This window comes from Hetaerina americana, unplaced genomic scaffold, assembly GCF_022747635.1.
Source record: "Hetaerina americana unplaced genomic scaffold, ioHetAmer1.1.p SCAF_1, whole genome shotgun sequence".
NCBI lineage: Eukaryota > Metazoa > Arthropoda > Insecta > Odonata > Calopterygidae > Hetaerina > Hetaerina americana.
The window spans coordinates 90,461,608-90,576,668 of NW_027286069.1; the positions used below are offsets into that span (position 1 = coordinate 90,461,608).

General features: G+C 36.7%; 4 protein-coding genes across 6 annotated transcripts; 1 reads left to right on the top strand and 3 right to left on the bottom strand.

The window, feature by feature from the left end:
- Positions 1–27,491: 27,491 nt before the first annotated feature.
- On the bottom strand, positions 27,492–38,834 carry LOC139686566 (protein regulator of cytokinesis 1-like). Its single transcript, XM_071583663.1, has 12 exons — positions 38,785–38,834; positions 38,541–38,673; positions 38,371–38,469; positions 38,141–38,278; positions 37,711–37,833; positions 37,446–37,601; positions 37,173–37,337; positions 36,547–36,915; positions 35,427–35,585; positions 35,058–35,240; positions 33,428–33,559; positions 27,492–28,101 (listed from the first exon to the last, which is right to left on the bottom strand). The coding sequence occupies exons 1-12, from the start codon at positions 38,811–38,813 to the stop codon at positions 27,775–27,777; spliced, it is 2,013 nt and encodes a 670-aa protein (XP_071439764.1). The 5' UTR covers positions 38,814–38,834; the 3' UTR covers positions 27,492–27,774.
- Positions 38,835–55,174: 16,340 nt separating this feature from the next.
- Positions 55,175–61,534, bottom strand: Parp16 (Poly(ADP-ribose) polymerase 16). Of its 2 annotated transcripts, none has more exons than XM_071593062.1 (7): positions 61,132–61,534; positions 60,752–61,008; positions 60,505–60,660; positions 59,075–59,284; positions 56,066–56,231; positions 55,681–55,813; positions 55,175–55,593 (listed from the first exon to the last, which is right to left on the bottom strand). In XM_071593062.1, exons 1-7 carry the CDS (start codon positions 61,139–61,141, stop codon positions 55,443–55,445), a joined length of 1,083 nt encoding a protein of 360 aa, XP_071449163.1. In that variant the 5' UTR covers positions 61,142–61,534; the 3' UTR covers positions 55,175–55,442. The 2 variants fall into 2 exon arrangements, with proteins under 2 accessions (XP_071449163.1, XP_071449172.1); XM_071593071.1 differs by having other exon boundaries at positions 60,752–61,021; positions 61,132–61,533.
- A 2,736-nt stretch (positions 61,535–64,270) lies between these two features.
- endos (endosulfine alpha) lies at positions 64,271–67,029 on the bottom strand. 2 transcript variants are annotated; one of them, XM_071593094.1, is made up of 4 exons: positions 66,793–67,029; positions 65,878–66,000; positions 65,614–65,803; positions 64,271–65,283 (listed from the first exon to the last, which is right to left on the bottom strand). In XM_071593094.1, the coding sequence occupies exons 1-3, from the start codon at positions 66,892–66,894 to the stop codon at positions 65,615–65,617; spliced, it is 414 nt and encodes a 137-aa protein (XP_071449195.1). In that variant the 5' UTR covers positions 66,895–67,029; the 3' UTR covers positions 64,271–65,283; position 65,614. The 2 variants fall into 2 exon arrangements, with proteins under 2 accessions (XP_071449195.1, XP_071449184.1); XM_071593083.1 differs by having other exon boundaries at positions 64,271–65,803.
- A 2,874-nt stretch (positions 67,030–69,903) lies between these two features.
- Phm (Peptidylglycine-alpha-hydroxylating monooxygenase) lies at positions 69,904–114,064 on the top strand. Its single transcript, XM_071593105.1, has 10 exons — positions 69,904–70,041; positions 99,049–99,106; positions 99,301–99,388; positions 101,332–101,401; positions 101,905–102,037; positions 102,248–102,296; positions 102,397–102,542; positions 107,203–107,345; positions 109,423–109,472; positions 109,569–114,064. Exons 1-10 carry the CDS (start codon positions 69,916–69,918, stop codon positions 109,732–109,734), a joined length of 1,029 nt encoding a protein of 342 aa, XP_071449206.1. The 5' UTR covers positions 69,904–69,915; the 3' UTR covers positions 109,735–114,064.
- The last annotated feature ends 997 nt before the right edge of the window (positions 114,065–115,061 follow it).

Sequence of the window (115,061 nt, forward strand, 5' to 3'; positions counted from 1 at the left end):
ATGTCTTGCCTGACCCTCCAATGATTATTCATTTTCATTAGAACTGGAAAGTTGGCAAATTCAGTCAACTAAAATAGTAGTTGGAGACATCGGGAAAGCATCGGTATTTCTATATTTACCCGACCCCGTTTTCCGAAATTTGAATTAATTTGTATTTCTCCGTCAGTTTTTTTTCAACGCTGATGAAATTGCGAAAAAGTCAAATTAGGTGAAGCTCCTTGTTTTTTTCGAGATTTCCGAAAATGGTTTCAAAATTCAGAATCGAAAAGGGCGCAAGCCGTTCATTGAGGGGTTGAGCGTCATTTCGAGTGCGTGTCGGTGGAGGTGGGGGGGGGGGGGGGTGAAATGAAGCGGAAAATGAGGGAAATCGACCCGAGCCGCAAGAGTTAGGTAAACCAGAGACGGTGACCACAAAGAAATTGGTCAATCGCGTGTTTAGACGAGAGGAAATACGCGAGGTTTCTTGTTCATTCAATGCTTGCAGTCAGTAGGGTGTTTTGCTACCATTGATGGCAGTCACACCCGACCAACCCTCCATGGTAGGAGTTAATTACAGGTTACACTACTTTCAGAGATGTAACCGATGACCTGTTATAGTCATATACTCGTAAGAGTACAAGGGGAGCAAAGAAATGTGTATACGTTTGGGAAAAGCGACCCCGATGTTCCATACCCCCACTCGCACTGAAAACTCCGATTTTGAATGAGATTTGCTTGGACTTGGTTAAGTTGGGACCGCATTTTACAGCCGAATAAGGATCAAGTTTCGCGTCACGAGAGCTTCAGGGTTATTACTGGTTGTGGAAGACCGACCGCGCGGGATCATGTGTCGATCCGGCATGGGTTCTCCTTGCATGCTCCACGCTATGTATACAGCTAAACAAAGCGTGCCCCGCGGTATCGCATTCCATCAAGTGGGTCGCGCCGAAGTGGATATCAAAGCATGCCGCGCCGAGCACAAGTCCTTGTCTATGGATGATACTTCGGGTCTGGGAAGTTCCACGCACACTATTCAGGCCAAGAATTCGAATTCGACGGGGTGACCTAAGTGCTACTTATTACTTGGAGATTTTCTTATCGTGTTACAGGCCAGGTTTCGGTATTAATCGATGTCGAGTTTCGTCGTGTAACATATACGTTACCGGGCAGTTTCTTTGAAGCCGTGAAAATATGGAAAACTTCTTCCACTCTGCTATGCATTTTAGCTGATGAATACAAATTATGGGTTAGGTGATGGCTATTAATAAGAAAATGTGAATGTGTACGTACTGGATTCACTATGTCTGCCAGCGGAGACACGATCATATTTCACTTGTAATTAATGATAAATAAAATTGCGAAGTTACTATAAATTTGCTATTCTCGAGATGTATTAAGGAGACATGTTTACTCTTCCTGACATTGCCACTCCGAGAAGGATCTGTTATGCGACGAAATGAAACGGTTACGTACAAAGGATTTGATTCCCAAGTGAATCTGTTCTTGTTTCAGTCATGCCATGATTGTTGCTATCGTTTTTCGAATTGGAGTATCCAAGGTTGCTCAAGTTGTACCGCACCTTCTTTGGGAGAGTAAATTGACCAAAAGTGTGAATCAGTTATAATCATTAGTATTTTACGAATTTTCGGCGTGTAAAGAGCAAATTTTGGCTATAGTAAAATTAAAGAGTTATACGCTGCTGCTGCTTCGTCTTGTCTTTTAGCCAGCCGTTGTTGGTCGTCAGTATTACTGATTATATTCATCTCCGATCTCTGAGTCACTTAGCGAAAACCCTTTGTGTAATAATAGACAGGTTAATTGATTTAACTTTCAAGGTTTCCACATTCGGGGGTTCAAATATGGTGAGTCTGAGCAGCTGCCTGTGACCCACCTAAGCAGCTGCACCGTCTAGCGCAGCAAATGTCGTCCATGTAGATGCATACCTGTATTTTAGTTGCACGTCGAGAGGTTATCTCGTGTAGGCGTGAAAAACTTTCCGCTGGAGGCTCCTACCCAATTCTCTGCTAAGGTTTAGTCTCTTGCTGGCGATTGGGATTCCTCGAGCATTCGCCTTTTTTATTTTTACGACAATTTTTGCGTATTATTTGCCATGAGTACAGCTATTTCACAAATTTTGTCGTAGCAAACTAATGCGTAATCGAGCAGTTTGATCTCAAAATGATTATAGTTAGCCATCTTCATGATTGTTCGAAAGCCATTTTGCATTCATTTTTTCTTTAATGTAAGTGCGAGACTTACTGTGCCAATTTTGTGTTAAGTGTTTAACATTTTCATAACACAAAAGAAAAAGAAGCCATTCGTTTGCGGGATGTTTTGCGTGTATTTGAGACGTCATCCATAAGTAGTTAATTGTTCGGTTCTTGCGCGTGGTTGATTTTTAATTTACAGAACATGAAACATTATACAGGGATGTGGTTGTGCGTGTGCTCGAAGTGGACTTAACCAATGATCAAGGCGTTGTATTTGGGTTGTCACTGGCCAGGAAGAGCGGTTTCAGTTTACATTTTAGCCCCTATAAAAGGATCTGTTGGTTGGATAACTATGCCACAAAACAATACGAAGGCTGGGTCGCGTTGCGGACGCCGGTTAAATGAGGCTATTCGGTTTCTTATAAAATGCTTCTTGGTCGAAAAATGCCATCGAAGGCAAAAGTCCGAGTCGTACTTCCTCACCCTCCCCAACGAATCAAAACTTCACCAATGGCATGCATTGAATCATATGTACCAGTCTTTAAAACTCGATTTGAGAAGCCCGAACGCTACTCTCTTGGATAACCTTTGAGACGAAATTCTTTAGGCAGAAGTTTATTTTTTGTGGAAGGACCCACGGAGATTTGTTTCCTGCAGAGTAGTTCAGAATTATCCCTACTCGATTATCTAACATACGAATAAGTTGGAATGTGTGATTGCTGTTCGAAATGTTGTGTGTATATTACGGTTTCATCTTTTTGTAACTCTCGAGGTTCGCATTTCTGCCGCATCCACGTCTCCTATACTTGTGCTAAGTTATTTAAATTGCCAAAAAAAATGTTGAAGACCCCCGAACTATAAATTCCCCGCGCGCTTGACCTGGGCCAGCTTCAAAGCAGCGGAAATCGCTCCGAGGCTAGCTCTAGCCTCTTATATGTTTCTCTCCCCTTGAGTCATAGTTTCCCATCTGGTCTTAAGGCTGTTTGGACGCCGAAAGAGGCTCGTTTCCGTCATTTGAAATGGGGCGTGCAACGCATTCGTTCGCACTGAAATAGACGGGGGTCGGCGTGGGTCGGGAGGGAAGGAGACTCGTGTCGGTCGGTCTTGGGGACATCACGACGACATCGAAAGGGGACACTCGGGCAGCGTCCGTTTGTTGTCGTGACTCGAAATGTGTGAGCCAATCAATAAAACTCCTTTTATCATCCTCGCCATAAATTCGCAGGGTAAATCTCCCATCCGCTCGTGATAAGGAGGAAGTCGCCCGCCTCTCCACACCGCCTTCATCTTCTCTTCCTATTCCGCTAACAGTCGAGTCCACTCAGTACTTAGTTTGTACCGTGAGGAAAGGTGGTTACTTTTTTTTCTTTGAAACCAAGAAACTTTACGATTTCACGTGGGAGTTTCGCGTGTTGTCTGCCTCGACTATTTCCACAAAGAACGTGCCACTTCAGGGTTTTATCGGTAGATATCAGAAGATGGAAAGTAAATACGCTTATGTATTACGTAGAGCTGTTAACTCTTTGAAGAAAGTTTTCGCTTGGACTAGAATGGCCTCCTGTCCGACCTGCTGTCTCATTTTTCTGTTTTAATTATTGATGAATGTGCATCATCTGCTGCAAATGTTTGGTTTAGGTACATAATCTTTATTTAGAACGGTGCCTATGATTAAATCTTATTAACGAGACTATTTTAAAGTATTGAGGCTAATTCATGCGTAATTGTATTTATTCTATCTCACGATAGGTTAAATGCATAGTCGTATTTATTTTTCTCCCTCCCCCCCCCCCCCCGGGCAGGACCGAGGCACTTCATGCGTCCTCTGGGTTCCTATCTCTCCTTGATTATTGCCAGCTGTTGCAGTCACGCAGGCTGCCTTGTGAACTCAGCCAAAGCCACTCGGCGTGAATTTTTTGACGACCACCTTTGGTGTCCCTGAGTAAGGCTCTGCCCGGGTATAGATTTAAAGCTCGAATTTCCCGAATAAAAGTGATTTCGAATCGATCTGATGCCATCGGATCCACCGCAAACATTATATTTCATCAAGTTCACGTAGCCATGGTAAAATTTGGACAAATAAACTAGAGCGTGAGACGTTCTTTTGAATGAGTTGACACTTAAAAATGGAAGGTGGTATGGGAGCCACTGATTATTTTCCCAAATAGGTAATGCATTGAGAAAAGAATAAAAGACATAAAAGGAAAAATACAACATTTCAAAAGGTAGCACTCATCACTTTCCACTAGCTGTATGCCCATTAATATCTAACAAGTATTTGGTATAACTGGGAGCAGTAGCTCTCAATACTTTCCAGGATGTATTATATTATTAAATTGGTTTTGGTGCATATTAGTTTCCTGTTTAGTACAAATAGGGATTAAAGGCAAAGGTGTGTAGTAGAAAATAGAATAATAACAAAAATATTTTAATGGAATTGTCCCAAACAAGCTTTGATATCTTGCTATTATGATGACGTCTACGAGTGCAAGCAAGAGCTTAAAATTTGGAGAGTAGAGACTAGAGTTAGGGTCTCAAATAATACAAAAACTTATGTATAATAACATGGTACATGGGTGTTACAGAAAATATCCTATCACGATCGAGATTTTTCGGCCGTTTGCTTGTGCTGAAAAGTCATGAATAATATTTGATAAATTGATAGCGATTTTGAAAAGTTATTTATAAAAGGCATATCGAAAGTAATCACTTCATTCTGTTACGAAGTAATGAATAGACTACAGCTGTTTTCATTTTGAATTTCCTACTAATACAAAATATTCCTCTTCAAGCGCCGCAACGGCATGCATAAAAGAAACATTTTTCAGCTCCGCTTAATTTCAATTTCATTTCTTGGAGTCTGAAAGCGCCATTTGTCTCCCTCTCTCAAACAGCAATAACCTCCATCAAAACCTTCGACAACCTATCGCCTCTCAATATCTTCTTCGTTCGCTTTTCCTGTCTTCTTCGATTTTCCCCTTCAATATTCTCTTATCCCTAACTGTAATCGAACTTTTTAATACGATTATCTTTGATAAAATTCACCCATAAAGAGAGTGAAATACTTGACCAAGTTCATTTTAGAGACGGAGTGACCCACTGCTTATCTGGATTTAGACCTGTCACTCTCCAAACTGGGGTTATGTCGCAGGACGTAATTATGAAATTACGCTAGCTTTTTGACTCCGTTTGTGAATGAAATGATAGCAAAAGCCCTAAGATGGCGTCTCCGATTTCAACTGGGAGTCAGGAGATGACTAAATAAAACTTAATTCATCAAGTGTGTTCCGGTCTCAGCTTGGCATCATGAAGAGAATGAATCGAGAGTAGTCCGAGGCCTTTCAACTGGAAAGTTTAACCATGCGGTTTGAAACTGGCTCTCTTCTGTGCAAATTTTGTGGTATGTGCCAAAGGCTTTATCTTCAATCTTATCTTCTGTCCATAAACCCCGATGAGCAAAGACGAACACCCCAACGACGTATGAAGAAGATGTTAGAGGTGGTTAAGAGGTAACAAAAATTCCCTGTATTTGCACGGCCACCATTAAAAACTAAGTCCTACTGCCCTCTCAAGCGGTAACATGTATGTTTTTTTGTTAATTTTTGGTCGACTTTGGTCAAAGACATGACTAAAAATATTTCGTCCTTAAAACTCCCCCAAGATTTCCCTGCTCGTGTGTGTTGAACGTTTTACCTGAAGCATTCTCGGAATCAGGATCCCCCATTATTTCGTAACGGTGGGTGGATGGATGCCCGTAGCCAGGCCGGTCAGAATGGAGGGTGGGGGTGGGTTGGGCAAAGAGGCCCAAGTATTTCCCCCATCCCAATCGTTTCGGCGTCCGTAACGGTATCCTTCAGCCGGGTTTTGTCCTCCCGGTATGAAAAAAGACGTCTGTCTGGCTTCTCACTGTTAAAAAAATAACGTTATCTCTCGTGATACTTACCGATGCCTTTTAACGGATGCTTTGGATTTATAATAACCTGGAAATTTTAACAGAGATGCTGTTGGATTATCCCATTCATTTATAGGCCATTGGCCGTAGCAATCGGCGTTGGATATAACGTTCCTTAATTCTATATTATTAAGTGGTTTAAAGAAATTTATTTTGGGCCTGAAAAAAATGTCCATCGTTTGTGATTCATTTTACACGTTTAGAGTTAATGCACATGGAAGTAAATGCTATGTAGGATCCAGAAATGTTATCATTTGCGGCATGATTTTTCAGGATAGCCAAATTACGAGGATACCTACATTTCATAATTAAGAGCTCTCTTGTGATTTCTCATAGAAATTTGATCCCCTTCCCCCTAACACTAATGCCAAGATACTATTAAGGTAATATCTATTTATTAGTATGAGATCACAACCGAGTTATGACAGAGGTTTATAACTCTGTGAGAGGAAAAGAAAACATTCTTCATCCAACTCTCCGAGGGTCTGGGTAACGACGTCTCTATCTATATTCATATTTCCTTAAGATGAGAGTAGTGGTTAAAATTGGACGTAGCTGCTTCTCGCACTTGGTCTGCTTTCCATAAAGCGTTCCTTTGTGCTCCGAACGAGGTGCATTGCGTTTATGCTTTCCTCGATAGCCCGGATGTGGAACATCCAGGCATCTGGTGCCTTCGCCTTGACATAAACAATTGCTTGGAACGATATGGCCCCATAAGGTTGGCCTTTCACCACTAGAGCCGTGCTCTTAAGCGACGCCCACGCGAAATTGACGCCCTGCCTCGCTGAACCGCTAACCTCTCTCTTTCTCTGCCAAAACGTGGTAGATTTGAAACCCACTGTGCTTGTGAGCCAATTGGTTTATAAGAATACAGTTCTTCAAAAATTCAGTATTACTGATGTTGTCAAGGTTGGTCTGGCAATTGTTAGGAATGTGTTTCTTCAGGATATACTGGTTGCGTATGAACAGCGTATTTTCACTAAATTTATAAAAAGATGCTTGCGTTGCTTTTCAGTCCGTAGATTAGTCATCAACCTCATTTATTCAATCACCTAGCCAATTGGCAAGTATTTTTTGGAATAAATTTTTTCTGTTTAATTGAAGCCCTACATAACTCGCGTAATGCACACGATATATTATTGGCTATCAAAGATAAAATACCATAAACACAGTAATCAACTCTAAGGTCAACTGATGTGTGATTAGAGAAATGGGAATCAATTCTTTCGCAATCCAATGGTAGCAATTTCCCAAAAAATGTATCCATTACTGTCCATCTATATTACTGTCGATCGCAGCTTGTACCCCCTGCCGCACACTTTTGGCCTTCAGGGTGTTTATAAATGTATACATTTGGGTTTCCAAGAAGGTTTTGGAAAATACCTTGATGAAGTTCGAAATGTATCGTCTCGGTTAGAATACATCTGGCTTGCAATTAATTACTGCTCTTGTGGGATATGGTAATTAGTTTCATCAGTCATAAAATTACATTAGATTCATTAGTCAAAAAAAATTTACACTTGCTGAACTTTCACTGCGGTTCTTATACTCACAGAAGTAAAAAGCGGCTAATGATGCCTAGAGAGATTGTACATGCATGCGTTTCCGTTTTTTATTCCGTTGACTACTGCTTTTCAAAGAAATAAAATGTTAGGCGACCTCTTTGGGGTATCCTAAGGAACGCCATATCTTTTCGGTAGAAGTTTTCTTGCTTTTGCTCGTCAACCCGTTTAGTTCGACGGGCAACGAGCTAGCCGGCTCACCTGAAGGTCGCAGATTCGTATTCCGAGGCATGCAAGAGTGATGCAATGGTGTAGGAATTGCATCAGGGGTGGATGGTGCCCTTAGGTGACAGAGCATTTATACTCACCTACCCCATTACTGTTGCCACGTACTACTTGCATGATGCCTCCAACATATAGCGGGTGTATGAATGAATCAATTTCATCTTAATTCTTAGGATGATTTCCTGTGAAAATCTAAATGAAAAAATATGATAGCGGATAAAATAATGAGATACCTTAACTTTTTCCTAAATTCAGAAAAGTGACGATGGTCTAAGAGAAATTAAGATAGGCTTGGGTGGCATCCCTATGGACGATGTCATAAGTTGCGAGAAAACGAAGGCATTGACTAAATGAGAGCTAGCATGGAGAGCTGACACATGGTGGTAATATTTGAATATTAAATATAACCTTCAATCGGCCGACGTCGTCCCGACGTGCGATTATCGCTAATTCACGTGTTTCCGGTCTCCAATGATAATTTGGAATTAAACTTTGGTGTGTGGAATTAACTGTCGTTCAAGATTGTATTCAAGAACGTGCGTGAATGCGAATTTGGTATTTTCGAATAACATACGCGAACTGTTCAGTCCTGAAGTCCTTCGTTATTTTTGACGCGAACATTTCAGAGTGTAAACATCATTCGCACGAAATCGAGGAATACGGATACGAATCATGGTCACGGCGAATGGTTTCTACACTCAGAAATTGTTGCATTAAAAATGCATATTTAGGGATGACTCGGTTAAAATTTACTGTTGCGGCATCTCCGACAATTTCTTAGAATCCTTCATACTTAAATTTGAAAAATGAAATCGTCCGTAATCATTGTAAGCACCGGCTCTTTGTCCACTACCATATTACAATTACTTACTTGGAGGTTATGTATGATAAGGAATATTGCGTGTGCAATGGGAAGTATCTGCTCAGGGGAAGATTACCACTTGCGTCTTAGAATTCTTGTGCATCGAAAAATATTTGTTAAATCTCGTCCTTTATGTTGAGTGCGCTAATTTATTATTTATTTTCAAGGGTAATCTACCGGTAAAGATAGATTTTCGAGGGACACAGGGTCTACTAACGGCTACAACTCTGAACCCCTCCTAACACGATACTAAAAACATCGCAAATAACCGTTCGCTAAAATAAACCTTTCTTCAACTCAGCGTACCTCTCTTCTACCTCCCTTCATTCCGTTCAACATGCCTTTTCTTTTCTTCTCCCACCACAATTACCCAAAATTCTCCCTTCCATCTCATTGCTCAACGTCCCATTTCCTCTCTGCATCTCCCTTATCTACTATTTCCTGCTTTCTTTGCATTTCTCCCTACAACTTTCTCTTCCCCTACTATACAAATGCTTCTGTTTTCATTTACGTGTATTTTACTTCCTAGATTTTTCTCCACGCCAAAATATTCCAAACCTTTTGTATTCTTATTCTGTTACCTAAACGACCACGTTTCCGAGCTGGGCTACACTTCAAAGTTTTTACTTGTCGTTCAATTGCATATCAAGCCGTCATGAACTTCCATTCCTTGAGAAGGCTTCTTTTATTCTTTTAAAGATTCTTTGGACTCATCTATTCGATTCAGCAAATACACAAGAGAGTGAATAAATTCGTCTTAGATAAAACACCGCAACTAGGACACGATTCCACTTACAACGGATATCCATGGAAGAAAACGCCATGCTGCCCAACCAAGCTCGAATTGCAGACGGTTTTCGTTCATAATATCTTCATTTCCTCTCTTTGGTTGAAAAATTCCACGAAAAAGTGGCGAATGCTTTTTTTTATCATTCATTAATTCCCCTTCCATCTTATCGAATGAATGATACAAAGAATGGGTTGGGTAGAACCTACTAAGTTTCGAGTTGTAAGAATTGTCATCGGAAGCCTCACCTCCAGTTGTCATGAGTGTAGTCTTATTGTGATGGACACTACTCTTGATTGTTGGATGTGTTTTTAACCCATGTTATTATAATGATAGCACATGTTTAAACGCACAATTTGGAGGAAAAGATGTGCCTGCTTCGTGACAACCATCGATCGTTGGGCACGGTGGTGCTTGGAACCTACAGACACCGCCTTGGGCCCCCGCTACGGGAGATCGCGTGATTCGAAAGAGTTTAAGACAGTTCCGCGGCACATTAAGCGAAAACGTTTAGGAAACCATAGATAAGATTCCGGATGGACCTTTATTTTTGTTTGAAAACACACACAACCTTTATTTCAAAAGTGAAGTTTATTGGGGAGATTTCTTCAGCGTCAGGCGCGGAGCGCAAACAAGAAAATTAAAAGAAGCAAGGTACAGTATTTTGAAGAGGAGTCATGTATCATTCTCCCTCTGCGGAGCGAGTACATATTCATGCCACATGAAAGAATATTTCCTCATCAATTACTGAGAACTGGCATTGCGTTAAGATGAGGAAACTCTCTTCCGTTTTTCTAACGGAAGAGATTGAATTGAACGGAAACTCACTCCTTAACGCGCCGGTGAACGTAACAGTAAGAAATAATGAGATTATTATTTTCCTGTTTCCTTAGGAACCCTTTAGGGTGGTAGCGTATCCGAGTTCTAAGGTCATTGGAGGCGCATCACTTCAATTGTAAACGTATTCATTTGTAAAAAAAGGTACTCGTTTGAAAATGTGTCAGTGTTGGAAAACATATCGGGGACTGCCCATTACTCCCTCTTTACATACGCCACTGGATTTTGGCATGCTATTAACATCTGTACGGACGTGAATCATTATAAGGTATCAACACCTAGGGCCGGTTCAATTCATGATAGAGCAAGGCCAATGGGGGGCATGACCTCCAAGATTACCTCTTCCTCTCGTGAATATCAGATACACAGTGTTTCATTTGGTTAGCTTAAACATTTAAATTTACCAGAAATGCGGTAGCGGGAATGTGACGTCTTTATGAAAGAAGTGCTGAGAGGAGGAAGGGAAAAATAATGGTATATAATGAGAAAGATCATATCACGTCCCACCATGGACATCAAATCTACCTGCCCCAATGGGTCTTTAGACCATTTAGATCGACAGAATTCAGAATAAATAAAATGCTCATTCCAGCCTCTAAAAACAGACTTGTTCATGAAAAACTCACTCGCCGCTCACTCACTCCCTAACCCCCCCCCCCCCCCCAACCTCTCCTTACCACACGCCCTGGGACCGCAAATGTAAAAAGGGTGAAGACTTCTCTAGCGGTAGGCAGCCGCCCATCAACGGCGTCACGCCTTGATGGCCTTTTCAGCTGCCTCTCCTCCATTGTCACGCTGGAGAGAGAGAGAACCCTTCGAAAAATCACGTACCTCTGCTTGTTAGGGAATACTTGCGTGTTGGAATTTTTTCCATGTCGACCGCTTACGGCGAAGTCGAAAAGGGACAAAACATTCTCATAAAAAATTCGGATTAAGATCGGCGGTGATAGAACGATGAAAACTTTTCATAAAAAGGCAAATTGATTATGTTTATTAAAAATTTATCATCGGCACATCTTCAGTTCAAAGTGTGCTAGCGGGAGAGGTGAACGTAGCTAATTGATTAAGTTTAATTTAGCGTGCTGTTGCGTATTTGGGAACTAGACCTATCCTGCACTGTTGCACAGTTATGATTAGTAAATTTTTCTCCGCCCGAAGCCATAGACGTCATTTGTGGACGAGGCGTATGGCATCATGAACTATTTCATCGACCCTGCATTTTAACTACTGTAATTGGCTCGCAGACTCTGTATAGTATGTAACTTTTCAAAATATGGCTTTCCAAAATGGGTTTCGGGGAACCTTTTGGGTTGAGCCGTAGGATGAAACCGAGTACGGAGAGTATGCGAAGGTAATTAAATATGTGAGAATGTCTCAGATAACGAAAAATTAATGTTTTCTTTTGAAATGACGTGAATCCATGTGAATTGAGAGCGGAAAAATCAAATTAATTATGCTATTTGGGCTACAGTTGTGGGATAAATAGAATTTTCACGCCTTGCTTCGGGTCAGAAGTAACTTTTGGCCTGAATGATGTCCTCTAACGTGAAGAACTACCAGCAGCCGGTGACAGCGGATCGTGAAGGGAATGGTGAAAGACGAGCAGCTTCGTGCGTTTAAAGGTCGCGGAAACCAGAGAAGCGGCTTAGTGTGGGTCTGCTGGGGGCCTCGTGTGCTCAAGAGCGCAGGACGTATGGATGTTAGAACTGCATTGCAATAGGTATTGCCAAGGAGCATTTTTTGCCAAAAAATTGTTGCTTACGCTATGATGAAGGACAAATTTTATAAGTTGCAATTGTGAAAGATCCCGAGCAAATCATTTGCAGTCATTTTAGCCTGAGATTGCCGAGAGTGGGAAAATGTGTCGTCGCCATGCGAAATTTTATCCTTTGGTGTACTGCTGCTTTAGTTTTTTTTGAAAGCTTATTTTTTTATTCAGTACCCTGCGAGCCAACGTTAGGGTGTCTGGCAGGGAGTGATTAATGAATAATAGGGATAGTTAATTCCCAGCATGAGAACAATCGAGTTTGGGTGTGCCACGACTCAGCAATTCCCGATTCTCACTTGTCGACGAAGGACACGCCCTAGTTAAAGTTTGAGACTAGGAGCGCTAATGCCCAGAATTAAGTCTACCCGGATCACAAGTCCGGTTACCCGTGGAAAGTTGCATAACCCGGGTGGACCGGTGGGCATTATCTCATGCATCACATTCACCACTAATTCGTCCTTTACTTGCTCTCTCCGGGACCACAATATCGTATTATTTTTAATAAACACCTTAATGACCAAATATATTCTTTATTTCTTGAAAAAATTGAAACATTTTAGCGCATACTATTAAATTACATTTGGTAGGAATTGTTCAAAGGTAAAAACATTAAGAATACCGTTCAAGATATTATCTCTAAGCCTTCGGGTTGAACTTTGTGTCAGACTTAAATTTTCACTGAGTGATATCAAAAAGTATTCTTCCACTCGGATCCAATACTTCCCAACCAGAGAATTGGCGTTACTATGCCATTGTCAAGGATTAACTTATTTAAAAGCTGAGTGTGGAGGGAACAAGGTTAGGAGGGCTCCAGAGAAGTGGAAAGAAGAAACAAAGGTTTAGGGTAAGGGGTAGGGGGAAAGTGATGAATCGCGAAGCGGAGGGCGTGAAAAGCGGGGAGAGTTTGAAGGACAAGTAGTGGGGATGTGTGGCATCACTGAGATTTAGTTTGACTGGGTTGACACATTTGGGAAATGTGGCGAACACTGCAAATTAGTCAACTCATTTAAAAGTAAAATATCAGGCAACCTTTAAAAATTGCAAACCGTTCTTACCGTATATTAAATTAGTAATTGAATACAAATATCTGATTGATGCCTATTTTGGGTTTCATATCCAGAATAGCTCTGCAAAATAGGGCTGCAGGAAGTATTTTTCGTGCAGACCTCGAAGTTCTTTTTTTTTACATTTCATCATTTACCATATTCCGATTCCACTCACTATTTGTCGTGACATAGTCGTGACTAGGTCCTTTACTCTATCTTATTCGCTTAATTGTTGATTATCACCTTAAAAGTAATAAAAAAACAACATGAGACTCTTTGACGACGACGCTGTAATCTGAAGGAGCATAGCTAACGAGGCATCGTCAAATACCAAAAATTGACTTTAAAAATATTAAAAAATGATGTACTGAATGGGGTTTGGATTTAAATACTAAAAATGTTCGGTTATGTACTTCTTTTAAAAAAATAAAGACGAGCAGACTTTGCCACCGGAGGTGTTCGGATGAACGTTTCAGACCACGTAAAATACGTGGGGGTCACGTGATAATAATAATGGCATTGAATCTTTGATGGGGAAAACACATACGCGCCATTTGCGGGGAGGCCCTTAAGTAGGTGGAGTTCATCAAACGCATAGTTGAAAAATGTAGCAATGAAAAAGTTGACGTGCTATTTTTCGTTAGTAACATCCCAATTTATTAGTTTTCGGCGAGCGTATTGGGTCAATTTCCAAAGGCACTCACTATAAAATTGAACAAGTTACAGAGAAGGATCGCCAGATTCGTGAAAAATTCGTACGAAATTAACATATTACTAAAAGATCTGGGATGGGAACCTTTAGACATGCGGAGTCTCAGAGCAGGATTTTAAACCTTTTGCAAAGATACCAATCCTGTGGTTATACATCCGACATGAAAGAAATAATTCAGCCCCCCAATTAAAATCGGTAGGACAGAAAATTGTCAGAATATAAGGGAGATAGACTGCCAAACGGATAGATGCTAGCATTCGCTTTTTCCGCGCACTATTCGCGACAACAACTCAAGGGGGAAACACTGATACGGAAATGGGTAGGCCACTGGCGAAAATAGGAACGTAAAAGTCACATTACCCCTCATTTCACTTCGTCGGCTGGTGTCCTAACGCCCTCCACCAGGCGCCCTTGGTCCGGTTGGTGGCGTTTCGTGTAAATAAATAAATTTGTTGATCTAATTCACATGTGAATTGTCCGTCCAGTATGGGCAGAATGCTTTCTCATAATTGGTGACTACGTTGCATGTTATCCTGCCTTTTTTATTGGGTTTTCTTATCTGTTTCTTATTGTAGTCATTGAACCCCGGGGTGCCTAGTGTTAGTGAAATTACTGGAGTAGAATTAGAATGGCTGGTGACCTAACACCTCCTGCCACACGTCCTTGCGACGTCTTGCGTTGTTAAGTACAAATAGATGTAGATTACTGCAGAGTGGTAGTATTGTTAAACTTTGATTTGTTAAAAATTAACCTCTTTCAGATTATTCAAAGAATCGGAAAACTTGTTATTAAATACTGCCAAATAGAGAAAATATTAAATGCGACCCGAAGGAATAACCAGCTTCGCTCGGGAAGGGCCAATTTACACAAACGGAGTCGAGTCGGGACAGATTCATCCCGAATCGCCACCGTGCAGCGCCACTCGATTGCATTCTTGATGTTAGATTTGTTTCAAGACGACCTGAATACGTAGTCTTGCCGAATCTTAGAGAGAGGAGTCGATGGTCGAAAATTTTTTCAGCGTTAGAAGTGTCAGTTTTAAGCTTATGGCTCTGGTGAAGAACGGACGGGAAATTTATAAGCCAAATCACCCGAAATGGAAGCATCTGAATTTCCTATGCAGAGTGTGGAAAACTGCGGCAGCAGAGCTGGAAGCAACGGTTAAGTAAATAACGCTTATGAAACTGTTGCTCCAATTCGAATATCTCCAGTTCAACCGAACAATTAATGTTTGAACATTGAAGGAATATTCATTTTTGAAAATATAGCAGATGTGAAGCACATTATGTAATAGAAGATCAAATTAAAACCATTTATCTTGCTGTCCAAGAACAAAACCTGCGGAAAAATGTAGTATAAGGGTGATTCTCGTATTCGAATTACCTAATGAGTAGTGATGGGTGTTTTACTTTCTAATGCATTACAATCATTTGTTCATCAAAAACTCTTTCCCCAGAGAATTTCTCCTGTATCCTTCATACTAAAAAATACAGAATCATAAACAAGGAATGTATCAGATCACACACGAGAAGCATCTAGAATATTATATCATTTTTATATATTATTATATTTTTAGTACCCTGCAAGCCACTGCTAGGGTGTGACGCAGGGAGTGAGAATGCGCACCAGACTAATTTTGACCCGAATATGACCCCTACAGCGGTCGGACATAGTAATTCTGATCCCCTATCGTTAGAGAATATGCTTCTATTATATGAGATCCTCACGAAGTTGGATTGATTGCTGAATTGGATCACGTGCAGCGTGGAGGAGCTAGATTTGTAAAACATTATGATAAATTTATTAGCGTAGCCAAAATATTTGAGCTAGGCTGGGAATCACTAACGGAGCGAAGGTTAAATTACAGATTTAATTTCTTTCATATATTGGAAAGATGTCTCTTTACAGTGATAATGAAAATTTATTTTTACTCCCATCGTTTACGGTAGGAGAGATCGTGTCAACAAAATTAGAGAGATAAAGTGTAGAACAGATAGATTTAAGATGTCAATTTTTCCACGAACGATAAGGGATCAGAATAACATTGTATGACCACGGTAGGGTCATATTCGGGTCAAAATTAATGTGGTGTTTATTCTTCCCCAGTCACACATCCTAGCGGTGGCTTGCAAGGTATTAATATATTAAATAAGTAATTTAGCTCGGTCCTCCCGTATTATATGCCGTGCCATTGAAAAAGGCGCGCACTGTAGTTATGACCGCGTAGCTGGTAAGACAGGGTACCCTGCCATTCGAAACTGTTGCCCATATAAGGTCAACCTTCGACATTTCTATTCGAAACCCACCACTTTCGCTCACTTGAAAAATGTTCACGAAAATAGTCTTGTCAGAATATTAAGGCTGATGCCACTTGAAGGTCAAAAAGTGTGAGATAGGAGGTCGTCCAAGGTTACTTTTGGAAGGGGGATCACCCATGTGAGAGGCACAAGGGTCAGCGAGAAATGTAAAGATGCATAATGAATGAAACCAGTGAAGTGAGAAGATTGATACGATTGACCACGGAAATCATATCCTTCGAATGTCTCCACGTTCACCGAACGCAGGGACATGCTTTTTGTTGTTGTTAATATTTGAATTAATGTGTAAATGGCTACATGAATTTCGAAAACGGTTAGCAATCTCTTCTGTCAGATGGAAGTTGTTAGTCGTCCTGAATTAAGTGAGCGCGCTTAAGCACACTCGATTCGCCAAAGTGATCTCGGGGCGCGGTGGCATTCTGCCGGGCGGGCGAAAAGTGAAAGTTGCCCCTCGGCATGATTACGAATCATTTTTTCTCGAAAACTTTATTAAAACACCTTAACGGATTCTCACATTTAATCCCAAACCAAATAAGAAAAGCAGGAAAATTATGGACGTATGCTAGTTTAAAAAATACAATGTTTACAGTTAATACTTTAATAATTTGTAACATTTGTGACCCCATTAACCATAACAAAACCGGACAGGTGAGTAACCCGCTCACCTGGTAACCCAAAGGTCGCGGGTTCGAGTCCCAACGAGAGCATGGGTGTTGTGCACTCATTGTTGGAGGTCTTAGATACGTCCGTAGCTCAAAAGAATTGCATTGCATTATACACAATATAATATTTTGAAAAAATGTTTTTCGTAAATATTCATCCCTTGTCTCATAAAAGAGCAAGGATTTCAATCTGCATTTTGGCGAATAAACATTTCTTATGTCTTGAAATCCAATCAAGATTAATGATTTTAATGTTAGAAGTGCTCCAGAATTCATGTTTTAATATTGATTGTTAATTGTTCGTGCCATTGCAGGGACCGGCATGACCCTATGTCCAACTAGGCGATGGCATTACTACCGACTCAGTATTCATGCCTTTAGTTATGATTACAGCCAAAAAGACATCTTTCTACCCCCATACCGCTCCTGAAATTCACTCCTTTAGGATATAAGGACATTTCATTTCGTCGCGGAATCAGTAATTCCCCACTAGTTCTGACATCCTGAAAAACACACAGGTTGGACTTCGCCGCGAGGGGATTTGAACCCGGGGAAATTTTTTCAAATGCAATAATTATCAAGTTACAAGAAGTTGAGTACTGTGCCTTAAAAATTCGCCTACCTTCGGTGGAATCAAGAAGAAAAGTAAGCAAGATCAAGGAATGCACTTACGTGCCTACATCGACGTAATACGGTGCAAGATTAAAATAACAAATTAAATTACATTTGAAGGCTGTCTCTTTATCCATGATGTTGAAAGTGTATTATTTGCCACATATTACTGTGGTAGCCGAGATCATGTCATTATAATTAGATAGCTTAAGTGTAGAATAGATAGTTTTAAGATGCCATTTTTTCCACGAACGATAAGGGACCAGAATAACGTCCAACCGGTCTAGGTTTAAAAATATTCGGGTCAATATTATTCTGGTGTGTAGTCAGCCCCTGCCACACACCCTGGCGGTGGCTTACAGGGTACCAAGAAAATACTAGAACACTGAGACGCCACGGGTTCCTTTATCTTTTAAGTCTGAAGAATATGATCTGCTCGTAATTTATTTTATTTATTTATTTTATTTATTTATTCAGTATGAGTCCGAAAACAGCACATTTTGGCCTTTACATCGAACTATTAACAACGATAACAATAGTCACATTTACAAACACCCAAGCCCTAGGTGGAGGAAAACTCACCCAGGCGGGAATCAAACCCGCGACCCTGGGAATGGCAGACGAGGACGTTACCCCGCCGCCACCGGGGTCGGCAATGGGGATTTCATAGTGAAATGAGGTTTTTTGAGCATCTTTTGTTGGATTTTTTTGCCCTTTTCCGACTTTAATCTCAAAGGGGAAGAAAGAATATGTGAATTTGTCCGTATCGAATTCTAATTATCTCATTTTATCTGGGTGTGTTTTTTTCCTATCAATATGGCATTTTGAGAGCCTTATGATTCACTCAGTAACGTGCCCTGAAGAACTCCTACCATCCTATGAAGTTTACAAAGCAACCTCTGTACACACTCAAACTCCCTTTCGTGAATATTTTTGACAAATTTAAATAAATAAATTTGAAACTTATCTGATATCTTTCGGAGTGAGGGCCCGGGTTCGCTTCCCGGGCAAGCCCCTCTGGGGACCTACAGCTCTACCCATGCTATGTGATTCGGGTACCAAATCTTCCTGGGAAACCACAGGTGGCACAGGAAAAGGAACTGGCCCCCCTACCCTGATGTGTGAATTTCACACGCCGTATAGGTCTTAAGTACTGGGTGAACGCTACCATCACCTACCAAACCGACCTTCGGGTTCATTTACTGTGTTTATGGTTTTAGCATTTAAATGCAACCAGTGTTGTTCAACGAATATTCTGAAATTGGAAGAGAAAGTTTAAATATTTATATCTTTTGAAAATAGCGTATTTTATCGAATGTCATGTTCCTGGGCGAAGAGCTGGTGCAATTTACACCTCTTGAGGGGCCTGCGATTGGCAGCCGAATTTTAAGGATACTAAATTGATGGAAAAGGGGAAGAGTAACCAAGGTACTTAAAGGGGGTTACGTCTGGTCCTTAGCTGGGTACACTCTCGTACTAGGTCTTACGGTGTAATCAGATGTAAGATTTCTTGTAATTAACAAATAACAATCGTCCATGCGCCCCCATAGTCGAATAATCCAACACTGATTTCGTGACCACAAAACTTCAATGATTAATGAACTCCCATAATTAGTGATGGTTTCACTACACCCCTGTAATTAGCGTTTAAATGAACATTATGTGGAAACAGCCGTTTGCGATTGTCGCTGTCATTAAATAAGTGTAATTAATAGTGTAATTAAATAGTGTACTTTTACTACTGGCTGAAAATGGATCCTAAACACTCTTTTTTAGGCCTTTAACTTTGAATGGATGAAAATTACTCGACGAGTGTTCCTAATGAACAGAGATAACTGTGCATGATGTTTAGAAACCCTTGAATTATTTTTCGCCGATCACATGTTTGTTTCCCTGAGACAGGGATCGTAAACCTTTTGACGAGATTGAGTGCCAACGTTTATGTACGTAATTAGAGTACCATATTCGCGTACCAACCCATCGAGTGATCACCGTGGAATTGTCCGTAGCACCCTCTCAGCTCTGCGTGCCACTTGGGCACGCGTACCATCGGTGCGCCAACCCCGCCCTAGGGGAACCAATAGATGACAAGCATGTTGAAAGGCATCGGAGTCCATCATTATGTGATAAACTACAAGACCCGAAGCTTAATCGGTTCAGACTGGCGCTGGCGAAACCTGTTATTTTAGTGTTCAGGTACCAAGCTAGCCGGGTCCACGGGTATTTAGAAACGGGTTCCCTACCCTGTTGCCCAAACGCTAGCGCCGAAGTGCGTCTGGTGGGGGAGGAGATGGGTGTGTCCGAGGGCACGTCTCAAAACCCGAACAGGAGACCCGCGTGTTATGGAATACCCTGGTTTCTTGAGCCAGGGCTTCAAAATTTCACACGTGCGTAGCACGCAAGTCTACACATGATATAAACAATTTTCATGTTTTTTATGAAACATTTTCACCTCGAGAATAGCGACTAGGTGTATTAATTGTACAAATCTATTTAATTATGGACATAGAGGAATTTTCTAATGTGATGGGGATAGTGAGGTTTGGCTAGATATTATTAACCACAAGGGGATACTTTGTTATCAACTAATCTATACAGATGAGTGATGCTGGGCTGTCGGATAAAAATACCTGTAGCTACAAGGTTTGTATAAAAAGTATCGGTAACATTTGTTTCCTGACATGTGCGTGAAGTGCTGAATTCAGACCGTCGGTTAAGTGTGCGCATGATCGCAGTTCGTATTGTCATTGATAAGATTACAGTGTACACCATTATCGCTGAAAATTTAGCCATGCGAAAACTCTCCGCTAAACTCGTGCCGAAGGCCTTGACGGACGACCAAAAGCAGGGTTGAGTGTCTGCTTGCAAATACCTTCTGCAATGGCATCGCGACGATTTTCCAAGCCCCTTACAGTCCCGACTTGGCAACGGCAGACTTACCTATTCCCAAAAGTGAAATCCTTCTTCAAAGGACGAGCGGGAATCTCAATAGGTAATGGCCGCATGATAGTTAATCCCTCTTTAAGAAGGGAACTTTTGAGGCACAGACCGAAAACATTCTTCGAGAAATTTCTTTCGTGACTGCTGAGTTAGATTTGGATGTGTGAAGGTCGAAATGAAAATTTTTGACCAAAAATGTGTAGGTAATCCAGTTTGGGATTGGATTTTTTTTACAGTTTTTAGCACCTTCCGCGGTCGCATAAACCCCTTCTCCTTGGGATTCCTTCCTCATTTAACGGACCATAAGACTTTTAGAGAATAATTTCCTCATATCAAGGAAGTTATATCAATGTTTTACTTTTGTTTTTACCCGTCTAATGCGGAAAATCTGTTTACCTTATATATTCCGTAGTCCCTTACGCTTCCGCCTTGGGCAAATTTCAGTTTATTCGTATCAATGCCTACTGGTCCCCTTCCACCAGTCAAATGACTGCTAACCCATTTAAAGCACATATAATGGAGCAGCAACATGAGTTAGGTAAATTTCACATAAAAAATGTATCAAACTGCACTGTCGGCACTTAAGTCGCTCGCCACCTTTCCTAAGACTGGACTGGAAGGCGCTATCGAGGGAATACGATTTTTGGGTGCTAATAGTGATTTACCTGGTCCTAGTTGAAAGCTCCCACTCACTTCGAGGAGGAATAACGCGAAATTGAATTTTAGACCCTTATATTTTTTTTTTACTAATTCAAATATGCTGCGATGGGAAAATTAAAATTTTCAGGTTTACTGGAATAGGTTACCCTTATTTCCTGCCTTCCACTCATACCGCAGAAAATACGATACTGCGCCGCGTTTCATATCCAACACATCACAAAGCTAGATGCAGATTTTTTGGAAAGTTGCTGTCAGAATTTTGGCGCTGGCTGTAGAAAGAACAGCACAGGAAGAAGACAAATGAGAGAAAGTGTGGCCATAGGGAAAGGTAGGATAAGAGTAGCAAAGGACGGTGTAATTCGATAGGAATGACTTGAAACCTTTTAAGTTCGCTCAGGAGTAGCAAGTGTCGGCAAACACTATAATTTCAGCCTTTGAATACGCGTACTCACATTTTATCTTTCCCTCCCGAATACGGCTTGCCTCAGATATTGTTTTCCTCGCGAGGGATATTATACCAGCATAGTGGATCCAGAATCGTGCAACTTGTGTTCTTATTTCTACTAATAATATAATTTCAATTGCTTGTTCCATATCCAGGACCCTTCTTCCCAGCTTCCTATTTATTACTATGGCTACCCCGCATTGACTCTCCTCCCTGCTGCTATACTATATATCGTATTACTCTGTAACTAACACTCCATGATCTTTCCATCCCACCTCGGCTATAGCATGTCAATACTTCCTCTCTCCAGTATTTTCTTAATATTTCCCAGCATCCCTGTCCTTCGCATCATCTTAGGATTCTCTAGTCTTTATTTTCATGGTAGCATACCTCTTCTTCTGTGTTTTCTTCTTTTCTGCCGCCATCAGCTCAGCTGTTTAAAAACTTCATGTGATGATCACTACAGAGTTCTTGCCTCTTTTACTGCTGGGCATTACACTTCGCTCAGTGGGCCAAATTTTATAATTGCCATGGCTCACTCTCTTATTTGGTTCCATAATCCAATCCATAATGTGTTCTTGGGATAAATAATTGAAGTGATTTCCCATTGCCATTCCCAATAGTGTTTTTAACATGACACCATCATAAAATTTCTCCCTGGGATCGGACACCTTTGCCGGACCATCCTTGAGGAATAAGCACAGCATGAGCTGCCTTTAACTTCCAACTTGGCTGGCTTGTAACTTTCAATCTATCTGGCATGAATGATTTTACTTTTTAAGTACAGTGGAACCTCATAATACGAGAATAATCCGTTCTACGAACTTTCTTGGAAAGCGAAATACTCGTATAGTGAAACAACTTTTCGCAAATAAATTAATGCAAAATACGATAATGCGTCCCATGCCGAAAAAAATGATGTACAAGGTTTATTCAAAGAAACTTATTATACATTATTTAGGATCGCGTTCACCTTTCCTTCCGTCGCGGAATGAAGTAACCATGAATGCGAAATCGATTTGTAAAAGCAAAAAAGAATCGAAATAAATTGTTGATTCTTTATGACGCTTACCTAATGCTATTTTACTGGGAAATTGTCTAGAGACATTTGTTTTCGCCGACGCTTCAAATTTTGGTAAAAATGCGACTCAGAATGATTGTTAAATAAATTTATGGCGCGCATCGCCACAGCCTTACGAAGGTAATTTGAAAAGTTCTCGGAATCGAATAGAAATAAACGACTTACCTCAGTGAAAAGTTTTCATTTTTCAATTTAGTCTCCCTGTATACTAATGCACTTGGTCCAACGATGTTCCAATGTCCTGATCCCATCTTGAAAGTCAGATATCTTCAGGCTTACAAAGTGCCCGTCTACTTTGGGCTGTTTGTTGTTTGAAGAGAATCTTCGTCCACCGAGGAATATTTTGAGCCTGGGGAAGAGATGGAAAACCGACGGAGCCAAATCATGCGAATAAGATGGGTGTGGCATTAGTTAACGTATTTTTGCCATGGCAACGACCCTGGCGTGTGGGCATGCATTGTCTTGATGAAAGATGACTTTCTTCCTTGCCAAAGTTGGACTATTTTTCTTGTATCTTTTGCTGTAGTTGGCACAGGAGGTTAGCGTAGTTTTGTCTAGTAATTGTTTGACCAGTAGGAAGATAATCTATTAGCAGAATTCCTTTCGCATCCCAGAAAACTGAAGTACTGACACCTTTCCGGCTGACCTTGCTTTCTTTGGTGGTGGCGAATCAACGTGTTTCCACTGGTTATTTTGTCTCTGGGGTATGGCCGTGGACCCAAGTTTCATCTATGGCCACGAACCGGCACTGAAAATCTTGTCGGTCGCCCTTAAAACGGGTCAAATATTGTTCGGAAATGTCCATTCTGATGCGTTTGTGATCATGCGTCTAGCTTCGCGGGCCCATCAAGCAGATAATTTTCTAATATCCAATATCACCATTATAATATGATGTGTCCGCTCAGGTGATATCCCTACAGCTTCAGTGATTTCTCGCATTTTCCGTTGGCGATCCTCAATGAAAATTTTATGGACTTTTGCTATAATTTCTGGGTAGTGGCACATTTTGGCCGACCACTACGCGGATTATCATCTAAGCTGTCCCAAACTCAAACTCGTTTATCCACTCGGCAACAGATGAATATGGATGAGTCCCCCAGGGTGTTCTTAAAGTCGGCATGAATTTCCATTGCATTGATACCTTTCTTTATAAAGTATATAATCACTGCTCGAATCCCAATTTTTTCCATCTTCAAAATTCACTACACAAGGACAACAGAGAGGCATCTGCACCACAGATGTCTTCCTAGAGCATTGACGCGTCAACTATTGGGTATTTGTGACTGTCTTCAATGTACAGGCGTTTGGTGGAAGAGGGGACTACGAAGTCTCAATCTTACCCCATTTAAGTCGTTAAATAAATAAATGGTTACCTATGACTACGCAGAAAACTCGTTGCGCTGGAGCCGACATCTGGTGGCGATTCCTAAAACGTTTCAAACTACCCTCGTAGTGGGGCGATGTTTCGTACGCATGGGAAAATAACAGCGTGAGACGGCTTTCCATTGCCTCTTAGTCGAGCAATTATTTTCTTCTACTGTTATGAGCACAAATATAGGTTCGCTTCGGCATCTTCTTCCCGAATAGAACCGTCTCGTTAGAATTAAAACCCTGTTGTGGCAGGTATCCCTCTGAATCTGCGAGCTTTTTGAAGTCACCGATGAAGCTCACTGCTGCCTGTGACTCAAATAGTTCCTCAGCGGTAGTCATTGAAAGTTGAAATTTGTTAATTTGCCTGCTCCTGATGAAGAATAAAACTCTCCATTAGGGTGTTGCTTTATTTTGGTGGACAGGAAAAATCATTTGGAACTAGGTCTGTACAATGAGGATGAGGAATGCACTTCACACTGTTTTTTTGCAGCTTTGTCTTAGGTTTCATGAATATCAGTTCTCTAACATGGCTATAGGTAGTTTTTCTGTTGCCAACAAGTGAATGGCATCCAATGAAAATTTCAGGATTTTAGCAACAGCAGTTTTAATGTTTATTCCACTAAATAGTAGTAACAGGAATATCCAGTACACCTTTTGATATTGTTTTCCCTTTTAAACATTTTAAATGACCTTATAGCTATGAAATAGAGAAGTACAGACTTCATAAGGCTTGTGTAGCATTACATAGGCCTCTACTGAGAAGTTGCTTGGGTGAAAGTAGCAGTGTGCTTGTTGTATGTTACCTACATCATTGGTAAGAAAAAACAAATATATTCCAAATTGCAATGGTTGCAGAAATACTGGAGTCAAATCAATAAAACTTGTACCACACATATATATCCAAAGAGTGGTTGCAATCGTATGGATAACTGTGTATGTATGTATATATATATACAAATAAACCATAAACACAGTAAAACCAAAGGTCGGTTAGGTTGATGGTAGAGTTCACCCAATACTAAGCCCGATGGCATGTGAAATTCAAGTATCAGGTTAGGGGAGCCAGTTCCTTTCCCTGAGCTGGCTATGATTTCCAAGGAAGTCCTGGTAAAAAATTACACAGCTTGGGCTAGGCTGATATATATATATATACACAGTAATCAACCCAATGATCAGTTTGGTAGGTGATCATAGTGTTCGCACAGTACTAAGCCCAATAGCAGGTAAAATTCACTCATCAGGGTAGGGGGGCCGTTCCTTTGTGTACCTACTATCTTTTCCCATGAAGACCTGGCACCTGAAAAATCACACAGCTTGGGTAGATGAGGGTGCCCAGAGGGGCTTGCCCAGGAATCGAATCCAGGCCCTACAGTCCAATTCTCTACCTCTGGACTACTATGGCCAACTATGTAAATATATAAATTTACAATTTATATATATATATCTCTTCGTACTCTGATGAAGGTGTATGTGATCACAGAAATATTAAAGGAAGTTAATTTCCTTTTGGTTGATAGCCATTAAAAACAACTTTATTTTTTTTTACCATAGAGAAAAGGTCTGTCCCAAAAGTAGTATGACTGAGTTGATTAAAAAAGATTCTATGGACAGAATTTATTCATTTACTCAAGTCTTTGAAGTAGCACCCTTGTGCGTCCACATACTGCTGCCAGCAAGTTTTTCATGCCTTGAGCATCTTGGCACCTGGAATGCTGCTCAGCACCCTACTACAATGCCTCCACCAAGCCATGGTGACTTCCTTTTGGCACAGATTTGAGGGGAGGAGGAAGAGGCCTGTTGGGGCATTGTCTAAAAAACTTTGGATTCTCAGTCACATGGTTGAGAAGCTCTTGGCAGATCTGCATGCAAGTTTCCTTTTGTTTGTTTGAGAGCAATCACAGCACCAACTTTGCACCCTTTTCTGTTTGCCCATGTTTTCAGTCACCAGTCAATGTACTCAATTTTAGGGATGCCAAGTTCATCAGAAACTCTGTGATCCATGTCCAACAAAGCCTTCACTTTTGCAAGATTTTCATGACTCTTTGAGCTTGAAGGGTATCCTGAATGTTTGGCATCTTCAACATCATCTCTACTCTTCTAAAACAACTTGTGCCACTCAAAAACACCCGATCAACCCATGGCGCTATCACCATAAGCTGCCTTGAGCATGTCCAGTCTCTTTCCTGGTTGTGCCCATTTTCATGCAAATTTTGGCAATGTAGTAGTTCCAATGACCATTTCACGAAGGAGCATTTCAAGGTCGCATTATAGAGGTTTCGCAAAGGCTGGAAGTCAACTCCCACTGCCTCTAGCCTTTCCTGAGACTCACCTACCGTGAACCCTGACAGAGAAACAGCCTCAGTCCATCCATCTACCTAGGAAAAACAAAGTCCTTACTTTTGGACAGACCTTGCATGCATGTGCAGCAAGCATTAGTGAATGCTAATAAAGGTGTTATCTTAAAAAAAAAAAATATAATTAAAACATTTCCCTTACAATATATAATAGAAATTTTGAAAAATAAAGCATCTGAAAATGAACTATGATCAAGCTTTATTGTACAGCCCTCTTATACAAAAATAAAAAGCAACAAAATATCTCAAAATAAAATACACTTACAAATTATTTTTGAAAAATGTGCACTTAAGGTTAAGATGAGATTAAAAGCAGTAGGAAATTTGGATTTGATTCATCACTCTTAGACCAAACAAAAATGGGACCAGTATTGAATCCAGGTTTCAAAACCCAATAACCACACATGCCATTGGTTCAAATTCAGTTATTGAATTCATGTCAAAAGCGGAAAAGTTTTGGGGGTTCGAAAAAATAAAAACAGTAACTGATCCATGTGCAAAAATCTTTGGATAACAATTAGAGAAATCTTACGACCACCAAATTCTGATGACTTTTTTCGAATATCAAAAATGTGTCTATTTGATGGTGGGTATACAAGTGAATTTCTAGCATTATCAATATTTTTTAATAAGGTAATACTAATTGAAGGATGCATTATGAGATGAGCAAATATAGTAATAATGAAAACTTCGTTGATCATTGGTTACAAGAAACAATTAGTTAAGACATTTGAAGCAATGTATTAGAACCAATTGGCCAACTTCCAAAAATTTTAACTTAAAATAAGTCGTGGCCTAACTTACGTACCATTAGTTCAATAAAATTATTTAAATCAGAATGTTGCAGGGACTGAGGACTGATTGTAACTGTCCAATGATTTTTTCCAAATTTATTATGCGTGGGGATGTGTTACATCATCTTGGCTATTGTGGTTATACAGACATCAAAATGATCAAATTTTGTCAAATAATCTTTATGCCTATAGACAACAGGTGAGAATGTTATCACTTTAAGTGCAGAAAAAAATTATAACTTAAATAATTATACAATTTTGGTTGCAATGATTTTACATTAAAACAATGAAACCTTTATACAATATGACAACTCCAATCTTGGATAGGTCAACCTGGACCAAATAAAACTGTTAAAAAATACTGAAATGAGCCCTGAAAATATATTTATATCAATTAAAAGAGAGACTTCCCTTTAAAAAAAAACCACAAACATTTATACAAAGTTACACCAAAGCAACATCATCTTGTCAAATACCGTGCTGAGAATTGTATGAGAGTATTACATATGAAAAACATCAAAAATATCTATACAAAAAATGCCATTGTGCAGGCACAATTGATGCATTTACATTGATACAAAATATTTACATAGAGATAACTTAAACTAAGAAGGGTCGAGGGGTTAACTTTGGTGTGCCTACACGGGACTTTGTGGCACTACGCAAATGACGGGAATGAGTAGATTGTGGTGTCTTGGATGGAGTGTACCCAGGTATTCGACTGATTGCCCTCGTTGGGGTCTTCATTGTTGACACTGGTGTTTTCTGGCTTGCAGCCACTTTGGTCGTCCCTGGGGTATGAGCAATGGCCAACCTAGGAGTGTTGAATGGACGCAATGGAGTTGGATGCCTTTCCCCGGGCTTGGGAACTTCTGGCAAAGCTGAACTCCTACAATTGACATCTCTATTAAGAATTTCCAAGTGGTGCTGCAATAGAGAAATGAAAAAAAATGTCAATGCTTATAAGTTAGGTATATCCAAAGGAATAGGTAATCCTCATTAGCATAGGAACAAATTAAATCTGTGAATGATGGAATCAAACATCTAAATGGATGGAGGGCAGGGTTCACCCACTACTTTTAAGCCCGATGGCATGTGAAATTCACACATCAGGGTAAGGGGGCCAGCTCCTGTGCTGGATATGGTTTCCAAGGAAGATCTGGATGATGACACCTGAGTGTTGAAATTAGTGGTACGAAAATAAAAACATTGTGTTCTTCATTTGATGAGCATGAACTTCCACAAAAACAATTGAATACAAAGATCTGGTACTTGAAAAATCACACAGCTTGACTGGAGCCAAGGATGTCCAGAGAGGCATGCCTGGGAATCAAACCTGGGCCCTCCAGTCAGTATTCCAATACTCTACCCCTGGACTACCACATTCCCGGAATGAAACTACACACCATATAGTCAATGAATTTCCAGTAATGTACAAACGGCAGCAGGTTTCTCAGAGGAAAGAATAGTAGGATCCTAAACAAAGCATCTTGAGTGATACCTTTACACCTTGTTGAATACCCTAGAAATAAAATATTCTGGATAATTTTTATCAACTTTGTTAGATATCCTGGGGGTGACACAAACTGGTTGCATTTATCCTGAGGTATGTTGAATTAACACAAAGATGCGGAAGTTTCATAAGGCAGAAATCTGACATTCAACCAGGCCTGGAACTTGAACCAGGATTATTCGATCCCTGGCCAAGTGCTTTAACCAAATGAGCTAAGTGATTCTCTTGCATGAAGCACTTTATGTGGCGGGAAATTGAAGGGGTACAGATCCATGTCTTGATCAAGGTAAACAATTTTTATTGTGGAATGTCCGCACTTTGGAAGGGCATTGCTGTAGTACCTATGTCCACTCTGCCTTGACTGAAATATGACAAATTTATGAACTTGTACACTCCAAAAGGAATAAGAAAATTCAAGTTTCCAGATAATTTAAATTTTCAGAAGAAACAAACATGAAGGAGGAAATCATGGATGAAATAGATTCCAGATTGATATCTGAAGAATTAAGTAGCGGTGTAGCATAATAGCTTCGTTATTTGATATCTCCATGAGTGCGGATGGCTCATACAATCTTAGCAGCATATTTGCCATCTTAAAGTTCTTTCTCTAATATCTGATCCACGATCTACTAGATTTATATCATACAGGTAGGAATGTAGCGATTCTACTAAGAACATAATCTGCGACAATTAAATAAACTAACTTCTAAGAGGCTGCAATGTTGGAGTAAAGGAGCACCTTGTGAAGCATTAAATGAATATTAAGGAAATGAGGAAAGGGCAGGAACAGGATAGGGATGTTGGACAGGATGAAGGGAGGAAGGAAGTACACGGAGATAAAGAAGGACTTAATGTTGAGTAGGTTGCTGGATTGTGGTTTGTTAAGAGTCGCAAAATATTTAATTGGTAGCTGTGTCCATCCAAAACCTACCTTAACCGGTAGATTACATAATAATAATAAAAATACATATGCTTTAAAATCAATGTCTTTGTAAAACAATGTCCTCTCTGAAAGAGACTAAGTACAGTGGTATTTATAGTATCATATATACTTCCCTGAGTAGAGAGGGAGTTCAACAAATATTGTATCTGCAATTCAGGGGCTATAGAAGCACAACATGCACATGCCCAAATCATTTGGATAAAAAAATCAGGTTTTCATGGGATAATCATGTATTACATTCAACATGATTAGTTCTTAATTTCTTCATTACCTTAATAATTCAACACTTACTTTCCTAATGCCTTGAAACAGACAATTCAAAATGGCAGGAAAAGTATGGACATTGGATTGACAGGCTGACTAGCAGACCACCATGATAATCATGAAGACATAAATACTAATGAAATTCATAGGAGTTAATATAACGAAATGCTTCATTTGGCCACCCATAGATGGCATTTGGGAGTTATTTAACCCACTACCGGAAAAACTGAGAGTTACAATATGAGGAGAGGATAATAGTACAAATTGACAAAAAATGTGCTAAAAAATAGGTGCAATTTGTTTAAAGGCACACACAGTCAGGAGGAAATGGGCAAAATTTGTGAAAAAAAAGAAATACATTCACACATGAATCTCACTAAATGGTGAAAACACAAAAATACAGGTATAAGGAGAAGGGAGGGGTAACTATCACACCAAAGACTAAAGGGGAAGGATCTGGATACATCTTCGTATGTGTTTGTACATATATGCACAGTACACACACACATGAATATTTTTCCATGTAAATGTGTCAATACATACATAAATAAACAGGTACATACATACATGCTTGCACACAAACAATTATACACAAAAATAAATAAAAATAAGTTGTCTTATATAAAAAATAAATGGCAACATGAAATTATTATGAAATAAAAACTTTACATAACACAGGGTATTACATGTGTTAAATGGATTAGCAAAAAAGAGAGACATACACTACTTCCTCAGTAAAGGAGATTACACATGCATAATTATGAATCTAATTCATTGATAACTAGGGATGGAATATTAATGGCAATATACTGTGATGATGGTACGTACGTTATATGGTAATATAATAATAATCCATCAATTTTAATGCCTCAAAACTTTTTAAATGTCTAATTAATAAAAAAATACCATGCTTGCAAATAAGCATGAATTATGTGAACTCCTTAATTGAACATAACCAATTCAATTTTAATGGCTACTCATTTTCTGCTTTGTTCATATCAATAGCCATTCATGATGCTTAATAAGAATGCAGGATGTTAAGATTTGAGTGTAAAAAGAAAAGGTTCCAGAGTAAAAACGATAACTTGAATAAAGAAAACAAGCAATTTGTCATTGAAAAAAATTGATTCAAACTATCGAAATTGTAACAGATTCAAAAAAATATATTTAATGTAGTCTCTGACCATAGCCCCTGGTTTGATTTAGCCGATCAAGTTCATTTTATTAAAAAATTAAATTGAAGCCATTTTTCTGGCACTTTTTTAAATAAGTAAATGAAAGAAAAGGATTTGAGGTTTCCACATAAATTACACAGTGACAGGATGCCCAGGAAAATCTAGAAATCCGAGGTAAGGCATAGCTTAGAGGAAAACATTTTCAAAATGAAAGTGAACTTTAAGGGACTATATGGCTATATTAATCTAAAGTTATACAAACTTTGATGTTGAATATTTTGAATTCTTATCGGTAATATTATTTTCTTCCTAAACTCAACTAGAATATAATTTAGAAATTAAATTAAGTTGGTGTAATTATCATAATGACTAAAGTTTACCACAGGAGTACTACCCCATCTACATACAGCTCCTGAATCACAGATTGCAAAGTGGATTTCCATATCATCATATCCTGCCCAAATATGAAGTTATGGCTAGACAGTTATGTTGTAGGTGTACATTATTTAAGGCATATTGCAATGAGAACAGCTGTCCCATAAAAGGTAAAAAATTGATCCACCGGTCAGAACAGTTCAATAATATTTTCAATGGTTGTGGACATACTTGTGCTTGAAGTTAACAATTATAATACAATCAATGTTTTCTGCCTGAATTGAACTTTAAAACGCAATAAAACATCAAAGCTTGTTCAATTTCATTCATAATTTTTAATAGAGATACTTTTAATGAAAAAGAATGATAACCATTTATGTTTTTAGACATTGAGTACAAACATTTTTTAAAAGAAAAATGATAGTATAGTGCACATAATTTTGACCGCCCATCTATTTTATTGAGTCCACACCAGGTATTTTCTATGGATTTGGATTGGATCTTGCTTTGAGTGCCACTGGAAACTCTGTAGTAGACCTTAAACTAAGGTTTTGACTTTTGCCATGGCTAGCATACTCTTTGGCCTCGGGCTAACATGAACTGATCTCATAATGAATTGGGAGTACTCAATTTCCATATTAAATTGATCCTTATTGGAAAATCATCTTTCCTTGTTAAATGATATTACCACTACCCTTGAAAAATAATGAAGTGGTACATACCAAAGTAAACGCCCACCCCTTGCAATTGACACCCACATCAGAATAACCTAAGGATCCTCATTAGAGTCAAGGAACATTTAGCTCATTTTTAATTTAAAAAAATAACTGGAAAAACTAGATCACCAAATGCCTAATCTATGACAACTACCCCACATATCTCAAATATATCATCTAAAGTGTCACTAACTATCTCCTTGTCCCCTAAACTAATGCATATTCATCTGCAAATGTGTCAATATTTGAAATTCCGGCTCACTATTTCCCCACATGTTTCAATTATCTTCGTGAACTTAACCTAGCATCTCATCTCCTCCCCTTCCACCTCACTCAGGATCCATTATGAAGTCATTTCTTAATCATATCTTGTATGTTGAAGATGATGTGACTTCCTAAGTTTATCTTCTTTCCCATATCCTTTTTGTCCGACACATTTTGTCCCTTACTATTCCCCCCTCTTGCCCTTATCCTATTCCACATCCCATCCCCACCCCAATGACAAGGTAAAATCCCTGATAAAACAAGTAGAAACCCACTCAGCTGAAGCGTAACATCAGAGACACAACTTGTTACTTAATTAAATAATAATTGCAAAAGTTACAATTGAATAATGGAACAAATTGCATATTGTTTTCAATGCAATAGCATGTAATAATTTAAATGAAAATTTCTTAAGCACTGGAATATTTTCAAATTAATTAATTCTGAATCCTGGGATTTCTGGAGTGGCTTCCAGTGGTGAGAAGTTTGGCTGCTACCGCTTTAAATATCTATTAGAATAAGGGATGTGCCCCATAGTCTTCATTTTACACTACGACGAATCAAGTAAAAATGTTTTTGAGAAGTTCTTCAACGCATTTCTGAATATTAGAGCTTAGTAGTCAGTGCATTAGTTTGGCAGATACAACAAGAACTCCTTAATCTAGGTTCAACATTAAAAAATTTCTCCCAATACAAGTTACCTTCCAAAACCCATATCCCCAGCAAATTGTACAGAAGGTCCAACATAATGCGAAGATCTTTGGGGTTAAATCTAAGTTAGTAGAATGTTACTACAGCCATGGAATCAAGGTTTAAGGTGAGTGTCTTAATGCCTTAAGGCATTAATCCCAATCATCAAGCTTTATGGAAGTCTCTTAAGAGATATTCATCAATTGAAAATCAATAGATGTTTTAATTTCTGAAACACTGATCACAGTATCAATTGTCTCTCTGTTTTTGATAAACCCATTACACATATAACACCCTTACCATTTTTATTTACCGTAAAGTCAGCATAAGTTGCGACGGAGGAGGTAATACTAATGTTTATATGGTCTTCATGAACTGGAAGGCTGACTTTGTTCTCCTCATCTGCATCATGCATCATGGGCTTTTCAAAAAGCCTTTGTGAAGCCTGTCAAAATAAATAATTTTAAAGAGTTTGACAACAATTTTAACCTTCCAAGCACAAAATTCAATGGAAAATTTAATGCTGGCAGCCTATTGCATACACCTATTTACTATTAGTGAAAATATACAAGGACAATTCACTTTCAATTCACAATGATTTACATAAATAATTCATTGGAATCATTTAAAAACAATATTTATTGTTGTTGAGGCAGCAAAATACATACAGAACTAGAAACAAACATTTAAAGCTGAGGGGAAGAACATTTTTTAATGGCCACAATGGTGTCGGCAAGCATTAACACCAAGAAGAACTAATGTAGTTTAATCACAAATTTAGAGATTCTATCATTAAAAAGTTAGAGGAGATAAAAAGGATGTTGGTTATTTCTAGGCCCATTAGCTTATTTTAAGTTTTTCTAAGATTTTCAAAATCTTGTTTATTATTGTCTCTTGGCAATTTTTCAACTCAAAAATGAAACGATACCTCAACAAAATATGACAAACCCAGATACATTACATGGATTTCTTAATAACACTAAAAATCCTAGACAGCAGTAATCAAGCTATATGAATGTACATTGATTTAACAAAAGCACTGTTAATCATGACAGAAGAGCATAACTTGCAACACCTATCAAGTTATGTTACCACAAGACCCGCATACTTGATCATAATATTATCACACAAACAGGTATCAGATGGTCCAAATTTCCCCGGCATGATCTGGAATGGTTAATGTGCCATCTTCAAATATAAAGTAATTAAAATATGGTGCAACCCAAGGCTCTATCCTCGATCCATTGTCATTACTTCTGTACCTAAATGGTCTTCATGATAATTTCCATATACTTATTTAGTATCTGTATGCAAATATTACCAATTCATTCCCTAAATTACAGGAAAATGTTCATTCAACTCTACTCCATGGCTCCAAAGGAAATTGCTCCAAAATAATATATAAGTTATTAATCTGCAAAAACTGCTTATTAAACTTTAATTCTCAAAATCAACCAAATGTGAATTCATTTAATAATAAATTTCTTTTGTAAACAATATCTTTTCTTGGCTGTGGACAAATCCATAAAATGAATCAAACACCTATAAACTTTAAAATTTAACTATCTAGCATAATGTTTCATCTTGAAGAGCTAGCACAACTTCAAATATTTATGTATTAAGTATTTTGCAAATATATCTTCCCAAATTTCTTTAGGTGTAATTTTCTGGAGTGACCAGAAATTATTATTACAGGTATATCTCTATAATACCTTTGTGTGATATATCTTTGAATGCCTATAACATTCTTGTATTGTATTCATGCACTACCATACGAGTGAATGGTAAATATGCACAAGTTGTTCACTCTGATTTTACATCAATTTTCAACATTGCCTTTAGAAATTTAATATTTTTATTTTTACTGGAATGCAAAGACACAAAGCTATAAAAAAAGAAATAATCAAAAACTTTAATATAAAAAAATATACGTGAATGTATACCTTAGAAGTTCCATGATCAGCAGCACTTTTTAACCATGTCTTTGTATTCGCGGATGCAGCCTCTAGGCAGTGTGATTTTGCAGCAGGAGACTTTGCAGGAGTTAGAGCATATTTTCTCTTGCTTCCACTAGCTTTTGTTCCAAGCTTTGCTTCTTGATCCAAAAGCATCTCTTTGGCCCTTTTCTAAAACAAAAAAAAATAATTTTCCTCAAAACAAAATTTCGCGAAACAAAATATATGATATTTGAATGATGGTGGCATTAACATAGAAGTTTAATTTCCTGAGATTTCCAATGTTCCTATTCAATGCCCTGAGTTTTAGGGCTGAGTGAAAATAATGAAGCCTTTTTATGATCTTTCATGACTTACCCTTTTAAGTTTCTCCTCTTCTTTCTGGGAATGGTAATCTTGCCACTTGTTTTCTATATAATTTAACAGTTCCAAGCCCTTGTATTTGTAGGTCTTACCATGGTCTTCACACCAAGCCAAGTAATGCTTCCTTAGAGTAGCTTCTACTTTTGGAAGTTCCTAGGAGTGGAAAGTGAACAATTAAGGATGATTATGAAATTTAGTTAAATTGATTCAAATACCAAAGTATGAGCTATCCGGCTTTAAAAAAAAAAAACAATTTTACTGAGCAGGTATTTCCAGCTGAACAAGGTATCCCACACTCCAACAAGTGCATTTTGAGAAATTAACCATGTGGTAATAATTAATGACTGCAGGTGTTAGATATGACATTTAATGGATGGTGTTCTGCTTGTGATATTGGGAGGGTCAAATAATATACTGATTCATGTCAAGTATACATGAATGTGCAAAGATTAAATCATTCTGAACTCCAATTCTATCACAAGTTAATGCTAACAAACTCTCCTAGTTATATATTGTACTGGAGTTCCAGATGAATAAAAGCAAAACTCTTCAAATAAAATAATGTAGTAACATTGCACTACAATTGAACACCTGAACAACAGTGGTATGGTATAATTTCAGTCTCATTAAAAAATGTATCATTAGGATTGATTCACTGGAAATCTAAAAATCGCATATAAGCACAAGAATATCACTTCTGGTCCACTTGAGTTAAGGAGCAATATGAAACATTTCCTCAGGTTTAAATTGAAGAGCCCAAAAAGTAAAAAAATTCAGCAACAAAACTTTAGAACCTCATTTTGTATCATACATGAGTGACTAACTCCATTTGTTAACTCTCAATCTTCGCATTCCAATGGAAAGTGAATTAGGGCAAGGGCTGTTGGATCTCCTGCACACATTTCCATTCTGTCTTACCGCATATAACTGAGCTAATGGCTGCATGTTATGTGAATGTATGGTAATCGTCATTGTGGAGGTCTAACTCAACTTACAAGTCACCAGTAGAACAATCTTAGGCCATCGTAAATAAGCTATCAAAGAACTTGACCAAATCATATTTTATTATGCATGTGTCACAAAAGGGAAAAAGAATTTTAGAATAGAACTATACCTTTTGGATAGCTTTTCTCTCTTTCTCTTCCTTTAAAAGCTGCCCACCACGATTTGCAAAAAGCCTCTCTGGATCAGCCTTCTCGTCCAAATCAATTTGCTTGTCAAAAAGCATATTCCACCTCTCCAATGATTCGAGTAACTGTTTACAAATCTCTACTTCGTGCTGAAGTCTTTTCACTTCAAGCTCGTGGAGTTCAAGAAGCTCTTCTGTGTAATCAGTGGACTCAAATGCTTGAAATCCCAAGCCTTCATCATCTGCACACAAACATCTCTGTCTAAGTTGCACAATTTCTGCCCTCAGGGTCTCAATGAACTGCTTAATGTTTAGTCTCTTCAATTCCTCACACCTTTTAATTTCCTTGCGGAGCTGAAATTAAGATGTTTAGCATATATTAAAATCTTACTAACTGAACGTCAAGATTTTATCTTTTACACTATCCCATTAATGTTCATGCACTAAATTGCCTGGAATACAACATGATGTACAAATAATGTTGCCCACAGCCTAATTATTGCAAAATCTACTCAAATACTGCCAAAAACTTTTATTGAAAAAGTCACAAAAATACAATAAAATTATAAGTCCGAAATAAGTTTTTTGTATTTGTCACATGAAATACTTACACCGTCAATTGTCTTCATTCCATGACCACGATGGCTTTCATGAAACTTTTCTCTAACATGAGAGGAAACACACAACCTGTCCCATAAAAGTGAAAGGGTTTCCCGTAATTTAATTGCCAAATCTTTTCTGCGATGAGATTCCTGAACTAATTCTTGATGCCGACACTTGAAATAATAAGTATGGAAATTAAAATTTAAAAGAGGAGTACACAAATCATTCGGATCTGATAATTAAATGCCGACCAAGCATTTCGAAAGGTAATAAAGGAATACCTGAACAGAGGTCATAAAGTCCTTCGTAAGACGAACTGAAGTGACATCTTTCGCGGTTATGTTTCTATCCAAAGGTGATACAGGCTCAACTTCCAATTCTCTCATTAAATCAAGTATTATTTCTCTCTTTTCCATGAACAGTTTCTCCATACGATCCTGTAATAAACACTTTGAAAATTAATATTCAAGTAACTTAAAAAATACTATTGTACCACTCTGCCTGTTGTAGGCTAATATTAAATAGAGGATAACTATTGTAACTCACCATCTCTGCCTGTTTAATGGCAAGATTTTTTTTGAAGTCTTCCAAGTATTCCAATTTGGGTATTTTACCATCTCCATAGGCAGGATATTCCTCTGTGCCTAACCGGAAGCTCAAGGTTTTATCCTGCCATAGTAAAATTTGATGATTAGCTATTATGGTATTTGAAAGGATAGAGGGGCGTAAGTGACGAAGTTCCGAACGTTATCAACGTGAGGAAAAAGTTTCACTTCAGAAGTAAAGATCAAGTTTTTGGCTATTTGGCCCTTACATGATCTTGTAATTCACTGTTAACTGAAAACTAAGAGTGACGAGGCAAAACACTATGCACTTTTTTTCCTAGTTACACTTAGTTTCCTTATCCACTTGCAAGCACTTTGCTTCAACTTCGGCGATAACTATACCATTTGAAAAGTGCGAATACAGAACTCACCTTAGATTTATAATCCCAATAAGCATCAAATCTCTGCTTTTTCAATTTCTGAAGAGTTTCAAGTTTTGATTTCAATTCGCTTTCAGCAATAACGAGAGATTTCCCATTGTCATCTAAGGGAACATTTTCTTCTAATTCCTATTCATGGGTTAAAAATACGAAGAGCGTTATACACAAAATTGAAAACATAATAGAATTCGATGTATGTATGTATACATATAGTCAATTACCGAAGCAAGTTTCTTAACTTCCTCTGAATAACGTTTAACATCCTTCATTAATCTCGTCTTGTACTCCTCTTCCTCTTCAACCATAGTTTTGAACATATCCTAAACCAGAATTGTTTTATGATTAAAATAATTCAAAAACACCAGGTACAACGTGATGAGCATTTACGTACCCGACAATGCATCTCCACTAGATCCATCCTTTTGGCCATACTTTCTTGATTCAAGCCCATGTCGTTCCAAAGATTATTCAACGTTTCGATGCCACTTTTAATGTGACCATGGATTTTAAAAATATGCTTCGGCCTAAATGATAAACAATAAAAAAATAATTCATTAACAAACCTGAAAGCATCTTAATGGTAGTAACAACAGCTGTGGGGTAGTTGAACATTCCAAAATAAGTAGGAAACAAACCATAATTCCACGCCCTTGTTCGGCGACATATCGACAGTGAGCAACTTCAGTTAATGATAACACTTGGGGCAATATAAAATACGCGAATGTTTCTAGATTTTCAAATTTCTTTGGTTGCACGCTACAACCGACTTAAATCACTTTAAATAAAATTCGTTACTAAGTCGAATGAACGATTGGGCAGGTGGGAATTTGAAAGCTAGAGCTTGATTGGCTATCACTTATGAATTGGTCCAATGGGGAGTAAATATGCTTCTCACTGCGCCATCTAAGGAGGTGATCCTAAAGTAAATTTAGCGCGGTGAACAATTTATGACAATATATGAGCAAAATACTTTGTCAAGGTTTTGTCGCTCATTCGCCTTGACAACGAATTTTATTTAACGTGATTTGAATAGGTTGTTCTTTGTAACCAAATAATTTGGAAAATATAGAATCATTCACGGATTTAATATTGCCCGGAGTGATTTCATTAAATGAAGCTACTCCCTTACGATATGGCGCCGAACAAAAGTGTGGATTTATGCTTTGTTTCCTATTTATTTTAAAATGCCAATACGGTATACAAGAAAAAAAGGGTTCATTGCAAAAAATGTTTTAGTAAGCAGCTACAGCATCTTTTCGGTTCTAATTGTTGGATTTCATTTTTTGAAAATTTTGATTGAATTGATGTAATGTACTTCATTGTTTCAGGGATGACTAGCTAGAATTCGTCCATATTTGAAGCATAAGAAATAATACTGAATGTACAATGAAATTTGCAGTGTTTTATTCTCTGAACTTTCAAAGTTATGTAAATCATTCGGCATATTTGAAATACTATATTTGATGTCTTCCCGGCTAGCGATTACGAAGTATTCGCAGGTTTTCTACCGGAATAGCTTGTCATATGCCGAAGTTTTGATGACAGATATAGCCATCGAATCGTCGGCAGTCAGCACCCTGTCCCTGGCGAAAAACTCATGAAGACTGTATCTCATTCATTTGAAATAAAATGTCCATCAACAGTTCTATATCATGGCATGTAAGACTATTTTAGACTTACTATCTCTGAACTCGGACAGAATACTTGCTCTAACATCATCAGGGCAGAATTTTTGGTTTTCACCCGCCATTATAGACCCTTTCGAGTGTGTTTTACTTTCATTATCCTTGGTTCTACAGTCCTTGAAGAGATTTCGTTTTACTAAATCTTTTTGCACTCAATGTATGTAATTTTATCCAGTATTTACCTAAAAAACCTAAAGAAAACAGGAACAATGGAAAGAATATACCGAGAGGTAAATAATAAACTCAGTTGATAAAACCAATAGGGCCAAGGGAATTTAATTGAAAGAAGAATGATAGGACATGGAATAATTTTTTAAGGGTAGAAATAAAAATGTAAGATAACCATGAAACTGTAACAAGTAAAAAGCTATACTGACCATAATAATGATAGTTGTTAGCAGGGAAAACCGTTTACTAAAAGAAATAAAAAAACGTTATTTCAATAAATACAAAGAATGAATTAACTAAAGATATATTGTGGAAAAGTAATGTAAAATTTTGCAATTTACAATTGATCTAAATACAGTGGCCATATACTTGACATGCATAATCTAAATAACACCAAAAATAAAATGACATCAAATAGCATTAATGGTTTAAAAAATTATGATAATTAAAGGATATATAAAAGTATATTAAGATTACTTAATAGATAAAATAGAAATAAGAAAACTTGTTGTTAATAGAAATTCTACAAAATTGTAATTCTTAACATTTATCATTTACTTTACCTATTGTATCAGTTGATAAAAATACCCAATGGACAACAAAAAAACTTATTACCAAACATACAAATGGTGACACTTCAATGATTAACATTCTGGAATTCTTCAGGTATTTTCAATGTCAGTTTTTAAGAGAGAAAGGTAGAAGAGTAAAATATCACCATTATCACAGCTATTGCATCTATTATAATCTGACTTGTAAATGAATGAGAAGTGTAATTTTGCACACAGCATTCAGTATCAAAGAGTAGTTCATATCTTGTGTTACGTGAAGTACCTTGAAAGATATTTCCCTTAGGAGCTCGAGGAAATCAGTCATGGTTTTCAGTAATTTGCAATGAAATGTTGTCAATTCTATGTTGTTAGTTCATCCTCAATTATGAAAAAAAGAGAATATTAGTGAATAAGTCTCATGATAACGATGGGATCACTGTGGAAATTGAATTTTAGGACATGTTTTGCATGCTGTTGATGTTTTTAACACTTTCAACTGTGTAAATAGGAATTTGTAGTAAGGAGACCAAACCATGGAGCAGTACTTACAGAGTGACTGCACTAATGAGTTGATTGGCGCTTATAATGATGTGATATCATTAAAGTTTATACAGTTATTATTACTGTTATTCAACTGGCTAGGTTTTCAATGGATACAGCCTATACAACAGAACCATGATACATTGCCATGTACCTCTTAAGAAAAAACCTGACATCCGACACTGCAATAAACCCTTCTTCAATTCCATATCTGTAATTCCTTCCTCTCTTCAACATTCAGCAACCTATTCTTTCCTTCCCAGCCTAGCTCTCTCCCTGCTATCACAATCTTCAACATATCATCACCAATTAAAATGCTCTGTATCGATCCTTCCTACCTCCCTTTTATTCCTCCCAACAGTCCCCTTTCCTCCCCCACCACCCCTAACACTTCCTAGTTTTTATTTGATCCATTTCACCTTTTCCATCTTTCTCCTCTTCCACATTTCAAATTTGTCAAATCCATGCTTCAATGACCATTTTTCCACATCATACATAACCACGCTTCATGTCAAATTTTAATCAGCCTTTTTTAATGTCCTTATTCAACGTCCCTATCATTAATTCCCTCCTCTTCGTGAAAGCTTCTTTGTCTATGCCAATTCTTCGTATGTCCCAACTACTTTGAACATTTTCATTCAAAATATGCCATGATAGGTAAACTGTTCCACCAGCTCCAGCTTTTGATCTTCAATTTTAACCTTTAACTAATCATCCTTTTTCTTGAAAACATCACAACTTGTTTTGGCTTAAATTGACTCTCAGTCTATTCCTATAAAACTGATATTTCAACACACTCAGCCATGGTTGTTAACCCTTGGCTGACTAGCAAGCTAAGCTTGATCATTTGCAAACTTAACTGATTTTTTGAATTCCTTTATCTAGTTCTTCCCATGCCTCTTTAAGCATTTCCCCAACATAAGCATTAAAGATCACAAGTGATGACGGACACTGCTCTCACTCCTCTTCCTCACCCTGCCTAGCCTGACTCTTCATCCACCAGAATCTCCATTGCAGCTGAGCAGTCTGAGACATATAGATGTTGTGGATAATCTCCTATCCTTCCATTCTACTCCTATCTTCTGCAATACATTCATTAGTTTTCCCAATTCACTCTATGAAATGCCTTTTTGAAATCTATGAAGCAGGCAAATACATTGTGATTCTATTTTATATGCCTCACCATTAGCAACCTCATTACTGCAATGGCAAACTTAATGTTCTCTAGTCCTCATATTTGACTGCATTTCCCTTTTTTGGAATAGGAGCTAACACTGACCTGATGAAGTCTGCTGGCCAAGTTCCTCCCTCATTAATGCTATGAATTAGTCAATAAAAACTCTTCCTCTGATGATTTCCCAAACACTTCGGTAGTTCTGTGGGAATGTTATCTAACCCCATTCGATTTCAGTTCCCTTAATTGCTATCAGGTATGCCAAAATGTAAGCTATCATTACCTTCATCATATTCTCCGAGTCTAAAATTGCTGTCCTGTCTTTACTATATAGTTTTTACAATGCCAGGCGATACATTTAAGTAATCTATAGGATGTAGATTGAAAACAATTATAATGTTGATGGAGTGTTATGATGAATCAAATATAACTCCTATATCTTTTATATTTGTTAACTAGACCAGTTATTATTATTACTTTTTATTTGCCCAGAGATCACAATACAAAAATACCAGGTGGGTGGTGTATGTACATGATATAAGGCACGTCAATGAGGAGCAAAGACACAGGCTCAGTTAAGATACATAAAAGAAATGATGCTCATAGTTACATAAATGTTTGGTACAAACCCATGAACATTGGCTGTAACATGCACATGCTATATCAAATTCAGAAAAATCATTGATCATTAACATGAATCAGACCATGACCATTGCTAGAAACTAAAAGTATGAACTTACTGGTTGGGAATATTGTTGAGATATTCATCAACCGAGTAAAATATATTGCGCTGTAGATATCTTTTTAATTTATGCCTGAATGCAGCAGTTCCCTTTGTATCCTTGCTACTTTTGGGTAGTTTGTTATATAATCTGATGCCCATTTCATTGGGTCCTAATTTCAATGCTTTAGTTCTTATAATCCCATAATGGAACTCATTCCTTCCTCTGGTGTAATGATGATGATAGGCAGAGTTAAGAGAATTGTTGCCAATGTTATTTTTTATACATAGAATTAAAAACATAATGTAGATGCACAGGAGTGGTAGCAAATTTAATTCACGGAAAATAGGCCTTGATGGAGCATTGTGAGGTTTCCTGGTGATGATTCTAATAGCTTTCTTTTGCATTTTAAAGATGGTTTGAGAAACAGCAGCTGATCCCCATAATATTATACTGTAGGTTATATTTGAATAAATTTCCCCATAGTACAAATTGAGTAGTACAGTTTTACTTGTAGTTTCATACAGGTGCCTTAATAAGTAGCAAGTTGAACTGAGCTTGTGTTGAAGGGCTTTTACATGAGTATCCCAAGAAATATTTGTACATAGAGAAATACCTAGAAATTTGCATTCTGTCACACGCTCAATTGATAGGTCATTGATTTTTACCAGCAGATCATCTGACACGTTCTTATTGCGTGTAAAGTTTACTATTTTACTTTTATTTACATTTAAGTCTAGAAGGTTGTCTGTACACCACTTGTTTATTGCAAGTGTGACAGACTTAGATTATTCCACAAGGCTGGGATATGTTTGTGTTGATATTATTACATTAGTGTCGTCAGCGTACAACACTGGTATTATTCCATCATTATTTGGTAAGCAGTTAGGTAGGTCATTGATGTAAATCAGAAAGAGGAGTGGCCCAAGGGTTGAGCCTTGTGGAACACCTTTGTTAACTTGGTATGCTTCGGATGAATATTTTGACCCATCAACTGATAACACTACTTTCTGAGTGTGATTATGAATATAGGACTTCATCCAGTTTAAAGGACTTCCTCTAATTCCTATTCTATTGAGTTTAATTAGTAGTCTATTGTGGTTTACATTATCAAAAGCCTTTGACAAGTCAAAAAACATTCCAAGAGTTTTGCGTTTAGCATCTAATGAATTAAGTATGCTGTCGATTGTCTGACATATGGCAGTTGTGGTAGACCTTTCAGATCTAAATCCATGCTGAGAATTTGAAAGTAGGAAGTTTTTTTCGAGATAAGATGCTATTTGCATATACATGGCTTTTTCGAATATTTTAGCAAATGTATTTTGGACGGCTATTGGTCTGTAATTGTTCAAATCATTTACACAGCCATGGTTTTTATAAATGGGCACTACTTTTGATTCTTTTAATTGGGATGGGAAAATCCCTTGTATCAACGATTCATTAATTAAAAATAAAAGGGGTGCTTTTATGGCTTCAAAACAATGATGAACAACTTTACCAGGAATTTCATCTGGGCCAGTACTGGATTTGTTTCTGAGTGAGGAGACAATAGTTTTTAGATTGGTTTCAGAACAGGGCTTGGCAAACATTGACAATGGTGCATTTGCAAAAAGCACATTGGCTGGAGAAGTAGTTAGGCAAGGAGGTGATACGTAGTATTTGTTAAATTTATTAGCTAGAGATGAATAGCTAATGGCAGTGTTATTTTCAGGGTTACAAAGTTTTGGGAGAGTGAGTTGTGGATTTTTCTTACCTCTACAGTCATTAATTATTTCCCATGCAGTTTTGGACTTATTATTGGAATTAAGTAACTTATTATCATTATAGGTTCTTTTCGTGGTAGAAATCAGTTTACGGTAATACTTTTGAAATTCCTTATAGAGTAACCTTTGTTCATGATTGTTTGAACTTTTACTGAAGATAGCAAGTTTTTTAAGGATAGTTGAGTAATAACGGATCTCATCAGTTAGCCATGGCTTGCATTTAGTTCTATGAAATATTTTATGATGTGTTACTGAGAAACACAATTCAAAATTGTGTTTGAAAATTGAATAAAAGTAATTGAAACCTTCGTCTACTGACTTAAGGTCATCGACATTGTTCCAGTTTTGGGACTGTAGAAGGAGCAGAAAATGCTGCATATTTCCATGAGTGACAGACCGCCTTGGGTAAGTTTTATCATTTGGACTATCCATTGGTTGGTTAGTATCGATACTTATTTTCACCATGCAATGGTCTGTTATACCTAGGTCACTAACAGTTGTAACTACTTTTTCATGGTTGAGGTTGGTCACAGCGTAATCAATTAGGATGGCAGATGTGGGAGTGACTCTGGTAGGATTATTGTTAAAACATTCCATGCCATAAGTTTTGAACAAATTCAACAATTCGGATCTGTGAGGGGAGTCAACTAAGAGATTACAGTTGAGATCGCCGTTCAGCACGAGTATCCGGTTGCTTGCATATAAGGAGCAAAAGAGTTGGTCCAGTTTTTTAATGAATGAATGAAAATCACCAGTTGGTGATCTGTAGATGGAGATGAGCACGAGCAATCCCACTGGAGTTTCATGGAAACACACTGCACATTCAAAAGTTTTTTCTTCCTTCACAGACACGTCAACTGAGTTAATAGTCCCCTTTATTCTACTATGCACGAATATGGCCACACCTCCATTTTTATACGTGGCCCGGCTGAATGACGACACTAGGGAGTAATTTGAGAGTGAATAACCATTAGTTCTTCATATTTTAACCAATGCTCTGTAATACACAAAATGTCTGGTTCACACTCGTTTATAGCCACTTCCAGCAGGTTTACTTTGTTCCTAAGGCACTGAATATTAACTTGCGCAATTGTTAAAGGCTGCCTAACTTTGACTAACCCTAGTTGATACATACCTAGTCCATATTGAGACTGCTCCATGTTCCTTTCATGACTAAATGTTACAGAATAGCATTTTTTTAAAGTTAGGTAGTTATGCTCACATCAGGTTTTTAGCCTTAGTTGGCAATTATGCAAAGTGAGATGATTTTCATTTGAGTGAACTCTTGCAAAATTTTTCAGCCATCACCATTCAGAAGAAATGGTATCCGATGTGAGCCATTGTAATAATATTAATGAATAAGTTAAATAATAATGGTCCCGGAAGGTACCCTTCGGGAACACCAGATAATGGATAAGAAATTATTATTTAGGTAATCTACCGGTTAAGGTAGGTTTTTTGGATGGACATAATTACTAATTTAATTTTTTGTGACCCCTAGCAAAACACAACATCCTACTTTACATCAGGTCCCTCTTCAGCTTTGAGTACTTTCTTCTTCCCTTCATCCCGTCCAACATCCCTATCCTGTTCCTTCCCTTTCCTCTTTTGCCCAACATCCTACCCTCTATCACAGTCTTCAACATCCCATTGCCGGTCAACACCCCCTTCATCCACTTTTCCTGCCTCCATAGGATTTCTCCCAACAAACCCCTCTCTTCACCCACCATACCAAGTACTTCCTCATTTGTTTTCTTCTCTGTCCATTTCACCTTCTCCATTCTTCTCCACACCCACATTTCAAAAGCCTCCAATCTACGTCTATCCTCCTGCTTCAATGACCACGTTTCCGCACCGTACATAGCTACGCTCCATGTCAAAGTTTTTACGAGTCTTTTCTTAACATCCTTACTCAAAGTCCCTGTCATCAACTACCTCCTCCTTGTGAAAGCCTCTTTGCCTAGCGCAATTCTTCTCCCTACGTCCCTACTACTTTCACCGTGTTGGTCCAAAACACTACCGAGATACGTAAACTGTTCTACCTGCTCTAGTTTTTGCCCTCCTATTTTAATGTTAAGCTTGTCCTTTTTCTTTCCAGAAAATCGCATAACCTTTGATTTATAAATATTGATTCTCATCCCATACCTGTCGCACTGAATTTCCAATTTACTCAGCAATGCTTGCAGCCCCTTGGCTGACTGACAAACTAAAGCTTGGTCATCAGCAAACCTAACTGATTTTACGAATTCCCCGCCCACTTTCATTCCTACCTCGAGTTCTTCCCATGCCTCTTTGATCATTTCCTCTGCACACAGGTTGAACAGCAATGGTGATAATGGGCAACCCTGCCTTACACCCCTTCCTAACACTGCCCATTCTGACTCCCCGTTTCCCACCCGCACCTGAGCAGTCTGAGACATGTACAGGTTGCGGATTAGCCTCCTTTCCCTCCAATCTATTCCTATTTTCTGCTATATACTCATTAGTTTTTCCCAATTCACTCTATCAAACGCTTTTTCGAAATCTACGAAACAGGCAAATACCTCGTGGTTGTGTTCTATATTCCTCTGGATTAATAATCTCATTACTGCAATGGCATCACGCGTACCTCTCCCCTTCCTAAACCCAAACTGATCATCCAAATATATACCTACTTTTCAATGACTTGATTTTCACTCTGATAGTCAACTTTCAATTCAGTCAAGTATCATTGATCCTTTGTGAGCTTAACTTTTAAAAAAGAATCTAATTACTATGTCATAAGTCCAATTAAAGTCAGCATACATAACATCTGTTTGCAAGCTTTATTCCATGCCATCAATAATTTTTAAAACCCACAGTAAAGAGAACTGATCTTTATTTGGTGGATCCTTGCTGCTCAAGGATAGTCATACCTTATCTACAAGCAATGATTCTAACATTTTTGCAATGATTGATGAGATATTGGCAATTGGATCATTTACCATTGGACTATTTACCTTGTTTGTGTGTTTAATATATGTGTAGATTTAGAGTGTTCCAGGAAAAATGCTAGTAGAGACAGATTCATTAAATAGTATGTATTCATAGTGGTGGTTCAATACATACACAGACGTGCAGAAATTCATCAGGCCCTCAATATTTTTGGAGCTAAAGTTTACAGTTTGACATCTTCTCGTGAGATTTTAAAAAATATAATGGACATAGAGGAGTGGATAGATACCTACTTATGAATAAGAACATCATATTTAACATTACATGAATAGACAGAAAGATCAGAAAAAAATTACAATGGGTGATCTGTCCATCTTTCTCATGCTTTTTGGGATTTGATACAGCAAATCTCAAAAAGACCAAGAATGTCAAAAAGGCTAAAATCTGAGCTGTAATGATAATGATGCTTTTATTTGTCCAGAGATTTGTTGCATATTCATACATACACAAGTATAGGACATAGCAGATATAAATTTCACAATTTTAGAAAAAATACCTTATATATATACATACCAATACACTAGTACATTTACATATTCATTGGTTAAGCCGAAATTGATAAAAAAACAATAAACACAGTAATCAACCCGAAGGTCGGTTTAGTGGGCAATGGTAGAGTTCACTCAGTACTAAGCCCGACGGCGTGTGAAAACCACACATCAGGGTAGGGGGGCGTTCCTTTCCCTGTGCCGGTAATGGTTTCCCAGGAAGATCTGGAACCCGAAAAATCCCGAAATTGATGCCTAGTGACAATTCCGGGCATTCATTTACAGAATAGAACATATTATTTTTTAATGGGCTGAACAGGTTTTTCTTGAAAATAGGTACTTTTGTTTCATATTTGATTTCATGGGGAAGTTTATTGAATATCCTTAACCCCATTGCTTTGGGCCCATGAGCAGTATTGTCTGTTCTGACAAATGGCTGATGCAGGTCCTTATGTAGTGACTTAGGGTAATTGTGGTTGGACTTGTACAGAGAAATATTACCCTTTGCATGCAAGAGGGCATTAAATATATAGATGCAAGGTAGTGGTATTAAACCAAGCTGTAGGAGGTTCAAGGGAAGTGTATTCTAAGTAGTTTTGTGAGAAAGAGATAAGGACAGCCTACTCAATTATAGGAAGGGAATGTGACAGAAATAATGATTGCCTAAGTCTAGTAATACTAGACAGTGAGATAGAGAAATAGCTCAAGGAAATGAATTTAAATAGGGTAGTAGAACCTGGCAATGGAATGTTGAAGACTGTGATAAGAGGGGAGAATGTTGGGCAAGCAAGGAAGGGGCAGGGGTCGGATAGGGATGTTGGATAAAATGAAGGAAGCAGATGGAGATGAAGAAGGGCTTATTAAAATGCAGGATGTAAGGTATTTTGTTACGCAGTGCAAGGAAATGTTGCTGTACCACTTGATAGTTTTTGTCCATCCAAAATCTACCTTAATTGGTAGATAATATAATAATTATTATTACAGTGGGATCAGATAAAAGACCAACAAGCATACTGAAGAAGTTAAAAGGAACTTGAAGGAAGAGAATTTTGCTAAAGAGCTTTATTACAGAATTTTCAGCATCCTTCCTGAAAAAGAGTAAAGTGACATAAAGGTGAGGAATACAGGATGATAACTTTAATTTAAAAATGCAGCTAAGGTAGGTATTAGAATCATAAAATAAATGTCACAGGATGGTGCAAACAGAATTTATATCAAAGCAAAAGCTAGTTTGGGTTTAAAAAGGGGAAGGGAACATGTAACACCATTTAATAATAATAATAATACATTTATTTGTCCGGAGATTTGTTGCATATTCATACATACACAAATATAGGACACGTCAAATATAATTTTCACAATTTCACAATAGAAGAGATACAATATATATATATATATATATATATATATATATATATATATATATATATATATATATATATATATATATATACACACACACACACACACGAGGGTCATCCGGAAAGTAGTACCCGTTCGTGCCGCATGAAGTGCTGACGACGCGAGTAGCCGCTGGACGAGGTTAGATAGCTTCAGTGGCTTGTCTGCCTTCTCTGAGCCAAGTTGCGTGACGCTAGCATTGCCTGTGTTGTTTCTGTGATTGTTTACAATGTTTAAAAAAATTGAGAACGCCGCCAGTTGTGAAGTGAGGGCAGTGATTAAATTCCTCAATGCAAGAAACGTTCGCCCATGTGATATTCATCGCCAATTAAAGGAGGTGTATGGAGACAATGTAATGGACGAGTCGTCTGTTCGGCGGTGGTGTCGCAACTTCAACATGGGGAGGGGGAACACACACGACGATGAGCGTTCGGGGAGACCGTCTGTCATTACAGACCAACTGGTGAGCTCAGTTGACGAATTCGTGAGGAACGATCGGCGCGTCACAATTGATGACATCTGTGAGCATTTTCCCAATGTTTCTCGAACAATTGTTCATGAAATTGTTAAACACCATCTGCATTATGCAAAAATTTGTGCAAGATGGGTCCCTCGCGTATCTCAATGAGCTGGCGGCGAAGGACTATGCAGCAGGAATACAGAAACTTGTCACACGTTATGACAAATGCCTTAATTTGCTTGGAGATTATGTTGAGAAGTAGTTTAAAGTATCCTCTTTCAAATAAAATTTTTTATGTTTGTTAATATTTACTTTTGTGTCTTTATTTCACGAACGGGTACTACTTTCCGGATGACCCTTGTGTGTGTGTGTGTATATATATATATATATATATATATATATATATATATATATATATATATATATATATATATATATATATATATATATATATATATATATATATATACACGAGGGTCATTTATTTTACTAACAAAAATACCTCTCAAGTGAATATCAGGATTAATATTAATGGGAAAAATACCGCAGAATACTTTTTCTAATTTCCTGGCATTAACATTGACAGTAGATTATCTTGGGATCCACTATTTATGGTGAGTTCCATCAATTACCTTATTACGCATAGTGAGAGTATTGATTTGTTTTTGTCTACTCCTCTCTTATTTAACATTCAGTATTCAGTTTCGGGCTTCTCCACCAAAGACCATAATTCAATTTAAAATAGAAAAGCAAGTTGTTTGACATATGTGCGATGCACCATCTTCCCCCCTTTTTCATGACTTTGCCTCCTGCCTCTTCCAAGTGTAAAAGTGTATGCTGAAATCAACAGTATTGAGTACAATCTTTGCAGCTATAACAGGAATGACAGTTATGATTGTTAAAATGCGATGAGTGCCAAAAACCTGCCCAACCGGATGTACTTCGGAACTGGGAATGTTGCACTTTGACCTAAAAAGATGGACCTACTGCTCAATAACATGTTACCTGGTGAAATAGAACAATATAAATCAATATCTGTGTTTCAATATCAAATTCATCAATATTTGAAAAGATATTCTTAACTCTGCGGATGAATTCACACTGCAATGATTGATTGTGTTTTGACATATATATTCTTTGAATTTCCTTTATTTGAATGCATAAACAAATTGCTGGACAAACAAGTGGTTATTATTATAGTTGTGATTATATTCTATGTTCCTTCCTAATGCTATTCTTTTTATAGATGACATTCCAGGGATAGTCATAAAAAGGTCGTTTAATGCTATTAAGGATCAGCTGCTGTTCTTAATTAATGAATCCCTAAAAACTGGAATTTTCCCAAGCCCTCTTAAATCAGCAAAAATTGTGCCAATATACAAAGGGAAAGGTTGCAAAATGGCGATGAATTCTTATAGACCAATATCCCTGTTGAACCAGCGGGGGAAAATATTTGAAATAGTTTTTTATCAACGTCTTGTATCATATCTTGAGACATATAAGCTATTATCCACATCTCAACATGGATTTAGGAAAACAAGGTCCACTACAACAGCCACATATCACATGGTGAATCAAACACTTTCAGGATTGGATAATAGAACTGAAACTTTAGTATTATTTTTCGATTTCAGTAAAGCTTTTGACTTCGTCAATCATCAGTTACTCCTATATAAACTGAAATGCTATGGTATAAGAGGCACGCCCTACAAATGGATTGAATCTTATCTAAGTGAACGGCATCAGTATGTTGAGCTCTCAAGAAATGGCTCCAAATTTGTTTCCCCTGGTAGAGAAGTAACACTGGGTGTTCCCCAGGGTTCTGTACTTGGTCCTATTTTATTTTTAATCTATATCAATGATCTCCCAGACAATCTTAAGCTCATTAAGGGGATAGACCCAATACTGTATGCTGATGATACAAATATCATTGTATCAGCCTCCTCAGTAGACAGCTTGACAGAAAGAGCAGCCGAAGTAGCTCAGATTTTCAATGAATGGTGTCTTCATAACTTTCTAAAACCCAATATAAGTCCAGCCTGATTTATTTTACTAATAAAAAGAAAGTTTCATCTGCAATCTCAGTAGATGTAGAAGGTGTGAGAATTCCCCAAAATTCCAGTACCCAATTCCTGGGAGTAATCCTGCAGAAAAACATGTCTTGGGAGGAACATATTTTCAAATTACGCAGCAAGTTAAGCTCCTTATGCTTCCTTATTAGAAATATTAGGTATTCTGTAAATTTAGAGGTCCTTCTATCCATTTACTATGGTGAATTTTATTCTCGTGTTACTTTTAGTATCCTCTTCTGGGGTTCCTCTCCCCATGTGGGCATAATCTTCAAAATCCAAAAGAGGATTATACGCATTATGAGCAATGCTCCTTGCGATGCACCATGTAAACCTCTCTTCAAAAGACTTGGTTTATTGCCAGTACCTTGCATATATATATTTAATGTCATCTTACATGCAAAGGGTAATATTTCCCATTACAAGTCCAACCACAATTACCATAGTCACTACACAAGGACCTGCAATGGCCTGCACCAACCATTTGTCAGGACACACAATACTGCCCATGGGCCCAAAGCAATGGGCTTAAGGTTATTCAATAAACTTCCCCAGGAAATCAAATATGAAACATAAGTACCTGTTTTCAAGAAAAAACTGTTTAACCTTTTAAAAAATAATATGTTCTATTCTGTAAATGAATACCTTGAATTGTCGCAATGCGTCAATTCTGGCTTAAACAATTGATATGTAATTATACCAGTGTATTGGTATGTATGTATATATATATATATATATATATATATATATATTGTATCTCTTCTATTGTGAAATTGTGAAAATTATATTTGAAGTGCCCTATATTTGTGTATGTATGAATATGCAACAAATCTCCGGTCAAAAAAATGTATTATTATTATTATTCACCGCAGCTCACTCTCCGTGAACCTAACCCTCACATTTGGCAAAAAGGGAGGGTATTGTGTCTCTGTAACCTTTGTTATTCCTGAAATATTAAAATAATCTTAAATTAAAAAAATATGTTAGCAACAAAAATAATCAAGATTCACTGTTTATTTAAAGGAAAATTTTTATTGATTTGTTTATGAACATAATTTCAAAGTATGATAGCACAACACAGAGAGGATGAAAAGCTATGTCTATGGCAGTCTACCATGCAAATGTACTAGGTATGCTCACAGCAGTGAAAGGGTTAAAGAAATATTGCCATCATTGGAAATTCCTGATTCCCATAACATAAGCACAAAAAGATAGATGCAAAGCTCTAGATTTGTGATGGAACGTTGAAGACTGTGATAGAGAGGAATACATTAAGCAAGTGAGGCAGGTATAGATAGGAAAGGGTTGTTAGACAGATTGAAGAGAGATAAGATGCAAGTTGAATTGAAAAATAGTTCATTGTAGCGTAGGTGGTCAGGTTTCAGACAAGGCTAAGAATTGAAGGTAGTGTATAGCCTGTGTCCATCCAAAACCTACCGTAAGCCGTTGACTACCAAACAATAATCCCAATTACAACGGCAAATACTTGAATTTAAAAAAAATCAGCGCTCCCCTCAATTTTTGATGAAATTGAGTATGCACTCCCTAACTTTTTTCTGATTTCCCAACCGAGTGGCCACTCAATTCGTTTTTTATGATTTCCATGTTAGACGTGGATTTTATGTTGCCATGGTATGATTCTAAGAGCATACCAAAGGGTACTCCAGGTGCCCTCCATAGAAGATCCTCCATCTGGACAGCCAACTTCAATTATCTGAAAGTACAAAACTATCAAACTCTGCAGCTGAATACCAACAAAGATTTAATGAGTTACTGAGTGAGTACCCCAACTATACAGCAATATACACAGTTATACCTGTATAAATCAGCAGATGACCTGTTTGCGCTACAACTTCCTTCAATCAAGGCACAATTTAAGCTGCATTTAATTTGCAGTACATATTTTTACAGTTGAGCTGCCCTTTGTAAACATCACTACATTAAAAGATCCCCTTTTACTTAATAGTCCTCAGTCAACTCTCTTTGACTGAGATGGTGGGAAAGTTAAAAGATCATTCCAGAGGGCTACAGGGTACAACGGCATTGCATGATTGAGAGGGCTGATATAATGGCAAAAGAAGCATTGAACAAGTAGCATTTACAGCCACAACCCATACCGGTACAAGATCAAAGAATTAAGTTGAGGAGAATAAAGATTTGCTGAAAGGAGCACAACATGGCATGCACTAAATAACGATAAGCTTTAGGGCTGTAAAACTCAAAGAGTCCCACATAAGACCCCATCCATTAGGAGATGACAGCGATAGGTCATCATGCATATGATAAGGCACTGTGCCCTCAATCATGCGTATCTCTTCCTAAAAAAGGTTGCCTAAAACTGCTTCCCGTTGCCTAAGGCTGCTTCCTAAAACTGTTGCGGCATCTCCCGCAGTTTCTTTGGAATTACTAAAAAAGGTAGTTGAACGATGGTGCAAGGGCTGCAAGTTCTTTCCGACTGTTCACCGCTGTCCCACGATATGTAATAAAATAAAAGTCATGAATCTTTAAATATTAGGGGAGACCTTGACATTATCCTTGGTGATAAACCTGAAGCCACATCTGATTAATTTTATTTTTAAAGCAAGCCAATCAATTCTGGCTTCTGTAATATGTTTTCCGTGGACTTAGGTGTAGAATCTTAATGTTCATGATAGATCAGGAAAAGAATTAGCATATTTTACACTTTTTTCTTTTATTTTTCTTAATATGAAGAGTATTTGTATATGTCATGATCTTATTATTAATCTCAGATTGCTAGTGGGGTGCAAATGACCTCAGTCATTGAGGCACCTAAAACTTAAATTACTACTTCCACAACTGCAAATTACCGATCAAAAATATTCATGACATTTGAAGGTAGCAAGTTCTATTCATTTAAGCTACATACTTACGTAATTTTTTTACAGACTCCTTATACGCCAGCCACTCATTCTAAATAGGTAAAAAAAGTATAGTATTAATAAAACCTAAAGAGTGAACACAATGGAAAAGATAATTATACGATTGAAATTAAATAAATACCAGTACAAAGTTGATATATTTGTTGTTTATTCCAATCTTTACACAAAGACTGACTCCAATCATCACATTTTTTTCTCTCTTATATTTTAAGTAATCAATTTTAAAAATTTGTATCAAACAGTAACAAATTTTCAAGCCACACACACTTAATAATCAATTATACTGAAAATTTTGAGCCAAGAATAAAAAAGCCCATCTAAAGCATGTTATGAAAGATTCTTCTCATATAACTCTTACATAAAATACAATAATTTTTCTCTGGTTAAATTTATGGAAAATCACAAATTAAATTTCCTGAGTAATATCTTCCACCATCTTTGTGCATGTGGATTATGGTAAGCTCCAATGGCAGCTAACATTACTAGGTAGCTCATGATGAAAACCAACACTTTGTGATTCCTAAGCCATGATATTGCTCCACTCCCGACCCTGAAATCAAATTTTTCATTGTAAGCACTTCCATGTTTGCCAAACCCATTATTTTGACAATCAAACTAATAAGACTTTTTTTTTTACCTATAAGGTGTTTCTTTGCAGTAGACAAGGAGGTATCTCACTCGCACCAAATCACTATTTACAACAAGGTAATATTTATTGGGAACTTTGCCACCAATACTGTCCGTTGTTATTGAACGCGATGGATCCGAATCTGAAATAAATTTTAAGCTTAAATTAAGATTCTGTTTTTTTCCTACTCATCAAAAATAATTAACAGGTAATGAGGAGAATATGCTATATGCGTAGACCTTATCAATAATCTCAAATTGTCAGGTAGCCTAACACTGAAGTACCTGCAGGTTTTATAGAATGCATCATAAAAATCTTACAGCATTTGCAATACATTTTCACAGTATGGAGAAATAATTTATTGAAATGTATCTGCACTCAACCTTGTTCATACCTTTATCTTGGCACTTAACATCAGGATGATTAATAATTTCACATACAGCAACACAGCTCAATTCACTTCCATGAATACTCCTGCCCCATCCATATCCACTAGGGCTATATGGGAGACTTACTGTCAACTCACTAGAGAGATATATACCCTTTCCAAAGAGAGAATTCTGTAAAGACAAAATTTTTCAAAATGAGAAACAAATATTTGTGAAAGAGAATTTATAGATAGGGCATAAGCAGATATTACCATGTATTTCTCTTTATGCATTATTACAGATATTGGGTATACTAATACTACTGGGTAATGAAGTTTACTTACCCTCACCATTTGCAGATTTGCATTATTTACTACTGAGACCAGTTTTGCCTTGTGTAATGACTTTTCACTTGCACAGCTATAAGTCACAGAGAATGAAGCATGTGTATGCTTCAAACTGATGACAATGAATCGCAATGTAACTATTGCCAATCAATTACAGTAGAAGCCCATTTTAATGCGCCTCACAATAACATGGGAGTTAAACAGATAGGGTGAGTGATTTCCCCTGAAAAAAATTCTGACTGGAATAAAAGTTGCAAATAATTCAAAATACAATTTATTTGTGAGGTCAGTTATTTTCTCAAGATATCTGCTCAAATTTAATAACTACATATGATAGACTACTACTGCATGTTAACAGTGCCAACATCAGCAAGACCAGCATTACAATGGGCTTCAATGGGTAAATGATTCAACATTGATCAACAAAAAGAATATTAAAATATATGTAACACTCCATCCTAAACAATACCTCATTTATTAAAATGTAATATTATAATTTTTTATTAGCTCCTCCTCACAAGTCACGAAACAAGTTGGTGGTTTTAGAGATTTGACTATATATGTATGTACTCAGGGATTGTAAAACCACTTTAAGCTGAGGAATCAAATTATTTTTGGGAAGGTTAATTTGTATAATTTCAGCAGTACACAGGTCAAATCCACCAGCTGACAGATTAAAAGTCCATAGCAAAATAGAAAATGTATGCCAAAAACGGAAAACTTTCTGAAAACATGGAAAACAATGTTTTTTCATTGTGACGGCATTTTTTAATGGAGCATGATGTAAATCTTCGGGCTACTCGAATATATCATAGTCCATTTGACCAAAATATGCAAGACAAACACTCCTAAATCATGTATTTATTTCTATTAAGGATATAGTACTCCAGTGGGTAGATCAATGGGCTAATGACTGAAGGTCCTGGGTTTGATTCCAGGTGAGGATTCTTGGCACACTCAGCTTCACCAAGCTGCGTGATATATTGAGAACCAGATCTTCCTGGGAAACCACAGGTGGCACAGGAAAAGGAACTGCATCCCTACACTGATATTGGAACACACACCATTTGGCTTAGGTAATAGGTGAATTCTATGCTCTCTCCTTGAACCAACCTTCAGGTTGATAACTGTACTATTTTGTCACTAAAAATAAATGATCTCTGAATTAATATTATTTTGAATCTGTTTCCCATCTGATTTATGACGCTGATTGCTTAAACTAGACTATTAGTTGGTACTTCCATGAGTTAGACTTAATGAAAATAATCAACAATAATTGATTTTTAAACAATAAAAAATAACATGTATATGCGATATAAGTAAGATACATACCTGTAGTTTTAATCAAAATTGGAATCATACACCCATTTTGCAGCGTAAGTTAAAATTATTTGGTTAATGAATAGAAACAAACTGTTCAACTAGGTGAATATTCATTTACATAACTATAATTCCAAGAATAATATAATTGGAGACTATTTACAATGGCCTCTGAGAACATGAATTCAATGCACTCATCTATTTAAAGTTGCATTCAATTATTGGTAAGGCCTTGGTAATCAATACTTAATACATGCAGGAAGAAAAATTAAGTCGGGGCTGCCATATTCTCTTTGGAGTTCATTTGTTCATTACTTTGTGTCAATAAAGCTAGATGCAAATTCCTTTGCTATAATATATGGTTCTCCAAACTATAATTCCATTTAAACCTTTCTTTCACACGCTATGGACTACCTTCTGTAATTTGATGATTAAGGACCATCATAATATTTAACTTAGGGCAAACTAAAAACAAAATAAAATGCCAATGTGCTCCTCATCTAAGGAGTACATACAATGTCTTATAATTTGCTTTCTATGGGAAATATATAGATTATCCAACTAGTTAATTAAAACTCTAATCCTGATTTCTCTGTAACTCATTCAACTCTCATCTGAACAATTAATAGGTGTGAGTTCAGTTATGCCAGGTCAGGAAGCAAAGGGGCAGAATTTTGGAATTTATTGATTATATATTTGCTTAGTCATTGGCATGATTTAAAATTTGATAACAAACTTTCTAGCCTGAGATGAAATGGTTTAATTTGACCCCAACTCTACCTGTGAGCCAGGTTTGACTTTTCATTGGGGTAGGAATGGTGACTTTTGATGTCTGCATTTTCTGATCTTACTTAAACTTAGGTAATTACAAATTTGAGTGTCCACATGCATGCATCCAGACACTCATGCTCTTGGCTGAATAAAAACCCCACCCCTAAGATAACTCGTGTTCAATTTCCTCTACTGCACAAGAGTTGGGGAGCGGGCCAATGAAATCAAGAGAGCCACACACAATGCAACCTGTTTCTGATATTTATTTTCCTTTCTGTGAAATAAGATAGATGAATGGCAAAAGGCGATTTTAGGACCATTATGGAAAGCGACAATTAGTGTTATACGAAGTGCGTAGCACATTTCATGAAGTAAAATTTGACCATATCCATAACAAGATTTAAAAGGCCACTAAAATGTACATCTTCAACGTGAAAGTGTTGAGCTTGAGTGGAATTAACAGACTTCTCCTTATTTAACAATGTAACAACATAATAGGAGCCACAATAATTACATTTAGCCAAATGTTATTCACTGTTGTCAACAACTGTGATTGACTAATTCAAGGTATATTGGCTAGAGGTAACATCAATTTACCTTATTCATATGTTGCTGTAAACCATAGTGAAGAATGGAATGAAAATTTTCCAATCTGCTACCATGAAATGCAAAGAAGGTACCATATTTTTTAGTGAAGTCATTCCATTTCATTTCACTGGAACTTTCAGGACTCCAAACCATTTGAAAAATTAGATTGGGAGCTTCAGTCGCAACTTCTGATGGTACCAGCTTCATCACAAAGTCAAACTAAAGATGAAAATAAGAGAAGCTTTAAGTCCATAATATAAGTCAGTAAAATATTAACATACATTAGATCCCACTTATTCATAATTCTCTTTTGATGCCTAATTGTGTTATAATATTTTTTCTAAAAACAAAGCAAATTAAAGAAAAATACATGGAATTTGATCAGAAGGAAAGTTATGAAACTCTGTGCATATAAATATTTCTTTCATATGATGATTACTATTATGAGCATATTTCCTTCCTGTTACGTTTTTTTATGTAGCACTAATTTGAAAAGTAATGTTTTGGCCTTTTTCATCACACACATGTAAATAATAAAAACAGCAATTATAGACACCATGCCCTAGGTGAAGGCCAAACCACCTAGGTGGGAGTTGAACACAAAATCTCTAGGTTAGGAGGGAAGGGTGACATCCTGCTGCAATTGGCTGACATTTAAGAAGGGCGAGTGCATTGAATACTGCGCTATGACCAATCACAGTGGATACCCACAGTTTCTTTGGAATACTGTAATTTTTCAGGTGCCTCATGGATCTTGGAGAAATATGTACTGATCAGGAAAGGGAAGTAGTTCTCATACTCTGATGTATGAATTTTGCATGGCTTGAGGCTAAGTGTTAGGCAAGATCAACCATCACTACTCAAGCTAACCTTTGGGTTGACTACTACGGTGCATTAGCTTTTAACTCTTTTTTTTAAGAGAGTAAAATGCTTTTCCATTCATTGAAAAGGCAATTGTCTCAATTGACATCCTTGCTGTCTAGTTAAGAGTATGCTGCAACCAGGCATCTCTGAAAGTAACCACACTGTCAAGAGTCCTAATCTCGTTATATTAACAACAAATTCATTCCTTAGCTTTCATGATATTGCCTATTGCATCCACTTATCTACATTTAGTTAATAAATTGCTCTGTGTTTTCAAAAGACATAAATAAGAAAAATAGGGAAAATCCTGTATTACTCATTATAATTACAAACTAGAATTAATATTTTTCAATGTCCATCAATTTGTTACCTGAAAACTTCACTACATGTGATTTGTGTAACAGCTTTGGACAAAAATAAATTATTAAAAACGTGGTTAAATTTATAAATGCATTAATTAATTAGTTGTATACTCTATGAATTCAATGTTTCCCATTGTTATTACGCATGTAACATTTAATCCCATATAACCTATGTATTTAAAGTGCAATTAGAGTCTTTCATAATTCTTTTACCTCTTTTTTTGGAATATTTTTAAACTTAGGTTCTGGTAATTCTATTAGCAGCCAATGCAACAAATCGATGATATCTTCATTTCCCCGGTAGAAATTCGGTTCTTCAATTTTCTTCAGCAGCAACGAAAATGATTTTGTTTTGTCCACCACTTCTCTCTACCATGAAAAAACATAGTTTCATTTCAATGGAAATATATGACGGCAATATCGAAGATTAGAAATTTACAATATACTTGAAAACACTTACTAAGGCGTCTATATTCTTGTTTCCATCAGTGACAAACTGGTTGGGGTAAGGCTTAAGACATGAATCAAACCTATAGCTTTGACATGCCGCAACGAATATGCTCCATCTAATATCGGCTGCAACTATATTGGTCTCAAGAAGATGTTTTAAGTTGCTTACTTTCTTTTCTCCCGCTATTTTTTCTGTTCTATTAGGAGTTGTAACGACGGCTTCATCCCCAACACCGGTAATTTGATTCATGGTCCTGTTTACGTCCTCTGAAAAAGTTCACTATCGAGTGATAATAAATTTCACGTCAAATGATAGGCATGGAGAATAAATGGTAACATAAATCTGCTGCCAATAAATGGGCATACCGATTTAATTAATGGAATACATACCAGCGATCATGAATGATGACGTTGAAGTTTATTAACCTGCATTTGCCTATAGAATTAATAAATTGAAAAAATGTTTACTTCATACACGAGAAAACGTCAATTTATATTGAAATGGGCGATGTAAGAGATCGGGTGGATATATAGGTTGACTAGGTAACACTAACAACAACGGCATTGCATTCATTGGTTCGAAACAAAGAAATCATTAGTTAGTCGTTTATGCATGACTACATCATCCTTCTATAAATATATCTGAGTTTCGTGAGACCACAACATTTTGTCCAGTTATTATAAGAATAAAAGCGTTCTCTTCAGCCACATATTTCACCAAACTATACACATCATTCTGTCTAGAGCTCCGTTCAACTTATCCCCCTCGCTTGTTCTCGATCCATTGATCAAGGGAGCAGCACCGCTGTACTATTAAATTATGAACATCAACTAAAATTCTCAAAGCAAGAACATTTACCTAGCATGAAATTATATTTAAACCGAAATTCTATACTCAACAAAGATCACAGGAGGTGACTGAGTTTTTAAAATTTTGATAATGTGACTGAAAATCTCATGCGAGTTACATATGTCACAACACAACAGCCGACCCGTGAAGTTGAATTAGTTGCTTAAAAGAAAACTTACCGTTGTATTCAAATATCATAATTTCAAATGATGACACCTAATTCATAATTGAAAACTAAAAACAGGATGGCACACCAAATTGTATAAAAAATTATTCACCTTAAAAAATCGATTTATCATTTCTATGCATAAAGCACCCGAAGAAATTCATCAAAAGTTTCCAATCGCGCCAATTTTCAATGGAAGTTCAAAATATTCATCACGACGGAGTAACTAATACCTACTTCCTAGAAATTATGGGCAGTTATTGGGAGAGATATAACAACAGTGCCAACGCAAGGTTGCATCAGTTAACATTTTACGGTCATACATTGACATATCACGTCGTGACACCGGCTTCACATTTTATAAAATCCCGTTTTTAAAACACCTACGGACCCTGACAATCCATGAAACTTTCTCATCTCTACAAGACACATTAATTCGTTATCTCTCATCATGAAAGCGAATGACATACAACATCGCCGGGAATAAATAAAAGCATCACTGATGCAGACAAAAGGAAGAATACATCAATGGATCCCTCCGATGGATGGTCATTGATGAAATATTCATCTAGGAACATTTTTTATATGGAATGACCCTAGAAAGCACATGTAGAGGTTTTGAGAAACATGCATTAACCTATTATAGATGCAGTCAGTGTTTATTTTTTCAATCCTAATAAGCTTTAAATAGTCATGTTAACTTAAAAATTTGGCAGGGCTGAAATAGCGAAACAACTATACAATGCTGCCACACAGTAGTTGTGTAGATTCTTGTCCTCTTTTATTTTGTAATGCTGAATGCCCTAAGGAAATATCGCAAAATACTCTATTCCATGGAACAAGAGAAACTAGTTCTTATTATTAGCTGTGGTCATCTGCCTAACGTCTAATCATTTTCAACAAATTTTAACAATTTACAGCATGCATATTTGCCTAGCTATGTTTCTGAAAATAATCCAGGGGCTACAATGTGGGTACCTACGATTTATTTTATGAATTACTCATTGTAATTTATGACCATTTCTTTAAAAGAATGAATTTTTCATTAAGTCCATTGTAAACAAATAGATGTATGTTGACACAACCTAAACTATATATCTACCTTCCTGCAAAATACATAACATTGATTCCATCTAGAGTACCCACCAGCACAATAAAAATGGAATAACATAGAAACAATCATTTTAATATTGGCTAAGTAAAAAATCTTTTGTCTTAAATCGGTCTCAAAGAACACAAATTATAGTTCACTAATAAAAATTAAGTAGAAGGTAAAATAAGGAATTAGAATTGGGTCAACACTTTCATTGGGTGTATTTTTCAAGATTCAATGCCAAAAAGAAATGCAAAAGACTCCATGGACCTTAAAATAACTTGGATAAAGTGAACCAAACAAGGTACTTGGCAGATCAGTTAAATACAAGAGATGTCACAAGTAAACAAGTAGACTACCATGCCAGATGAAATTTCAAATAGAGTTACATTCTCAAAATCTTAAAATGCAACCAAACTTAAAGTCACACATGACAATTAGATACATATTCCTTCCAACAAATACTGAATATTTAATCCTCAGATGTGGGGCGAGTTCACCATTCAAACAGATGGCCATTTTCTACTTAAGTCATAATTCTCAAGTCCATTGCATTATACAAATGCCAACTATGCTGTATCGTCTTCATGCAATAACACTCATTATTATTTAGAAATCCTCTTTCTCTATCAGTTGAAATAGTTGCACAATAAGGGAATCAACTACAAAACCAACAAAATCAATACATTGGGATACTCGACTGTGTATTATAGATGTCATGGTTCAAACAGGCTTTCCCAACCCTTCAGTTTTGATACAAAAATTTGATCCAATCACAAGAAATACTTTGGTCCTTGAGTGGATTCCTAATTTATCCGATTTTGTTTCTTGGCCATGAACTGTGTGATACCAAATCAGGGGAATTTCTGATTTTTCCAGCAAATATACCATCCTTTTTTCCCAATTTTTCTTCACTGTTTGGTACATCAATAATTTTTCTCAGATCACCCCTTCTTGCTTTGTGAGTGATTGGCATCACCAGAGTTATTCCTCTAATATTTTGTTTTTGCTTATTTCTGGATGGCCCATGCTCTACAGCCAAAACAAATTGATCTCACGACTAAAAGAAACATCAATCTCATCAGGAATTCCGGATTCCCATACATTCACAGCATGCATTTCAAACTCCTGACCTTCTTAACAAACATTGGACTTCCCCCCCAAGTTTTTAATGAGATGGATGCTTCCTGACTTTCAAACTAGGTGGTAACCATAGAGATGTTTCTTGCCCTATCAAATAGAAGATACTTTAATGAAAACAAAATGTAAAGGAATATGCTTATAATTCCAAAAACATGTTCAAAACTACTTTAGCAATCAAATTGCACCTCCACTATATAAAACAATAAATTCTCTAAAAGTAGGCCTAGTCACATGAAGTAATGAAAAATTCTATAGCTCAATTGCAAAACACAAAAAATTCTTTTTAAAAGATATTTTATTTTATAGTTTTATAAAATTTCAGATACATGGCTAAAGATCATTATACAGTACATCAGCCGAATATTTAATGGATATCGCAGTATAACAGTTTGTTGACCAATATAGGGCTATGAATGTCTTTGAAACTTAATATTGGCAATCCCTGGGCTTCATTAAGGGAGAACATGGTCTCTATAAATTGATTTCACCTTACTATACTGACATCTAACCAATTCCACAGCCACTAATTCATGTTTATAACCAACAAATATACACCAAAGTTCATCACGATAGAAATGTGAATCAAGTGGTTTAAGCAACACAGAACTGTAATCCACTTACAACAAAAATTATTTTTAGCGGACCCTGATATTTCATTTGGTAGTCATCTGCAGAGTGGCTTTTGAATTATGATTTAAATATTTCCTTTACTTAAGGGCATCACAGAGTAAGAAGACAACCATAGCTGTAAAGCATGAATGTACATATGCTTACAATGCTCAGGTATATTTTTATTCGAAGCCACAGAATTAAATACAGATTTCTAAACACCTTCTTGGGGGTGAATCATTTCTAGACAATATAGTTACGTATTATGGTAATAATTATTCAAAATAAGTTATTTAATGATTGAAGTTTTTTATTAAAAGATTTTGGACGCTTCTGCAAATTTTATACATTCTTGTTTTACAATTCTAATGTAGAGCATGCAGTTAAAGAGAGACTAATCTGCCACACTGCACCTGGAGATATTTCAATGCAAAATAATTTATTGCTTCATCTATGTATTCAGTGCATTTGAAGTTAGTCTTGAGCAAAATGATAACATATTATCAAGAACACTTCTGTACACAAGATGGCAAAGACCTAAATAAACCAAAACAAAACAGCCGATTGATAAAGCTAATGTAAAACAGTAAACAATTGTACGTTATCTACATCGATGCAACTGTCACCTCAAAATAAATAATGCAAAAATGCCTTAGGCTGCAACAATGCATGAAGGAGCACCTGCAGAAATAATCAAGCAAGCCAAATTAACAAATAAACATGAGCTACTCTGACCAATACACTTCACAAAAAATTAACAGATAAAAGAAAAGGGCAAATCAAATAATCACGCCCTACAAATTACACAGCACATTATATTCGTCGTAGATGAATTAATGTAAATACTGCATCTTCCAAAAATATAGCAGTAAAGTAACACCAAAAATTATGATGTACACGTTTATGTTGGCATGCCTATATTACAAATGAATTAAGATCTCTGGAAACCCAAAGGAAGTACTGTTCTTAAAATGTTCAGTCCTTTCACTGTGAAGAAAATGGGAAACTAACATTACGTATTACTACTGCTTGTAGCCAATTTTGATTGCTGGATGATTGACGTTTTCCTGACAGGTACCGATTCAGGCGTGGGTATAGCTTCGCCAGTAGCGTACGGAAGCACAGGAGGGACTCTGGATTTGGCGGTTGGTGCCTTATTTTGTTTGGCCATTTGGTAATCTCCAGAATCGAAATATTTTTGCTGCAAGAAAATGACAATATTTATGAGTATACATCTTGTGTGAATAACTATAAACAATATTGGATTTGACTTACCCCTTTTGCAAGTCGCTTTTGTAAAAATCCAGAATGTCCGCTCATGGGTAACACGGCTTTTGGGAATTTCACCTTCAGTTTGGCTTCCTCAATTTTCTCTAACTCTTGATTAGATAGGGGTTTCTATAATTAGAAAAATACCATGTTAAAAATGTTACAATTCGAGTCAAATTATTTCATCGCACATCCTTAAAACATCTAATTTGGCAGTCATAGCAGATACATCTATCGATAAGTCAAAATAAAAATATGATAATTATGGAGTATATTCTCTTCAGTAATTCACCGCGAAGTCATAACGTAGTTGAACGGTTCGTCCATTATTAACTACATCAAGATATGATGAAACTCTAGAGACCCACTCAGTAACAAAATAAAAAAATTAAATTTCATAAAATAGATGAAAAGTCATCAATTTTATTGAGTGTATTCCGGAGGTCCCATGGTATTCTTACTAATGGGCGTGGGAAAAAAACGATTCAGTTGTCTGTAATGCTTAAAAATATGCAAAAAATTTATGTCAGGTCTACAGGGGTATGAAAAAATTGTATTTGAAAACGCCAATTGTGCGATAACAATTAACTACTTGAATGCAAATTTGAAGTATCATAACAACGCAATCATATCACACCCATCCTTCATTGAACGCACGTGATTATGTTGAAAATACATTGCACACATATATTAGCGGCTACCATATGGCTCAAAATATGTTTTTAAACTTTCAATTAGATCCAACTATTCGTAAATTACGACAAATCATGATAGATGTGCATGACCTCCCGACGACGTTAGGGAAAAGCACGAGATACGAACTAGGTCGTCAAGATATAAATCACTTGATTTTCTTCATATATTCTAATATTATGCTTTGATGTGTTATTTTTCAAGAAAAATATTCGTAGGGAATATTACCTCCGGTTCATTCTCGTTAGTCTCCTCGCCTTCCTTGGTTTCATTTTCACACTCCATAGTATCCTCAGATTCGTTCGTTTTCATTTCTGCTTCTTCAGACATCGTGGCTTTAAATGTAAGCCTTTAATCTAAGAATATATAATTAAAAATGATCGTACAGATGCCAACGTACAGTTACTTTATACTCAACGAAAACTCATGCACGAACGGGCGGTTGCGAAGGACCCTTACATTCACTTGTCAATGATGACATGAAAATAACAATGGCGGAAAAATAGATACCTTTTTTTGGTGTTTTTGAATTAAGATGATATCATGAAAAGTCCGTTACGATAACTTTCAATCGACTTTTTACAAGTGCTACTTTCTATAAAAGTATCCAGAGCAGTAAAAATATTTTAACGAAGAGTACTCGGCGAAGAAAATAAAAATTACGATGAAGTTGTAATTTTTGAAACTATGAAAACTTAGAGGCAAAATGTGTACCCTTACGCGCTCAGAGGATAAAAATTAATTAGGTATGAATTCGCACAATTTTCTCTCGAAATAATCGGCAATAATTATTTATATATATTAACCCTCGATATTTCCGGCAAATCAAATTGTAAAAAAGCGAGCCAAGAGCCTAACCGATGGTTGCTATACTATGCTATGTTATGCGCACTGTAGTGGCCATTTATACTCGTTTATATTAATAACAGTGCTAATGCCAATATATAAATTTGTAATATTGGTGTTAAAGGTTCAGTCCTATTCAGCCACTTGAGGTGAATTGTTGTTTACGTGTTCAATATTTTGGGAGAAGACTGTACACTTTTGCCAAAATGCATTCTAAATCCCAAATTATAATTTGAACCAATGTCCATTATTTAAATTCCCATGATTAATGACAACAGTGACAACAGTCGTCGTTTAATTATATTGCCTTTATGATCACTTTTCCCAAAAATGAATTAGCACAAACAATCATTTGTCCCTTTATCTCATTCCTGTCGGCTAGATACATTTTCTTCTTCGAGCTTTTCAAGATGTGGAAATCATTCTACAGGTCCCAAAGTGAGACATGTGCGCCTAGGCCATACTTTCACTGTAACCTGGCGGAAATTTAAATGTATGTTTATAATTTTTACAAAACACAAATTGGCGATATTCAACCATATCGTAGTATTATATTTAATGCTGCACATTCATTTCTACTTCATGTAATTAATAAATCAATAATAATTTTCAAACATATTAATCGCCGAAGTATTTTAATATTGTAAGATTAGCTGATTACCTAACCGTCGGTTTAGATTTTTTATGAAATGTTTACTTCATTTTCCTTTCTAGTGTTGTACAAAAAGTATGGTTAATGGTCTGTCACTTATTTTTTATCTTGCTCAAGATTTAAGCGAGTAATATCAGTGGCTAAATTAATTTCCGTTTACCTATTTTTCCATGATGGAAAAGGAGATTTTCAGGAGTGGGGGGTGCTCATCAAAATTTCCCAGTCATTAAATATCTCTACTTTACATTTCTTCTTTATATATATTTTATTTTTATCTCTTCCCACCCGCCCACATTTTTCTTTGTGAAGTTAAAACTTAGTGGTGTAATTACAAACCACGGATTATGGACAAAGTAGGATTGTGTGAGAATGCCATGGAAGAAACTTTACTTATGTTTTCCTGCTAGGTTGAGTAGTGATCTAGCTGTCTACCCTATCTAGATTGAATCACAATTATGACACATGGGGAGACCAGAGTTGAAGGAGATATTACGGTATGGGGTAGCATTCTTATAAAATATTTAATTAAGAGCCCAACTTTATTTTTTTCTGCAAAAATCAGGAAATGCAGTTTCCCGTGAATTTATTTTTAAAATGTAAAGTTGTTACAATTGCATTAGTAATTTAATGCACTCATACACTTGTCTATACTGCGAAGATATTGTCAACCTTTGCGAAGAAACCAGCAATTAACATTTTTCTCATCAACTAAGTGCTGCACAATTTTTCTTCAAAATAATTCTTGAAAAGTTCAGCAGGTGTAGTAATAATGCATACCCTATCTCCAAGCCATAATTTGCCTCTAGCAGCGTTTAATTAGGGTTTATTTTCACCTGCATACACATTCACCATATGCAGGAGAATCGCTGAGAAATGATGGTTCAACGGCTGGCAGGATCAATGTAATTATATTGAGGAAGTATTCTTCCATGGTTTCCTTGGCCAGTCACATAATAAACAACGCTTTTTCGGGCTTTGGTTCACCCTGAGGTAAGCACAGCGAAATTTACGCTTTCAGGATAAGGACGATTCCTTTCTCCATACCACTATTCGATCATGTTACATGTGTATAAAATTTATTATTAAAGCCATAATTGCACCGTTCGGATTTTAAAAAATGGTTCATCAAATGATCACTCGATGTTTGAACCCGGGCAATTGAAGAACACCCAACCACTAGGCTACCACGTCGTTTTGACTATAATTATACCTAAATATTAATTCATTTATGTGACTATAATTTGAATATTTTTATTAAGCACATTCGTATAATAGAAGTGTTAACCAATTGGAATAAAACATACTTTGAACGAAAAATAATTTCTGTAAAAACAACATTCTTTATTTCTCTATTTCTGGTAATGGTAATTAAGTGTCATGTCAACGGGTTTTGTCGCGAAAATTTTCATTGATTAAAAATGTTTGTATTACTAGCGTGTTTTCTATCGGGAAGTATTTATCACTTGTGTTTTGCTGAAAGGGGCGTATTGGTGAGGAACAAAGGATGAGTCGATTTTATGAATGGTACATATCTCAAAGCATTTCAATTCTTATGAATAACCCTCAATGCCATAATACAGTATATGCTTATTATGTCTTAATTTTTTATACTGTCCGATGATTTAAAACAATATACACGATGTATTTAAAAAAAATTGGCGTAATGTGATTATAATCTCCTAGCATGAGTTTGCCTCGCAGTTTCTGAATTCGTTTCGTTTATGACGTCACATGTTGGCGTTGTACTCCTGGTTCCAGCTTTCAACGCGAGGGCGTCTTAATGCTACTCGAAGAGTGAGCTATAAAAAGTTGAGGGATGACTAACGTCGAGGCAGTCTATCGATTCGGTCAAGATGGGGAAGTCAGTAGTTAGTCTGCTTTTCTATCTTACCATTGTGTTTACAAATATTCTACGGCAGTCTTATTCGTATAAAGTTGAAAAATATTCATTGCTGATGCCTAATGTTCGTCCATCAGTCGTAAGTATTGCTGTCATGTTTCCATTGCATGTTGTCTGAACAGATTATTGTAGAAATAGATGTAGAAAATTTGGAATGTGTAAGGATTGTTTTCTCCACAAACCCTCTCATAGTGTGACGATAAGGAGTTCACCGTGGATATTTGTGTATCAAGAATATTTTAGTTTGAATAGCGTGTACTTTTTACATTTTAAGCGAGAGTAGCTTGTCCATATGCCTTTTAACATTTGTGTACCCCGCTCTGTTCCATGAATGATATATAATTAAGAATAACTTCCGAGGAAACTAGAATTCCAAAACTAAAATAATTTTATTCGGAAAAAACTTTGCAGGAATTAGGCTACGTGAGAGAGAGTTAAGACATTATGGAGTTACATTTATTTCTCTTATTGGGGCTTGCAATTATTACTTCTCCGTTTTATAGACTTGCGGTACTGTTTATATTTCTTAATGAGGAGCGGTGGTTTGTTCTACCAGTACTTTCAAAAGAAAATATTTGAATCAACCTTGTTTCTTATGCAGCCATGAATTTCAAATATGAAAAATTGAAATGGAACCTTATCTGGCCTCTAATGCTTATGTTGCTGGAGTGTGGAATGGGCGGGTAGTTTGGAAGTGAGCTCGTTGTATGTTACGATAAGTTATCTTGTTGCACATTTGTTGGCATTTAATTCATCAGTCAATGCATTATAAAATTTCGGTAATTCTATATCCTTTTCTTAGATCTTCGCTATTTCGTCCTATTTTTTGGTTTCTGTCCATCATAAAGTATCTTTTATTTTACGCTGAAAATTCAAGCGACGCACCTTTGACGTCATAGGGGAATATGCGTGGGCGTATCAATCAATGGCCCAGAATCTCCTAACCACCCCAAACATTCGGCAAGCCCGACATCTGTTGCTGCGGAAAAATAAATTCAATGGCCAACCATGTATCAAGCTATCTACGACCGATAGTAGACCGGTTCATATATGAATGATGGTTTTCTGACTTCGAGGCTTTCCTGCAAGATGCCATGGTTGTGTTAATGTGCCCTTCCATTATTATCCTGGCAGTGCTGCTCCGCTGACGTTCTAACGTTAGTTTCGATCTAATCTGACATATGGCAAACCGACATAAAGTTCTTAATTATCGTTTATGATTGATAGATGAATGTGAAATGTTTTTGTGACCGTAGATCCCGTAACTACTAAGTGATAAAGGTAAATACGAAATGCTAGCGCCAGTTGAGGGGTTTTCGTGGAGGCGTCCCCGACAACGGTAGGTTCGTTTTTTTCGTGCGAACAAAGAGAATTTAGGGAACATCCAGAAATGTGTCATCAGAAGCGAGCAGGGGTCAGTTTTTCTCCAATAATTTTCGCTGAATTCACCCTAGTGTTTGAAAATTAGCTCAAAGAAGTGATATGCATTTATTGTTTAGCCACAAAGAAAAATATCCTTGACGCCACATTTTTAGAGCACTAAGTACTTTGGAAAGAATGTTATAAAAATATTGTGTTTTTATCCTCCGTTTTATAAACTTAAGTTCACTCGTACAAAAATTCTTTCCAAAGCGCACCATTGTGGTCACCTTGGGCTCTGGCTTCATGCTTGTGAAGTATGAAGCTAGGTGATACAAGTGATAACCGTATAAAAATATTTCAAACGACAATTATGTAATTTATTTTGGTGCACAGATGAATCGAAAACCAGTCACCCTGTTTAAATTGTTGAAAACGTTTCAACTAGCTTTCCAATTGATGGGATATGCATTGGTTACTGGTTGTTCGCCAAACTTCTCTTCCTCACCGAAGGTTTCCAAAATGAAGATTTAACAACGAATGGTGTAATTACTAAGGCGTGTTATATTTTACACTAGGTGTACTATTTAATTAATTCCCTTCGAGGACCACATTAGACACCCCAAAGCGGACGCAGGTCTATACCTTCATATCTATTCGTTTGGGCTACTGGGCCTTACTCCCACGTACCGTAATGGATAGTATGTTCCTCACGGTATCTATCAATTTTTCTTCGCTCAATCATGAGTCCGCGAACCATAAGGTCATGGATAAAACGAGAGAATATATTCAGGACAATGGACCATGAACTTGTTTTTGTCTCAGACCGCATTGTAAAATCATGAAGAGCTAGTGGGCAACCCTGTACCTCCGTAAATATGTCACTCCATTATCTAAAGCAGTGCTATAGTTGCAACAAATTCAAATTCGCATGATGCAAGAGACAACGGGACGCTGTAAAGTATTTTTCGAGCCGATCCGGAACGCGGGCTGTGGGTACCTACTCCTGTTTTGTGGTTTATAAAGTTTTTGCTTGTGCTAAGGTAATCAAGTAACTTTGGGTAGCGGTAGTCCTAACTGGAGTATCGCTGGAAGTCGTCCGTTCACGCCCTCCAAATACCAATGAAAGCCTCTGATCAGTTGGAATAAATTCCTCTTAATTTCGAATAAAGGTTATGTAGTTTCCCAACTGTGCTTTGTGGTATGCTAAACAAATCGCAAATGTTTTATTTCTGCGTTGTCAATGTCGGCCATGCAGACGGTGTCGAAATGACATGCGTTTCATTTCTATTTTCACCTAGAATCCCCCTTATTTTATGAAGAATATCTGAGATAAAATCCTTTATCAAGGGAAGCCGGGTCTTACAATCGAAATAATGGGTAAATAGATGTATGTCTATGAAACGTTCCGAAGAAACTCAAATATCCGCTTTAATATCCGTCACTGCTACTAACTCAATCTATCCACTTAGCAAAATTTGTGTGCCCCTGGTGTCCCGTGGACTCTGAGCTCTTTTTAGAAGTCTGCTCTGTTGTAAAGAGGACGGTGCCTTTCTCAAATTAATTTCCTTTTTCAATTTCTCACAATTTTAGGAACCACCATTGGGTGGCATGAAGTCTCATTAATAGCTGACATTTTATGGTGTCATATAGGAGCGGATAGTTACAACTTCGTGTGGACAGTGTGCATCGGCGCTACATTTTCGCGCGCGCCAACGGGTGCCAAAAATTTAACTTGTCTTCTAAGCGATAATAAAATAAAATGTTGCAATTTATGGTCGAATTTCGTCGTATTAAAACTGCGAGATTGATTCCAGTAGTCATCCATAATGAGAATTTTTGCAGGCGGGGGTTAGGCGCCTCTAGCGACAAGCGAGTCATTTCCTCTTCCCTGACTCCATGAATGGAGGAAGCAATGAATGAATGAACGTTCCCTGCCCCGCCCTCCGTCCCCTCAGCGAAGGCTCGGCTCACTGGGGTTGGGACGCACTATTTTAAGGAGTACCGGTCTTTTTCTAACGGGTTTCAGAAATCAATGATTTGCAAAAATGGCACTGTCGCAGGAATAATCCGTTGTATATGAATGTGTTTATGAACAGATAATTAATGTAAATTTGCCCAGGAATTGACGGAAACCTCTCCGCGTTTATGGCAGTGCCTACGAAATATAATGCCTAATACTCTTATTAATAAATCAAAGTCTCAATAAAAACTCCGGTATATGGTTGCTGGTAATTAAAAGGAAAATGATCTAAAAAGTTTCACTTTGGTAAAATTCTGCCCCGTAACCACTGTTTAACCTATAGTCGAATGTAATCTAGGGCTTTTATTGAATTGCCTTTAGGTTATTAATCGTGTGCCACTCGATTAATCAAACGTTTAAGCACTAGATGCCATCCGGAAGAGGTACTTTCAACAGTATCGATTTTAGATTTTGGCTGGTAGTACCGCAGCACAATACAGATACGTTAGCACGAGGTAGATCCGAATGGGGATATTTTTTGCCATCGTTATAGTTCAAGTTGCATCAGCCAAACCAGTTGATTTACGAAAAAGATGGACTAGAGTGAAGGTAGAAGTGGTGGTAAACCCGAGATGGTTGTTATTCTAAAGTTAGCTTCAATGATAATAATTTGTTGTCTCCGGCTTAACATTTTGGAATTTACATAACATATTGAAATAAAATGAGTAACTTTGTAATTCCACACACACTTTACTTAGAACACGACTTAGGGTTCGACGTTGGACGTCATTATCAGGTGATGACGTCCATCGTCAAAACCTAGGTCGTTTCCTAAATCTCTAAGGGTGTGTGGAATTAGCTTCTATGCATATTTTTAGGGAAATTAATCGCTAGTTCACACACAGCCTGGGTCTATTCGTCGTGGGTTTAATTAGTGGGAAGTATAATTAAGTTGGAGCTGAAAGGGGAAGAGGTGGTGTAGTTTCACCTTAAATTATCCTAGGTTCCATTATCCATAAATTTCCACTGCATCGTGAGTAGTACGGAGAATAAGGACGATAATGAATTATGAGCTTCGTTTGTCTCTCGCTCCTCACCCCACCTTAAGCTTATCCTTTTGTAAATAGGTTCCCTCCTCGTCATTTTGCGTCCATAGAAAGGGTCTTAAACTGTCGCTAAATGCATGGCAGCTCATTTTGTGATAAGCATTACTGCAACCAGGACCGCTTTATTCTCGGCATGATTGTGTTCCGTTTGACACAATAACCCACCAGTTCATAATCGGCGAAAATATATCGGGGTGTAAATCTACATCTACATAATACCCCGTAAGCTGCAGCAAGGGCGTGTGGCGGGGGTGTTAAGTCACCTGAAATCCATCCCCGTGGTTATCCCTTACGATATGGCGCTGCGGTGTTCGACTTATGATGAATCAGGAGCTCAATTAAGTAAGGCTGGAGGGAGAAAGGAATGAGAAAGTTAAAGAGAAAATGTAAAGACGGAGAATATCGGCGAATTCCTTGTGTACACAGGAATGAAGTATATTGCTACTGAATCCCATCTTATTTTGCTTCCATCTTTTCCTATGTTCTATTATTGATCTGGGAGAATTTTTCAGGAAATTAATTCTTAAATATATTCATTTTACGGTTTGTTCCTCTAATGTTATCAGTGCTGACTTAAGCACTAGCACTCTTGATCCAGCATTAGTATGTATCTAAGTTATTTCGTGTGGAGTAGTTCCACTATGCGATGGAAGTTTATCGTCTTTTTAAGTGGGAACATGTTTAGAGAATTGTTGTTAATGCAATGACTATAATATCCTAGTTTTCTCTTTGATATGCATAAGAGGTTATACAGATTTTTACTCTTCTTAAAGTCGATCCATCAAAATTAACCATTCTCGAGCCACGGACAATTGAATCACTAACAGGGCGACTTTGTTTCTCTCCAGTGTCCCCTTGAATTGAAAACTCTTAGTTTTAGATTTCGTCTTGACCGGGATGCGAGCCCGGATCCCTCGATGTCCGGCCCAGTGCCATTAGCCAGATAAGCTGCCGGGGCGTCCTCTTAAACTTGGGAGAGTTTTTAAATTTCGCGTTCGGACGTGCCAGAGTAGTGTCGAGTAGAGTTTAAAACTTTTTTTAGTATTTTACAGCTAATAGTGGGGAGTTATGCTAAATATATGCCAAAAAATTGCAATTGTGGTAGATATTTTCAAAAAAAGGTACCTTGTTTTTCACAAGCTAAATATGAAAAAACTGAGAAAGCTATTTTTGCTTTTTCTTAAAATTAATTAATTTTTCTCTTGCAAATTGAGAATCTTTAATATTATAAGCTCCCTGGTAAAAATTCTGGATAATCTATTAATCTCTGCTTAGGCATTTTGTTTAGTATATTCAAAATTCTAGCCCTATGATAATTTACCGACCACACGTATTTTTTAATGTAGAATAAGAAGCTGTAATAAAGACTTAAGTTTCCATCTGAAAAAAAACGAAGTTGACTTCTAAATGTCCTTGTAAACGTCCATCATACCAAAAATAGTAATTTTGTTTCTCCCCTTGAATCCAAGGAACATTTATTAGAGACATTTATTCCAACAATACATTGTTCTCGAAAATATATGTGTGGATATACATATATGTGTCTTTCGTGGTTCTGCTCGTCACACTTAAGCCAGAAAGCACCCGTTCACGACACTGGTTTTCCATGCTAATTAGCGTCATCGGTTGTTCTGGGCAATCCATTTTATTTCTTCGTATCTTACCCCAATCTTAACCATGTCCAACACCATAGATCTCTTTCTTCCTCGCCCTCTCTTCCCCTCTATCACACCATCTGACACAGTCTTCAATAGACACTCCTTCCTCAGACGATGCCCTTACCAATTAGCTTTTCTTTCCTTGGTAGCCAACAAACTCATTCTTACCCTCTGTCATAGATCTTTACTCAAACATGAGGGTTTTTGCAATTGGTATATGAAATGCGTTGTACGTTAATAAATCTGTGGAAAAGTGCAAATTTTATTTTTCTCATAATGACGAACTTCCTCTGCATCTCACCTGAATCTGTTGAATATAATTGATGTTTCATTCCGCGTAGCTGAATCCAGCTTGATCCTTAATAACATTAATCCTTACCGTTGTATCATTCATCGAGGTGTGGACATGTCTTTTAACCCGAGTTAACTCATCAATTAAAATAGTTTCAATCTACGAACGTCATGAGTGCGCTGTTGTAAATATCCTCATTATTTACTTCTGAGCTGTATCGTAAACGCGACGATTCCCGAACCTGCGGGGTGGCGACAGCGGAATGATTTAGATGACAATCCCCTCTACAGTTTTATCCGACGGACCCCGTGGGAATCCCAGATAGGAATACGAAACTATCTGGCCAAGGTAACGAAAATTAAAAACCAAGGGTGAGGGTTTTCAAGGCAGGAGCGGTTTCTATCGGGAAGGAATAGGAAAGCGGGGGCCATGATTTTGCGTTCAACATATCGGCGTACTATAAGTATTATTGAAGGTTCTCGATTTCGTGAGCCATATGAATCGGATTATTCTTTTTATTGGCTGTATCTGTATCGTTAAAATTAATTTATCACTGCTATAAATTGACAATAGGAGTCCATAACGTAATGCATTATGACATTATCGGTATTTCCAAAAGATAAAAGTATTGTGCATCACATTGATGGCCTATATGGCAAAAAAACTTGATTTGCCGTTGATAAAGAATATTTAGTTTTAATGCTAAAGGAAGCGGTATGACAAGGTGCTATCAAAAAGATTTTGAACTGTGCCTAGAAAACTTTTTCGACATTCTATTCAAATTCGGGTTCCATCCCCTTCGAAATAATGCCCTGGTGACATTATGAAACAATCCCAGCCCTTCTGCCACGCTTCAAATGCTTTCAGGAAATCATTTTGTTTGTTGAAGGCTATCACGAAACGTCTGCGGGTCACTTCTCGGTTTCTTTCATGGGTTTCAAAAAACGTTTCTTCCCTATAGCGTGTTTCAAAACGCCTCAGATGCAACTTAAGTTTTGGGGACAAGGCAAAGCCACAATCGACTCTCGTCGCCTGCGATGACCCTGAAGATTTTCCATATTTCCCTCGGGGTTGGTCCATAACTCATCCCAAGCCACATCGCAGATTTCATTGGTGATAAGGCGACAATGTTAACGAACCATTTTTCCAAATTTTTGCAACATATTTTAGGGGTTGTGCGCGTCATCTCGAGCGCTCGTTATCTCCAACCGAAGTTTGACCGAATGTGGGTGCCGCTCTTTACTACAGGCTTCATTACCGAAAGGCCTGACGAAACTTACGAAACGTGGGAAAGTACGTACGTTATATTTTATGAAAACGAAAGCATTATATTAATCTGGTAAAAAATAGCTTTTCAGCACTGGAGTACTCTTCCATGTTTATTATCTGCTGAAGGTACGAGAATCGTCTATAAATATCAATGTTAAACATACCCTTCGGGACGAATTAACGGAAGAATATCGTGTAAAGCGCAGTTATTTTAGCTGGCAATGTGCACCGCTCGTTTTGGAGATTTTTCAGTAAAAATGTCAGAATATTTGGTTTTATTCGACTTGAAGGTAAAAGAACCGCTTCAAATTAGCACTTAAATTTCAGCACCCGATTTCTCATTTGGCCAAAAATTGGACATAATGGATGGATAAAATTGGAGTTTCGGTTAATTGAAAACTGTTACGAACGAAAGCCAGTGATGTTCGATATTTTATATATATATATATATATATATATATATATATATATATATATATATATATATATATATAAATATATATATATATACTATATATATATATATATATATATATATATATATATATATATATATAGTAGAGTAAAAAACAATTACGGAGCTTTTACCTCTATCAAAACTGATACACAAACAAAACAATATAGAAACTTGTCACACGTTATGACAAATGCCTTAATTTGCTTGGAGATTATGTTGAGAAGTAGTTTAAAGTATCCTCTTTCAAATAAAATTTTTTATGTTTGTTAATATTTACTTTTGTGTCTTTATTTCACGAACGGGTACTACTTTCCGGATGACCCTCGTACTTAGGGGATCGTCAGTTTGAATTCAGGAAGGGGTGAAGCACGAGTGATGCCGAAGCAGCTATGGGGTAACTAACATAAAGTAACTTCAAGTACAATCAGGATGGATATTTGTTTTGTAGACTTCGAGAAGGTGTTAGATAGAGTAAATTGGGTGGAATTTATAATCGTATTAGAGAAAATAAGAGTATAATGTCGAGATGAGTTATTTACCTGCAACTTGCACTTGACTCAGACTACTCGTGCGTGTGGCGGATGGATAGTCGGGCTGAGCATCGTTAGGAAGCAGTAAAAGACAGTTTCCCATTATCACCCAGACTTTTCAGCGCAAACGTAGAGGAAATGGTAAAAGAGGCATGTGAAGAACTGGAGATAAGAATGAAAGTTGGTGGGGAATTCATAAAAATCAGTTAGGTTTTCGGACGATCGAGTTTTAGTTAGTTAGCCAGCCAAGGAGATACAATGACTGCTTCGCCCATTAGAAAATCAATGCGATAGATATCGGATGCAGATCAATGTAGACAGAAAACAGAGATTTCGAGTTTTCGAGAAGGAGGAATGCTGAGTTACATGTAAAATTAGGGAGGAAAAAATTAGACCAAGTGGAAAAGTTAACATGAATCGCAAGTGTTTTGGGCCAATATGGTCAAAGCAGTAGGGTCCTACGAAGAATTCCGTGAGCCAAAGAACCTTTCACGAGGAGGAGGTTGATGACAGGGGTGTTGACTAAGAGTGTCAAGAAAATGTTCGTCAAACTTTAAAAAAGAGGGTGGTTTCGTACATTTCGTACAAAACCACGCTCGGTTGCAGCGACATGGTCGTTGAAGCAAGATAATAGGCATATATTGGAGGTTTTTTTGAATTTGGGAATGGAGAAGGATGGAAAAGGTAAAATGGAAAAAGAAAAACTAACGAAGAGCATTGTAGGGGAGGAGATGCGATCGTTGAAAAAAATCCAAAAAAAGACAGGAAAAGTGGGGCAAAAGTATTTTGATTGGCGATGGAATGCTGAAGACTTTGTTAGAGCGCATGATGTTAGGCAAGCGAGGTAGGGGTATGGGAGGTATTACGTACTCGTATTTTGAGCAGAATGAACGGAGATGGAAAGTATTCGGAATTGAAGAACAGTTTGATGTAGTGAGGCGGTGTGTCATGCTGTATCTTGTTAGACGAAGCTAAGAAATGCAACGATGATCAGTCTCTGTCATCCGAAACCTACTTAAACCATAGACTACAACTACTAATAATATACAGACTGTATTCTCTATATACAGCTAAATATAAGATAAGCAACAAACAATCAACTCAATAACTTCTGACTTTATTTCGCGAAAGTTACGAATATTAAGGTTTATCAGAAAAACAATTTTCCACATAGTTCATTTAGTCGTAGGACTCACCCAACATCATAAGTTTTTTCCAAGTTGAAAAAGATTAATGCGAAGGTACAGTCTAAACAATCATCTTCAGAAACGATGGCGTTGTAAGAAAAAGTCTCATTTTATTAAGTAGGAAATAATGAGCTAGAGTTGTGCACCAAATACACTAGTGATGATTTTTTATTCAAGTCCGACTACTCAATAACCTTTAACGTAGTAGCACTCGGTAAATGGCGATGGTTCATGTGGTAATTAAATTGAAAATAAAATAAATATTGCGCTAATCGTTCAGTAAGCGCTTCCATTCCATGCGGTTCCATTCTGTAAATTTTTAATTACCTACAATATTAAAACGACACTATCTGAGATCCAAAGAACCACAGCGAGGATAATATAATTTTTTCTGGGGGCAATGTTTGGAGCATAGGTGACGTAAACAGCCTATCGTTAATTAACTGATAAGTTGCCGTCTGCTCGCATTGAATGAAGGGCTAGCGATGACCCCCTCAAAACTATATGGCAACGAAAGAGATAATTTGCCGGGAGTTTTGATAGTGGCTCATGAAATGCTATAAGTCAAACGCATTTCTCGTCGCCAAAATCAACAGTTCTCCCACTTCATTTGCCAGAGCAAAAATGGCGAGGGAAAAAATGTCAAACAATATACAAACAACTCGTACATTAAAAACTAGGAAACTTAAGCTCTACAGCCTCGTAAAACAACACATTAAAGGAAAACTTCTATAGCTGTAATAAATTAGCACCACATTACTTAAATCCTTCAGTTATAAGTGTTTATTTCCTTCATTATTAATTAAAAATTGGGAATTTTCTGCCAAATAAAATTTAATGCGACCAGTTTCATTGTAACTAAATCATCATCAGGTAATTATGATGTAGTTACATTGAAACCGGTCATATTAAATTTTTTTTGTGGAATATTTCCAATTTTTAATTAATCATGATATTCCACCATATCACGCCTGAAACGTCTCTTTTTATCATTTCCTTCAGTCCGCTGAGGTGGCCGGAATACGAGTACGCGCAAGAAAACCATATTCTTTCAATTAATTCCATTGCTTGAAATGATTGTTCCCGACAAGTGAACAGCAGCAGACGGGGATTATTTATGTTCACTGAATAGTTTTATTTGCATATTCGTCGGTTCACTTACAAAGTCATATTCATGCATTACATAGTCATGTCCATATTTCCATATCAAATGAGTTGGTAATTTTCCAGAGACTTGAGTCTGTGGCAAATTACTAACTCATTTGATGTGAACATCAAACAATTCCACGCAGTGAAACTTCTTAGGGACAAGTATTTCATATAACTCATATTTCCCTCGTATTTTACAATTTTTATAAATTGGATACATTGTGGTAGGTAATAGAGTATAATGTGAAATTGTGAATCAAGAAATCTTTGGTACTACGAGTATTTTGTAACGTATTATTATTGGCCGCGCATATCCATTTGCCTCGGCAAACATCAGTCAGGTCAGAAGCCATTAAATAAATAAGATTTGAATATGGAATTGTATTAAAAAGTAAAATCAACTTAAGACAAGCGTAGAGTAGTTTTCTTTCAAATTGAAACTTAAGATCCTTCTCATGAGGCGTTATTATTCATAGAATGGATATTTAAATGACAAGCAAAGGCAGTGTATTGTGCTTTCATTATACATTCTATATGTTCTTTTTGAAGCTTGGTCATAGAGCTGAAATGCACCTGCATTTTGTACTTTTCTTTGTGTTTGACGGCTCCCTTATCTACATGATATGCATGATCAGTGAACCATAAAAATATCATTATTATCTTTTTAAAAGTTAACGACTAGCTTCCTGGCACGGAATATATGTTCAACAACTCGCATGTACAGGTATTATAAACAGTTCAAGCAAGAGTAGCTTTTGTTAAAAATGCCATTTCGTTAAATTTATCAAATAATAACTTAATTCACAATTAATTCCGCAAAAATATCAAATGATTAATTTATGTCGCTATATTTCGCTCAATAATACAAATTATTTTTTTCGAGGGGAATCGGGATGGTGCGGTGGCTAACGTACAGGCTTCCCACCGAGAGGACCCGTGTTCAAATCCTGGAGACAACAAATATTTTTCAGCGGTATCCCGATCCCTACTTGAGGTGCTTTGTGGAGAGCACTTTGAGTGAGTACAACATTGATCGGACAGGACGTTAAGCTGCGAACCCCTTGGCACCTTCCGACATAATTAGGCTAATGCCGACGCCGGCTTTCTCTCCACCCTTCTTTTCCCATCCATCCCTAATGACCTTAGATGTCGGTCGCCTCCCATAAAAACTACTACAACTACTAATTTTATTCGATTAAGGTTTATCAAATAATTTTATGTAGTCGTTGCAATTTCGCATGCCCCATGGAATTTCTTTAGTACGCGTATCGACGAGTTTAAAGTTACGGATCGGTGAAATCTAAGTTATGCCCCAAATTGCCGACATAGGTATAGAGTTATACAGTGTTACGATTGCAAATGATAATCCAACGGTAAAGGTAGGGATTTGGATGGACACAGCCTAGATAGCGGTAAAATGATGTATTTACTTTACAATAAGCCTCTCTTCAATAGCGCATACTTCTTTCATTTCGTCCAGCATTCCAATCCTTTTCTTTCCCTTTCTTCGCTTATAGGTGGTGTAGGGGTTAGGTGGTAGAAGAGACTCCATAGTCTCAATTTCACCTCAAAATAAAAACGAATATCTATCTTACCTAACGTTCTCCCCTCTATCGCAGTCTTCAATATTCGTAGAGAGCTCAAAAACAACGGACAAAATCTACGTCACACACTACGAAATGGTTAGATTGATCCCGTAGCCTTCTCTTTAGAATTATTAAAACTCATATTTTCACAGTCTGTAGAAAGTTAATAAAAATCAGCCGCATTAACTCCCTGATTTCTCATGTTTACATTGTGTTTTGTATGACGATGTTGACAAATGACTACCACAAAGCAATGCATTTGTCGATAGTATTTCAGCGATGCCATCATGCTACCGGCTGGGCAGCCCGACACTCAATCAGCATCCAGAAATGGCATCAGCGCCTTTTACGGAATAACTTCTGATGCCGTTTCACGTAGCCCATGCCATAGTGGCATCCTTAAGCAAATACATACTAGCATCGGGCGCCATCGCGAGGGAATAACCTTCCAGGCATCCTTAAAGGAGTCCCTTTAACCTTGTGAATGACCCCATTCGGTTTGAGTGTGTCTGTAGTTGGTAAATGGTGAGGAAGTAACATTCCCGCAAACTAAAAGAAGAGGGTATTCTGGTTGAGAGGTTGTGGTTGGTCACTGCCCCCGTGGAATTTATTTTCCCACAAAACATCACAACAATTTTAGTTTTATTTTTGGTACGAGTGATGCTAATATATTACGGCTATAGGATTTTTCCTTTAATTTCTTAACATACATTAAGACGATCTCTTCTACGATTGTGTGATAGAAAGGAAAATCCATTAAAGATTAACCTGCATCAGTTAGGTTCACTACGAATTTTGATAAAGTTAATATTAGCACAACTAATTAATTTTCGGAAGTCTAATTTTCCGAAATCTTAAGTATTATGCATGATCATCATTGTCAATGGCTTTAATAAAATACATGCATCTTAATATTTACTATTGTATTTAAAATGTGATTTAAAGTAAAGCAAATACATCTGCAATCCATTTTGCGGGTTGCGTCTAACAATTGCTTTTGGTTTTACAGCACATCAAAAACGCAATATTATTCCCTAGGTACGACAGCTAATTGAACCACTGCTGCTGTTATTGTTAAACATCACAAACCAAGTCATAGAATTGCATGAAAGTATGCCCAACATGATAAGCATAGTAGGGAATGCCATATCCAACTGCAGTTGTTATACCATACGTCAGCCGTTCTGGTAGATCAATCCACTGAACTGCATCGCGTCTCCTGTAGATAAAGGGTAATGTTTTCCTCAAAAGCGACTACTCTAATCGACCCTCGCTTGAAACTCACTTGAGTGCAGTGATATTAACGTAAGAGCAATTGGGTGTTTTCAACTCACCACTGATAATTATCCCAACGACTACTTCGTCTTTATTACTGATTAGGTCAAAATAACCACCACGGGGCTGCCATGCGTCGAGATCATTTAACGAGCAACGATTTTGATAGAATAAACCGGTATTGGATTAATCTCTCTATAATGAATGTACAAGGTTTCTTGAAGAGAGAAAATAAGGATTCTAGAATATTATTCCCGTTCGTTCAAAGCTACAATCTCGAGTCACGACGGGCTTTGGCTCACTCACTGAATGGCATCAAATTGAGACCACTTCCAAACGACAAACAATAATTTATAACTTCACCGATTGTCAGGGACACTGCGGACTAAATATTGCTTCCCAGTGAATGTGAACATTGCTTCAATGTCTATCACTTACTGAGCTGTTTAACGGTCGGTTTCGAACTTAACTAGCGATCATAACACTGAGTTTCGGCCTTAACTAGAAGTTAAAGTTGACCTGCAATTTAACGAGACATTATGAAACCTCGTCTACACGAAGGAAAGAATAAACTCATTTGGGCACATTATAACAGTTGACATCTTCCGAAGACAAATGTCAATGCGAGCCGAAATAAATCGAGAGGACTACGCAAGGAAGAAGAAGTGAAAAGAAATAGACATAGAAGCAAAGAAATACGAAGATAATTAGAGGGAAGCAGATAGGAGACTAAACTGTAAAGCTGTATTAAACCAATCTTACGATTGAAGAATACCTTTCGGGTTAAAATAATGAAGATGTACAGATAACTTCTGAGAAACGGGTAAGAAAGTTCGAATTAAGTAGATTTTCCATGCAAAGCAGTGTGTTTAATATATTCCATTTTTGCCGTTGAAGAAACGAAAAACATATTTGCCAGGATTTTGTGCATAATAATGTTTTCAATAATTGAGTTGTAAATGTACATCCTGAACAGTGATATTATCCTACAACATATAACAATATTGCATTTACGAATTTTGACATCATAAAACGTTGCTAACATATATCCTTGGACACAAATTGCGTGGCGTCGCAAAGATTCCCACGTGCGATATTCTTACGGGTCTCAGAACCCAGAAATAAAATAAAATCAGCTCCAAATTGAACAGGATGAAAAATAATAATCCATAAGCAATACATTCTTTTTAAAATTCAAATGAAATACCCATTAAAAACCACGAATTTGTGGAATTTTCCAAATAATTGGAGAGCATTTGCATACATTTAATACAAGAAATGACAGTTCTGCCACAAGTTCCCCGATACTCATTAAAAACCACAAGCGATGCTTTATTTTGGAGTCGCACAAAATACAAAGCATGCTATTAATTAGAAAAGAATGAGAATTGGCAACAGTCCCAGGATAACTAAATTCCATTCATCAAGGCAGCTCGGTTTATTCACGGACTTTCGTCGTGAAACAGTGTCAACAAGAATTGAACATAAATATTTCGTCATGCAGTGGAACAAATACTGCACGAGTGCTTCTTTCCGCAGCTATTAATATTCATTATGGGCAGAGATTTCTTGTACATGACCATCTAAGAATGTATACTACATATATACACCCCTTTTGGGAAATTCATCCGAGTTATATACATATATGTTTAGGAAAATGTGGGAGGAAGAGGCTATATGGGCTGATCCGTAGTATTTATAGGGAAGGAATTTGGCTGGGAGACTTTGTGAGATCAGTTTTAGTTCCTATTCCGAAAAAGGTAAAGGCTACATATTGTGAGGACTACAGGACAATAAGTTTGATATCCCACGCAGTTTGAGGATATGGAAAGTGTGCGGAGGAAGGGTGAAATTGATGCGCTGTACCGCAAAGTTAAATCTTTAGCGGGAAGTAAGAAAGGAAGGTCGATGATAGCAGTTAGAGATGAGGTGGGTAAGAAAATAGTCGACGCAGGGAAGATCCAAAAGAGATGGAAGGAATACATAGAAGAACTGTATAGTAAAAAACTTAGACCAAAAAAGTTAGACGTTGAAAAAGAATATGACGTAGAGGAAGACAGCTTAGGTCCAGGCATACTAGAAAATGAGATACAAAGAGCATTAAAGGAGATAAAACAAAATAAGGCCGTGAAGGTGGATAACATTCCCGCGGAACTATTGAAATGCTTAGGAAAATGTGGGAGGAAGAGGCTATATGGACTCATTCGTAGTATTTATGAGGAAGGAATCTGGCTGGAAGACTTTGTGAGATCAGTTTTAGTTCCTATTCCGAAAAAGGTAAAGGCTACTGTACATTATGCCAGGACTACAGGACGATAAGTTTGATATCCCACGAAGCTAAAGTTTTTCTCAGGATCATAAACAAAAGGATAGAGAGTAGGGCAAATGATTACTTAGGGGATGATCAGTTTGGGTTTAGGAAAGGGAGAGGTACGCGTGATGCCATTGCAGTAATGAGATTATTAATCGAGAGGAATATAGAACACAACCAGGAGGTATTTGCCTGTTTCGTAGATTTCGAAAAAGCGTTTGATAGAGTGAATTGGGAAAACTAATGAGTATATTGCAGAAAATAGGAATAGATTGGAGGGAAAGGAGGCTAATCTGCAGCCTGTACATGTCTCAGACTACTCAGGTGCGAGTGGGGAACGGGGAGTCCGGTTGGGCAGTGTCAGGAAGAGGTGAAAGGCAGGGTTGCCCATTATCACCGTTGCTGTTCAACCTGTATGCAGAGGAAATGATCAAAGAGGCATGGGAAGAACTCAAGGTAGGAATGAAAGTGGGCGGGGAATTCGTAAAATCAGTTAGGTTTGCTGATGACCAAGCTTTAGTTTGTCAGTCAGCCAAGGGGCTGCAAGCATTGCTGAGTGAATTGGAAATTCAGTGCGACAGGTATGGGATGAGAATCAATATTAATAAAACAAAGGTTATGCGATTCTCTAGAAAGAAAAAGGCTAAGCTTAACATTAAAATAGGAGGTCAAAAACTAGAGCAGGTAGAACAGTTAACGTATCTTGGTAGTGTTTTGGACCAACACGGTCAAATTAGTAGGGACGTAAGGAGAAGAATCGCGCTAGGCAAAGAGGCTTTCACAAGGAGGAGGGAGTTGATGACAGGAACGTTGAGTAAGGATGTTAAGAAGAGACTCGTAAAAACTTTGATATGGAGCGTAGCTATGTACGGCGCGGAAACGTGGTCATTGAAGCAGGAGGATAGTCGTAGACTGGAGGCTTATGAAATGTGGGTGTGGAGAAGGATGAAGAAGATGAAATGGACAGAGAAGAAAACAAATGAGGAAGTACTTGGTATGGTGGGCGAAGAGAGGGGTTTGTTGGGAGCAATCCTATGGAGGCAGGAAAAGTGGATGAAGGGGGTATCGACCGGCAGCGGGATGTTGAAGGCTATAATTGAGGAGAGAATGTTAGGCAAACGAGGAAAGGGAAGGAACAGGATAGGGATGTTGGACGGGATGAAGGGAAGAAGAAAGTACTCGGAGCTGAAGAGGGACCTGATGTAAAGTAGGATGTTGTGTTTTGCTAGGGGTCACAAATTATTTAATTAGTACTGATGTCCATCCTTAACCGGTAGATTACCTAATGTATGTATGTATACATATATGTTTTTATATAAGAGTTTAAATTATATGTATGATAAATAAAAGCAACGATTTAATTGCGTTTAACTTAAGCATATGATTCTGTTGATAAACGTATCCATAATCTCGATACTAACAATGCATTATCTCGAAATAACTACGTTGTAACCGTCACAAAAATGCCTACTGTTGTAAATATCGATTAAAAGGACACGCAGGGGCAATCACAAGGGAAATTATGTTTTGATCTCACTTTTTTTAATTTAAGGAAAGGATATCCATAAATCGCCTGAATTTATCATACTCTATGTTACTATCAGTTTTGATAGAGGTAAAAGCTCCGTAATTGTTTTTTACTCTACTATATATATATATATATATATATATATATATATATATATATATATATATATATATATATATATATATATATATATATAGTATATATATATATATATATATATATACTATATTTTGTTTATGATCCTGAGAAAAACTTTAGCTTCGTGGGATATCAAACTTATCGTCCTGTAGTCCTGGCATAATGTACAGTAGCCTTTACCTTTTTCGGAATAGGAACTAAAACTGATCTCACAAAGTCTTCCAGCCAGATTCCTTCCTCATAAATACTACGAATGAGTCCATATAGCCTCTTCCTCCCACATTTTCCTAAGCATTTCAATAGTTCCGCGGGAATGTTATCCACCTTCACGGCCTTATTTTGTTTTATCTCCTTTAATGCTCTTTGTATCTCATTTTCTAGTATGCCTGGACCTAAGCTGTCTTCCTCTACGTCATATTCTTTTTCAACGTCTAACTTTTTTGGTCTAAGTTTTTTACTATACAGTTCTTCTATGTATTCCTTCCATCTCTTTTGGATCTTCCCTGCGTCGACTATTTTCTTACCCACCTCATCTCTAACTGCTATCATCGACCTTCCTTTCTTACTTCCCGCTAAAGATTTAACTTTGCGGTACAGCGCATCAATTTCACCCTTCCTCCGCACACTTTCCATATCCTCAAACTGCGTGGGATATCAAACTTATTGTCCTGTAGTCCTCACAATATGTAGCCTTTACCTTTTTCGGAATAGGAACTAAAACTGATCTCACAAAGTCTCCCAGCCAAATTCCTTCCCTATAAATACTACGGATCAGCCCATATAGCCTCTTCCTCCCACATTTTCCTAAACATATATGTATATAACTCGGATGAATTTCCCAAAAGGGGTGTATATATGTAGTATACATTCTTAGATGGTCATGTACAAGAAATCTCTGCCCATAATGAATATTAATAGCTGCGGAAAGAAGCACTCGTGCAGTATTTGTTCCACTGCATGACGAAATATTTATGTTCAATTCTTGTTGACACTGTTTCACGACGAAAGTCCGTGAATAAACCGAGCTGCCTTGATGAATGGAATTTAGTTATCCTGGGACTGTTGCCAATTCTCATTCTTTTCTAATTAATAGCATGCTTTGTATTTTGTGCGACTCCAAAATAAAGCATCGCTTGTGGTTTTTAATGAGTATCGGGGAACTTGTGGCAGAACTGTCATTTCTTGTATTAAATGTATGCAAATGCTCTCCAATTATTTGGAAAATTCCACAAATTCGTGGTTTTTAATGGGTATTTCATTTGAATTTTAAAAAGAATGTATTGCTTATGGATTATTATTTTTCATCCTGTTCAATTTGGAGCTGATTTTATTTTATTTCTGGGTTCTGAGACCCGTAAGAATATCGCACGTGGGAATCTTTGCGACGCCACGCAATTTGTGTCCAAGGATATATGTTAGCAACGTTTTATGATGTCAAAATTCGTAAATGCAATATTGTTATATGTTGTAGGATAATATCACTGTTCAGGATGTACATTTACAACTCAATTATTGAAAACATTATTATGCACAAAATCCTGGCAAATATGTTTTTCGTTTCTTCAACGGCAAAAATGGAATATATTAAACACACTGCTTTGCATGGAAAATCTACTTAATTCGAACTTTCTTACCCGTTTCTCAGAAGTTATCTGTACATCTTCATTATTTTAACCCGAAAGGTATTCTTCAATCGTAAGATTGGTTTAATACAGCTTTACAGTTTAGTCTCCTATCTGCTTCCCTCTAATTATCTTCGTATTTCTTTGCTTCTATGTCTATTTCTTTTCACTTCTTCTTCCTTGCGTAGTCCTCTCGATTTATTTCGGCTCGCATTGACATTTGTCTTCGGAAGATGTCAACTGTTATAATGTGCCCAAATGAGTTTATTCTTTCCTTCGTGTAGACGAGGTTTCATAATGTCTCGTTAAATTGCAGGTCAACTTTAACTTCTAGTTAAGGCCGAAACTCAGTGTTATGATCGCTAGTTAAGTTCGAAACCGACCGTTAAACAGCTCAGTAAGTGATAGACATTGAAGCAATGTTCACATTCACTGGGAAGCAATATTTAGTCCGCAGTGTCCCTGACAATCGGTGAAGTTATAAATTATTGTTTGTCGTTTGGAAGTGGTCTCAATTTGATGCCATTCAGTGAGTGAGCCAAAGCCCGTCGTGACTCGAGATTGTAGCTTTGAACGAACGGGAATAATATTCTAGAATCCTTATTTTCTCTCTTCAAGAAACCTTGTACATTCATTATAGAGAGATTAATCCAATACCGGTTTATTCTATCAAAATCGTTGCTCGTTAAATGATCTCGACGCATGGCAGCCCCGTGGTGGTTATTTTGACCTAATCAGTAATAAAGACGAAGTAGTCGTTGGGATAATTATCAGTGGTGAGTTGAAAACACCCAATTGCTCTTACGTTAATATCACTGCACTCAAGTGAGTTTCAAGCGAGGGTCGATTAGAGTAGTCGCTTTTGAGGAAAACATTACCCTTTATCTACAGGAGACGCGATGCAGTTCAGTGGATTGATCTACCAGAACGGCTGACGTATGGTATAACAACTGCAGTTGGATATGGCATTCCCTACTATGCTTATCATGTTGGGCATACTTTCATGCAATTCTATGACTTGGTTTGTGATGTTTAACAATAACAGCAGCAGTGGTTCAATTAGCTGTCGTACCTAGGGAATAATATTGCGTTTTTGATGTGCTGTAAAACCAAAAGCAATTGTTAGACGCAACCCGCAAAATGGATTGCAGATGTATTTGCTTTACTTTAAATCACATTTTAAATACAATAGTAAATATTAAGATGCATGTATTTTATTAAAGCCATTGACAATGATGATCATGCATAATACTTAAGATTTCGGAAAATTAGACTTCCGAAAATTAATTAGTTGTGCTAATATTAACTTTATCAAAATTCGTAGTGAACCTAACTGATGCAGGTTAATCTTTAATGGATTTTCCTTTCTATCACACAATCGTAGAAGAGATCGTCTTAATGTATGTTAAGAAATTAAAGGAAAAATCCTATAGCCGTAATATATTAGCATCACTCGTACCAAAAATAAAACTAAAATTGTTGTGATGTTTTGTGGGAAAATAAATTCCACGGGGGCAGTGACCAACCACAACCTCTCAACCAGAATACCCTCTTCTTTTAGTTTGCGGGAATGTTACTTCCTCACCATTTACCAACTACAGACACACTCAAACCGAATGGGGTCATTCACAAGGTTAAAGGGACTCCTTTAAGGATGCCTGGAAGGTTATTCCCTCGCGATGGCGCCCGATGCTAGTATGTATTTGCTTAAGGATGCCACTATGGCATGGGCTACGTGAAACGGCATCAGAAGTTATTCCGTAAAAGGCGCTGATGCCATTTCTGGATGCTGATTGAGTGTCGGGCTGCCCAGCCGGTAGCATGATGGCATCGCTGAAATACTATCGACAAATGCATTGCTTTGTGGTAGTCATTTGTCAACATCGTCATACAAAACACAATGTAAACATGAGAAATCAGGGAGTTAATGCGGCTGATTTTTATTAACTTTCTACAGACTGTGAAAATATGAGTTTTAATAATTCTAAAGAGAAGGCTACGGGATCAATCTAACCATTTCGTAGTGTGTGACGTAGATTTTGTCCGTTGTTTTTGAGCTCTCTACGAATATTGAAGACTGCGATAGAGGGGAGAACGTTAGGTAAGATAGATATTCGTTTTTATTTTGAGGTGAAATTGAGACTATGGAGTCTCTTCTACCACCTAACCCCTACACCACCTATAAGCGAAGAAAGGGAAAGAAAAGGATTGGAATGCTGGACGAAATGAAAGAAGTATGCGCTATTGAAGAGAGGCTTATTGTAAAGTAAATACATCATTTTACCGCTATCTAGGCTGTGTCCATCCAAATCCCTACCTTTACCGTTGGATTATCATTTGCAATCGTAACACTGTATAACTCTATACCTATGTCGGCAATTTGGGGCATAACTTAGATTTCACCGATCCGTAACTTTAAACTCGTCGATACGCGTACTAAAGAAATTCCATGGGGCATGCGAAATTGCAACGACTACATAAAATTATTTGATAAACCTTAATCGAATAAAATTAGTAGTTGTAGTAGTTTTTATGGGAGGCGACCGACATCTAAGGTCATTAGGGATGGATGGGAAAAGAAGGGTGGAGAGAAAGCCGGCGTCGGCATTAGCCTAATTATGTCGGAAGGTGCCAAGGGGTTCGCAGCTTAACGTCCTGTCCGATCAATGTTGTACTCACTCAAAGTGCTCTCCACAAAGCACCTCAAGTAGGGATCGGGATACCGCTGAAAAATATTTGTTGTCTCCAGGATTTGAACACGGGTCCTCTCGGTGGGAAGCCTGTACGTTAGCCACCGCACCATCCCGATTCCCCTCGAAAAAAATAATTTGTATTATTGAGCGAAATATAGCGACATAAATTAATCATTTGATATTTTTGCGGAATAAATTGTGAATTAAGTTATTATTTGATAAATTTAACGAAATGGCATTTTTAACAAAAGCTACTCTTGCTTGAACTGTTTATAATACCTGTACATGCGAGTTGTTGAACATATATTCCGTGCCAGGAAGCTAGTCGTTAACTTTTAAAAAGATAATAATGATATTTTTATGGTTCACTGATCATGCATATCATGTAGATAAGGGAGCCGTCAAACACAAAGAAAAGTACAAAATGCAGGTGCATTTCAGCTCTATGACCAAGCTTCAAAAAGAACATATAGAATGTATAATGAAAGCACAATACACTGCCTTTGCTTGTCATGTAAATATCCATTCCATGAATAATAACGCCTCATGAGAAGGATCTTAAGTTTCAATTTGAAAGAAAACTACTCTACGCTTGTCTTAAGTTGATTTTACTTTTTAATACAATTCCATATTCAAATCTTATTTATTTAATGGCTTCTGACCTGAGTGATGTTTGCCGAGGCAAATGGATATGCGCGGCCAATAATAATACGTTACAAAATACTCGTAGTACCAAAGATTTCTTGATTCACAATTTCACATTATACTCTATTACCTACCACAATGTATCCAATGTATAAAAATTGTAAAATACGAGGGAAATATGAGTTATATGAAATACTTGTCCCTAAGAAGTTTCACTGCGTGGAATTGTTTGATGTTCACATCAAATGAGTTAGTAATTTGCCACAGACTCAAGTCTCTGGAAAATTACCAACTCATTTGATATGGAAATATGGACATGACTATGTAATGCATGAATATGACTTTGTAAGTGAACCGACGAATATGCAAATAAAACTATTCAGTGAACATAAATATTCAGTGAAGTTATTGAGTTGATTGTTTGTTGCTTATCTTATATTTAGCTGTATATAGAGAATACAGTCTGTATATTATTAGTAGTTGTAGTCTATGGTTTAAGTAGGTTTCGGATGACAGAGACTGATCATCGTTGCATTTCTTAGCTTCGTCTAACAAGATACAGCATGACACACCGCCTCACTACATCAAACTGTTCTTCAATTCCGAATACTTTCCATCTCCGTTCATTCTGCTCAAAATACGAGTACGTAATACCTCCCATACCCCTACCTCGCTTGCCTAACATCATGCGCTCTAACAAAGTCTTCAGCATTCCATCGCCAATCAAAATACTTTTGCCCCACTTTTCCTGTCTTTTTTTGGATTTTTTTCAACGATCGCATCTCCTCCCCTACAATGCTCTTCGTTAGTTTTTCTTTTTCCATTTTACCTTTTCCATCCTTCTCCATTCCCAAATTCAAAAAAACCTCCAATATATGCCTATTATCTTGCTTCAACGACCATGTCGCTGCAACCGAGCGTGGTTTTGTACGAAATGTACGAAACCACCCTCTTTTTTAAAGTTTGACGAGCATTTTCTTGACACTCTTAGTCAACACCCCTGTCATCAACCTCCTCCTCGTGAAAGGTTCTTTGGCTCACGGAATTCTTCGTAGGACCCTACTGCTTTGACCATATTGGTCCAAAACACTTGCGATTCATGTTAACTTTTCCACTTGGTCTAATTTTTTCCTCCCTAATTTTACATGTAACTCAGCATTCCTCCTTCTCGAAAACTCGAAATCTCTGTTTTCTGTCTACATTGATCTGCATCCGATATCTATCGCATTGATTTTCTAATGGGCGAAGCAGTCATTGTATCTCCTTGGCTGGCTAACTAACTAAAACTCGATCGTCCGAAAACCTAACTGATTTTTATGAATTCCCCACCAACTTTCATTCTTATCTCCAGTTCTTCACATGCCTCTTTTACCATTTCCTCTACGTTTGCGCTGAAAGTCTGGGTGATAATGGGAAACTGTCTTTTACTGCTTCCTAACGATGCTCAGCCCGACTATCCATCCGCCACACGCACGAGTAGTCTGAGTCAAGTGCAAGTTGCAGGTAAATAACTCATCTCGACATTATACTCTTATTTTCTCTAATACGATTATAAATTCCACCCAATTTACTCTATCTAACACCTTCTCGAAGTCTACAAAACAAATATCCATCCTGATTGTACTTGAAGTTACTTTATGTTAGTTACCCCATAGCTGCTTCGGCATCACTCGTGCTTCACCCCTTCCTGAATTCAAACTGACGATACCCTAAGTATGTATTAATTTTGTAGCCCCTACCTCATTGCCATCCTCTCCATCTTCTTATTGATGATCCTAATTACTACTTTAGCTTCGTGCGAAAACAAACTTGTTATTCGAGAGTCATTACTTACGATTGTATTTCCATTTTTTCGAATGGGCATTGTGATTTTCCGTTGTATCCGGCCCAATTCTTCCGATTCTATAAGTCAGCCCATAAAAAACCTTTCCGTCCGCTTTTTCCTAAAGTCCTAAATAGTTTCCAAGGATGTTTATCCATCCCCACGGCTTTATTTGATTTCAATTCCCTTAATGATCTTTCTATCTCGCAATCAAGTATGGCTGGGACGAAGGTGTCCCCATCTACACGTCTACATCTTATTATCTTTGTGTGTCTAAACTTCCTGGCCTAATATTCTTATCATATGTGTAGATACATTTTGTATTATTTCCATCTCTCTTGAATCTTTCTCGGACAAGTTGATAATTTTCCTGCCGCATCTCTAATAGTGTGCACGGTTTTTCCTTTTATACTTCCTGATAGTTCTTTCACCTTCTGTACAGCGCACCTATTTCTACCTACCTTGGTAAACTCTCCATATCCTCTCTCTAAATTTTACACCACGCTTCTTTTGCCCAAGTAGATTATCGTATCAGGCTGTTATTTATCTCTTTGTACTTCCTTCTTCCCAATTCCCCATTCACATTCTTCCCTTTCGTTCTCTCGCCTATCTTCGCAATCAGCTCGTCTGTTACTCATGGTCTCCTTGCCCTATTCCTATCATGAGGAATCGTTCTCATGGTTTAATTTGTGGCTTTATAAATCTCTTTTTTGATACTTTACCACCTATCTGGTAACTCGTCTTCCTATCTTTACTTAAATATTTCTAGACCTCTTTGCTACTGCCTGGACCAAGGACCTAAGGTGCTTCATGGTTCGGTTCCAGGTGACGCCGCTGGGCACCCTCAGCTTCTTCCTATCTACACGTTAACTGCCAGCCACCGGTAGGGCTAGTGGAAAGGGGGATTACACACGAAGCATGCGACATAAAAAATTAAGCATTTCTTAATTTTTAGTCACAGTATATGTATTTATGTTAAATTTCTGGTTTTGTTTGTACGGGGTGGAAAGATGGTAATTGAAGCAAGATGCCACGTGTAGCTTGGAGGCATTTGAAAGGTGGGCGTGGAGAAGGATGGAAAAGGTGAAGTAGACAAAGAGAGGAAAATAAATGAATGGATGCTAGGCATGGCGGGGGAGGGGAAGGAACTGTTGGGAGAAATCCAAAGAATGTGGGAAAGATGGATTCAGAGCGCTCCGCAATTAAATAGCTTACTCCCAAAGCATCGGCAAAATTACGTGCTCACATTCGACACTGACACAAAGAAAAATTGCCCACGTAGATAAAAATGTCTCTGATACGAGTTAAATCCAGTTACAGCTGTTCGGATGAAGTGGTCCGGTGATGCCGGGCATAGTCGCTAGTATTCGGCCCTTCGACTTCCGAGGTCACACGCTAGAATGTTTATCTTCGAATTTCATAGGTTTAGTAATCAAGCTTCTTGCCGGCAGTTTTGACTACTTGAGCGCCCAATTCAATAATATTGAGCGTGGTGTACCATATGTGGCGTATTGAACTTTATTTTTGTCACATAATGGGATAGACCGGCGCCTTTGATCAGAACTCGGCGGATATGAAAAAAGAGTGATGTTGATTACCTGCCAGTTAATTTGATGATGCCAGCTTCATTATTCAGTGAATTTTCTATTGTCCTTAAATTGCTACTGGTGGTTAATTTGACCTTTACTTATAATTAGATTTTTATGGAGTGATAAATAAGATTTCGGATTTTAAAATATATTTTTCAGCTCAAATCATAGGGTCCACATGCGTGTCCTCAGCAAATATTCTTGTTTTTTTCCTAATTCAAACTATTCACGCTTCGAGAACATAGAAAAATGTCTGATTGGCCGCCGAGAACAAAATAGACTTTGCGAGTGTCTTCAAATCGTCCTATTTTTTCTTGGTTCTGGGAATTTTGAAATGGTGTTATGGCTAGATTGTGGGAAAAATTGCGTTTTTAATGACACAATTTTCGAAATTTACTTGGCACTTTAGGTCAGCCACGGTTGGACACCTCTCTTATGAACTAGGGGCTTTGTTTTGAAGGCGGAAGCGGAAGCACGGTTTGTTGGAACGCGAGCTTATTTTAGTAATCGAATATATGCCTGGAAACATCTCCAGGGGTTCATATTTGAAAGAACAAGTCATCGCATTTCCTCATATCAACATCCAAAAAGTGACCCAATTTGGCTATTTCCATGTCACTGTAACACCGATTCGTGTTCCCGTGTTTGCTTTTGCCTTAAAAGAAATACGTCGATGTGTTTCGTTGGACAAGCAATGGTGTGATCGTGCATTTGCCAATGGCGGAAGTGTGTGCAGTTCACCCACGCCCTGCTCCTTGCTCTTGAGTGGTCCTCTTCGTGCTGACGTCCATTGTCTTTTGCCTTTACTAGCGTCCGAATTCTGGTCATTAGTAAGCCGTAAATAAGGAGTCATTAAAATTCCTGCCTGTTTTCTTTTGAGTAGGCCTCAAAAATGATGACAACGCCTCACTTTCAAGGAAACAAATAAATTTAATGTAGTTAGCGTTTAGAAAAATATTCTTATTCTCTCATCCAATTTCAATGCGTTCTAATTCAAATGTATTAGGTCCGCGGGAAAACTTGAGCCTATTATGAAAGGGGGAAAATAACGTGAAGGTACTTTACCTGGGCGCCACCTCGTCATATTCTCGACTTGTATTTGCTGACAAAAGAAAAGAAGAAGGCGTCGAAGTCTGGCGACAAACATAAAACACGTAAAACCAAATAATATTTTAAACATTAGTATAACGCTTAGTGTCGGTCACTAAATTTGGTTTTGAAAGTTACTTTTAAAATTATATTACCATATAGTAGCTTTAGCAAGGGTCATAGCATCTCATTCAAAGAGATTTATTTTGAACAAACTAGATTTTACGACTAAATATCATGAACAAAAAAAGTGGTCAGGTGAAATGTTCAGATATTTAATCATTAATGTGTTTTAATTACTCAACATAACCATTCAGTGTATTTCAGAAGTGTGAGCATTCCTAACGGACCACTTCTGTAGAAGATCATTAACCTTTTTATTTTAACTACCGCCAATACAACAATTAAATAATTTCAGAGGGTAAAAATCATTCACCTTGACCGGAATCACGGTCAAGGCGAATGATTCTGAAATTGTTGAATTGAAATGCATATTAGCGGATGACTCCGTTAAAAGTCACCGTTGCGGCATCTCCCGCAGTTTCTTTGAAATTTACCACCAATAAATTGAATGGCGCAGAATATGCCGCTAGCGGAGTTAGGAAAGCAGATATTAACTCAGCATATTTATTTTTCAAAACGCTTATTCCTATTCTTCTTAGAAAAGTCCCGTCTTCTTTGGGAAATAGTTTATTCAAATAGTAGAATATTTATTACGATTAGGTACTTTTAAATTTGCGTGAGAAGGTTTAGACCACTTTTTTTAAGGTATAATTTTTTGTGAATATAAATGTTGAATGATAACACCTTGAAATTGTCTCAATAGCAGTAAATGGCTGGAATGTTAATCCAGGAGTTCTTAACGTCTTGGGAGCACAAAGTGAGAACCGATGAAATATCATTGATTTTCTTGTTTTCAACGGGCTCGAGGTTACTGCTTGTATAGCTCCTCCTGTGTTTATTTTCGTTTTTTTAGCCTCGCTTGCAAACTCCAAGGAATCATTTACTCATTGTGTAATAATGATGTTCCACTAAACCTCAGCGAATACGGTTGAATACTTGGTAATCAATCAATCAGTCTCTTAGTCGAAAATTTCACACTTACCCAAAATTATTCGAATTTTGAGGAAAAAAATGAAAGGGATTTGTGTTTTGTTTAGTACGTTGAGTAATATTTATTAAATTTAAGTATATATTCTATTGTTTCAGGCTTCACTTCGTGGAAGTATTTAATATCCATACTACGAGTATGGATATTAAGAACTCGTAAAAAGAAAGACTCGTACTTTTCCACAGATTTTATTATACGGTACAACGCGTATTCGGCCCTTCGACTTCCGAGGTCACACGCTAGAATGTTTATCTTCGAATTTCATAGGTTTAGTAATCAAGCTTCTTGACGGCAGTTTTGACTACTTGAGCGCCCAATTCAATAATATTGAGCGTGGTGTACCATATGTGGCGTATTGAACTTTATTTTTGTCGCATAATGGGATAGACGGGCGCCTTTGATCAGAACTCGGAATGATCAGAACCGATTCCGAACTCGGAATGATCGGAATTGATCAGAACCTGATGATGCCGCAAGTCGGTGAAACGCGTTGTACCGTATAATAAAATCTGTGGAAAAGTACGAGTCTTTCTTTTTAGTATGGATAAATTTAAGTAGTTTGCCGTACTATCTCGGAAAGTCAACGTCAGAGAAACATTTCTCCCAACATGTTAAATTTTAATTAATGTGTTTGTTGTAGTTTTCCCGTTTTAATCATTTGTGAGAATGTCAGACATTAATAATTCCTTATTGCCTTCATTTTTCAGCCGGAATTATACTTATGCACGCCTATAAAAATTGATTCATCAAAGAACTTTTATATTGGTGAGTTATTAGTTAAATACTGCAATTATTTTATTTAAAATGTAGCATCTTAGATAAAATAAATCTCTATGATTTGAAATCTTCTCTTCTTACTTAAGAAAAAGTTCTAGAATAACTTAATTTGGACAGCTATGTGTGCGTTTTATGAATAGAATATACGTTGGTAATATATTCTTATGCCAATTTTTTTGCAGTGGGATTTGAGCCTAATGCAACCATGGATACTGCCCACCATATGCTTTTGTATGGATGTACAACTCCGGGAAGTAAAGAGGCAGTTTGGTGAGTTGTTCAATACTCATTTGTGTAATGTTTACTGGGTGTGTAGGTTCCTGGAATTCCAGCATATCCGGGAATTGTTCGGGAATTTCAGTTTCCTCGGGAGAAACCAGGAATTTATGACCATTCCGGGGATTTTAGCAATATTTTTAGCAACGATATTCATCTAAGCATTAAAGCGTATTTGTCAATGTGCATCAAAATGATATGATTTTATTTTCGTGTGGTTATTTCCATGTGACGATACCGCCCAAAGAATTTACTATAACCCTTACCATGCTGGATTAATGTTGTTGTGACAACCAGCTCGCGAAGGCTTAATCAGCCACATGTAGACCAGTGAGCATGATGTCATTCTGAATTCGTTTATTTTCTGTTTTTAACTTTCTTAAATTTAAACTTGGACTGCATAAATTTAGTCCTCTACCAACCAGACTCAGGTTAAAAATCAAATACACCTCTTATTATAAATTCTTTATGTTCTTTCACTTGCGACTAAATATTATTTGAAAATAATTTCTCACCTGTATGAAATGTTTCTGCAGTATTATTATAATGAGGTAGTTATCAGTTCGCTAGTTTGATGGTCCACGCACTCCAAAATAACTGCACCCAATTTTTATGGAGTCCTCGAAAGATTAAGTTTTTTTGGCTTTTATGCCACTCGTTAAGATACAAATTGGCGTCTATCGTTGAACATTCTTATTCTTGGATTACTTGGTTTTACAATGTTAACTAGCGCGTTTTAAAATAATGATAGATTTACTATTTTCAAATAGTACTGCTCCGTAATTTAAATGCCGTGTTCGTGTGAATCATCATTCAATTCGGCTTCCGCTGGGAAGTTCCATGCGATCGAAGAGACGGATATAGGAAAAGGAAGGATTCTTATAAATAACGATTGTCCGTCCATTGGGGCGGTGGGGAAAGATCTGTCCAGTCCAAGATCTGTCTGGGTAATGGCTTTTTAGAATCCGGGAATTCCTCAGCATTATCCAAGAAAAAGCGGTAAATTTCCGTGAATGTCGTCCATGGTTCCATATTCTCTCACGTCAATGTCGGTATGTGCTACTTGTTGCATACCCTGCAATAGATATTTTGTGCAAGGTGCGCACGAGTGTCGTAACCGTACTCCGACTGAGAACATTGAATTAACCGTACTAAAGTGTATTTTACCTCTGTCGATCACCGTTATTAAAATGCGACTGTCAAGTGGTAACGAAAGTTAAAAAACTTTCTCTCTGCTTGAAGTCAGTATCGACGAATCATCAAGAAAGTTGCGACCTTTTTGTTAAGATTAATAAGGTTCTTAAGTAGCTATTTGTTCAAGCTTTCGTGTAAATCGAGGAGGTGCGGTGGCTAACGTACAGGTTTCCCACTGAGAGGGCCCGGGTTCAAATCCTGGAGACAACAAATATTTTTCAGTGGTATCCCGAACCTTACTTGAAGTGCTACCTGGAGAGCACTTTGAGTGAGTACGACGTCCGTGAGATGGGACGTTAAACTGCGGACCCCTTGGCGCCTTTCGTGAAGAGTGGGCTAATGCCGACGCCGGGAATCTCTCCACCCTTCATCCTTTCCTGTCCATCCCTAATGGTGGAAATGACCTTAGCTGGTGGTCGTCTCCCATAAAAACTACTAAACTGTGTACAGAGTTTCAAGAATTGTATATATATGTGGTTACTTGCTCACCCACTTTGCTCATTTGATTAATTCTTTTTGCATAATCTTCATCACATGTAAGAATGTTTATATATTAAGTAATATTTTAAGTTTAGATAATAAATAATATTTATATTGACAACACATAATAACGTTATACCATTTTTCAAAATGAATAAAGTATTATTATTACCATACTTTAATTTGTGGTGCCAGATATGTCTGTACTTCAGAGCAAGTGTTTGCTATTGCTTGTATAAAAAAACATTGTTGCCTATTTTCAGGAATTGTGGGGAAATGGTTTCAAGCGTGTATGAAATGAAGGCCTCTAGTCCATGTAGAGTGGGTTCTCAGGTGAGAGTCATCCAATTCATTCATATAATTATTAAACTGCCTAAGGTAATTTATTTTTGACTGAAAACGGATCGAACTAACTTTACTAACAGATTTTACTCCATAATCCTCAACTAATTTGTTTACATGTAGTTAATTACTTTTTTATTATTCTATACATTGGTTGAAACAGAAGTTATGAAAGTGTTGAGAATTATTGCCTTTTGATAATCTCATGACAAAATGATTCAGGAAATCATTAAATTTGATTTTAGCGTAATATATGGATAATGCACCTAAGATAACATTTAAAAATGTGTATAAATATGTAGTGTACACTAAAATACTCACTTCAAACTTATAAATTTTTCGTCCCATTTTAATGTTGTAACATGAGAACATAGTTGATCCTATGATAATATTAGTTCTTTGCATTAGCTGCTGGCTATGGTTTTCCAGTTAGTTGAGATAATTACTTTTAATTTAATTGTGTTAATCATGTGATTACTTTTATTTAAATATAGGTAATTTATGCATGGGCTAGAGATGCACCCAAACTAGACCTTCCTGAGGGAGTTGGTTTTCGAGTTGGTGGTGATTCACCAATTCAGTACCTTGTACTTCAGATCCATTATGCACACATTGACAAGTTCAAAGGTATGTGGAATATGTAAAAATTAAGTATTTAGTATTTTGAAAATGTAGATTACTATAATTTGAGGTAGTGTTTTTATATTAAATATTTTAGTACAAATTGTAAGAGTTAAGTGTTCATGATGATGAAATGTGTATTTATTTAATGACTTTTTAATCATAATTTTCTTTTGTTTTCATTGATTAGTAATTTGAAAAGTTTTTCGTTTTCAGATGGAAGCACAGATAATTCAGGAATATTTTTGCATTATACAGAAAGACCGTGAGTATTTGTCATAATATTTTTTGACTGGCAATAAGGTTTTTGTTGATAATGGCTGCGTACAATACAGTAACGTTTTTAATTAATTTTGAATTTTCAGGTTAGATAAACTTGCAGGTGTGATTTTGTTGGGAACTGGTGGTTCTATTCAGCCAATGCATAAGGAGCATATGGAAACATCCTGTGTAATTCGTGAGAACAAAGTTATCCATCCATTTGCCTACAGGACTCACACTCATAGTCTAGGTTTGTGACAGTTTAAACATTTTTACAAGTAAATAAATTATTAAGGAGCTTGAAAATGAAGTGCGGAAGTGCTGGGGGATAATCATTACTTGTTACTTCATAATCAAAAGATATAAATACCTTGCACTAAGTATTTTTAAATTCTGTGTTTGTAAATTGATATTGGAAATAAACTGGTAAATTTATACTGCACTGAATCACTTCATATGAAGTTTTGTGCTTTGACAAGAGACCCTCTATGACATTATTATTATGACCCTTTTTCTTTAATTGTTAGCTTCTGCTACATATGCACTCAGACAACTTTATGCATTGAAAAAAAGCAGTGAAATAGTTTCTACCTTGACTATCATAATCCTTTAGTGTCTTTGATTTTAAAGGAATTCATTTATTGAGGAAAATATTTTGATTTGTACTAAACATTTGAAAAAGTGGCTCATCTGAAATGTAATGTTCCTCATTTTAAATAAGTGTTATTTTGTTTGTGTTTCTTTTATTTATTTCCAAAAATTTTGTTAGAAGTTTGTTAGTTGTTTCATGTTCTTGAAATGTAAATTTGTTTCATTATAATTTAAAACTACAGTTAGATGTCCTTCACCCATCATTACCGAGGTGTAAGGGATACTGTATTAGGGATGTTTTTAGACTTGGTTGTTATAGAGTAACATGCCTTCCTTTTTGTTCAGAGATATTTTCAATCTAGAAGACAATATTTTTATCATGAAGTTAATCATCTTTACTATTTTTGAGCGTTAACATAAAGTACGCGTTGTAAACTGCATGCTATAAGAAAATATCATATAGGATACACTAATTGGTACAAACTACGTCTTTGAATGGGTTAAAAAAAATGCAATGGGCAAATCATAAGAATAATTTAATCAATAATAGTAATAATTGAAATTAAACTATTCATAAAGAGTGAAGACATTTTTTGTGCCATGTGACAATTATGGTACTGCACTTGGTTTATTGACTCATTGTGATTGCGACTACAATTAGTTTCATGATTTATGGCATTGGGCATCTGAAGTTAAAGGCTATACTTTTTCTATGCTCTCATCCTTTTTAGCATTCTTGAAAATATTAATTAAAGGTTTTGCAGTATGTAATTTGCTTTTTGTGCATGAGTTGACTTAGATGGTAAATACTCATGATTTTTCATTTACTGATGAGAGAGTATTGATATAAACCAGCCGATTGCCTGGATTTATGGTAAATTTTATATATATATATATATATATATATATATATATATATATGTGTGTGTGTATATATATATATATGTATATATATATATATATGTGTGTATATATATATATGTATATATATATATATATATATATATATATATATATATATATATATATATATATACATATATATATATATATATATATACACACACACGAGGGTCATCCGGAAAGTAGTACCCGTTCGTGAAATAAAGACACAAAAGTAAATATTAACAAACATAAAAAATTTTATTTGAAAGAGGATACTTTAAACTACTTCTCAACATAATCTCCAAGCAAATTAAGGCATTTGTCATAACGTGTGACAAGTTTCTGTATTCCTGCTGCATAGTCCTTCGCCGCCAGCTCATTGAGATACGCGAGGGACCCATCTTGCACAAATTTTTGCATAATGCAGATGGTGTTTAACAATTTCATGAACAATTGTTCGAGAAACATTGGGAAAATGCTCACAGATGTCATCAATTGTGACGCGCCGATCGTTCCTCACGAATTCGTCAACTGAGCTCACCAGTTGGTCTGTAATGACAGACGGTCTCCCCGAACGCTCATCGTCGTGTGTGTTCCCCCTCCCCATGTTGAAGTTGCGACACCACCGCCGAACAGACGACTCGTCCATTACATTGTCTCCATACACCTCCTTTAATTGGCGATGAATATCACATGGGCGAACGTTTCTTGCATTGAGGAATTTAATCACTGCCCTCACTTCACAACTGGCGGCGTTCTCAATTTTTTTAAACATTGTAAACAATCACAGAAACAACACAGGCAATGCTAGCGTCACGCAACTTGGCTCAGAGAAGGCAGACAAGCCACTGAAGCTATCTGACCTCGTCCAGCGGCTACTCGCGTCGTCAGCACTTCATGCGGCACGAACGGGTACTACTTTCCGGATGACCCTCGTGTATATATATATGTGTGTGTGTGTGTGTGTGTGTATATATATATATATATATATATATATATATATATATATATATATATATATATATATAAACACAGATGTAGATTTTTAGAATATAGAGACACAAAGAAAGGACACTCACAATTTGTTATTTTACGTTTCGACAGCACGGCTGTCGTCTTCAGAATTGATTCTGAAGAACGATTCTGAAGACGACAGCCGTGCTGTTGAAACGTAAAATAACAAATTGTGAGTGTCCTTTCTTTGTGTCTCTATATTCTAAAAATCTACATCTGTGTTTTTATATATTTGTGTGTCGCCGAAGAGCGTTCCATTCCGAAGATATTTTATATATATATATATATATATATATATATATATATATATACACACATATATATATATATACATATCTATACATATATATACACACATATATATATATATATATATATATATATATATATATATATATATACATATATATATATATATACATATATATATATATACATATATATATATATACATATATATATATAATATTAATATTCTTTCTCGAGCATGTTCAGCTTCACCTATTTTTTCCTCATTCTCACCTTTGGTACTTGGCATAGTTGTAACTATTTTCTTGTCCATTAAATGATACACAATCAGAGTACTTCGGTCAACACCTTTCATCTCTTCCTAATTATTAATCTAAATTACCGTTAATTTAGTGTTGTAAATTGAAAAAATTCTATCATCATACATTTTTCTTCAGAAACTAAAACTTTTGAAAATTGTATTTCATTGTCATCAAATCTTAAATCTTTGGCCTCAATAGGAGCCCGATATTTTTCAAAACTGATTTTTGAATAATTTCTTGTGCGCATTGCCTTTTCAGCTGTTCTTTTATCATTTAACCACTAATTCACATGAATTTAAACCAACAAGGAATTTGATTACTCAGATGATTAGGTTGATACTGACCTTCTAGGTTCTGTAATATGGCTGAAGCTGTATGAGAGAAGTGCAATTTGGTGGCAGAAAAATCACAAAATTATGACTGTTGCCATAATTACTGTGTTCAGGAGTGTGAAACAATGATCAATTATGAGGTACATTGTGCAGTTTGGATTCAAACCTAAACTATTACAGTTTTCTAGCTGTATCCCTCATCATCTGATCATTTTTATTTGCAAAACACTTTCACACCTTCAAAGGACAATTTCTCCATATTTAGTGGACTCAGTCTGACAAGTTGTGAGATTGAAAAGGAATTTTCAAGCTGGCCATGTATACCTCACAGACAATCCAAGTAGTGGAAAATTATCACTCATGGACGATGCTGCCTTAGCGAAGTAAGTGGAGGACTTTATCCTCTTAGACCAAAGAGCAGCCATCCAAATGATCATGAATGAGACTGATTTTAGGTATGGCAGTTATTGGAAAGTTATTCACAAAGAACTGCACATGTCAAAGGTGTCAGCTCACTGGGTTTCACAACTAATGACTTCATTTCAGAAGCAAACAAGGCACAACCTGTCAAGGGAGATGTTGAAATCTTTTGGAGCAAGAGGAAGAGGCTATTTTTTTATCACCTGGTGACAACTAATGAATTGTGGCTATATTAATATGATCGGGAAACCAAAATAAATGAGTAAGGAGTGGCAGCACAGTGCTTCCAAGAAGGCTTAAATTCAGAAGGCTCCAGGGAAAGTATTGTGTTTTCTGGGACTGTCATGGAGTCATCTTAATAGACTACCTGGAGAAGAGTCATGCCATCATTGGTGCTTATTACTGAACCCTGCTGATTAAATTGCATGATGCTCTGAAAAAGAAACAAGTGCAGCATGATTACCAAAGGCATTCATCTTATTGCGAACAATGCACCCGCTCACTCAACATGAGGTGTATTTGAGGAATCAGAGCGATGTTGCCTTGAAATTTGTCCACATCTGCCCTATTCTCTCAATCTTGCACCAAGCAACTTTTTCTTATTCCCTGAGCTCATTAAACCATTTTGGGATCGGAGATATGACTACAAAAATGACATCATTCAAGATGTGGAACAATGGATTTAGACCCTATCTATGGAGTTATACAATGGCAGCTTTTGAAAGGTCAAGAAACACTGGGAGAAATATATAATTCTGGATGGTGAATATTGAGAAAGACCTTACAAATAACAAATAAAAATTAAGTTTCTATCTTGATTATTTTTTGGTATAAATTAAAGGTTTACAATACACCATTGTAGTTGTTCTTGGATTGGGGATGCTCAGCTTTATCATATTTTATTTTTTGATAAATGTCACAGGATGTGATTTGTTTATTATTCAAAAACAAATAAACACTGCACCATTGTTTGTACCACTACACTGGGTCACAGTGAACCCACTGTTGCTTTGGTTTTGAGTATTTTCTCAGAGAGTATTGAGTCATGAGTCTACATTTCATTGATGTGTGTTGTATCTGTGTGTGATCTACATTAGAAGTGCTCTGTATTTTACAGGAAAAGTTGTAGCAGGCTATAAAGTATCAAGAATGGATGATGGAACTGATGTGTGGACTCTTCTGGGGAAACGAGACCCTCTCACGCCTCAGATGTTCTATCCAGTGATGAATAATATCACTGTGGGATATGGAGATATGCTGGTAAATAATATTTTTGCTAATCACTCAAGACAAAATAATGTGTGATATTTTATTTTCCTTGTTAAATACAAATGAACTTGATAAAGAATAGATTATCTGGTTGTAGATGGATCATTTGCAAAAATATTGCGCAGAGAAGTTTTAAGCTCTTCTTAAGTGATGGGCATATAATTATTATATTGCATATCTAAGGTTTGCTTGAGAAACTGATTCATAAAATGATCCCATAAATTTAACCTCTACCACCTCCCCATATTAAAATGACAAATTTTTTACACCCTGCCCTTCAAATTCTGATCGCTAGAAGAAGAGGCCTTTATATGGTTTATTTTATTATAATGCATCCATTTTGAAATTAGAGATAACTCTTGAAAAATATATTTCTAAAATTATCTCATTCTCATCTATCACATGTACATCTCAAGGGAGTTGTTATCCAGTGTTTGATGTACAATGCCAAACTAAATACTTTCATTTGTTTCCTTAGTATTAAATTCACCTTAGCATTATTTGTATCAAAATGTATGTTACTGCCTAGCATCCCTAATATATGTTCAAGTGTAGTTAGAAATGTTCTCAGAATCACCTGCAGATGCGAGAGTTAGCGCAACAAGTTCCCACATTGTAGTAGGTAATATTTTATTTGTAAACTCGTAACGCATCAGTGCCCTGGGAAGAGATCTGTGGCACAAATGCCTCTCTGTTGTTGTTCTGGCGTGGTTAATTGTGAAGGTGGAAAATATTGAGAATCGAGTGGTGGTATTCCTTTATAAAAAAAGGTATAAAAGAAAATGAAATTCATGCTGATTTTCAGTACACTCTGGGGAACTCTGTTCCTTCATATTCAATTGTTGCCGAGGGCACAAATGAGTTTAAGTTCGGTCGGGACGACTTAGATGATCCGTGCAGTGGTTGGCCGAAATGAGCCACTACCCAGAAATTATTGCCAAAGTACATAAAATTTTCATAGAGGATCGCCAACTGAGAATGCAACAAATCAATGCAGCTGTTAGGATGTCATCTGGGCGGGTATATCTCAGAATAACAGAGATATTGGATATTAGAAAATTATCTGCTAGATGGGCCGTGCGACGCTTGATGCAGGATCACAAATGCATCAGAATGGAAATTTCCAAAGAATATTTGACCCATTTTAAGAGCAACTAGGAAGATTTTGTGCACCAGTTTGTGACCACAAATGATACTTGGGTCCACTTCTAATCCCCAGAGAAAAACAGCAGTCCAAGCAGTAGAAACGTTGATTCACCACCACCAAAAAAAGTAAAGGCAATATGGTCTGCCAGGAAGGTGGGATGCGAAAGGAATTCTGATGATAGATTATCATCTCACTGGTCAAGCAATTACTAGACAATACTATGATAACCACCTAGGCCAAGTACAGCAAAAGATACTCAAAAAAAGGCCAGTTTTGGGCAGGAAGAAAGTCATCTTTCATCAAGACGATGCACGTCCACACACAAGTGTCATTGCCAAGGCAAAAATATGTGGAACAAGATAAGAATTGTTGCCACTCCTGCCTTATTTGCTTGATTTGGCTTCATCAGAGTTCCTTCTCTTCCCTCGGAGAAAATTTTTTTCTTTAGACAGAGATTCTCCTCAAATAAAGAACTAACAGCCAAAGTAAATGGGTATTTTGCAGGACTAAAGGAATCTAATTTTCGAGATGGGATCAAGACATTGGAAAATGTCTGGACCAAGTGCATTAGTGTACAGTTAGACTACTTTGAAAAATAAAAAGTTTGTCAGAGGTCAGTTGTTTATTTTTATTCCATTCTGAGAACTTTTCTAATTACCCATGCATTAATATTTACCAAAATACACAGTGGGAATAAAGGAATTGACAGAATTAGAATGTCTCTCCCAAGCCATTAAAGTAAATAGTTGTAACTTCAGTTAGAAGAGCTGAGGAATATTTCTAATTACATAGTAGGCTTGCTTTATGTATTTTTCCACTAATGAAGCTTCCTAAATAAGTGTTCAGTTATAAGGAATAAAACAACATATTTTTGCATAAAATATTGTGGTGCTGTGAATAATGATATTTAACCTCTCCCAGGCTGCAAGATGTACAATGGAAAGCAATCGAGAAAGGTGGACTCATGTCGGGTAAGTGAAAGGAAGCAAGGGACTTTGATGAACATTTTGTACATATTATATTAGTCAAATGTAATTGATAAACTCATATTTAAATCATTTCCACAGCCCAACTAACAATGATGAGATGTGCAATTTCTACTTGATGTATTGGGTGGAGAAAGATTCACCCTTGGAAAGAAAATATTGCTTCACCCTAGGCCCACCAAAATTTTCGTGGTCAGCCAGTAATGGTTTGAACAACATTCCTGAAATTGAAGCTTCATCGTTGTGAAAAATGTCAGGTTGCCTGGCTATAATTGAAAATAATGGTATTGGTCAATATTTTAACACTGAGAAAGAGTATGTTATATACATTTGAATCTGACCTTTCTTGAAGTATTTATCTACAATGCAGGATGAACTTTACAGCTATTTTTTTTAGGCAATTGTAATGAAAATCTTTGACCCAGGCCAAATGTATTTTAATGCAAATCTTGGGAACTAAAATAAGAATTTCTGTCTTTAAGTGTCTCTGTACATATCACATCTTGAGCTATAATTTACCATACATTATTATTGTTATTTTCATAAAAAGGCCTGCATTTTAAAATATTTATGTGCACAATTATGTTCCAAAACATATGTTGGGTGCCTGTTGTTCCTTTGAAAGATATTTACTTGTCTTTCTAACTAATATCATTGTGATTTTTGTTATTTTCTTTTGTATGTATTCTGAGTTTCTGTTATTTTACATATTTATACCTTGGACCACTTTTGTCTTTTTATAAAATGCCACCAGACTTTTGTCTGCCATTTTGTATACAGTGTATCTACAATCCTCTTTGAAAAAAATATACCTACTTCATGAAATGGCCATCTCAAGAGTTAATTCCACCTTCATTGTAAAAAAATTTTTCATTCAACATTATTTGTAGTTTCAATTGAAAATAGCCGAGTACATTTTCTTTTTCATTATCAGTGTGTCTGAGGCTTCCAAATTGTTCAGTTATTTCTTGAAACGTAAAGAAATTCGGTGATGCTTATCTCTGTATTTTGAAACGTTTTGACTAAGTACTGCAGAATTTGTCATAAATTTAATAAAGTGACATTTGCAAATGTGATTTCTTCTAAGGCAGGATTTAAAGCAGTTATAATGGCATGTCGACGAAGGCAATAGCTGCTCTAGTGGTAGTGGATATTTTATATTTTATCATGTCACGCTTGATTGGTAGTTTACCTCAAAATCATTGTAAAAATGTTAAACCTTAACATACTTTTTATATATGTTGTCCATTATGTTTTTCAATGCTGGTGTATTTTCTTTTTGGTATGTGATCTATTCCCTGTGCTTCATTATGAAGTGCATATTATCAGATTAGAGGAAAGCTGTCAAATTTCTTTTAACTCAGTTAAGAAGTAAAATCCTTTTGGTCATTCATTGTCATCATAGTTATTCCACTAAATAGAAGCTCTGTGAAGGACTGTGAAAACTAGGTATATTGCATTCTTGTGAAATTCCAAGAAACTTCCTTCCAACTAAATTACTGTGGCCTAAATGTTATTCTTCTTCTTCTACGGCTGCTTATACTTCTCACTTCATACTGTTCAAAACACCCATTCACTTTCCTCTTCATTCCTGCTTATCCAACATTACAAATCGATTGATTGATTGTGTGATTGATTATCCCTTCCATTACAGTAACTGGTATTCCACTATGTATCTATATTATTTACTTTTTTATACTCTTCTTTTTTCCCTTAACAACTTCCTATCTTCCTTAACCTTGCCTACTGCTTTTAATTGTTGTTTCTCGTCAGTTATTATGCCTAGATCATTCTGAGGGAGCTCCTTATTATAATTATCTCTACATAATTTTCCAATGTGTTTGGGGTGCATTAACTAAAAAAAATAGTCACTGCCTAAATTTAGAAAACCCATTTTGCATAGATTTTAAATATTTGGTTTAGATGATTGATAAACACTAAACTTTTTCCAAACCATGTTAAATATCTTCCATCATTTTTAGTAATTTATGACTTCTTTTTATACCTGTATGTGGAGGACTTTGTGGTTATATATTTTCTTATATGCTTCCATATGTTTTTTTACTTGGAAAATACCTGTTGTAACGTCAGAGAAAGGTAGAGGCACAAACTTCTCTGCATGCATCGATCTTCAGCTAATCATACTTTTAAATTCATTCCTTAATTCAGTATTCTTCCATTGTGACTGAATGTACCTTTTTTCCAAGAATTTAGGTGTTTCATCTGGAAATCAAAGGAAGCCAATAATTATTATTTCCCAAGTAATTAGTTTTTAGAAGTGAATCAATGCGTTCATCCCTCTCAGTTATTGAATGAATAAGAAAATAGATGGAGCTATGATTGATGGTGGTGGTGGATGACATAGCCTATTAAATTCACCTAGTAATAAAAGTTGCTTTGAAGCAATCTCATTGTATGTCATCTTTATATATTGGGCTCATAATCTCCAACAAAAAAATATTATTGTTTATCACACAATTCCACTACGTGGGCTCAAATTATAAGACCATGGTGGTTTCATCTGGAACATCTATCTTCTTAAAAAAGTACTTAATACAAGAGTTCACTGATTATTCTTTATTGCATTGACTTATAAATGTACCTTTATACTGTCCTGGATGGCCAAAATCTCATTTGTATTTACTTTGATGGATTTAGTATTTGTGCTAGTTATAATGCACTGAATGAACCAATCAAGAGACTCTGAATTCTAATGGTGAACCTTAGATTTTCTGGAGAATCCAATGAATATTATATATTATTATTAATAGTATCATTTTATTTTAGATGAAATCAATTGATCCTTCACTTATTCTCCATTTTTCCAATATTTTTGCTTGGGTGAATTCAAAATGGATTGGTCTCACAGTCATTGTCATCTTGTCAGTCATATTATCTCAGTCATTTTAGTAGGACTGCTGTATAGTTATTGATTAGAATTTTCAAAAAATGTTGTGATGTCCCCTCTCTTGAATTATGTTTTACAATTAGTAAATCTTAAATTTTAAAAGTAGGGTTTATGTTATTAGAAATTTTGTATATATATTGTCGACCCTGGTTTTATACTGTAATTTCTTCCGCAATAACAGTGTCTTCCTTCGTCACGACTCATCTTCCCTCTTAGCATATTGAATATTCTCTCATTTTATCAGTTAATATTTTATTTTTTCATTTAAGACCAGAGCTGGATCTAGAGACTAAGGTAGTGTTTGTCTACAAGGATACTGAGTTGAGACTATCATCTTCCATGATAGGCTGTTTAGTTTTAAGTCATCTTAAAACTGCTTTCGTTTCTTGAGGTTCTCCCTAGTTAAAGTACCTTATCACATAAGGTGGTTCAACGCACGAAGAGAGAATGAAAGACTTAGCATTTCCACAGGAAAGACGTATTGACTTTCATTCTTTCTTCTTGTATTACAAATGGATTTCCTCAAAGTATTGAACTCAACCATCTTTCAAAAAGGTGGTTCAAGCTATCGACGCAGACTCTGTAGGTGTCTACAAAAGTGACAACATAAACCACTTAGAATACACCACACAGCTTTGTCTGACAACTCAAGACTCCTCCAGCCATGTAGGCATTTTGTGTTATGGTATTATGCATATAGAAATGGCAATTCACATGATTTTTTTTAATTTGAGAGAAATGAAGATATATATATTTTTCTGTGAAAGTTTCTTCCCATTAAAGGAAATGCATGTTTTATTGGTTATTAAGGAAAAAAATAGATAAATCTCTGATAGATACCTATGCAGTGAAGTTTAAGTAAAGGATTGCAGGTCTAAGGGACCATAATATATTTTTGTTGGAGACCTAGGTAAAAATATTCCAGAATTTTTCATGAAAGAAACATTAAGTGGTCAAGGATGTTGAATTTTATACCCAGTCTCCCCATTAGATCCAGCTTTGAATAAGGTGGAGGGAATTAAATACTTTTCTTTATAAACTGAAGCAGCTATCCACAAACTGTGATGAATTTGTTTATGTGATTGAAGAAATTGGTAAAATTTAGTGTTGATTTGAAAAAAGTTAAATTTTTAATTTGTTCTTCTGTATCTTGTTAGATGGCCCACTATAATTTAGAAAACCTTTCACATGACGTAATCATGTGTTTTATTTATGAAGAGTACCTACTATTACATAATTATTTATTTTTAGGAAATCAAAATATTGTAAAGGCATTTCTGTCTTAAAGAAAATCCTGTGTGTCAATCTTACAAAATGTTGTAGATCTGTAACTATAGGATTATGTGGTAATGTTGGCTTTATGATAATATGATGTTGGCTTCATTTGAAAAGACAATGAATTTTATGTGCAATTGTCTATTATATCAAAGCAGTTGATGTCCATACTGTGAAATTTGATGTTTATGTTTTGATGATTTAGTGGGGTTATGTTAGTGGTTGAATTTTGTTGCACATATGGTGTGAATGTGACAAATTTTATGTTAATGTTACATGTGTTTATATTATATTTCAAAGATACATATATTAGAGTTAGTCTTAACAAGTATATTTGTCAAAAAGTATTATATCACTATATGAAAAGAAGATTAAATGTATTTTCCTGCATTGACTTTGATGATTTGAGTTTTTTTAATGAAACACCTTTTATGAGGAACTCCTAACACAAATAGTGGTGGAATTTTTAGATGAGACAAAATTGCCATACCTCACCTAATCTCACCGTCAGTCTCAGTGTTTGAATTTATGTATTAAACATAAGTTTGGGAGGTCTTTTTTGAGTGTCTGAAAATCCTCTGAATTTATCAAATTAATTAAAATATTTCTCAATGTACAGTTGCCTTTAATTATGCATACCCTCTGTAGCTTTTACTCTAGCAGTCAGGGTAATGTAGGTCTTTACATTTAAATGTTCTGAAAGCCTTGGAATGAGAAAATAATTGTTGTGTTTTATTATTTCTGAAATATCGGTCAAATCTTTCTGAAAGTAAGCATTTAATTTGAAGAGATTAAAAAAATAACCACTTTCACATCTTTCTGTGAAGAAAAATTATTTTATCATTAAATATTATTAATTGCTGAAAACAAAATGTGCTTATATTGGGTTAGTGAAAAAGTTTGAATTCAATTAATCCTCTCATCACTTATGCACAGAAGAGTAACACATTTTGAGAGTAAGAATACATTTAAAGTGAAATGAAAATTTATTGTGAATTTAGGAGAAAGGGTGGTGAGGGATACACTTAGAAAAGGTTGTTTTGATTAATTAGTTAATATTCTCTTTGTAGTGAGTTATATAAGGACTTAATGAAAGGAGTATTTGTAAGGAAATGAGAAAATTTACTCACAAACACAAAACATTGCAGAATATATTTACATGCAAATAAGGGGAAGAATTTTAAGATACACACACATATAAATCTACATAGGGCAATATATTAAATGCTTTGAAAATAGTTTCAACCAAATTATTTGCAATGAGAATTCACTAATCCTAGGAATAAGTCTAGTCAGAAATCTTTACCTACAACACACCCACAAAAAACTTAAAGGGTATGTGTATATTTAGCCTTAGGGTCTAGCCCAGCTAAACTAGCAGGGTGCACATA

What these genes read in the sequence shown, in the direction of transcription:
- LOC139686566 (XM_071583663.1), bottom strand. Translation starts at nt 38,813, where the DNA reads ATGTCGCCGAACAAGGGCGTGGAATTATG. An exon ending in ATTGGGATTATAAATCTAAG is followed by an intron (nt 37,834 to 38,140) that starts GTGAGTTCTGTA and finishes TTACTATGGCAG; the next exon opens with GATAAAACCTTGAGCTTCCG. An exon ending in CTGATCATGGAACTTCTAAG is followed by an intron (nt 33,560 to 35,057) that starts GTATACATTCAC and finishes TTATTTTGACAG; the next exon opens with GCTTCACAAAGGCTTTTTGA.
- Parp16 (XM_071593062.1), bottom strand. An exon ending in ACAAGAATATAGACGCCTTA is followed by an intron (nt 60,661 to 60,751) that starts GTAAGTGTTTTC and finishes TTTTCATGGTAG; the next exon opens with AGAGAAGTGGTGGACAAAAC. An exon ending in TGCAAAGAAACACCTTATAG is followed by an intron (nt 55,594 to 55,680) that starts GTAAAAAAAAAA and finishes ATTTGATTTCAG; the next exon opens with GGTCGGGAGTGGAGCAATAT.
- endos (XM_071593094.1), bottom strand. Translation starts at nt 66,894, where the DNA reads ATGTCTGAAGAAGCAGAAATGAAAACGAACGAATCTGAGGATACTATG. An exon ending in CTAACGAGAATGAACCGGAG is followed by an intron (nt 66,001 to 66,792) that starts GTAATATTCCCT and finishes TTCTAATTATAG; the next exon opens with AAACCCCTATCTAATCAAGA. An exon ending in AAAAGCGACTTGCAAAAGGG is followed by an intron (nt 65,804 to 65,877) that starts GTAAGTCAAATC and finishes ATTTTCTTGCAG; the next exon opens with CAAAAATATTTCGATTCTGG.
- Phm (XM_071593105.1), top strand. Translation starts at nt 69,916, where the DNA reads ATGGGGAAGTCAGTAGTTAGTCTGCTTTTCTATCTTACCATTGTGTTT. An exon ending in CATGTAGAGTGGGTTCTCAG is followed by an intron (nt 101,402 to 101,904) that starts GTGAGAGTCATC and finishes ATTTAAATATAG; the next exon opens with GTAATTTATGCATGGGCTAG. An exon ending in ACACATTGACAAGTTCAAAG is followed by an intron (nt 102,038 to 102,247) that starts GTATGTGGAATA and finishes TTTCGTTTTCAG; the next exon opens with ATGGAAGCACAGATAATTCA.